This window comes from Oncorhynchus mykiss, chromosome 22, assembly GCF_057628025.1.
Source record: "Oncorhynchus mykiss isolate SJ-2025 chromosome 22, ASM5762802v1, whole genome shotgun sequence".
Classification (NCBI taxonomy): Eukaryota; Metazoa; Chordata; class Actinopteri; order Salmoniformes; family Salmonidae; genus Oncorhynchus; species Oncorhynchus mykiss.
In genome coordinates this window covers 32,947,500-33,091,678 of record NC_143043.1, presented here as the reverse complement: position 1 = coordinate 33,091,678, position 144,179 = coordinate 32,947,500, and the positions used below count along the sequence as shown (strand labels likewise).

Here is a 144,179-nt window from a genome sequence, read left to right as displayed (position 1 = left end):
ATCACTATACTGGTCGTCACTAGTTACCACAGCCACAAAGTCATAAACCCCGCCCATTTCTACAATTTATCTTCAAAAGTTTGATTTTAAACCTAACCTTAACCACACTGGTAAACGTATGCCTAACTCAAACCTTTCTATTAAAGACTAAAAACCTGCTGTTTGTATTTTTTTTATTTTTAATCTAGCCAATTTGACCTTTGTGGCTCTGGTAATTAGGGAAAACCCTGTCCGCTGAATGTTTTAACTACAGCGCGAGACATGGTTCAATGCCCCCCAATAAATCAGCACAATCTACTTTTTCGTTTTTTCTAATTGCTGGCACCTTGAAGCTAAAATTGGCGCAATGTGTATAGTGTGCTTTTGAACATACAAAAAAGGTAACAAGAGAGCAATGTACAATAAGGCGAATTTAGCAAAAAAAAGGAATTTGTTGTAAGTGTATGTGGGCCGCATTTTCATGCACCTCCCCTATTGATGTTTACTGATCATGAAAAGCGTGCAGTTTCTCGTATTAACTTTAAGCTAAATGTGCGCAATTGTTTTGCATGGAATATTCGGAAAGGTGGTTCTGACCATGCTCTCCAAGTGGTGATGATATTACAACCAAAAAGTTAATTTATTTAACAATCACTTAAAACAGCAGGCAATCGGAGGGTCTGCTGTCCGGACCTCTGGCAGTCTCTATGGGGGTGCCACAGGGTTCAATTCTTGGACCGACTCTCTTCTCTGTATACATCAATGAGGTCGCTCTTGCTGCTGGTGAGTCTCTGATCCACCTCTACACAGACGACACCATTCTGTATACTTCCGGCCCTTCTTTGGACACTGTGTTAACAACCCTCCAGGCAAGCTTCAATGCCATACAACTCTCCTTCCGTGGCCTCCAATTGCTCTTAAATACAAGTAAAACTAAATGCATGCTCTTCAACTGATCGCTACCTGCACCTACCCGCCTGTCCAACATCACTACTCTGGACGGCTCTGACTTAGAATACGTGGACAACTACAAATACTTAGGTGTCTGGTTAGACTGTAAACTCTCCTTCCAGACCCATATCAAACATCTCCAATCCAAAGTTAAATCTAGAATTGGCTTCCTATTTCGCAACAAAGCATCCTTCACTCATGCTGCCAAACATACCCTTGTAAAACTGACCATCCTACCAATCCTCGACTTTGGCGATGTCATTTACAAAATAGCCTCCAAAACCCTACTCAACAAATTGGATGCAGTCTATCACAGTGCAATCCGTTTTGTCACCAAAGCCCCATATACTACCCACCATTGCGACCTGTACGCTCTCGTTGGCTGGCCCTCGCTTCATACTCGTCGCCAAACCCACTGGCTCCATGTCATCTACAAGACCCTGCTAGGTAAAGTCCCCCCTTATCTCAGCTCGCTGGTCACCATAGCATCTCCCACCTGTAGCACACGCTCCAGCAGGTATATCTCTCTAGTCACCCCCAAAACCAATTCTTTCTTTGGCCGCCTCTTCTTCCAGTTCTCTGCTGCCAATGACTGGAACGAACTACAAAAATCTCTGAAACTGGAAACACTTATATCCCTCACTAGCTTTAAGCACCAACTGTCAGAGCAGCTCACAGATTACTGCACCTGTACATAGCCCACCTATAATTTAGCCCAAACAACTACCTCTTTCCCAACTGTATTTAATTTATTTATTTATTTTGCTCCTTTGCACCCCATTATTTGTATTTCTACTTTGCACATTCTTCCATTGCAAAACTACCATTTCAGTGTTTTACTTGCTATATTGTATTTACTTTGCCACCATGGCCTTTTTTGCCTTTACCTCCCTTCTCACCTCATTTGCTCACATTGTATATAGACTTGTTTATACTGTATTATTGACTGTATGTTTGTTTTACTCCATGTGTAACTCTGTGTCGTTGTATCTGTCCAACTGCTTTGCTTTATCTTGGCCAGGTCGCAATTGTAAATGAGAACTTGTTCTCAACTTGCCTACCTGGTTAAATAAAGGTAAAATAAAAATGTTTTAAAAAATGTCAGTGGTTTTAGCGGCGCTGGTGATCGATCTCCTTGCCGGGAAAGCAGGCCAATCGAACGTTCTTCACCTATTTGTGACGTTTTAATGATAACGACCTATTGGAGAAGACTGTGTTGTCTTTAGTAGAGATACATATTTAATTGTTGCAGACACACATCCCCATGACCCCGTGCCCTACTTTAGTGGGACCACTACTCGTGCCAATGAATTGAGGGATTTGATTGGTTACCTTTACTCACCCCAACTAACCGAGATGTTGCGTGAATGTCATTCGTTAAATCTACCAATGGAATTGAGGGGCGGTATCGCCTCGCACATTAGCGAAACGCTTGGAGGAACAGATCACGGTGTCGTGAGTAAACATTAGCAACAATAGTCGGCGGTTTGCCTTCAAAATAAAAGTCCCGAATTGATATACCGATACCAATACCGATGCAAACCGATAACGCTAAACAAGGTCGGAATGTTATATACATTCAATAAAATACAATAAGTAGTTAATTTGACACAATCGCACTGTGAATGTATAGACTTCAGAACGTTGGGCACTTTATCCGTTTGCATGTTTCAATGGGTGACTTTTATTTTTAAGGCGAACCGCCGATTCCACTATTGTTGCTCACGCTGTTGCTCACGATACACACATTAGGAACGGTCTACTCTCCTTTCCGTTAGTTCTGGGCTGTGGACGCCAGCAGTGTTCTGTGACTGTACTAAGGGCCTTCAAAAGGAATTGAAAACCATGTCTGAGGTTTGGATCGAATTTGTATTTTGTTTTACATTATATTGTGGCTAGTTACCATAACATGCATAGGTAGTTGTATTATTATTATTATTGTAGAGACCCGCACAGACAGCGGTTTGATTTCCTGGTCCAAGTGCAGTTTCACTAACATGTCGACTAGGCTTTGTCAGCTAACGGTAAATTAGCCTACTACTAGCTAGAACACAAGTAAAGAGCGTATCGTTTTTGCCAAACTGGAGTTGGCACTTGACCTGGCACCACTAATTATAGTAACTTAGTTACTAGTTATCCCCGTCGGTCTTGTGGCAATTTTAAATTAAACTTGATTAATGTTATTGCCTTTAAAAAGGCGCAATGCCCTTGCTTCCACCCGATGAAACCACTATTTCATTTGTTTGGCAGCTCAATATCTAGCAAGCTAATGTTACTGGCAAACCAGAGTGCCAGAGGATTGCCTGGCTTTGGCACTTCTGTCACCCTGCTTGAAGGGTGTGGTGCGGCTTTGACATAGCCCAAGGCACTGATTGTGTGTGGACTTCACACGCGCCTCCGTTGTATATGATTGCTTGCGTAATATCCTGGTGAGAAGAAGCATGTGAAAGTAATTATATCTAACGTTGACTAAAGTCTAGCTTGTTCTTATAGGATGAAGACATTTTGCCGTTTTGCGCAGCTCTTATAATCACATGGTCACTCGAAGGCTCGCGCCCGGAACGCAGGATAAACTCCCATTTAATAAACCCATTATTGAACAACTTGCAGAAAACAAATGGCAAGCATCTGTGTTTCTGGTTAGAGGAATGAATGTATATATAAATTAGTCACGTTATATCTGTTTACATATACCTAAATATGTATAGGTCCAAGAGGCTTCTAAACAGCTTCTACCCCAAGCCATAAGACTCCAGAACATCTAATCAAATGGCGCCCCCCGCTACTCTGTTTTATCTATGCATACTCACTTTAATAACTTTACCTACATGTACATATTACCTCAATTACCTCGACTAACCGGTGCCCCCGCACATTGACTTTGTACTGGTACCCCCTGTATATAACCGTGCTATTGTTATTTTACTGCTGCTCTTTAATGATTTTTTAGGTATTTTTTCTTAAATGCATTGTTGGTTAAGGGCTTGTAAGTAAGTATTTCATTTTTACCGGTTTGTACTTTGTCCCTTCAGCTCATGCCCTCTGCCTCTCACCTGGGGGCATATTCATTACGCATATTCTGTCGCAAAACATTTCTTAAAACGGAAGCTAACGAAACAGGGCGGAACCTAACTGAATTTGTCAAATAGAAACTCTCGTCTTACGTTGCTTGCTTCCGTTTGGTTCTTAAAACGGTAAATGTTTCCGTAATGAATACCCCCTTATAAAAGTTCACAGGTGAGTTGTAGCCAGGACGATAGATAATATTTTCATCAGTGAGTTTGGCAACCTGATCTCTGTCCTCCTATTGAAGCGGAGGCCAAAGCATATTGGATATCTGTTGTTTAGCTGAGTAGATTAGATTACATTGGTTTTAGCTGGGTCACATTTTTAGTGTGTTGCCTCACACATATTGCAACATTAAAACTCAAGACCTTGGCTGTTTTATTTTTTTTTAGTTCAGATAATGTGTTTGTTTAGCCATTACCTTCAGGCCAGATTAATTTGTAGTTAGCTGCTAAACTCTCATACATAAGCACCATGCCGGGTTGTCTCTGCATCGACCTAGGCTCAAATGAGCATTATATTTGCATTGATACACAATGCGTTTGTATCTGGCAGGACTGTAAATGGTGGGCAATGCAAAGCTTTTTCCCTGGAACTGTTTTGTGTATAACATTTACAATGTCTGAGTGAGCAGGTGCAAAGCTAATAGATGCACAACACCTTTTTGGGAATGTTTTTTATTGAACCCTTATCTAACTAGGCAAGTTAGTTGAGAACAAATTCTTATTTACAATGACGGCCTGCCCCGGCCAAACCCTAACCCGGACGACACTGGGCCAATTGAGCGCGGCCCTATGGGTCTCCCAATCACGGCCGGTTGTGATACACCCTGGAATCAAACCAGGGTCTGTACTTATGCCTCTAGCACTGAGATGCAGTGCCTTAGACCGCTGCGCCACTCAGGAACCCCAATACACTTAATGTGTTGTCTTTTAAAACCTGCCTTGGAGGCTGTACAGATAAGGGTTGGGTACTTTCCCCAGGTTATTACCTCTACTTGGACTCTGACCAGGGTGATTTTACCAGGGTGAAAGCAACATCCAGGCCATCTGACACCAAACATTTCAGTGACACTAATAATGGCTAAACTATAAGTGGAGGCAACAGACTGCCTATGTTCTTAGGCTATACAAAAGGAAAAGCAACCAGTGTTTTGTCTCTCTTCCCCCTTTGGCACAGTTGGCAGGGTGGCACATCCAGTGTGGCATTTTGTAGTGTTGCTCAAGCTCAGCCCACTCAGAGGACCATTGTACTGCTGGGGGGCCTGTTTTTTTTCTTTCTTCTTTCTTGGCAGAATAGACCTCCTTTTCAGCAACAATGATTTGTTTCTATACTCAGTAGTTCTGGTTGAGGCCAGTTTCTATGTTCTGCCATTCTGGTCTCCAGTTGCTCACAATGGAATGTTATCTTGACATTGATGTAGTTTTACTGTCTGTAGGCTAAGCCAAATAGACCTATATGAGATCAAGGTTCAATGTACGCCAGTGCTGACTCAATTGCTATCCGGTGATTATCTAGCTTAACCTTTTTCTGACATAGATCTGCTGTAAGGTTGCTGGCATTTTGCAATGAGATTGTACAGGAACCTTTCATGTCTAAAGCCATCATATCTCTCCAATTTCACTTGGAAGCAGCCATTTTCCAGTGTAGGCTTTTCATTCTCTGTTTAGCTGACTTTAATCGCATATTTTGCTTCTATCCCACCCAGGCAGAATTTGATAAGGCTGCAGAGGAGGTGAAGCAGCTGAAGGCCAAACCAGCAGATGCAGAGATGCTCAGGGTTTATGCTCTGTTCAAACAGGCCAAAGTGGGCGACGTCAACACCGGTAAGCCAGCATCCAGTGCTTTGTGATACCCCTCAAGTGTAGATGGCTCATTGTATTGAGTATAGTCTGTTGATTGTGTTTTTTTACTTTGTTTCTGAAGCTCGTCCTGGGATGCTTGATTTCACTGGGAAAGCCAAGTGGGACGCCTGGGAGAAGGAGAAAGGTGTGTTTCCTGTAGTCCTGCCCACATTTAGATTGTAGAGGGCACGGTTCACCTTAAGTGATTTGTAATTCGCAGGGAATCAGATTTAGACAGCTGTGGATCCCTTCAGCTCAATGCATTTACAGTCATAAGTGTACTGGTTGAGCCAGACAATCTTTGAACAGTAACCTGTTATCAGCATGTTTTATGAATGTGTTTTTCCTTGTGCCTCTTATAGGAAAGAACCAAGAGGAAGCCAGGAAGGAGTACATTGCCTTGGTAGAGGAGCTTAAAGGGAAGTACGGAGTCTAAGAACCTACTGACTGGGTTCGACAGCTGGCAGTGTAGAACCATGACCTCTGTGGTCAGCCCACACCTCGTCCCTGTGAGATGCCTTAAATTCCAGTAGTATGCCATTTGCTACAAGACCTGGGGCAAATGCATATGTAAAATACTTTGTAATTCTAGAGGTGTGCTTGGTTTAGCGGAGTAGCTTGCGGGGTGATTTTAGTTGGCACTTTTTAGACTATTCAAATGGTACAAAACAAGAACTCAAGCCCACCTCATGTATTTTACATATGTGTTGGGCCCAGGTATGTTTGCGACTGCATTGCATGCGAACGCTGTATGCCTAGTGTGGACCACCTATGGTCAAGTTGAGAATACAGGACCGACAAGCCGCTGCTACGGACCGAGTCAAGCCGTCCTCCACCAGCAATTTCCTAGTGAACTGGTTGTACAGCCCAGGAACTCCATAAAGTCTACATTTGTTTTAACATTTCTGTTGTCATGCTTGGTTATTTCATGTGATGAGATCTTACTAACTTGTCTGACTCCGCACATTTAACTAAATGTGTATATTCAGTAAATATAAAACTAAAATCAAGAAGAATACTTTATTGTCCATTTTTACCACCCTGTTTTGTTGCACCATCTCCTTGGGACAAAGGTCTTGAGAAACACTCGTTTCTTGAATAATGCTTCCGACAGCTCCCCAATATCTTTATACTTCTTGTAGGAATGGTTAGCTTTTATCAGTTAACCAATACAGTACCATAAAACCTAGTGGTCAAACAAGGAAAATTATGCCAATTGTTTTTCCACCATTAGATTTTGCCCAGAGGGGATTTTAGAAACACTTAATAAGGTCTGTTTCGTGTAGGCTTACCACACGTGACATTTTGATAACTGTGTATATCTCTCCAGGACAAAGTGACTTACCAATATATTGTATTTACCCCAAAAATGAAATGCTAATTAGCTGCTAATGTGGCTATCATAACTACAAATGCCATAATGATCTGGACGAGACTGCTGAATCGAGGTAAAGGTAACAATGTCTGGATTAACTAATGTTAGCTAAACGTAGTAATAAATCGTCTACATTTCTTTAAAATTGACAATTCTGAATGTCTTGTAAGTTTGAAATTTACCTGTTTCTCATTCGCTAGGTTTTATTGGTATTATGACACCTCCACTGTGGGGCTCTAACAGTGGATCACAGGAGGCAAGTCGAACTTTGCACTGCTTTCTCACTGTTTGAGGCAAAGTTTCTACTCAGAGTGCGTTCATAAAATAATTGCGTGGGATTGGGACTCTACAATGGCCATATTCTTGCCGCAAAAATCTCTCATGCACTCATGGAATTAACATTCTTCCTTCATGTCTCCTCCTGGCGATAGCAAAGTATCCCGTGACCGGACTTCTAATAACTAAAAAACTACATAAGTCAATTCTGGCTGAATAACTAAGGGAGGGGACTTCTGAGTTTATTCCAGGAGGAGACTTATGTTTGTTAATCATACATTACCAGTCAAAAGTTTGGACACACCTACTCATTCAATGGTTTCTTTATTTTTACTATTTTCTACATTGTAGAATAATAGTGAAGACAAACAATGAACACATATGGAATCATGTAGTAACCAAACAAGTGTTAATATAAAATATTTATATTTGTTTTAACATTTCTTCAAAAGTAGCCACCCATTATGATGACAGCTTTGCACACTCTTGGTATTCTCAACTAGCTTTGAGGTAGTCACTTGGAATTCATTTCAATTAACAGGTGTGCCTTGCTAAAAGTTCAATTTTAGCATTTTTTTCCCCCTTAATGCATTTGAGCAAATCAGTTGTGTTGTGACAAGGTAGGGGTGGTATACAGAAGATAACCCTATTTGGTAAAAGACCAAGTCCATATTATGGCAAGAACAGGTCGAATAAGCTAAGAGAAATGTCAGTCCATCATTGACTGACCTTAAAGTAATCTGGAAAATGTCAAGGACTTTGGACGTTTTTTCAAGTAGTCGCAAAAACCATCAAGCACTATGATGAACCTAGCTCTCATGAGGACCGCCACAGGAAGACCCTGAGTTACTTTTGCTGGAGAGGATAAGTTCATTAGAATCACCAGCCTCAGAAATTGCAGCCCAAATAAATGCTTCAGAGTTCAAGTAACAGATACCTCTCAACATCAACTGTTCAGAGGAGACTGCGGGAATCAGGCCTTCATGGTTGAGTTGCTGCAAAGAAACCACTACTAAAGGACACTAATAAGAAGAGACTTGCTTGGGCCAAGAAGCACAAGCAATGGACATTAGACCAGTGGAAATCTGTCCTTTGGTCTGAGGAGTCCAAATGTGAGATTTTTGGTTCAAACCGCTGTGTCTTTGTGAGACGCAAAGTAGGTGAACGTATGATCTCTGCATGTGTATTTCCCACCGTGAAGCTTTGAGAAGGAGGGGGGTGCTTTGCTGGTGACAGTCTGATTTACTTAGAATTCAAGACACACAACCAGCATGGCTAACACAGCATTCTGCAGCAATACGCCATCCCATCTGGTTTACACTTAGTCCCACTATCATTTGTTTTTTAACAGGACAATGACCCAACACACCTCCAGGCTGTCTAAGGGCTATTTGACCAAGAAGGAGAGGGATGGAGTTCTGCATCAGATGACCTAAATTCCACAATCACTTGACCTTGACCCAATTAAGATGGTTTGGGATGAGTTGGACCGCAGGGTGAAGGAAAAGCAGCCAACAAGTGTTCAGCATAAGTAGGAACTCATTCAAGACTGTTGGAAAAGCATTACAGGTGAAGCTGGTTGAGAGAATGCCAAGTGTTCAAAGCTGTCATCAAGGCAAAGCGGGTCTACTTTGAAGAATCTAAAATATATTTTGATTTGTTTAATACATGATTCCATGTGTTATTTCATAGCTATGTTTTCACTATTATTCCACAATGTAGAAAACAGTAAAGATATAGAAAAACCCTTGAATGAGTAGGTGTGTCCAAACTTTTTACTGGTACTATACACCTAAACTAAACTGCCACTGTACTTTCGATATCCTAAAAGACTCATTTCACCGCCGCTTTTGCCTCTCGGGCAAGTGGAGACTGTTGCAGGGAATACAACTCCATGACAACTATTCAGATCAAGTTAAATACTTGGGCAATGGATATAGTCCGGGTTGCCATTTGATTAAATGTTCAAGTCTTATGGCTTGGGGGTAGAGGCTGTTTAAAAGCCTCTTGGACCTAGACTTGGTGCTCCGGTGGCTGGAGTCTGACAATTTTTAGGGCCTTCCTCTGCCACCACCTGGTATAGAGGTCCTGGATGGCAGGAAGCTTGGCCCCGGTGATGTACTGGGACGTACGCACTACCCTCTGTAGTGCCTTGTGGTCGGAGGCTGAGCAGTTGCCATACCAGGCAATGATGCAATCTGTCAGGATGCTCTCAATGGTGCAGCTGGCCGTGCAGTCATGAGTGAACAGGGAGTACAGGAGGGGATTGAGCACGCACCCCTGAAGGGCCCCTGTGTTGAGGATCAGCGTGGAATTGAGGAGAAAAAGGGGGTAAAATAAATAAATAAATACAACAACTTATAAATGCCTCATGAGCTTTGTTCAACTGTCGTTCCTCATCAGAACACAAAATATGAAGCTTGTTTTACTAATGTTTGTAAACAAAGTAAATGTAAACACTAGTCTCAAAACATGGTTAAAACCATAATTTTGGATATGCATGGTCAGTCCTTGCAGTCCCCCATCTATGAATTTGAGTGGTTGGATTGATTGATATGTATCAATAATTAATGAGCTTTGAGAATCTTATGAAAAGTACTATATAATTTTTTATTAAGTCTGGTAAGACTTTCCATTTGTTTGCTTATGAGCTTTGATATTATTCTCACAATTTATTACACATTTGGGTTTGTAATCAGCAGGGGACTCTGAGATACTGAGATAACTGTTTGATAGATGGAACTAGGAAGAACTGAATTGAATTACGAGTTGTCATTTGTGTAAATAGTGCCACTACTTTGTCCCAGAATGTTAAATAGGACTCTTTTGGAAACAATACATTCCTTGTGCTTTTCTCCACGCTAATATTTTAACAGGGTCTAATATTTATTTTTGGGTGATCTCTGTTTTTAGTGATTATTTTTTGTCTGCTGATATTTGCTTCTGGGTTGAGAGTCTAAGATTTTAGACGGGACACAAGCCGACAACATCCAGTGAAATTGGAGGGCTCGCAATTCAAATAAATAATCGTAATATTAAACCATTCATGAACATACAAGTGTCTTGTATCATTTAAAAGCTTAACTTCTTGTTAATCTAACTGCTTTGTCAGATTTTTAAAAAGGCTTTACGGCAAAAGCGTACCATGCGATTGTCTGAGGACCGCACCCCACATCAACCTACTTTTCAACCAGCACAGGCTTCACAAAATCACAAATAGAGATGAAATAAATCACTTACTTTTGAAGATCTTCCTCGGTTTGCAATCCCAAGGGTCCCAGCTACAACATGGTCGTTTTGTTAGATAAACTGACTTTTTGGGATATAAAGAAGGACTTTAGTTGGCGCCATCGATTTCAGTAATCCACTCGTTCAACATGCAGACAAAAGGAGCCCAAAAAACTTTGTCCAAACAAGTCAAACAATGTTGTTTCTAAACAATCCTCAGGTACTCTACAATGTAAATAAACTATAATATTTCATACGGAAAGTAGTATGTTCAATAGGAAAGGAAAATTCGTATGCTCGCGCACCGAAAGACTGATTTTCTCCAGGTGGTCTCATAACAATATTTTTTTTCAAAAAAGAAGCACGAAACCTTGAATAAAGACTGTTGACATCTAGTGGAAGCCATAGGAATTGCAATCTGGGAGATGGATTCACATAGAAACCATAGGTTTCCATAATAAGAGCCCAATTCTGGTCGGATTTTTGCCTGCCATATCAATTCTGTTATGGTCTCAGACATTATTTTAACAGTTTTAGACACTTCAAAGTGTTTTCTATCCAATGCTACCAATTATATACATATCCTGGCTTCCTGGCCTGAGTCACAGGCAGTTTACTTTGGGCACGTGAATCATGCGGAAATTCAGGAAACGAGACCCTATCCCAGAGAGGTTTTAAGATCCGTCCAACTGTTGTTTAATTCTGTTTTATATAGATTTTCATAAGCTTTTACAAATGGTAATTAATTGTGTTGTTTCTAGTTAACGCATTTGTACCCATCTTTTAAAATTATAACTAGTTTGGCGTGTTTTTGTTTAGTGAGGTCTGCGAGATGTTAACCAGTATGCCATTAAATAGTATGATTTATTGAGTTTAACCTGCAGTTGTTGGCTCTTTTCAAAAGTAAAATATGATATTCCTGCTTAATAAGTTCAGAAATGACATTTTTTCTTGTTTACCTTTGTTATGGTCTTTGGTAAGCCTATCATTTGTTCCCTCAAATGCCTACGGTCTTATTTCACATGAAAGAATGCACCCAAGGTATTCTACACAGCTGGATCTGGTATTCAAGTTTCTCCTTCTTAATCACATGATTCAAACTCTGCTGGAGAGCGACATAACCAAGGTTACTGGGATCAGGACTAAGGGGGTGGCGGTGGGCTTGTGTCACTTGTTGGTTTCCCTGGCCAGTGTGGGAGCCATCTTCTGCCTGGAGTTACTGGTAATGTTGCAAGTGAGTGAGGGCCGGGACTCGGGAACGGTGGTGGGGCCTGGGGTCAGCTCTGGTGCTGGTAGCAGCTATGCTGTCGGCGGGGGATGTGATTGTGTTTGTGGCTCTGCTCTGGCAGCACACCTCTCCCTTGGGCTTCACCCTCACCTTCTGGTGCCAGTTTACCGTAATGTTCCTGCTCTCCCTCAACAGCGGCGGGTCATGTCCATCACACAGCCATGTTGGCGCCTGGCCTCCCAAGGTACACTATATGACCAAAATGATGTGGACACTTGCTCGAACATCTCATTCCAAATCATGGGCATTAATATGGAGTTGGTCCCCCTTTGCTGCTACAACAGCCTCCACTCTTCTGGGAAGGCTTTCCGCTAGATCGGTGGAGGTTCTAGCCCCTCCCCCCACAAATAAATAACCATAACATTTAAAACTATATAGATATAAATATACAGAAATATACAGACTCAAATATCAAAAAGTAGTAACAAAGACAAATAGAAACAAATTGTAGTATATAAATACAAATAAAAATTACACTATTACCCAAATGCTAACAAAAAACACACAAATAAAACTAAATTGCACAAACTCTATATCACACAAACAGATAACACACTTACAAAGAAGATAACCTGATTATTACACTATGCACTTCAAACAAGAAACACAAACTAAATTGCAACTAATTGCATTACTAATTGCATTACTAATTGCATTAGTACTGTACTGTGCGCTATTTGATAGATTCCCCCCGCTCCCCCTACCTCAGGATTCCAGTGGGGAGACCCGAGGTCAACCTACCCCTGCCCCTTTCCCATCTCGTACTTCTGAGTGGGAACCCTTCCCAGGTAGTAGCCTGCCTAGCTCACAAACTAGAATCAGGGCGGCCACTCCGACAAGGTTCATTGACCCACAGTCCCACACGGTGACATGATATCATTGACGTGACGTGCAAATGAGCGATAGAAAACCGATCGCGCAAATGTTACCATTCGGGAATATTTAAAAAAATATATATATTATTATTTTTAATTTTTTTGTGTGGGTGCCCCATGCTGCCCCTGGCAAGATGCTGCCCTGGGCGGCTGCCAATGTCGCCTATGCCTAAATCTGGCGCTGCTCTAGATGTTGGAACATTGCTGCGAGCACTTGTTTCCATTCAGCCACAAGAGCATAAATGAGGTCGGGCACCTATGTTGGGCGATTAGGCCTGGTTCGCAGAAGGCATTCCAATTCATCCCAAAGGTGTTTGATGGGGTTGAGGTCAGGGCTCTTTGCAAGTTCTTCCACACTGATCACGACAAAGCCTTTCTGTATGGACCTCAGTTTGTGCCCAGGGGCATTGTCATGGTGAAACAGGAAAGGGCCTTCCCCAAACTGTTGCCACAAAGTTGAAAGCACAGAATCTGTTAGAATGTCATTGTATGCTGTAGAGTTACGATTTCCCTTCACTGGAACTAAGGGGCTTAATCTGAACCATGAAAAACAGCCCCAGACCATTATTCCTTTCCACCAAACTTTACAATTGTCACTATGCATTCGGGCAGGTAGCGTTCTCCTGGCATCCGCCAAACCCAGATTTCTCTGTCGGACTGCCAGATGGTGAATCGAGACTCATCACTCCAGAGAACGCATCTCCACTGCTCCAGAGTCCAATGGGGGTGAGCTTTACATCACGCCAAATGACACTTCGCATTGCGCATGGTGATCTTAGGCTTGCGTGCGGCTGCTTGTTCATGGAAACCCATTTCATGAAGCTCCAGGTTAACAGCTATTGTGCTGACGGTTTGGAACTCGGTAGTGAGTGTTGCACTTGGCGGTCTCGTTCTGTGAGCTTGTGTGGCCTACCAGTTCGCGGCTGAGTCGTTGTTGCTGCTAGACGTTTACACTTCACAATAGCATCACTTACAGCTGACCGGTGAAGTTCTAGCAGGGCATACATTTTACAAACTGACTTGTTGGAAAGGTGGAATCCTATGATGGTGCCACATTGAAAGTTACTGAGCTCTTCAGTAAGGCCATTCTACTGCCAATGTTTGTCTATGGTGATTGCATGGCTGTCTGCTCGATTTTATGCAGCTGTCAGCAACAGGTGTGGTTTAAATAGCTCAATCCACTTATTTGAATGGGTGTCCACATACTTTTGTATATATAGTGTATATACTGCTCCAGTCTCCATCGCTTCCACCTCCTCTGGACCTCATACTGAACCTGGGGAGTGTCAAAGTTCAACACCCGGGTTCAGTCAATCCCCTCTCTATTCACTATAACCTAGAACATTAACTGTGTGGGTGTCAACTTACCTCTCCATTCAGAAAACAGTATAGAACTGCTACTACAAACCCTTAGAATAGAACAAAGCACAGCCAAATATTGAGGTATACTCAATGTATCCCCAAAAATAGATCCACTGGAAGTTTGTACATAAAATGTACTCTACGTATAGTACAACCACAGAGGTGGGATAAAGGCACTACAGTACCTGAGTGGAGGTCGAAAGCCAGCTCAATTCCATATTTCATTTACTTTATGTGGGAGAAATGCAAAGAGGACGTAGTGCAAACCAGAGAGAGATACCAAAAGGAGGGTGGACATAGCAAGCCTGAAAATACAAATATACAACTACATAAGATATCATCAACATGGCAAAAGTGGTTTTTTTTCTGTAGCTGTTAATTGTTTTTGTCAAACAGAATAAAAACACTCACTACCTGTACTGGTTGAACTAATTCACATGCATGTCCTGTATCCGTAACATGGCCACCAGGATTCTTATGATACTCAGGAAAAAACAGAAAGGTAACCTAAATAAGAGACTGATTTTGAGTGAGGTGCTGACTAACAGAAAATCACAAACTTGGTTATGGGGTCAAAGGTTATGTCAGAACTCACAACAATGAAGAGGAGAACAGGAACTCTGAGAATTCACCAGATCCCCTCGTCTCCCAGCACCTTTACAACCGGGGGAAAATACACACACTATAGGTGGGGAGCATATAAGCATTCTGACATGAATACTTGAATACAGACATAACCTACTCTTCATTCTCATGGATATATTTTGCCAAGCTCCAAGCTACTATGATGACCATTGGAGAACCTGTAGAGACAATGGAATGGGAAAAGACAGTGATTAGAAGCTCCCAGGCAGAGCTCCCAGACAGGGATAGAAGCACATAGCCAAAATCAATGTAGAAGCTTTTACTTTAGCAAACTTGTACTTCATTCTTGCTAATTCATGGTCACTTAAGTAAAAGCTTCTACTGTTTCTACAGTAAGAAAGGCTTACCCCAGCCCAGGATGATGTACCACCAGAGGTGCCTCTTCTGGGAGAAGAGGGAGACACTGACCAGGCTGTGTGGGTAGTTTCCCTCGGCCAGCAGCCAGCTGGAGTAGGCCATGATGCAGTAGTTGGATAACATTGTAGCAATCTTACAGCTGACCTGTTGAGGACAGAGACCGACAGGAGAATAAGTCAACTCAACCAGAAGAGAAGGGAGGAAATTAGTCTAGTCTTCTTTTGAGGGTTTTCTAAAAATAGATGCATGTTTTATGATTAGTGCATGTACATAGTAAAATAATGATTGAGAGTGATTGGAAGTCTTTGTATTGAGTAACTGGCTGATTGAACATAATTATAGTATTTTTGTCCGTTTTAGTAATTGGCTGATTGACTGGCTGGTGCGGTCAGTGATTAGGAGACACTGGGTAATAAAGATTATGACTGAAAAGAGAGAGAAATAGAAGAGCCGCTTTCATAATTCCATCCCGAGACAATGTACATAGTGAAGACAGCAAATAGATTGCAGTATTTGCACAAAACTGAAAGCGTGAACCATCACATTTAACCACAGCAAGGTTACTGGGAATATGGTTGAATACAAACAGTGCAGTTATTCCCTCCGGAAGGCAATCAAACAGGCAAAATATCAGTACAGAGACAAAGTAGAGTCGAAATTCATGTGGCAGGGTTTATAGACAATCACGGATTACAAAGTGCAGCAGACGCAGCCCGCTCCCCTCTCCGTGGTCGAAGTGAATAAGACATTTAAGCGTGTTAACCATTGCAAGGCTGCCAGCCGTGTCCTCTATCGCTCCCTATCCCAGTTTGCTTGCTTCAACATGTCCACCATTGTTCCAGTACCCAAGGTAAATTAACTAAATAACTATCGCCCCGTAGCACTAGCTTCTGTCATCATGAAGTGCTTTGAGAGGATAATTAAGGATCATATCACCTCTACCTTTTTTTATTTTACCCCCTTTTTCTCCTCAATTTCGTGGTATCCAATTGTTAGTAATTACTATCTTGTCTCATCGCTACAACTCCCGTACGGGCTCGGGAGAGACGAAGGTCGAAAGCCATGCGTCCTCCGAAACACAACCCAACCAAGCCGCACTACTTCTTAACACAGCGCGCATCCAACCCGGAAGCCAGCCGCACGGAAACACCGTGCACCTGGCTACCTTGGTTAGCGTGCACTGCGCCCGGCCCGCCACAGGAGTCGCTGGTGCGCGATGAGACAGGAATATCCCTACCGGCCAAGTCCTCCCATACCCGGACGACGCTAGGCCAATTGTGCGTCGTCCACGAACCCAGAGTCTCTGGTGGCACAGCTAGCGCTGCGATGCAGTGCCCTAGACCACTGCGCCACACGGGAGGCCCATCACCTCTACCTTCTAAATGAATGGTACTGTTGAATGTCATTTCTATGTATGAAATGACATTCACCCTAGACCCACTTCAAGGTGCTTACCGCCCCAATAGATCCACAGACGATGCAATCGCCATCGCACTGCCCAATCACATCTAGATCTGGGGAAGGGTACAAAAAATGTCTGCAGCATTGAAAATCCCCAAGAACACAGTGGCCTCCGTCATTCTTAAATGGAAGAAGTTTGGAACCACCAAGACTCTTCCTAGAGCTGGCCGCCCGGCCAGACTTAGCAATCGGGAGAGAAGGGCCTTGGTCAGGGAGGTGACCATAAATGGTCACCCTGACAGAGCTCCAGAGTTCCTCTATGGAGATGGGATAACCTTGATTGTCCCAGAAGGACAATCATCTCTGCAGCACTCCACCAATCAGGCTTTATGGTAGAATGGCCAGACGGAAGCCACTCCTCAGTAAAAGGCACATGACAGCCCGCTTGGAGTTTGCCAAAAGGCACCTAAAGACTCTCAGACCATGAGAAACAAGATTCTCTGGTCTGATGAAACCAAAATTAAACTCTTTGGCCTGAATGCCAAGCATCACGTCTGGAGGGAACCTAGCACCTAGCACCAGCATGGTGGTGGCAGCATCATGCGGTGGGGATGTTTTTCAGCGGCAGGGACTGGGAGACTATTCAGGATCGAGGTAAAGATGAACGGAGCATGGTACAGGGAGATCCTTGATGAAAACCTGCTCCAGAGTGCTCAAAACCTCAGACTGGGGCAAAGCTTCACCTTCCAACAGGTCAACACCCCTAAGCACACAGCCAAGCCAACGCAGGAGTGGCTTCGGGACAAGTCTCTAAATGTCCTAGATTAGCCCAGCCAGAGCCTGGACTTGAACCCAATCAATCATCTCTAGAGAGACCTGAAAATAGATGTGCAGCGACACTCCCCATCCAACCTGACAGAGCCTGAGAGGATCTGCAGAGAAGAATGGAAGAAACTCCCCAAATACAGGTGTGCCAAGCTTGTATTTTAGAATAAGGCTGTAACGTAAGAAAATGTAGAAAAAGTCAAGGGGTCTGAATACTTTACGAATGCACAGTATGAGTTGTGACTCTCAGAGTCAGAGAGCGAGAAAGAGATTGGACTGTGTTGTTACTATCTGTCTCTTAAATCACTGTAGTTAAGCACTGGTGTCCTCCCAGCATGTAGAATACTCGGAACAGACTGGGAAGAGGAGTTCTGAGCAGAACCAGAACATTTCACACTGTGATTTACTATTTTATTCCACCTGCCCCAAGTCATAATACCACACTGGGAAATGATCTGTTCCTAAAGGACACCAAATTAAAATAGCAGGTTTTACCCCAGACATTGACATGTTATATCATAGGTTTTATTCTGCCCATATATGTACTTTCTCACCAAGGCTGATGGTATTGCCTATAGGCATACATCACTGTAGAAGTCACAATTTCAGCTTGTCCCAGCTTACTTCCCAAATGTTACAAATGTTTTCACCTATCATGGCGCTGGAGAAGATGGCTGACGTTTTATGTGCTCCTAACCAACTGTGTTTTTTGTTCGTTTTTTTTTTGCATTGTTTGTAACTTATTTCGTACATAATGTTGCTGCTACAATCTCTTATGACCGAAAATAACTTCTGGAAATCAGAACAGCGATTACTCACCACGAACTGGCAGAATATTTTTTTTCCTTTAACAAGTCTGACGAGCTGGACGTGAAGGGCATACTGCTTTCCCGGGAACAGGCCCAAATCCCTGTCATTTGAGTGAAGAGAAGACAGAGAAAAACAGGGCGGAGGTTGGGCTGCCTTCTGAGAAATTGTAGGCAATCGAATAAACCCCCACTGCCTTCCGTTCTACTAGTTAACGACGTGCAATCGTTGGAAAATAAAAATTGACGACCTACAAGGAAGATTAAACTAGCAGCGGGACATTGCAAATATCTTATGCTTCACAGATTCATGGCCGAACGATGACATTATCAACATACAGCTGGCTGGTTAAACACTGTATAGACAGGATAGAACAGCGGCATCTGCTAAGACAAGGGGCGAGGGACTCTGTATATTTGTAAACAACAGCTGGTGCATGATATCTAAGGAAGTCTTGATCGCCTGAGGTAGAGTATCTCATGATAAGCTGTTGACCACACTATCTACCTGTATTTTTCGTAGCTGGCTACTTACCACCACAGACCGATGCTGGCCCTAAGACCGCACTCAATGAGCTGTATTCCATCATAAGCAAACAGGAAAACGCTCCTAGTGGCCGGGGACTTTAATGCAGGGAAGCTTAAATCCATTTTAACAAATTTCTATCAGCATGTTAAAACCTCTTAAGGATTGGCCCCTATTTTTACATTTTTGCCTAAAATGACATACCCAAATCTAATTGACTGTAGCTCAGGCCCTGAAGCAAGGATATGCATATTCAAATCAAAAATCAAATTAAATGTATTTATCACATACACATGGTTAGCAGATGTTAATGCAAGTGTAGTGAAATGATTGGGCTTCTAGTTCTGACCATGCAGTAATATCTAACAAGTAATATAACCTAACAATTTCACAACAACTGCCTTATACACACACAAGTGTAAAGGAATGAATACAATTAAGTACAAAATAATATATAAATGAGTGATGGCCGAACGGCATAGGCAAGATGCTACTGGATCTGGATGATACATGGATGGTATAGAGTACAGTATATACATATGAGATGAGTAATGTAGGGTATGAAAACATAAATCGGCATTGTTTAAAGTGGCTTGTCAGATGTGTTTGAAGGCGAAGTCAGGTGCAGGAGAGCAGAGTAAATAAAGCACACTTTATTATAGTTCCAAACCGGTAACACAACAAAACAAACGAGACGAAAGGACTTAGAAAAACGATACACAACGACCAGGATCGTGGTATTTCCTTGTGAGAGGAAGATCACAGATGTGACCAAGGTTGTTGTGGAACGGGTAAGGGATGTAATTTACCTCTGGGCAGGTGTCTCGGAGCCTTACACTGGGCACACACCGAGCAGGAAACATAAACCCTCACGTCCTTTGCCAAGGTGGGCCACCAGTACTTCCCAGTCAGACAGCGCACCGTCCGACCGATCCCCGGATGAGCAGAGGAGGGAGACGTGTGGGCCCAAGAGATCAACTGGTTACGGACAGCAGACGGAACGTACTTACGCCCAACGGGACACTGGGGGGGAGCGCCTGCTCAATGTCCGTGTCCAGATCCCACACGGCCGTCGCCACCAGGCAGGAGGCCGGGAGTATGGGAGTCTGATCCATGGGCCGCTCCTCTGAGTCATACAGTCTGGATAGTGCGTCTTATTCCGGGAACCTGGTCTGTAGCACCTCCTTTACCGTGGTGGGAGTCGTCCAATTACTCACGGCTGAAATGCGGTCACTCTCCATCTCCACCCCTGATGTGGAAATGCGATACCTTAGGAAGGAGACGGCCTGCTGAAAGAACAGGCATTTCTCAGCCTTAACATACAGGTCATGCGCCAACAGTCGTCCAAGGACACATGCTCGGCGCGTGTATCGGAGTAAATCAGAATGTCATCGATATACACCACTACACCCTGCCGGTGCAGGTCCCTGAAAATCTCGTCTACAAAGGATTGGGAAACTGATGGAGCATTCATCAACCCGTACGGCATGACAAGGTACTCATAATGCCTTGTGGTGGTCCTGAACGCGGTCTTCCACTCGTCTCCCATTTGAACATCTTGAAGAACAATCTGTCCTTAAATGGCCATGTACTCTTATAATCTCCACCCCGCACAGCCAGAAGAGGACTGGCCACCCCTCGGAGCCTGGTTCCTCTCTAGGTTTGTTCCTAGGTTCCTATAATGACGCAGGATATGACCCAGATGCAGACACAGGACGTGGATGGTTCAGTTCTCAGATAATTTATTATAACACGGGGAGCAGGCAAAGGGCAGGCAGAGGTTCGTAACCAGATCAGAGTCCAATAGGTACTGGACGGCAGACAGGGTCAGGGCAGACAGAAGTTCATAAACCAGATCAGAATCAGGCATGTACAGAATGCTAGGCAGAAAAGTTAGAATCGGAAAAGCTATCAACAAAAAAAAACTAGAGAGCATGGAAAACCAGCAATCACGCTGGTGACGACCTGACAATTCAAAATGAACTGGCAACAGACAAACAGAAAACGCAGGTATAAATACACAGGGCATAATGGGGAAAATGGGAGACACCTGGTGGGGGGTGGAGACAAGCACAAGATGGGTGAAACAGATCAGGTGTTGACAGTTCCTGCCTTTCTAGGGAGTTTTTCCTAGCCACGGTGCTTCTACATCTGCATTGCTTGCTGTTTGGGATTTTAGGCTGGGTTTCTGTTTAGCACTTTGTGACATCTGCTGATGTAAAAAGGGCTTTATAAATACATTTGATTGATTGATTAATTGAAGTGGCTCTCCTCATCTTGAAGTAAGAAGTATTTTGCAATTTGTGTGATATGTTACAAATCTAATTTGTGCAATAAATTACAAAGTTGGATCCCGGAGTGCATCCTTAACTGGTTTCGATTTAGAGAAGAAGAAACATGGGCATACGGACCTCCTTTTCTTAAAACACTTATCCCTTTCTTTTACTGCCAACCCACATTGTGTAATTTTCCATTGTACAATGTAGATCATTAGCAGAGCATCTCTAATCCATCTAAATATGGAGAGTACTACTGGTATGAGGAAGTGGCTGCCTTTGACTTCTCCACCTCCCAGTGGTGTGTAGCCTGAGAGTTTGTGTTTGCTCGAAATCACACTGATATAGGGTCACCGGAAGTGTCTGAGCCTAATGGTCAGTGTAAACAGAAGACATTTGCACTCTCTCTGTCCACCAAATGATACATTTCCTGTTGCTTTTCACACTACTCCGAGCTCATAGCCTACTGGCCATCCAATCACAATATCACTTGATTGTGATCTGTGTGTTGGTTCAGTGTCTGGGGGTTTTGTTGAATCTGTGAGCAGATGTCACAAATTCCCTGAGTGATTTTCCACAGTCGGTTTAAATCACTTTATTAAACAAATTGTTATTTTGCTCCTGCCTTGTCAGTACAGCTGAGACCAGTTATGGGTGACTTACAGGTGACCTGCCCCTGTAACGGGGTGAGTGACTGGTTGCCGGGAAGTCAGGCGCAGGAGAGCAGAGATGGGTGATAACAGGAGAACTTTAATGTACACCCTGACCCAAAGGCACAGGCGAGGCAGCACAAAGCACAACCATGGTAACATGAACCGGATAAACAAAACAAACAAACCTAGCGCAAGCCAGCCTGTAGCATAACACCCTTCACAAAGAACAATTCCACACACATACATAGGGGAACAGAGGGTAATATACATTTAGTCTGATGAGGGAATGTGAACCAGGTGTTTGGGAAAACAAGACAAAACAAATAGAAAATGAAAGGTGGAGCGGCGATAGCTAGAAGACCGGAGACGTCGACCCCCGAACGCAGCCCGAACGAGGACTTCAGCGGAAGTCGTGACAGCTGGTCAGATGAATTATACAGGTTGAGGAAGTTGTGTAAACCTGCTACTGAATTCTGGTACCACTGGTACTGGCAAATAATCTTCCATCAAAATGGCGTATGGCTTTTAAATATGACAGAATATCGGTACCATACACACTGAGGAGTGATAAAGAATAGAAAAGGGCAAATCTAAGTCTGGTAGGTCTAGTCTGTTGGCCAGTATAGTTAAAAGGCAGGTGTTATTATCAGTGGCCCGTGAAGACAGTGTGGATACATAAACACAAGAACAGGAGTGTAAGACCAGTTCCAGGCTGTGTCACACATCTTGCTTATTTTTAGGTGCAGGTCATGAAACAAAATATTGGTTATGCCACCTAGTGGGTTCAATCATGAATAGCATTATTGTATAATATCTGATCATGAGAATACATTAGGTCTTAAAACACTGTGATAGCTGCCAGCAGTTATAGGCCTAGGTTATGCTCATATTTATTGATGATCGATTGATTTAATGAGAATGTTGTATTCTAAAGTAAAAGTACCTTTGGAATAAAAAATTCAGGATCTTGAACATCTTTGATATGACCGGCTGATCATCACGTCTGCCAGCCCATGTACCTTTTTCCATTTTTGGAGTAGGTCTATCTGCGGACAGCACACTGGGCAGCGGCAGGTGGGGCGAGGCATGTGTGATCTACTACACACTGTCTGCGCCCACTAAGTAGTGCCATGCGAGAGTTGGGTTCAATAGGGTCTGGCTCCAGCAGATATGTGTACTATCAAAAATCTAAATAAAATTTTATTTTATTGGTCGAGTACACATATTTTGCAGATGTTATTGCGGGTGTAGCGAAATGCTTATGTTCCTAGCTCCAACAGTGCAGTAATACTTAACAAAACAAAACACACAAATCCAAATAATGTAAAGAAAGGAATTAGGAAATATAGAAATACTGTATATGTATATGATTTTTATTTTATTTATCCGTTATTTTACCAGGTAAGTTGACTGAGAACACATTCTCATTTACAGCAACGACCTGGGGAATAGTTACAGGGGAGAGGAGGGGGATGAATGAGCCAATTGTAAACTGGGGATTATTAGGTGACCGTGATGGTTTGAGGGCCAGATTGGGAATTTAGCCAGGACACTGGGGTTAACACCCCTACTCTTACGATAAGTGCCATGGGATCTTTAATGACCTCAGAGAGTCAGGACACCCATTTAACGTCCAATCCGAAAGACGGCACCCTACACAGGGCAGTGTCCCCAATCATTGCCCTGGGGCATTGGGATATTTTTTAGACCAGAGGAAAGAGTGCCTCCTACTTGCCCTCCAACACCACTTCCAGCAGCATCTGGTCTCCCATCTACACATGATGGCGTGTACAGACATTATCGACAGTATATAAATAGAAAAGGTGTGTACCAGGTCTCTGACCTCCTCCATGTAGGCTGTCTTATCGTTGTCGGTGATCAGGCCTACCACCATCGTTTTGTCTGAGAACTAAATTAGGGTGTTTGAGTCGTGCCCAGCCATGCAGTCGTGGGCAAACAGGGAGTATGGGAAGGGACTAAGCACACACCCCTGAGGGGCGTCAGTATGGTGAATGTGTTGTTCCGTTTATAGCAATGGTTATCAACTGTACTGCAGGGATGGAATGTAAGTTGCAGAACATTGAGGTTGTGGTGGTAGCTGCAGAGAGGTATTTGGGTGTCCGAGACTTGACAGAAGAAGAGGTACAGGGTGTGTTGGTTGGTGGTGTACTGTCCTTTCAGACTGTTGGCCTGAGGTAAGATATATAAATAATAGAGTAGGGTGGTGGGTTTTTTGTGAGTGTAGGGTTAGATGGTAGGGTATTGTTTTCTTAATGACATTTTTTCTTTATCATTATTATTATAATTTTTTCAAGCAAAGTAAAAAGGAGGTATACTCCAGTGTAATAGGTGGCGGTAATACAAAATGTATTGGATGCCAACTGCCTCATCGAAGAAGTCAACTACACGAAGAAGACGTACCTCCGGCTACTCAGTCAGCCCGCCTAGTCTATCAGCCCCCCGCTCTTTAATGTTAGTTAACCAGCTAGCCTAACATACAGTTGTTGTGGCTAACAAAGCTAATAAAAATTGATAGCGTGTACTGTAGATAGTTAGCTATCTCAGGGCTTGGCTTTAATACCGGCGAAGGCATAATAAGATAATTACTGTTGTTTATTCCTGTTACGATAAAATGGCGGAAAAGCCAGAGGCTGGAGACAGCGACGACGAGGTTGAAGATGTTTACGAAGTGGAGAGGATTATTGACATGCGAACGGAGGAGGTACAGTAACAAAGCAAGCTTGTTGTTAACTTAGCTAACTGAACGTTGCTGCTAGCTAACAAACTACACAATTTGACAATGACAAACACTAGGAACCCTTTTGTATTAAACTAAATAACGTTATATGGCTAGCTAACGCAGAGAAACGCTCAAATGTCCACGCACAGTTGACTGATGTATAAAATGAACAGTTTGCTAACTAGCCAACCGCAAAGGAAATGTCAATGGCTGCACAACTTTGCACAGGCATCCGACGCCCCCCTCTTTGCACGAATATTAAAGCTTGGCCAGACAGACTGGTGTTATTCTTTCATCCACTGGACTTCAGCCAGTCCCACTTGCAGAGACTTGCCAAATAGAACAAACCCTCCGTGTTAACGCGTGTACAACCAACTCGTAACTAGCTCTAACTGTCTAGTAGGCAGCTGCATAATTCTATCTTCTGCTGTCATCTTTGTTTTTGTTATGTTGGCCATGTATATCGACACTGTCTCTAGACATGTTCTATTTTCGAGCTAACTAAATACATTAGCAATGACGCTCCTTTTCCCACGGTACATAATACAATGGTACAGACCGTTCCTTTTCACGTGATGGTGTTCTACAATAATGAGTCGGCTTTCTTTGAGTTGTGGGTACAGCCAGGTGTCCTTGCAGAACATTACACTGGTCTCTTCTAGTTAGGTTGCACTGGTTATTCAGTGCCCACCGATTAACCATCAAACAGGCAAAGCATCAATACGGGGTGAACAAGTGGGAGTGAACAACAGGGGGAGTGAACAAGTGCACACTTTGGCGAAAAGGGGGTGGGAGGACTGGAGTTTGGCTAGGGTTTGTCTTCCCACTTGTCTGAGAACGGTTTACAAAATCCCCTGAGAATCAGACAGATGGCAACCACATTTCAGTCTGGTGAGATAACTGTACTACATACAGTACACCAGGGATCATCAACTAGATTCAGCCGCCGGCTGTTTTTTTATTGGTCAGGGGGCCGGAACATAATTACAAATCATTTGTAGACTGCAAATTGACCACAAGAAGCCCAAACAGATATGTTTGACTAATACATAATCATTCCTTACCTTTTTTACATTTGTATACCAGCACATCGTGTCTCTCTTATTATGCGTGGGAATACTTGAACTTATGTCCAACAAAAACATTTACACACGCATGATTTCTTTTCTCTAAAAACTTGGGGGGCCAAATAAAACCATCCGCAGGTCAGTTGGGGAACCCTGCACGACACCACAGAAGGGAGCTGCTGTGTTGCCACACAAGATGGACCAGAAGGCTCCTCTGCAGACAAACGTGTGTGTGAAATGGAGAGAGAACGGGAGAAAGAGAGGCTTGTCTGAGGCTTGTGTTTGTGATTGTCGCTCAATAGCGATTCAGTGAAATACCCAGCCCCAGCAAAGGCAAAGTTCCGGAGGGGAGGGCAATATTGGATGAGGAGGAGGGTTCTGTGTGTGTAGGGGGAGGTCTGGTGTCACTCACACAGCCAGTTCCTCTTATGTAACTGCTTTTGAGCTGAGGCATGAGAAAGGAAAACAAAGCCTCTGAGGAAGATGGACTGGGGAGAGAGAAACCTGACTCTTTAAAAAAAAAATAGTATTATTTATAATCCCAACCAGCCATGCACTGTGCTACAGTCACACTTGTACCGCACTTGAACCAGAACACATTATTCACATGATCCAAACAAGCAAAGTCTGTCAAATTGTCAGAGAACTCTGCAGCCCCTGTCCCTTATTCCATCTGACTGGAGCTCTCTGTTGTCCCAGTTCACTGGATAGGAGGGTGGGGACTGAAAATACTGGCTGTGTGCCATAGTGCTAGACACAGCCTTTCAACTGAATGTGTGTTTGTCTCAGACGGAGAGGTCTATGAGTAGGCATGGGTCAAATCAAATGTATTTGTCACTTGCTTTGTAGACAACAGGTGTAGACGAACAGTGCAATGCTAACATACGGGTCCGTTTCCAACAATGCAAAGTTAATACACAAGGAGTACCTGTACAGAGTCTATGTGCAGGGGTACAAGGTGAGTTAATATGTACACGTAGCAGGAAAATGTGATGCCGGACATTTGACTGGCAGCGTTTGAATTTAAGAAATGTACTGGACCCATATGCATTGGTTGCATAACCTGATTAGGGCGTGCACCCACGGTTCTCAGAATGACAAATCACATTTAATTTATGGTAATTCATCGTAACAGAACATGCAACTTGGATACAGCGGCGCGTGTCATTCTTACTGAATTTCGATGAGCAATTTGAAAATGTTAGAAGACGACATTGGCAGCGAGTCCATAAGGCTAGGGGAAGCTAAGCTTTCCTTAATGTACATTTAATTAAATTGCCAAAATGATATAGCCTAATTAGCTTACTCCTGTTTATACAGAAATAAATAAAATTTAAATAAGCTACTACACCAGAAAGCATGATTTGGTCACAGAAGATTATTAGCTTTATTTTAAATCGCATTGCCTACAGTCGGAAGGGCCCGCAGTTTGGGCAGAGCGTGCTGCAAATGCCGTATAGATGATTGTTGAGTTGCGACTGTCAGTGAAAAGTGGAGAGCCAGGCATATTGCAATATTTAAATATACAATCGCAGAAAAACTGTTTGGAAAACAAATGGCTATTGCTTTAAAGAGAAGACAATGAAGACTCCAATCTGTGTTTTAATGATCAAAATAATCAACTTAATTGAGCGAAAAGTATTGAATTTTATTAGCACCAGCGGAGAACATCGGCCATATCCCCGGTGAGTGTGCATATTCACTGTCTGGATTATTGTGTCGGTGCCCAATGATAAAGAGGGCATTAATATTCTCCATTAGGTTAGAGGGACGTCATATTGTATTTGTTATAGCCTACTCCAAGCCATTACACACAGCATTGAAGAGTTTTTTTGCCAACAGTGATTGAGTTAGGTTATCTAATCATCATATTAGGAATAGTAGGCTCTTACATAAGTCTGCATTTTTATGGTGAAAAGTTTCCCCAAAGCTTGAAATCCACACGCCGCCTATGTTAGAATAACTGCCCATATTTTTGGCTCCCGAGTGGTGCAGCAGTCAAAGGCACTGCATCTCAGTGCTAGAGGCGTCACTGCAGACCCTGGTTCGATCCCGGGCTGTATCACAACAGGCCGTGATCGTAAGTCCCATAGGGCGGAGCACAATTGCTCCAGCGTTATCCGGGTTAGGGGAGGTCGGGGTAGGCAGTAGTGGTCGACCGATTAATCGGAATGGCCGGTTAATTAGGGCCGATGTTATGAAAACTTAAAAATCAGTCATTTGCATTTTTGGATGCCGATTATGGCCGATTACATTGCACTCAGCATGTGTGTGTGGGGCAGGGTTTCCATTAGCCGGTAATAGGCGGCTTTTGTCAGATAAAAAAAAAATAATAGAAACGCCGATAAAATTGTCTCTGGCCAATTGTCCGGGAGAAAAATAAAAAATCCCATTGCGATTAGAATTTAAGCTATAAAGCCTGAGAAGGTGTGGTATATGGCCAATATACCACGGCTGGTTTGAGTCCTGAATGCTGATTGGCTGACAGCCGTGGTATATCAGACCGTATACCACAGATATGACAAAACATGTTCTTTTACTGCTCTAATTACGTTAGTAACCAGCTTATAATAGCAATAAGGCATTTTGCGGGTTAGTGGTATATGGCCAATATACCATGGCTAAGGGCTGTATCCAGGCACTCCGCTTTGCATCTTGTATATTAACAGCCCTTAGCTGTGTTATATTGGCCATATACCACACTCCCTCATGCCTCATTGCTTAATTAACCTATTAATTAATGGATATACCAGTCGATGTAAAAACGTGTGACTGTAAAAACGTGTGACTGGTAATGCTTATCGGTCTAGGTTAATTTGCATAATCTAGTGGAATTAAATTGCAGTTTGTGTTCAGTATTTGTGAATGATCCTATTAATCACACGTGCACAGCATACAGAGCCTTTGAGTGAAAAATCTGCTGCTGCCGCAGCATCTTGTGGTGCTTTCAAGGCAACTGGGAACTCGTGAAATACAAGGTGAAATCATGACGTCAGTGATCTTCAGTTCGGAAAGTTGAAGCTTTAGAAAGAGTCCAGAGTTCCCGAGTTAGAATTCCGAGTTGGAATTCCGAGTTGGATGAGAGTTTAAAATGATTTTCGGAGCTCGTTTTTTCCCCAGTTCCCAGTTAGTTGTCTTGAAAGCACTGAAGTCGGAAGTCGGAGATTTCTGAGTTCTCAGTTGTTTTGAACAGTGCATCAAATGGCAACGGAAGACAGGCTTCATCACCACGTCACACATCACTTTGCAATGAGCTGGAGGCGGTATGTATTTTGAAAAAGTACGTAATTGTTTGAAACCTGAACATTTTAATACATATGAGGCATGTCTTACCTTGCTTCAAAGTAGCGTATTAGATCTCCTTTCATTTTTTTAATGGATATTTTCATCTCACATGAAAATGCTTGCTTGTGCAGTGCCTATTTGACAACGATGTTTTCCCGCTAATTGCATTATGGAATGAACATTCTGTATATAATTGTTTTATGCTTATTGCACATTTATAAAGAAGACTACACAGCCAGTATAACAGTCTTTGGCCAAAATTCTGCTAGCTGACAAACTGAATCAATGTTCATTGATACTCCTGTTTTAGTAACATCTGCTCTGCGAGCAATTTGAAGAGTTGAGACATAAAAAGGGTATAATTAGAAAGGTTAACTTCACTATTATGGTAAAATAATGTCTCTGTTTCAGTGTCCATATGACTGTTTCTGTTGGACCAAACCGCTTGTCAGAGAGGAAGAAGTGATCTCTCATATTTGTTGTGACGGGCTTGTTGTGTGTGTGTGTGCGCAAACAGAGAAGATGACTGTTTCACTCCTGCCAAAATCTGTCCAAAATAAGCCCAAGTCATTGGGACAATGACTCCCGTTGTTAGAGCGGAGACATGAGCATGTTGTCATTTATATACAGATCTTTGGTGTAAATCGTAGGTGCACACAGCACAGAAGGAGCGAAGGAGACGAGATCAAAAATACAACACGAGAAGAAGCGGACATACAGTTGTAGTCGGAAGTTTACATACACTTAGGTTGGAGTAATTTAAAACTCGTTTTTCAACCGCTCCACAAATTTCTTGTTAATTAACAAACTATAGTTTTGGGAAGTCGGTTAGGACATCTACTTTGTGCATGACACAAGTAATTTTTCCAACAATTGTTTACAGACAGATTATTTCACTTATAATTCACTGTATCACAATTCCAGTGGGTCAGAAGTTTACATACACTGAGTTGACTGTGCCTTTAAACAGCTTGGAAAATTCCAGAAAATTATGCCATGGCGTTAGAAGCTTCTGATAGGCGAATTAACATAATTTGAGTCAATTGGGGGAGTTACCTGTGGGCAACACCTCAAACCTTCAAACTCATTGCCGCTTTGCTTGACATCATGGGAAAATAAAAAGTAATCAGCCAAGACCTCAGGAAGAAAAATTGTAGACCTCCACAAGTCTGGTTCATCCTTGGGAGCAATTTCCAAACAGCTAAATGTACCACGTTCATCTCTACAAACAATAGTACGTGAGTATAAACACCATGGGACCACGCAGCCGTCATACCGCTCAGGAAGGAGACGCATTCTGTCTCCTAGAGATGGAAGTACTTTGGTGCGAAAAGTGCAAATCAATCCCGGAACAACAGCAAAGGACCTTGTGAAGATACTGTAGGAAACAGGTACAGAAGTATCTATATCCACAGTAAAACGAGTCCTATATTGACATAACCTGAAAGGAAGCAAGGAAGAAGCCACTGCTCCAAAACCGCCATAAACAAGCCAGACTATGGTTTGCAACTGCACATGGGACAAAGATCGTACTTTTTGGAGAAATGTCCTCTGGTCTGATGAAACAAAAATAGAACTGTTTGGCCATAATGACCATCATTGTGTTTGGGGGGAAAAGGGGGAGGCTTGTAAGCCGAAGAACACCATCCCAACCGTGAAGCACAGGGGTGGCAGCATCATGTTGTGGGGGTGCTTTACTGCACAAAATAGATAGCATCACGAGGAAAGAAAATTATGTGGATATATTGAAGCAACATCTCAAGACATCAGTCAGGAAGTTAAAGCTTGGTCGCAAATTGGTCTTCTAAATGGACAATGACCCCAAGCATACTTCCAAAGTTGTGGCAAAATGGCTTAAGGACATAGTCAAGGTATTGGAGTGGCCATCACAAAGCCCTGACCTCAATCCTATAGAAAAGGTGTTGTCAGAACTGAAAAGGCGTGTGCAAGCAAGGAGGCCTACAAACCTGACTCAGTTACACAAGCTCTGTCAGGAGGAATGGGCCAAAATTCACCCAACTTATTGTGGGAAGCTTGTGGAAGGCTACCTGAAACGTTTGACCCAAGTAAAAACAATTTAAAGGCAATGCTAATACTAATTGAGTGCATGTAAACTTCTGACCCACTGGGATGCGATGAAAGAAATCAAAGCTGAAATAAATAATTCTCTCCTATTATTCTGACATTTCACATTCTTAAAATAAAGTGGTGATCCTAACTGACCTAAGACAGGTAATTTTTACTAGGATTAAATGTCAGGAATTGTGAAAAATGAGTTTAAATGTATTTGGTTAAGGTGTATGTAAACTTCCGATTTCAACTGTAAATACTCACACAAATGTGTTTTTTGCGATACAGACGTTTTGGAATATCACGCAAATACATAAATCCAAATGAATTTGCTATATCGCCAAACCCTAACAGTCAGTCAGTCTTCATTTTCTGCAATGAAAACATTTCCAGCAAGCATTCTCATATTGCTCTCACCCACATGTATTTGTCCTTGTCTTTAGGGGGAGGTCCTGTACCGCGTTCGCTGGAAGAACTACTCATCTGACGATGACACCTGGGAGCCTGAGGCCCACCTGGAGGATTGCAGGGAGGTGCTGCTGGGCTACAAGAGGGCTCTGGCAGAGGCTAAGGTCAAGAAAGACCAAGATGCTAAGAAGGGCATGGTAAGTCCTATCCAGGAGGATCATAGCCACCATAAGAAAGGCTTGGTGAGTCTAATTGCTGGGATGGAATGTTTTAGATTTTTCTGACTGACTGTTACACTAACTACACTGACAAAAATATAAACGCAAAGTGTTGTTATAAATGTAAAGTGTTGGTCCCGTGTTTCCTGAGCTGAAATAAGATCCCAAACATTTTTCAGATGCATTAAAAGATTATTTCTCTCCAATTTTGTGCACCAATTTGTTTCCCTGATAGTGAGCATTTCTCCTTTGCCAAGATAATCCTTCCACCTGACAGGTGTGGCATACCAAGAAGCTGATTAAACAGCATGCTCATTACACAGGTGCACCTTGTGCCGGGGACAATAAAAGGCCACTCTCAAATGTGCAGTTTTGTCACACAACACAATGCCACAGATGTCTCAAGTTTTGAGGGAGCGTTCAATTGGCATGTTGACTGTAGGAATGTCCACCAGAGCTTTTGCCAGAGAATGTAATGTTCATTTCTCTACCGTAAGACGCCTAATGTCGTTTTAGAGAATTTGGCAGTACGTCCAACCGGCCTCACATCCGCAGACCACTTGTAACCACGTTAGTCCAGGACCTGTTGGATCGTCTGAGACCAGCTGTCCGGACAGTTAATGAAACTGAGGAGTATTTCTGTCTCTAATAAAGCCTTTTTGTGGGGAAAAACTAATTCCGATTGGCTGGGCCTGGCTCCCCCAGTGGGTGGGCCTATGCCCTCCCAGGCCCAACCATGGCTACGCCCCTGCCCAGTCATGTGAAATCCATATATTAGGGCCTGATGAATGTATTTTAATTGGCTGTAACTCAGTAAAATCGTTGAAATTGTTGCATGTTGCGTTTATACTTTTGTTCAGTATACATTTGAGTAACTGATATCACTTTCTATGGCTGATGTGAATGTCCCATCTTCTCTGTAGAAGCTGCCCATGAAGAGTGATGTGTTCGATGCCGACTCTGACAGTGATAAAGACAAGCCCACAGACCTGCCTGTCAAGAAAAAGAAAAAGAAGAAGCCCCAAGAAGAAGAGGCACTTCCCTCGAAGGAGAAAAGGAAAAAGAAGAAAGACAAGCGCAAGGAGGACTTCAGGCCTCGTCCGGCACCAGAGTCTGATGAAGAGGAGCTTTCCCCTCCCCCGACCCCGGGCCGCAATACCAAGATGTCAGACTCCAAGAAGAGATTTGTTGAATCTGATGAGGAAGAAGCCCCCGTGCCCTCCAAGAAGCACAGGAAGGACAAGTCCAAGGAAGGAGGAAAGCATAGGAAAAAAGATAACATGGAGGAAGGGAAGAAGAAAAAGACAAAGAAGGATCAAAGGGGTGATCTGGAGTCCACTGAAGATGAGGCCACCGCCCCCCTGGAAGAGGAGCTTAGCGAGGGGCCGTCTGAGTCCCAGATGGATGATACCACACCAACTGAAAAGTCTCGCAATGATGACAAGCCCAAGATTAAGAAGGGAAAGTCAGACCTGAGGCTGCAGGGCATCAAGGACTTCCCTCAGGACAGGAAAGGCAAGAAGCCGGAAACTACTTCGCCCACGCTCTCCACAAGCGGCCTTGCAAAACTCAAGAGCCTCGCCTCCTTCAAGAGCCAGAGCCGGGATGAGCCCACACCAACCTCTGACTCCAGCGACACCCCAGCCCACGTCCACAAGAAGGCCAAGGGCAAAAGCCAGGAGGCAACTTCTGCACCACTGAAAATCCCCTCGTCCTCCTCTGGTGCAGGGGCCAGCACCAGCAAGGCCAGAGAGGAGGAGTCTAAAGAGGAAGTGGGCGGGGATAAGGAACCAGCCACCTCCACTAACCTGTTTGAGAAGTTCCTGCTGAACTGTGAGGCCAAGGACCGCGTTCCACGCAAACAGATGGTCCACCAGCCCACCCCTGCAGAGAACACTAAACCACTGAAGGTAAACCAAGCAGCTTTGCACTACATGCAGTGAGGTTAGTAAATCAACACTGGTGGTATAGCCAGCAGCAAGGCCCTCACTGTTAGGCTTTCAACACATCTTATGCTGCCTCAAGTAAAATCTTAAATATATTTCTGTAAAAATTTCAGCTCATAGGGAAAGTTGAGAAAAGGACCAAGCCGACAAAGGAGTCACCTGCTCGGAAGCCAGAGCCAGACAAGACCAAACATAAAGACGGTAAGAAGAGTTACAAGGTTCCATTGTAGAGGTGAACCGATTTAATCGGAATGGCTGATTAATTAGGGCCGATTTCAAGTTTTCATAACAATCGGAAATCAGTATTTTTGGGCGCCGATTTAAAAAAATAAAAATATAAAAAAATATAAAAAAAAATAAATAAATAAAAAAAATATAAACCTTTTTTTAAATTTATATATATATATATATATATATATATATATATATATATATATATATATATATATATATATATATATATATATATATATATATATATATATATATATATATATAAATTTAAAAAAAGGTTTTATACCTTTATTTAACTAGGAAAGTCAGTTAAGAACACATTCTTATTTTCAATGACGGCCTAGGAATGGTGGGTTAACTGCCTTGTTCAGGGGCAGAGCGACAGATTTTCACCTTGTCAGCTCGGGGGATCCAATCTTGCAACCGTACAGTTAACTAGTCCAACGCAATAACGACCTGCCTCTCTCTCGTTGCACTCCACAAGGAGACTGCCTGTTACGCGAATGCAGTAAGCCACGGTAAGTTGCTAGCTAGCATTAAACTTATCTTATAAAAAACAATCAATCATAATCACTAGTTAACTACAACTATGGTTGATGATATTTCTAGATATTAACTAGCGTGTCCTGCATATAATCTGACTGAGCATACAAGTATCTAAGTATCTGACTGAGCAGTGGTAGGCAGAAGCAGGCGCGTAAATATTCATTCAAACAGCACTTTCGGGCGTTTTGCCAGCAGCTCTTCGTTGTGCTTCAAGCATTGCGCTGTTTATGACTTCAAGCCTATCAACCCCCGTGATGAGGCTAGTGTAACCGACGTGAAATGGCTAGCTAGTTAGCGCGCGCTAATAGCGTTTCAAGCGTCACTCGCTCTGAGCCTTCTAGTAGTTGTTCCCCTTGCTCTGCATGGGTAACGCTGCTTCGATGGCGGATGTTGTCGTTGTGTTGCTGGTTCGAGCGAGGAGAGGGACGGAAGCTATAGTGTTACACTGGCAATACTAAAGTGCCTATAAGAACATCCAATAGTCAAAGGTTAATGAAATACAAATGGTATAGAGGGAAATAGTCCTATAATTCCTATAATAACTACAACCTAAAACTTCTTACCTGGGAATATTGAAGACTCATGTTAAAAGGAACCACCAACTTTCATATGTTCTCATGTTCTGAGCAAGGAACTGAAACGTTAGCTTTATTACATGGCACATATTGCACTTTCACTTTCTTCTCCAACACTTTGTTTTTGCATTATTTAAACCAAATTTAACATGTTTCATTATTTACTTGAGGCTAAATTGATTTTATTGATGTATTATATTAAGTTAAAATAAGTGTTCATTCAGTATTGTTGTAATTGTCATTATTACAAATACATGTATTTTTTAATCGTCCGATTAATCCGTATCGGCTTTTTGGTCCTCCAATAATCGGTATCGGTATCAGCGTTGAAAAATCATAATCAGTCGACCTCTATTCCATTGTTAAGCTTACACTATCTGGCAGGGGTGTGAAACGCATTCCATGGAGGGCCTAGTTAGTTGGTTTAAGTTTTTTTCCTTTCAATTAAGACCTAGACAACCAGGTAAGGAGTTCCTTACTAATTAGTGACCTTAATTCATCAATCAAGTACAAGGGAGAAGCAAAAACCCGCAGCAACTCAGCCCTCTGTAGAATGAGTTTGACAAGTGCTATAGGGCTTTCATTGAATTACCGATAAATGTAGTGGACGCAGCCACTACATAGTGACTCAACCAAGACGTTTTAACTGACATGATGCCTTTTGCGTATTCCACCTTTTGTTTATTTTCACTTAACTAACATTATTTGTTCCTCTCCTCTAATTAATAGCATTTCGGCCCAGTCAGAGCCCCACTGCTGTGGAGACTAGTGACAAGGCGGAGGCAGAGGATGAACCCGCCCAGAAGTCAAAGTTTGGTGGAGATGAACGTAGGGAGGATGCTCAACGCTTGGAGAGGAGGACCCAAGACGATGACAGAAGGAGGAGGAGGAGGGAAGACAGCGAGCCACGCCTCATCATCGCCTGCGACGACAATCAAGACGCCTTGGGGAGCGCCGACAAGTCTGGTACGCCACAACCATCTCACATGGAAAAGTCAACACACATACACACACTCAGTGTAGACATGCATCCATTACAAAAATACCATATTGCTTACACCTATCCTAGGGCTCTTACGTATTACCACCATACCGGCGGTCACGATTCATGACTGTTTAGTCACAGTAACTAGGCTTCTCCAAAACTGCTCTGATGCTGCTGATGGTCGTTAATAGCCCACCAAACTTTCTCACTGCCAGTCACTAATGGCCAGGTACTCAACGCTCTATTGTCCCTCTAATCACTATGACATCAATGTAATTGAAAATCTAATCAAACTCTTCGTGAGAGCACATGAACTCATGTTGCGGCAACATTTCTATAGGCTATGCAATTGTGTGAGAAAACAGAATTTTGATGGCAGCCTCTATTAAAAAGAGGAGGATCCCACCAGCTTTCTTTAAGCTAGGCCTACTATATTTATTTTTCTACTTTCCTAATATTAAGCACATTACTTTGCTTTACAACAGGAGTATAGCCTACCTGGCTTGCTTGAAAATGAACCGTGGGAAAAGCCTCCTCCATTCGCTATTTATGTTCCGACGGGTCCATGATAATTTCACACATATAATACTTATTATACACTACCGTTCAAAAGTTTGGGGTCACTTAGAAATGTCCTTGTTTTTGAAAGAAAATCACTTTTTTTGTCCATTAAAATAACATGAAATTGATCAGAAATACAGTGTAGACATTGTTAATGTTGTAAATGTCTATTGTAGCTGGAAAAGGCTGATTTTTTTTAAATGGATTATCTACAGAACCATTATCAGCAAACACCACTCCTGTGTTCCAATGGCATGTTGTGTTAGCTAATCCAAGTTTATAATTTTAAAAGGCTAACAGCTGAAAACTGTTGCGCTGATTTAAAGAAGCAATAAAATTGACATTTTTTAGACTAGTTGAGTGTCTGAGGCATAAGCATTTGTGGGTTGGATTACAGGCTCAAAATGGCCAGAAACAAAGAACTTTCTTCTGAAACTGTCTATTCTTGTTCTGAGAAATGAAGGCTATTCCATGTGAGAAATTGGCAAGAAACTGAAGATCTCGTACAACGCTGTGTACTACTCCCTTCACAGAACAGTGCAAACTGTCTCTAACAGTAGGAGTGGGAGGCCCAGGTGCACAATTGAGCAAGAGAACAAGTACATTAGAGTGTCTGGTGCCAATAAAATAGGATATACTGTTGTTCACTATATTAATTTGAGGATTTTGATAACTAAAATACATTAGTATTTTCACTTTCTTCTCTTTACAGCAATAACTATTTGCTTTCCAAACTATTTTCCTGTGATTGTATTTTGAAATATTGCAATGTCTGGTTTGGCCTCTTTTCAGACAGTCACAACTCAAAAATAATCTGCCCAAATTGCATACTGCCTTTCCTTCTGACTGAAGGAAATACTATTTAAAATAATCCACACCTTATTTTATTTTTTTAAAGAAGCTAATGATCCAAATCATGCTTTAGTAGCCTATTTTGAATGATTTTATTTCTGTGTGTAGACAGGAGTAGGCTAATTAGGCTATATAATTTGGGCAATTTACTTCAGGAAAAGCTTCCCCTAGTCTTATGGACATGCTGCCTATGCTTGCATATTAAAACGTAGCCGCATGTAACCTCCATTCGCAATTCGAGTGCAGGCTACTGATGACGTTGTTTTGCACACTCCCTCCGAAATCGTTTGGAGAAAATGTCCTATTTTATTTAGCTATGTTCAATTGTATTCTTTGTAGTATAAAATAATGCCACGGAATTCTAAGCAAATCTTGTCTGCTAAATGAGCTAGTGTAGCCCACAGCCATATGGCATAGCCAGATCAGGGCCTAACATCAGGACAACTCAGAATATGCTATTCTGTTCTTCTGAAATAGGCTACATTTTCTTCATATATTTCTTTAGACCTGTCTAAAATAAATAATGGATTTGTTGTGATGGTGTAGGCTATATTAAATTGATTTATTGACTTTTTAAAATGTGGATGTTCCAACTGTCTGCATTAGTGGCTTGTAGGCTATGCGTGGAAACCAGAAGATGCTAAACGTGTTTATTAGAATTAACGGTCAATGAGACCCGCAGTTGTTTGCATGACAATCATCATGGCCGCCACAGCACTACACCTATCCAATCCTTTCAGATCTAGGAGTAGGGGCTGTTTCTGGACAGAGGCCCTCCAAATGGCCATGTGAAATAATACTGATGTGGTTTGTGACTAACAGACAAAGGACAAGCCTCTCTTAACCTTGGAATGGACCTCAACTTGGACTGGATGACACTGGAGGACTTTCAGAAACATTTGAATGGAGAGGATGAGATTCTCTCTGCTCCACCGCTATCTCCCAGTAAGTGTCTACCATAAAATTAGAATACTAGAATGGGAATAAACATTCAAATGGTGGTATAAAAGGTCAGCCATTTTAGTCAGGGAGTTGGTCAACCATGGTTTGCCAGTGCTGTGATAAAAGCTAGCTAACAGACCAGTTTTAGAGGAATGATTACATTAATTTGACAAATTAACTGCCAATATGCCAACATTCCATTCAATCAATGCAGTCAATCTACAGCCATACACTGACTGAAATCAGTTGATTATACAACTTAGACAAGTTGTAAAAGTACTGATTATTGTATTTACATTTTTTAAATGTAACCTTTATTTAAGTAGGCAAGTCAGTTAAGAACAAATTCTTATTTACAATGACGGCCTACACCGGCCAAACCCGGATGACGCTGAGCCAATTGTGCGCCGCCCTATGGCACTCCCAATCATGGCTGTTTGTGATACAGCCTGGAATCGAACCAGGGTGTCTCTAGTGACGCCTCTAGCCCTGTTATATAATAGTACTGAGAAATGTATGGTCTGTTTACATATATTTTGGATGCTATTTATACAGAATATACAGTGCCTTGCGAAAGTATTCGGCCCCCTTGAACTTTGCGACCTTTTGCCACATTTCAGGCTTCAAACATGAAGATATAAAACTGTATTTTTTTGTGAAGACAACAACAAGTGGGACACAATCATGAAGTGGAAGGACATTTATTGGATATTTCAAACTTTTTTAACAAATCAAAAACTGAAAAATTGGGCGTGCAAAATTATTCAGCCCCTTTACTTTCAGTGCAGCAAACTCTCTCCAGAAGTTCAGTGAGGATCTCTGAATGATCCAATGTTGACCTAAATGACTAATGATGATAAATACAATCCACCTGTGTGTAATCAAGTCTCCGTATAAATGCACCTGCACTGTGATAGTCTCAGAGGTCCGTTAAAAGCGCAGAGAGCATCATGAAGAACAAGGAACACACCAGGCAGGTCCGAGATACTGTTGTGAAGAAGTTTAAAGCCGGATTTGGATACAAAAATATTTCACAAGCTTTAAACATCCCAAGGAGCACTGTGCCATTGATAATATTGAAATGGAAGGAGTATCAGACCACTGCAAATCTACCAAGACCTGGCCGTCCCTCTAAACTTTCAGCTCATACAAGGAGAAGACTGATCAGAGATGCAGCCAAGAGGCCCATGATCACTCTGGATGAACTGCAGAGATCTACAGCTGAGGTGGGAGACTCTGTCCATAGGACAACAATCAGTCGTATATTGCACAAATCTGGCCTTTTATGGAAGAGTGGCAAGAAGAAAGCCATTTCTTAAAGATATCCATAAAAAGTGTTGTTTTAAAGTTTGCCAAAAGCCACCTGGGAGACACACCAAACATGTGGAAGAAGGTGCTCTGGTCAGATGAAACCAAAATTGAACTTTTTGGCAACAATGCAAAACGTTATGTTTGGCGTAAAAGCAACACAGCTGAACACACCATCCCCACTGTCAAACATGGTGGTGGCAGCATCATGGTTTGGGCCTGCTTTTCTTCAGCAGGGACAGGGAAGATGGTTAAAATTGATGGGAAGATGGATGGAGCCAAATACAGGACCATTCTGGAAGAAAACCTGATGGAGTCTGCAAAAGACCTGAGACTGGGACGGAGATTTGTCTTCCAACAAGACAATGATCCAAAACATAAAGCAAAATCTACAATGGAATGGTTCAAAAATGAACATATCCAGGTGTTAGAATGGCCAAGTCAAAGTCCAGACCTGAATCCAATCGAGAATCTGTGGAAAGAACTGAAAACTGCTGTTCACAAATGCTCTCCATCCAACCTCTCTGAGCTCGAGCTGTTTTGCAAGGAGGAATGGGAAAAAATGTCAGTCTCTCGATGTGCAAAACTGATAGAGACATACCCCAAGCGACTTACAGCTGTAATCGCAGCAAAAGGTGGCGCTACAAAGTATTAACTTAAGGGGGCTGAATAATTTTGCAAGCCCAATTTTTCAGTTTTTGATTTGTTAAAAAAGTTTGAAATATCCAATAAATGTCCTTCCACTTCATGATTGTGTCCCACTTGTTGTTGATTCTTCACAAAAAAATACAGTTTTATATCTTTGTTTGAAGCCTGAAATGTGGCAAAAGGTCGCAAAGTTCAAGGGGGCCGAATACTTTCGCAAGGCACTGTATGTATAAAACCCCTATAAACTATTTATAATTATATGACAAAATTTTAGGTTGACACTAATTCTGTTACACAATTTCTGATATACAGTTGAAGTCGGAAGTTTACATGCACTTTAGCCAAATACATTTAAACTCAGTTTTTCACAATTCCTGACATTGAATCCTAGTAAAAATTCCCTGTCTTAGGGCAGTTAGAATCACCACTTTTTTTTTTAAGAACAAGCTTCCCACAATAAGTTGGGTGAATTTTAGCCCATTCCTCCTGACGGAGCTGGTGTAACTGAGTCAGGTTTGTAGGCCTCCTTGCATAACGATGGTCATTATAGCCAAAAAATCTGTGTTTGTTTCATCAGACCAGAGGACATTTCTCCAAAAAGTATGATCTTTGTCCCCATGTGCAGTTACAAACCGTAGTCTGGCTTGTTTAATGGCGATTCTGGAATGGTGGCTTCTTCCTTGCTGAGCGGCCTTTCAGGTTATGTTGATATAGGGACTCATTTTACTGTGGATATAGATACTTTTGTACCTGTTTCCTCCAGCATCTTCACAAGGTCCTTTGCTGTCGTTCTGGGATTGATTTGCGCTTTTCGCACCAAAGTACGTTCATCTCTAGGAGACAGAACGCGTCTCCTTCCTGAGCGGTATGACGGCTGCGTGGTCCCATGGTGTTTATACTTGCGTACTATTGTTTGTACAGATGAATGTGGTACCTTCAGCCGTTTGGAAAATGCACAAAGTAGATGTCCTAACTGACTTGCCAAAACTATAGTTTGTTAACAAGAAATTTGTGGAGTGTTTGAAAAACGAGTTTTAATGACTCCACCCTAAGTGTATGTAAACGTCTGACTTCAACTGTATCACATGCCTTTTATTTTCCTGCATAAATAAAATCTGGATTATTCCTCTACTGCCATTAATTCCAATTAGACTGGTTTGGATTTGCCATTTTCACCCCATTCTGGAACTTTGAGGGTTTATGACACAACCCCTCTAGTAAGTTAGTTTAATATGTTGTCTTACCCTCTCTCTCATGTTTTCCCAGATGTCTCTCAACACCGGTTGTACGTGAACCGCTCGCTTCCACACACTATGTACATAGATGTAGACAACTACTGATGTGAATCTGTGTGTCCCTCAGGTGAGCTGCGGGATGCAGTGAAAAGCGGGGATTACATGTCTGTGAAACTTGCACTCAATTCCAAAGAGGATTACAATCTAGACCAGGAGGTACGTTCTGTGTTCTAAATAATATTTTTAGCCCAATCCCAGAGTACCTGTCACCGGCATTCTCCTCCCTGCTTCCCTCCTGTCTTTGGGGATCCCCAACTGTTCCACATATTTATTCAGCACTAACTTTTCACAACTAGTCAAATAAAGATGTTTAACTTTAGTTAAAGTAGCCTATGTGTGTGGTCATACTTGTGAGTTCATTCAAATGAGGACACTCTTCTCACAAGCTTTAGCCTGGTTCTTGGGTTTTGAAACGTTTACATACATTAACCAACTTGGGTGACAACAGATCCGCTTTTAAAGTTTACGTTAACTATTGGATTTACACTACCGGTCAAAAGTTTTAGAACACCTACTCATTCAAGGGTTTTTATTTTATTTCTACTATTTTCTACATTGTAGAGAAATAGTGAAGACATCAAATCTATGGAATAAGACATGGAATCATGTAGTAACCAAAAAAGTGTTAAACAAATCAAAATAGATCTTATATTTGAGATTCTTCAAATAGTCACCCTTTGCCTTGATGACAGGCAGTTAAATTAACAGGTGTACCTTCTTAACAGTTAATTTGTGGAATTTCTTTCCTTCTTAATTAAACTTCTTAGGGATCGATATGACAACAGCCAGTGAAAGTGCAGGGCGCCAAATTCAAAACAATAAATCTCATAATTAAAATTCCTCGAACATACATGTATCTTATACCGTTTAAAAGGTAATCTTGTTGTTAATCCCACCACAGTGTCCGATTTCAAACAGCGAAAGCACCACAAACAATTGTTAGGTCACCACCAACTCACAGAAAAATTCTGCCATTTATCCAGCCAAAGAGAGGAGTCACAAAAAGCACAAAGAGATAAAATTAATCACTAACATTTGATGATCTTCATTAGATGACACTCATAGGACTTCATGTTACACAATACATTTATGTTTTGTTTGATAAAGTTCATATTTATATAAAAAAATCTCAGTATACATTGGCGCGTTACGTTCACTAGTTCCAAAAACATCCGGTGATATTGCAGAAAGCCACATCATTTTACAGAAATACTCATTATAAATGTTGATAAATATAATTGTTAGACATGGAAATATAGATATACCTCTCCTTAACCTTTTTGGGATAGGGGGCAGCATTTTCACTTTTGGATGAATAGTGTGCCCAGAGTGCTAATATATGCATATTATTATTATTATTATTATCATTATTATTGGACAGAAAACATTCTGAAGTTTCTAAAACTGTTTGAATGATGTCTGTGAGTATATCAGAACTCATATGGCAGGCGAAAACCTGAGAAAAATCCAACCAGAAAGTGGGACATCCTGAGGTTTGTAGTTTTTCAAAGCTTGGCCTACCGAAAACACATTGAGATATGGATGAGGTTGCACTACCTAGGGCTTCCACTAGATGGCAACCGTCTTTTGAAACTTGAATGAGGATTCTACTATAAAGGAGGGGCTCATGGGACCTCTGAGTCTGTGGTCTGGCAGAGAGCCTTGGTCTCATGACGCGCGCTCCCGACAGAGTTACCTCTCGTTCCAGTGCTTCTCTGAAGCCAAAGGAATTCTCTGGTTGGAACATTATTGATGTTTTATGTTAAAAACATCCTAACTATTGATTCTGTACATCGTTTGACATGTTTCGAAAGGACTGTAATGGAACTTTTCGAGTTTTTGTCTGGATGAAATGCTCGCGCCTCATGAAGATGGATTACTAGGCTGAACACGCTAACAACAAGTGGCTATTTGGACATAAATTATGGAACTTTTATGGAACAAATCAGTCATTTATTGTCAAACTGGGATTCCTGGGAGTGCCTTCTGATGAAGATCATCAAAGGTAAGTGAATATTTATGGTGTTGTTTCTAACTTGGTTGTTTCCAAAATGGCGGATATTCCTCTGGCTGTTTTGGGTTCTGAGCGCCGTTCTCAGATTAGGCTTTTTCCGTAAAGTTTTTTTGAAATCTGACACAGCGGTTACATTAAGTCTATCTTTAATTCTGTGAATAACACTATCTTTTATCAATGTTTATTATGAGTATTTCTGCAACATCACCGGAAGTTTTGGAATCAAACATTACTGCACGTAAGGCGCCAATGTAAACTAAGATTTTTTAAAAATAAATATGCACATTATCGAACAAAACATACATGTATTGTGTAACATGATGTCCTATGAGTGTCATCTGATGAGGATCATCAAAGGTTAGTGTTAATTTGATCTATATTTCTGCTTTTTGTGACTCCTATCTTTGGCTGGAAAAATGGCTGTGTGTTTTTCAACTTGGCGGTGATCTGACATAATCATATGTTGTGCTTTAGCTGTAAAGCATTTTTGAAATCGGACAAGGGTAGATTAACAAGATGTTTATATTTCATTAGCTGTATTGGACTTGTTAATGTGTGAAAGGTATTTCTAAAAAGTATTTTTGAATTTCGCGTGCTGCCTTTTCAGCGGAAAGTTGTCGAGGGGTTCCGCTAGAAAGGTTAATGCAACCGCTGTGTCAGATTTCAAAAAACCTTACGGAAAAAGCAAACCATGCAATAATCTGAGACAGCGCTCAGAAAAAGAAAAATCTGCCATGTTGGAGTCAACAGAAATCAGAAATAACATTATAAATATTCCCTTATCTTTGACAATCTTCATCAGCATGCACTCCCAGGGATCCTAGTTCCACAATAAATGCTTGATTTGTTCGATAATGTCCATTATTTATGTCCAAGTAGCTACTTTTGTTTTACACATATCCAAACGCTCGTGCAGGTCCATCCGAACGTCGGACGAAAAGTTATATTACAGGTCGAAGAAACTTGTCAAACTAAGTATAGAATCAATCTTTAGGATGTTGTTATCATAAAAGTTCAATAACGTTCCAACCGGAGAATTCCATTGTCTGTAGGAAAGCCATGGAACGCAGGTCGCTATCATGTGAAATGCGCGTGACCAGGACCTGGCTCTCTGCCAGACCACTGACTCAATGAGCTCCCATCCGGCTCCACAACACAGAAGCCTCATTCAAGTTTTTAAAGACGGTTGACATCTAGTGGAAGCCCAAGGAAGTGCAACTTTATCCATATCCCACTGTGTATTCAATAAGGGCTGGGTTGAAAATTGACCAACTTCAGATTTCCCATTTCCTGTTGGGATTTCTTCTCAGGGTTTTTGCCTGCCATATGAGTTCTGTTATACTCACAGACATCATTCAAACAGTTCTAGAAACGTCAGTGTTTTTTATCCAATACTACTAATAATATGCATATATTAGCAACTGGGATTGAGGAGCAGGCCGTTTACTCTGGGCACCTTTCATCCAAGCTACTCAATACTGCCCCTGCAGCCATAAGAAGTTTTAATGCATTTGAGCCAATGGTTGTGTTGTGACAAGGTAGGGGGATATACAGAAGATAGCCCTATTTGTTAAAAGACCAAGTCCATATTATGGCAAGAACAGCTCAAATAAGCAAAGAGAAATGACAGTTCATTACCTTCAGACATGAAGGTCAGTCAATATGGAACATTTCAATAACTTTTAATGTTTCTTCAAGTGCAGTCGCAAAACCCATCAAGCGCTGTGATGAAACTGGCTCTCATGAGGACCTCCACAGGAATGGAAGACCCAGAGTTACCAGCCTTGGAAATTGCAGCCCAAGTAAATACCTCAAGTTCAAGTAAGACACATCTCAACATCAACTGTTCAGAGGAGACTGCGTGAATCAGGCCTACATGGTCAAATTGCTGCACAGAAACCACTACTAAAGGACACCAATAAGAAGAGACTTGCTTGGGTCAAGAAACACGGGAAATGGACATTAGACTGGTGGAAATCGGTCCTTTGGTCTGATGAGTCCAAATTGGGGAGATTTTTTGGTTCCAACCGCCGTGTCTTTGTGAGACGTGGTGTGGGTGAACAGATGATCTCTGCATGTGTATTTCCCACCGTAAAGCATGGAGGAGGTGTTATGGTGTGAAGGTGCTTTGCTGTTGACACTGTCTGTGATTTATTTATAATTCAAGGCACACTTAACCAGCATTCTGCAGTAATACGCCGTCCAATCTGGTGTGGCCTTAGTCCCACTATCATTTGTTTTTCAACAGGACAATGACCCAATACACCTCCAAGCTGTGTAAGGGCTATTTGACCAAGAAGGAAAGTGATGGAGTGTTGCATCAGATGACCTGGCCTCCACAATCCCCTGACCTCAACCAAATTGAGACGGTTTGGGTGTGAGTCAGACCGCAGAGTGAAGGAAAAGCAGCCAACAAGTGCTCAGCATATGCAAGAACTCCTTCAAGACTGTTGGAAAAGCATTCCAGGTGAAGCTGGTTGAGAGTGCCAAGAGTGTGCAACGCTGTCATTCAGGCAAAGGGTTGAAGAATCTCAAATATAAAATATACACTGCTCAAAAAATAACACATCCTACACTAAAATAACATCTTAGATCTGAATGAATGAAATATTCTTAAGTACTTTTTTCTTTACATAGTTGAATGTGCTGACAACAAAATGGATTTGGAATCACACTCAAAATTAAAGTAGAAAACCACACTACAGGCTGATCCAACTTTGATGTAATGTCCTTAAAACAAGTCAAAATGAGGCTCAGTAGTGTGTTTGGCCTCCACGTGCCTGTATGACCTCCCTACAACACCTGGGCATGCTTCTGATGAGGTGGTGGGTGGTCTCCTGAGGGATCTCCTCCCAGACCTGGACTAAAGCATCCGCCAACTCCTGGACAGTCTGTGGTGCAATGTGGCGTTGGTGGATGGAGCAAGACATGTTGTCCCAGATGTGCTCAATTGGATTCAGGTCTGGGGAACGGGCGGGCCAGTCCATAGCATCAATGCCTTCCTCTTGCAGGAACTGCTGACACACACACTCACATACATGAGGTCTAGCATTGTCTTGCATTAGGAGGAACCCAGGGCCAACCGCACCAGCATATGGTCTCACAAGGGGTCTGAGGATCTCATCTCAGTACCTAATGGCAGTCAGGCTACGTCTGGCAAGCACATGGAGCACATATGAGTCCCCAAAATAAATGCCACCCCACACCATGACTGACCCACCGCCAAACCGGTCATGCTGGAGGATGTTGCAGGCAGCAGAACGTTCTCCACGGCGTCTCCAGACTGTCACGTGCTCAGTGTGAACCTGCTTTCATCTGTGAAGAGCACAGGGCGCCAGTGCCGAATTTGTCACTCTTGGTTTTCTCTGGCAAATGCCAAACATCCTGCACGGTATTGGGCTGTAAGCACAACCCCCACCTGTGGACATCGGGCCCTCATACCACCGTCATGGAGTCTGTTTCTGACCGTTTGAGCAGACACATGCACATTTGTGGCCTGCTGGAGGTCATTTTGTAGGGCTCTGGCAGTGCTCCTCCTGCTCCTCCTTGCACAAAGGTGGAGGTAGCGGTCCTGCTGCTGGGTTGTTGCCCTCCTACGGCCTCCTCCACGTCTCCTGATGTACTGGCCTGTCTCCTGGTAGCGCCTCCATGCTCTGGACACTACGCTGACAGACACAGCAAACCTTCTTACCACAGCTCGCATTGATGTGCCATCCTGGATGAGCTGCACTACCTGAGCCACTTGTGTGGGTTGTAGACTCCGTCTCATGCTACCACTAGAGTGAAAGCGCCGCCAGCATTCAAAAGTGACCAAAACATCAGCCAGGAAGCATAGGAACTGAGAAGTAGTCTGTGGTTACCACCTGCAGAACCACTCCTTTATTGGGGGTGTCTTGCTAATTGCCTATAATTTCCACCTGTTGTCTATTCCATTTGCACAACAGCATGTGAAATTTATTGTCAATCGGTGTTGCTTCCTAAGTGGACAGTTTGATTTCACAGAAGTGTGATTGACTTGGAGTTACATTGTGTTGTTTAAGTGTTCCCTTTTTTTTTTTTTTGAGCAGTGTATTTTGATTTGTTTAACACTTTTTTTTGTTGGTTACTACATGATTCCATATGTGTTATTTCAGAGTTTTGATGTCGTCGCTATTATTCTACAATGTAGAAAATAGTAAAAGAAAGAAAAATGCTTGAATGAGTAGGTGGTCTAAAACTTTTGACCGGTAGTGTATATAAGTGTCATAATGCATTACTCAATTAAAACCACTATGTAACTTCTATTCCATAAATGACTGGAAGGTCAGTAGGAATGACTGTGAATGAAAGTTACAGATTGCTGCTTTTAATTACATTTGTGCATAAGTGTAGAACTTTTTTTCATTTTGCAAGTCTCGTTCAAACATGGATACAACTTGATCAACTTATCCACTCTGATCAAGTTATAATGCAGTTTAATAATTAAACATTGCACGTGAGAGCCAGTAATGGCATGCAGAGGTTGAATACCAGGACATCGATTGCGAGGAGAGAATACGACTGCAATACCAGCTGACTGCATCCATTGAGGACCAGTGAGCCAACAAAGGTAAGCAGATTATGCCATTAAACTACTCCGTTATTAATTTAGCCTAATGGATCTACAGATGGTTTTGTAAAGATGTTTGAAGCTTGAATAGGAAAATACAGTTTTAAATTGTTTATTGCATTGGTATAAAAAAAAAATGTCCATCATACTTCATAAATTGTTGTTCCAACTTGATGCCTGGAAATTAATAAATCCAAGCTTTACATTGATTTGAATGTTTTTTTGAGTGATTTTTGCATTTCTAGAGTGATCTAAGGCGGTTATGATCTTCTCATTTACAGACAATGGACATGATGAGCAAAAGGTTAGTTCACAAGAAGCTATAAAATACAACCTTTGCCTCAGGTACAGTAATGCCTTCAGAAAAGTATTCTTGTACCACCGCAGAGCGTGTAAAAATGCTGCTGCGTTTCACTCATCATTATCGACAACAACGAATAGCCCCAAGCTAAAAGGAAAAACAGTTTATTGAGTCAATCATTACAATATTGGTAACACATTTCAGCTTTTGCCATACTGTTGTCTTTGTGTACAATATAAATAATATTAATAGATCAAAGCCTTTGTTCACCATTTTAACAAACTACTGCCATAAGCATGTATTCTGTGGAAAAGCCTTTCTTTACCGTTTCAAATGTACCACTGTTTAACATCTACCATTTTAACAAAACATTTATTTACAAATGACAGGTTACTAATACTTGCCCAGTTACAGTATGCTTTTGTTTGGGTTGTTAATTATAGTCTTCTTTACTTGATGTGCAATTATAAGGACACAATAGTATTATTACGGTCCAATCAGTGTTTTTAAGGACACTTTCATATAAATGTAGTACCCTCCTGCTTTTAAGAGAATGGAAAGAATTATATTTCTCAAACTTACTGCTGCAACTGGTACCTGTTGGGCAAGTACCAGAATTAAGTTGGAAGCTGGGTTTGTTTTTCATTTTCATAGGCTTCCAAACGCTTTAGGATCTTATTCCGGTCTTATTTGTGAAAACACACACACATCACCCCCCATTTGCATGTAACAAAATACAGAATATATGGAGAATTAGAAATAAAGTCACTGGCTAAATGTAGGGCTAGTTGCATGGCATTTTTATTTTCTGTACCTTCCTGGTCTCCATGCAGCATCTCATCTGACATCACAATATTAATTCCTCGTCAGACATATTTACAATGTGAAAACGGTGTAGTTCGCTGCTTAATACAATAAAGCCATAAACTGTTCCTTGAATGAGTCACATGTGGTTTTTATTATGGAAGAATTCAAAGTCTACATGGTTTGGTGCTGTGTAACCATTGCATTGATTCTCGCTTGACTGTGATTAAGGTTTGAGAGCATTGTTGAGGGGCTCCTAGGCAATCATTTGAATGACTCACAATGTGTACCGCACGTGTGTTTTTAATGAGCAATACTATGTGGGTTTCACCCGTATGAAACGGGTCAGAGGACCCCAGATGTCTAGTATGATAGTATAGTTAACCAAATTACTCTTTGCCATAAGTTAAATACTAACTTGCAAAATCTTTGAAGCTACTTGTGCTCCCCCCCCCCCCCCCCCCCCCAAGTTTTACGTCCCACTTTTCATACATTTTAAACAAAATGCATCATAAGGTCTTCTGAATCTTACGTTTACTTGTTCTTTTACAGGCATGCACTGTTGAACAGAAGAGTTTAAGTGGCAAAGAGAAGCATTTAAATGAGGAAAAGAAGAGTTTAAGTGATAATGAAGAGAGGCCTTTATGTGCAGCAGATAATCCTCGCCGCAGAGGAAATCCTCACCGTGAGAGGAGTCCTCTATACAAAGGGAATCATTTACACAAACAAGAGAATCCTTCACACGATGAAGAGAATCCTTCACGCAATGAAGAGAATACTTCATGTGATGTGGTGCAGACTTTATGTGACATGGAGAGAGCTTTATGTGACATAAAGAATTGTGCTGAAGAGAGCAGTTCAAGTGACGACGAGAACAGTTCAGGTGATGAGGTAGAAGGACAAAGACTGGATTCAAATGTCCCTAGTGGGTCAGATCCTCTTCCATCTAAAGCAGAAAGCTCCTGCGATAATAATGTGTCTGAGCAGTCCCTTCAAAAAACCTCACAAGCTAAAAAACCTTCCCGCAAAAAATGTGTGCCACGGAAAGGTACGAGGTCAAACTTACGTTCTAGCACAAAAATGACAGTCAGCACATGTAGTATGACAGATGATGGTAAAAGAAAATGGGACAAAAAGTACTTCTGCCTGTATTGCAATGAACCACACCACAAAATTGCAAGACATTTAGAAAGGATGCACGCAGAAGAAGCAGCTGTCGCTCATGCTATCAGCTTCCCCAAACTCTCCAAAATCAGGTCTCTCTTGCTTGACCAACTCCGTAACAAAGGCAACTATCTACACAACTTGGAAGTTCTTCAAAGTGGAGATGGAGAAATTGTCACAAAGAAAAGACCCTCTTACAATGGTGTTTCTGTGCGTGACTACCTGCCCTGCCAACACTGCTTAGCTTTTTTCAACAAAATAGATTTATGGAAGCATGAGGGCTCATGTAAAGCCAGAAAAGGACCAGATGAAAAGAGGGGAGGAAAAAGAGTGCGGGTCCAGGCTGCGTCCTCTCGACTTCTTCCATTGCCTGTCTACTCTACTGGAGGATGTGAAGAAATAATACACAATATGAATCAAGATGACATTCAATGCCACATCAAAAATGATCCCCTGATATGTAAATATGGCAATGCATTATCTGCAAAGCATGGCCATGCCAAGTCACAGTTTACTTATATTAGTTCAAAAATGAGAGAATTGGCTAGATTTGTACTTACTGTAAATGAGATGGACTGTGGTGTCCAATATCTGCATGAAGTATGTGTACCATCCAAATTTAAATTGGCTGTTCATGCTGCCAGGAAAATGAGTGGTCATGACCCTACCTCTGACAGGTACAAGACCCCATCTCTTGCTTTAAAGATTGGCTATTCCTTGAAAAGAGCTACTGAAATAGCTTTTGGGGAGAGTCGTATGACAGAGGACCGTGAGGCAGAGGCACAAGCCAAAAGATTCATTGAGCTGCTTGAAAACAATTGGAATAACTGTTTTTCCGGTCTGTCCCTGAGTGATGTCCCTCAGTGTGATGAAGTTGATGTGTCTTCACTAACTGAGGATTTGATTAAACTTCAGAAGTTTCTCAAGGTTGCAGAGGACACAGCAAAGAGAGAATTGCTCGAGAGCCCCACCAACGCTGCCTGGAAAAAGCTAAATGAAACTCTTCTTGCCGAAATAGCTCTCTTCAACAGAAAAAGGACAGGAGAGGTTGCGAAAATGCTGTTGGAAACGTACACAAACAGAAAGAAATCTCCAGCTAGTGCAGACATTTTCAATAGCCTCTCAAGGCTGGAACAGGAGCTTGGTGACGACAAACTAACCAGGGTGGAAATAGAAGGCAAAAATGGTAGAACAATGCCGGTCCTACTAACGGCAAGGATGATCTCATCTCTTGAGATCCTAATTGGAAACAGAGACAAAGTTGGTGTGTCAAAGGACAACCCTTATGTCTTTGCACGGAGCCCAGATGCAGCAAGCTACGTCAGAGGGTCTGACTGTTTGAGGAAATTTGCACGTGCGTGTGATGCAAAGAATCCTGAAAGTCTGATCCATGCTACAGTGAGGAAAGAGGTTGCTATCCATTGCCAAATTCTGAACTTAAATGAAAGTGAATTGGATCAGGTGGCAAAATTATTGGGACATGACACCCAGGTCCACAAAGAGTACTACAGACTGTCTGAAAACGCAGCACATCTAGCAGAAATCAGCAAATTGCTGCTTGCAATGGATCAGGTTCCAGTGGTAATTCCAGGGCCATCTGAGGAAAGGATTGTTTCACCTACATATGGTGAGTATCAGTTGCTTTGGAGAGTATTTGGACAACATTTTCATTTTGTTTCAAGGGTTAAATGTTCAGTCGAAAAATCCCAATTAAAGATGTTTTGTGCCATTTTCCATTTTTGCTAGATCTACATTTTTGAGAAGCTTGCAACTTATTACCCTATAGTATTTGCTCTGTTCCTCTAAACAATATATAATAATGGCACATTCATGAATCCTTTTCTTCTGTATGTATTAATTTCGTAGGGACATATCCAGCAGGGACAGATTCTGCAAGGACATATCCTTCTGGCACATATCCCACTGGGTCATCATATCCTACAGGGACATATTCAGCGAAGTCATATACTGTAGGGTCACAGCCTTTAAGGTCATATCATGCTGGGACATATCCTTCGAAGTCATATCCTTCAGGATCACATTCTCCGAGGTCATATTCTGCAGGGACAGATTCTGCGAGGGCATATCCTACCGGGATAAATCCTGCAAGTTCATATCCTACTGTGACACATCCTGCAGAGACCTATCGAGTAGCTTCATATGCTTCAGGGACATACCTAGCAGAGACGCATGATGCAAGGTCATGTACTGAAAAAACACAACTTGCAAATGCATGTCCTGCAAGTCCTTATGACCTCTCATCTCCTGCTAGATCATTTTCTTCAGGGATGAATCCTGTGAGGTCATATCCTGCTGGAACATATGCTGCGCAGACACTTCCAGCTCAAACACTTCCAGCACGTACAGTTATTATACCAACACTTCATGCGCAGACACTTCCTGCCCAGACGCTTCCAACACAGACACTTCCTGTCGGGGCAGTGCCTGCGGGTGCAGTTCCTGTGGGGACAGGTAAGTCGGGCACAGTATGGAAACAGAGGATGTGGAGTGATGCAGCTAAGGCTGCGGTGAACCGTCAGATGGGACACTTTATCTCAATGATGGAGGTTCCAGGTAAACGGGACTGTGAAGTTTGCCTGCACAATGAACCAGCTCTAAGAGACAGGACATGGAGGGACATCAAAAACTATGTGCACAACACAGTAAAATCTATAAAACGAAAGAATGGCCTTACAAGAGTGGACCCCACAAAACAGACAAAGAAAGGATTGGCAAAGAAAGAAAAAGAAACAATAGAGGCTAAGAGTGCTAAGGACTGGGTTGGTGGAACAATGACAGTACCTGAGGAGGGTCTAGAGTTAGGTCCTGTGGCAACACCAAGGAAACAGAAGATATGGAGTAATGAGGCTCAGGCTGCGGTCAGGCGGCAGCTAGGAGACTTCACTAAACTGATGAAGATTCCAGGTAAAAAGGAATGTGATGCATGTCTTGCAGCTGAACCAGCTCTGCAAGGCAGGACATGGAAAGATGTAAAAAACTATGTGCATAACACATTAAAGACTATGTGCAGGAGGCATAGTTCAGGCAAACAAAACATGGACCATGAGAAACCAAGTCCATATACACAGAATCCAGGGGTGCAACAGAATCCATGGGTGCATCAGAAATCAGGGGTGCCGTTGGGACTTCCAGAAGAGCCTCCTGTTTATCTGTCCTTGTGATTACCTTGAACTAGAACCTCCCAGGGTTCAAGGTAAGCAAGGATGGAGAAAGGAGAAAAGGATTGCTTTTTATTTAATCTGACCATCCTGGCTCACTCTGATCTCACTTTATGACATCAAGCAAGAATTAAGTAGAATTTTAACCATACCACTACCTACTTACTTCAATGAATAATCTGTAGCAACTACATAGTGACATTATGCATGAACTTGTTTAGTCGATAAGGGAATTTTCAGAACTTCTTTTAATTGTAAAATGTCCTTGGCACAGTGTAGTATGTGGCGCCAAAACTCAAAGTCCTTTGGTAAAGGTCTCACATTTGCAACCATGGCGAGAGGAGGCAAGTAAAGATGGACTCATACCTTTTTTTTAGTTTATTTAACAATTTCGATGGTCTTTTTATATAAAACTTGTCAAACTGAATCTTCTGGGTCAGCAACAGCAACAAGGCTCATGGACGCACTTTCGGAATCCAAACGCACCCCATGTTTCCGTAAGACCCATGTTGCATAAAAATGCCCAAGATAACTGACTGAAATATATGCTCCACATGCATAGATAACATGTACCAAGTACAGTGAATGTTTTGTTTTCTTCATAGAGGGAAAAAGTAGTGCAAACCTAGACAGTTAATCTGATGACCATACTTTTTTGATCACATTACTGTTATCTGTTACTTTCATCAAATGGATCTGGATCCAGATGTATAAAATCTTTGTGTATTCTTGCCTGTACCGTTGTATGTGTAGCTAATGTAATGTGTAGGTTAGGTTTTGAGTTAAAGCAACTGACCAGCATACCTGGGAATTTAGCAGGTTATTTTTAGTAGATGTGTGGTATGAACGGGTTTCATGGCTCCAGACTGACCATTTAGTCACATTTTGCAACCATTTGACTTGGCTGTGCAAGAAAAAAAACATGATCGCGTCAGTGCGAGCTGCACATTCTACGTTGTCATCTCACTCAAACCTTCCTATTTTTGGGGGCAGCTAAAACCATGATTTGGTCAAACCGTAAAGAGCAATATCCTCATGATTCCTGTAATGTAAACGTCTGTCCCTCTGCCTATTTCACTGGGGACTGCTGATGTGATGAGCAAACCGCTCTCCTCTCTGGGAGAAAAATATTGTTTCTCATTCTATAGCATTTCAAAATGCAATTGCGATAACAGCATTGGAAGCAACTACTTTAGTGCCTGTCTGTAGGTATCATTTTTATTTCTCAATATTGAGCTCTGGAGCAACTTTTACAAACAAGCGATTTGATATGGCTTTGCGATACGGAGCGGTGCACAAAATTAACATACTTTTTTATTTGATTTAACCTTTTTTAACTGGGCAAGTCAAGTCACTCGGGAGCCCAGTATTCAGACACCTTGACTTTTTCCCCCATTTTGTTACATTACAACCTTTTTCTAAAGTGGATGAAATGAAACATTTTCCTCATAAATCAATGTACAATACCCCATAATGACAAAGCAAAAACTTTTTTAGAAATGTTTTTAAATGGAAGGGAAAAAAACAGGAATACCTTATTTACGTAACTCGAAATTGAGCTCAGGTGCATCCTGTTTCCATTGATCATCCTTGATGTTTCTACAACTTTATTGGAGTCCACCTGTGGTAAATTCAATTGATTGGACATGATTTGGAAAGGCACACACCTGTCTATATAAGGTCCTACAGTTGAAAGTTCATGTTGGAGTGTTGCCTTTCCAAATCGTGTTCTTGGGGACCTTCAATGCTGCAGACATTTTTTGGTACCCTTCCCCAGATCTGTGCCTCGACACAATCCTATCTCGGAGCTCTACAGACAATTCCTTCGGCCTCTTGGTTTTTGCTCTGACATGCACTGTCAATTGTTGTAGAAACATCTTGAGGATGATCAATGGAAACAGGATGCACCTGTGCTCAATTTCGTGTCTCATAGCAAAGGGTCTGAATACTTACGTAAATAAGGTATTTCTGTTTTTTATTTTTAATACATTTACTAACATTTCTAAAAATCTGTTTCCACAATTTTCACTATGGAGTATTGTGTATTGCTGAGTAAAAAAATAATATTTGATCAATTTTAAAAAGGCTGTAACATAACAAAATATGGAAAAAGTCAAGGGCCCTGAGTACTTTCCAAATGGACTGTATATCTTGAATAGCATCTCTGTAGTCTATTACACGTCTTAATAAAACACTATGACTGACTTTATAAAATGCCATTTTTTTGGGGGGTGGTGAGACCAAATTATGGGCTGGTGCCACCAACTGAAAAAGTTAGTGGCACCAGTGCCACCAGTGGACAAATGTTAGTCTGGAGCCTGGGGTTTACGTACTACATTTGTGCCCAGCTAAGAGTATGGTTTGAGCTGCTTAAAATCCACCAAATACATTACGAATGTTTCTTTGGCTGTTCTTGAATTAGTATCTTCAGATGAAGACCCAGACCACCAGCTCCTTTTGAAAATGTTTAAGTATTATAAATGAGTTATAAATACATGGCACATACACTATCCACATTCAATTGCTTTTGAAGCATGGTTGAGTTTATCATGGATATTTTACTCGTCATTAACGTTAGCTAGTATTCCTAGCTACCGATATGTATCAGTAGTTATTTTTATATGTACTGAACGAAGATATAAATGCAACAATTTCAAATATCTCTCAGAGTTATAGTTCATAAAAGGAAATCATTCTATTGAAGTAATTTCATTTGGCCCTTATCTATGGATTTCACATGACTGGGAATACAGATCTGCATCTGTTGGTCACAGATACCTTAAAGAAAAGTAGGGGCGTGGATCAGAAAACCAGTCAGTATATGGTTTGACCACCATGTGCCTCATGCAGCTCGACACATCTCCTTCCCTACAGTTGATCAGGCTGTTGGTAATGGTCTGTGGAATGTGTCCCACTCCTCTTCAATGACTGTACGAAGTTGCTGAATAATGGCGGGAATTTGAACATGCTGTCGTACACGTCAATCCAGAGCATCCCAAACAGGCTCAATTGGAGACATGTCTGAGTATGCAGGCCATGGAGGAACTGGGACATTTTTAGCTTCCAGGAATTGTGTGCAGAACCTTGCGACATGGGGCCGTTCATTATCATGCTGAGACCTGAGCTAATGGCAGCGGATGAATGGCACGACAATGTGCCTCAGGATCTCGTCAGGATCTTCACAACATTGACATCAGCAAACCACTCGCGCACACGACGCCATACACGTGGTTTGCGGTTGTGAGGCCGGTTTGATGTACTGTCAAATTCTCTAAAATTACAATGGATTTGGCTTATGGTAGAGACATCTTTAATTATCTGTCAACAGCTCTGGTGGACATTCCTGCAGTCAACATACCAATTGCACGCTCCCTCAAAACTTAATCTGTGACATTGTGTTGTGAAACAAAACTCTACATTTTAGTGGCCTTTTATTGTCCCCAGCACAAGGTGCACCTGTGTAATGATCATGCTATTTAATCAGATTCTTGATGTGCCACACCTGTCAGCTGCATGGATTATCATGGCAAAGGAGAAATGCTCACTAACAGGGATTTAAACAAATTGGTGCACAATATTGGAGAGAAATAAGCTTTTTGAGCGTATTGAAAATGTCAGGGTTCTTTTATTTCAACTCATGAAACATGGGACCAACAACTTCATGTTTATATTTTTGTTCAGTTTATATTTTTTACAACGATTGAGTTTTCAGTCATTTCAATCTTCCTTGTTTTTGTTTATATTTGCATCTAGATGTTATTTATTTTCTTTACTAAGCCAGATTCCCCCAGCTGCATGACCCAGTGAGCCATCTCAGTCCTGGCGAGTTGCTTTGGTGAAAGGGCACTGTTGATGAGGCTTGCCAGGTGCTCAGAGTTTGCGCTTGAGGACCATTTGAAAGGTTCTGAAAGGGAAAAAATCTGTGCACCAGGCAAGGTCAGTGACGTATCCTAGCAAAGGGCCCAGTTATGACTGCATCCAGATTGTCCACCCTTCTCCCAAAGTGACTGGAAGTGTGCAAATAAATTATTTGAAAGAAGTGTGGAGAATCCGGATGCAGCGTGAGTGATGGCTTTGGTTTGGCAAGGACGGGTAGACTTTTCAATGGCCATCCCTTTTTGTGGAGGCTCTAACATGGTTCCTAAACCAAAGTCTTGTTTACAGTCACTAGTAACTTTACTGTAATGTTCACTAAAGTTAGTTGACTTTTCATCCAATTTGAGGCAGTTTTCGGTTGTCCAATCCACTCCGTTACAATTGATAAGTTACTGAAATGTACTTTGTGGATTGGAAACGGTTCATTCATTCTGCATGTGGAATTGGTTTCAGAGAATCACACAACCTATTCCTCTTGTACTAAATTTGATGTGGTTTATTAGGCTTTAGCTGTCCATCTACTTGTTTTATTACTTCTTGTCAAACGATAAACCTTTCAACGTTTTCTATTAATGTTGCTATTATTCACTACTGTCTTAACCATATTGATTTCACAGCAGTTTTAAGTTCCTCAACACTAATTTAAACAGACTAAGTTGTATAGGATTTGATAGCTGTTGCTTCTCTTATTTAATCCACTTGACTACTATTATTATTATATTACTTCATTACTATTGAAAGTGCTTCTAATTGGACCAAGGTTCATGGAAGAATCATGTAAATAAATTGCTTAGTTTAGTTATCAGTTCACGTTATAACTGCAACAGCTCTGTTAGGTGTTAACTGAAAAATAATCAGGGGTTTCAACCACACCCCACTTTTACTGTCTAAAGATGTTTAAATAGTTTTTTTTCACCAACATGTATTTGTTATCAAGCTGCCTTTCGTTACCCCCTGGTGCTCATTGTGTGTAATCTAAGATACTATATTTGCTTGGTTAATAAATTGTTACTTGACGTAAACTTCTTAAGCTGCAAGACATGTTCTTTCAGTTCTCAGAATATTCGTAGAGCCTACTTGTCCATTAGTCTTCCAACAGGGATTTAGAACTTTACCATTAACAATTATGGAAAACCGCTTTAAGATTTAATGATGTTTTTATGAACTTAAAACCCTTTTGGATGAAAAGACAACACCCTAGGTAAGTCGATATGCATAAAGTAGAAGTTAGCTTTTTTTTAGAACCAAATCTCTTGTTTTTTTTCTGTAAATGGAATGTTATAGAAGGTTTGACACTTGCAATTTTTTCTTTTTTTTCATTTTTACTTTTGAGAGACCTACTCTAACCAACAATTCACTTCCTCATCCTCGTAAAAAAAGAAAAGAGAAATTCTCCTTTAACTTTCAATAAAGTGAACTCCCTTAATTATTTAAATAATTACACAGATACATTTGGATTGCTGCCCCCCTCCCCATAGTATTTGCTACCAGAGGCTTTGAAAAGCTTTGGTCGTCAGTAATGAAGGAGTCTGTGTGTGTGTGTGTTTGTGTGTCTGTTGCCTCCCACAGGACTCCAGCGGTATGTCCCTGAGTATGTTGGCAGCAGCAGGGGGACAGGATGACATCCTGAGGCTGCTGATAAAGAAGGGGGTGAAGGGGAACGGACGGCAGAAGAACGGCACCACTGCCCTAATGCACGCTGCGGAGAAGGTAACACAGGACAGACTGGTTTAAACCACCTTATTACAAGTACACACGTATACATTCCCCTTGTTTGTATGTTAAATGTCTGTTCTGCAATGTTTACTTACTAACTTAACCCGCTATCCTTTCATTTATCATTTCAGAACTTCCTGACCACAGTTGCTATCCTCCTGGAGGCAGGGTCCTACGTCAACGCTCAGACACTGGGAGGAGAGACAGCCCTGATGAAGGTACGGGGGAGGAGAAAAAAATAAGGGGGAAATGGGGGAGGTGAAGATAAATGCTGTGTTTAATTAGAACGCAACATCACCCCTAAAGCACAGAGATGAACCTTGTCAATGACCCCTTTTTGTGAATAGCCTCATCTCTGCTAAAGTCGTATGTGACAGACTTATCGCTATAGTTCATTACCAGTAGCCTTGGTTCTGTAGGCATGCAAGAGGGGTAATGCTGATGTGGTGCGCCTCCTACTGGAGTACGGAGCCGACTGCAACATCCTGTCCAAACACAAGAATACGGCCATGCACTTCGCCAAGGTCAGCAACAACCTGCTGGTGTATGAGCTCATCGAGGACCACATCAGCATGTGAGTGTTACTGCCACGTCACACACACTCTCACTCGCTCTTTGTAAACATATATGAATTGGTTTGTATAAGGTATATACAGCTAACTGACTAAATGAAGGAAAGGCCAACATTGTGTCTTAATAGGGCTTTGGTCCACCACAAGCTAGAACAGCTTCAATGCACCTTTGCATAGATTCTACAACTGTCTAAAACGGCCTTAGCAGCAATTGATGGCTTTTGCCCCCCAATAAAAAATGAAAAGCCAATAAATAAAAATGTTGTTGGCGAAAATGACAGTGAGAAAAAAAATCCCATTGCAAAATAATGCTTTTTATTTATTGATGGAAATACCAGTTGATGTAAGTATATTTAACCATCATGCTTATTGGTCTATAGGTTAGTTTGCATAATTTAGTGGAATTAAATTGGCCTGTTCATTTTCATTAGTCGAATAAATATCACAAGCACACAGCATACAGTAACTTTTTTTTGGGGGGGGGGGGGGGGATTTCTTCTGCAGCTCCTCAGCTGGTTGCTGCTGGAGTAAAACATGCTTTTCATAGTGCAACAATTGTAAATGCAATTGCGTGTTAAAAACAGTTTTGTTGCGCGATTAAAAGGGGCTACTATTTTTTTGTTCTCAACTGGTTTTTGATTACGTCCTTCCCATTCACAATTCAAGTACAGGCAACAGGTTTGCCACCCACCACTTTACCATGTGAGCTGGAGGCTGTATGCATTTTTATTTTTTATTGTTTTGAAACCTGAATGTTTTATTTCATATTATGAGGCATGTCTTACCTTGCTTCAGTCAGTAGCCTATAGGCAAAATCCGACCATGGAAATGTGAAGGCAATTATTTTATAAAGACTTCATAGGCAGCACGCGAGTTTCAAGTTTCGGGAAGGTTACAATTTATCCTACCATTTATACCGTTCTGCGTGTCAGTTGTGATTTTTGTGAAACAGTTTCATTTCAATAATAACATTTTTGTTTCTCAAAATCATTGTCACCTGGTTAATCATAAAAATCTGAATTCATATAATAAAAATCTTAAATTTAAAAGTCAAATAATGTGAGATCACCAGCCTCTGCCATATGGATACATTGATACACCGTGATCCATTGGCGGCTAAAGAAATTAGTGTATGGAACTCATAGCCTATAGGAAAATACAGCAGTAGGACTATAACTCCCATTGCTCTTGCACACCGAGGAATAGTGATTATCGAGGGAAAGATTGTTGTAAAGATTTTTCAAGTTGCTTGCTGTGAGGTACTATAGTTTTAAAATACCAATGATGTTAAAAAACACTTTCCTACATTTCAGCGCAGCAGGCCAAGTACTTCTAAGCGTGCTCAGGCGCGCGCACTCCCTCAACATTATCAGGACAGAGAAACCAGACACATGCTCACATGAAGTACTCATTGCTCACATGAAGTACTCGAAACAAAAGACAATGGAAAAAATGTACAAATCTCGTAAATAATGGTTATGAAATTAACCAAAACTTGTCCCACAAGTGTAGCAAGTTTTGAACTCTGTAAACAATGTTTCCACTCTTGAGAATGAGTGATAAATTAATGTAACCAAATGACGGTACATTTACTACTGGTGACATGTAATGGGGAATTTATTTTACATTTTAAATAAAGGGCAAACAATTTACAAAATTGAACAGTGAATGCGCAAGAATTGGCAGGAGACAGTTGAGCCATTCTGGAGAGAGACTCACCCATGTCTTCACCACACTCCCCTTCCTCTCAAAATGTTTAATTATATTCAAGACGCATTATCTTCAAACATATTTGTTCACTGACAGCCGAAACTCAATCAGCTAATCCTATTGCCACGCTCGCTGCCCAAATTGCGGGCTTCCCTATGAGCTTGTGATATGAAACAATCCACAGCTAATGATCCTCCATTGTTCTGTGGCTAAGTCATGCTTTCTGGTGAAGTATTTTCAATTTGTATTGACAAATGTATTACCATTTACATCCCTATTGGACCTGCCGCTATGCCATTTTTCTCCTTTTATTTATTTGACCTTTTATTTAACTAGGCAAGTCGGTTAAGAACAAATTCTTACTTTCAATGATGGCCTAGGAACACTGGGTTAACTGCCTGTTCAGGGGCAGATTGACAGATTTGTATATTGTTTTTACATTGTCGGCTCGGGGATTCGATCTTTCGGTTACTAATCCAACGCACTAACCACTAGGCTACCTGCCGCCCTCCTGTTCTATTGGTTTTGATATCAACTTTCTTTCGTTGTCCAGAAGCCAAAGGCATAATCCTAGTCATTAATGGTGGAAAAAGCTGTCTCAGTTGCCGCTCCAGAATCTCCTATAAGTGTTCAATTGGGTTGAGATGTGGTGACTGAGACGGCCATGGCATATGGTTTACATCATTTTCATTGTTTCCAATCATACCTTGTGGATGGAGGCATTGTCATCCTATGGGGGCATTGCCATGGTAGCCAAAATAATGACCTGCCCAGCATTTTTACACATGACCCTAAGCATTATGGGATTAACTCAGGAACTGTGTGTGTGTGTGTGTGTGTGTGGAAGCACCTGCTTTCAATATACTTTGTGTCCCTCATTTTCTCAAGTGTTTCTATAATTTTGTCAGTTACCTGTATGTAACGGAGTTAAGATCCTATACTGTATCCTCACATACTGTTAGCAGCACAGTGACGCCGGTTACACACACAAATAAAATAAAAAATTCTTTCTCTCACACATTCTCTCCCTCAATCACACACACACTCAGGTTGTCAAATGTGGCAGAGAACACTATCCGGGCGTACTTTGAGACTCGGCTGGCCCTGCTGGAGCCAGTGTTCCCTTTGGCGTGTCACAGACTGTGTGAGGGTCCAGACTTCTCCCTGGAGTTTGCCTACAAACTATCGCCTCACACACCTGGAGAGGGTAGGATACACGCACAAATGGTGCAAATCCCCTCCACACACTGTCTGGGTAGTGTTTAGGGAAAGCATTTCATCCCAACTAAATGTGTCTCCTCCCTCTCTCTCCATCCAGGCTCAGGCATCCTGCTCTTCATCTTCCATGCTAACTTCCTGAGTGAGATCACAGCCAGGCTGTGTGGGCCCTGCAGCGTCCACGCAGTGATACTCAACGACAAGTTCCAGCTGCCTATTTTCCTAGTGAGTGTCACTCTAGATCAGGAATAATCCAGGTCTAGAGATGTGGAGTAAAGGGCTGGTGTTCTGTTCTACCTGGAAGGTGACTGAGTCAGGTCACTCATCTTTTCCTCTTTCAATTACACCCCACAGGATAGTCACTTCATCTACTCATTCAGCCCAGTGCCAGGCATCAACAAACTCTTCATTCGCCTGGCAGAGTCACCTACAGCCAAGGTACACACACACACCCACCCACCAGCAGAGTAACCTATGGCCATGGTGAGAGGGGCTCTAGGCCTAGTTACTGTAAAATACTCTGACAAGTTGTTGATCAATTACCTTTTATTAATACATTTGATTGTTGGACTCTTTCTCTCCCCAGGTGAAGCTTCTCATCTGTGCATTCCGTGTTCAGCTACAGTGATATGTAGCACCTGCCACCTTCAGAGTTCGCAAGCTGTCTGAACTCAAAGTACAGCATGGAAGATTGCACATGAATCTTGTGTGTGTGTGTGTGTATGTATGTATGTATGCAATCAGAACATGGAGAACAGTTTGAGCCACTCCAGGCTACCTTCAGAAAAAGTTGTTGGACATTCAGCATCCACCCAGAGTTTGAGAGACTGTCTCTCTGGCATAGGATTAAATGACAAGAACAGCATCTCAACCCTGTTCAATCACGTCTATTTATGTGTTTGCAATTAATAGTCTAACAGATGTGTGTGTGTGTGTGTGTGTGTGTTTAGGGGGACAATATCCTGATGTTTTGTTTGGGACCTGGGTGCTCTTGATAGCATCACAGGCAAGGAGTGAATGAAGATACTTTGGACCAAGTTAATGCTTTGCTCAATTAAACCATTTTAGACCTTTTTTATATTTTTGAATAGAATTTTTGTAAATTTTGCCTTTCTGGAGTTGTCTACATTTTATGGTCTGTACATACACATGTGGGGTGTCATACATCTGAATGATTATTGTTGATTTAGGCACCTTTACCACTGTTGGAGTGGGTTAAATTCTAGTATGTACAGTACAAGACGCTTCAGATGTTAATTTACTAAAGGTCTAACATGACTCCTTAAGAGTGGAATCCTGTTTCTTGGGATGAAAGGAAACACATTCTGATGAATTATTTTGTCTAGAACTACATAAGAGCTTTCTAGAATGCATGATTTTAACTACTGGAACAAAATAGACATCCAGATCACCTGTAGTTGAAGTTGTTGTAATGACGATAATGCAGAGCACATCCTGGCTATGCCATGTCATTGTAGACGTATGATAAATCTAGGATAAACATCTACTGTAATATGAATAGGAATTGCCGTCCTTGTTTTTATAAGATGTTGGAATTAATTTGAGGATTCCTTCTGCCTTAATAGCCACATCATTGAAATCATTTCCCCTTTTTTGTCAACTGCTGTGCAAACTGTGGCAACAAAGTAAAATGGGGTATAATTCACAGAAGGATAAACATGTGTGTAGTTTTTTCTGTAGATTTGTCAATTGCCATTATGTAATTGAATTACATTACTGGTCTGTCAACATTTTTCTGATATTGTCTTTGTTTGTCTAATGTTGATACATTCAGTTTTACTTCAAACACTGCCATTTTACAAGAATCTCAATATGAACTCTATAACCCATCCTGGTTACAAGTACCCAAGAACCCTGGCTAACACACACACATCTGCTAGTTGGTGTAGTGTCAGTGAGAAGATCAGGAACAGGTTCCAACATTAAATTATGCTGAAGACTAGGCTTAGTTCCAGAAAATAGTGAGATTTTATTTCTGTCTATGGTGTCTACCGGCATGATGTTTTCGCTGACATCTGACACCACGAGTCTGTCTCTATGATAAATGAAATGTACATATGTTTTCATATCATATTCATAAATGACTGTAAACATAATGGGAATGTAAGGTAATTTGTTGAAGATGTTGCGAAGTCAGCCAACTACCAGCTGTCAGACAAACGGAACAAGAATGTTCTTTATTTCCTGAATGTCAAGTCGCCAATGGAAAGTCCCTAACATGAGAACAATAGTTTCTGTTCTTTAATTGACACAAGCTGTCTTCAATCAATGAATTGTTGTGTGTTTGGTGGGCGGATGGCTAAGATGGTAAGTGCTATCGGGAATACTTGGGACGTCCCTAACCTTTACCCCCTACCCATTTTACATTTAAACTTCAATGGGGTGGGGATGTCCAAAGGATCCCAGATAGCTAGGTTCATGGCCTGAGCCAGTGGAGTCATAGCTCTGCAAATCTTAAAGAGCAACTTCCCATAAAAAACTACTTTTCATTTAGAAAACCACCTATGTGGCATTGATATGAGTCATAAACATTTATTCTACTGTCAAAATTGACTCCAAAGTGTAAATATGATAGTTTTGATCTTAGTTCGTCTCGTACAAAATGGCAGCACAACATAAATTAAGGTTTGGTTTGTTTCAATCCTCCCCACAGCTGGCAGCACACAATTAATCATCAATTCGGAGTGCTGCTGCACCCGACCCAGTCGTAATGCCATGGTACATTTGGGTTGACTATGAATATCCCTTTGGGGCTAGTTAGGGATTGTCTGTATATTACATAATGTACATGGGACAATATGTTAAAATTCCAATCGCTCCAAATTTCAATCACTTAACCTCAAACCAACTATAAATTGTACATGTACAAATATTGAAAGCATTTAATGAGACGAAAAGGTGTGCCACATGCAAACATTGTCTAATTAACCAGGTTTCCATCCAACCTTTTTAAACTTTACAAATGTTGACAAAACTAAATATGTTAGACAATATGGGATCTTTTGTGTCTGTAAAATGAATTATGCGAGAAATAAGCAACAGTATTTCAAAAGGTGTTTTTATGTGCACTGGGTCATCATGTACAGCCTTTTATCCACAAGTCAATTTGATGGAAACATCTCTGGTGGGAAAATGTGCATATGTTTTCGTGGGGATTTTAGAATATTTGTATGAAAATCTGTCCCAGTTGGATGGAAACCGAGCTATTTACACTAACTAGGTTTTCATCCAACATTTTTATGCGAGTAAAGTACATGTCGAATAATAAATGTCAGGACAGGCCTGATGGAAACAGCAATTTTGTCGGTAAACTTTCCAAATGTGAGGAAACAAAATACACTAGATGAGGTGGGATATTTTTGTGTCAGTAAAATGAATTATGTGAGAAACGTCAGTGGTAATGCTTTTAATGTGCAAATATTGATATAATAACCATCATATTGAAGTAAACTTGAGGTCACGTGACGACGTGTGGTCTTCCCCCTACAACATGTTTTCATTTACGTCATTTAGCAGACGCTCTTATCCAGGAGAAATAAGGGTTAAGTGTCTTGCTCAAGGGCACAGCCAAATTGTTCACCTAGGTGGCTCGGGGTTCAAACAAGCAACCTTTCAGTTATTCTTAACCACTAGGCTACAAACCTCCCCTGACGGCTCAGGAAAGCATGCAGTTTATGATGTTACAGATTAAATAAGTTATGATGAACTTTACAGGGTGGTTAAATTGCAAGGTGATGAGCTTGATGCTGCTTTCCAATAGATATCTTATTCTGGTGACATGATGATCGATGCTTGGCTACTGTTTGACAAATAAAAATAATTGTCCATAATAATCTCATTATGTAGGCTATACCTGCATGGTAGGAGCTACCTCCCGAATTCGCTACACTGGTGTCAGAAGTGGGATGGCACCCATGAGAGCATCCAAGAGGCTGGTACACATGAGGGACTTGATATAGAGAAGTGTGGGGACACGCTCTCCCAAAGGGTGACACTGGCGCACTTTCAGAAACGTTTGTACCTAGCCTAGTACATCAAGAGGGTCAAACCACTTGGCGTAACGGTTAAGGTGTTGGCTTGACATTTCAGTAAGATGACGTGTAGAAATGTAATGTATAGAGTTGACACAGGATTCTAATGTAATGTATAGACTTGACAGGTTTCAAGGACAGAAAATAGTATGTTCTACACCAGGTATTCCCCAGGGGAACACGCAATGCCGTCGGGGGTACGCCAAATAAAATTTTGATTCACATTTTTTTATTTTTTTATTTGTTCGTTTAAAAAAAAAATGTTTTCACATTTTCAAACAGTCCATTTATATTTTCCAAACGGGCTATACATTTGGGTGAGGTTTTTTTCTCCCCTGAGTAGCCTCGTTTCACTGCCGAAAATACACTTAAACCATCTAGTGTTCAGAGAAATAACAGCACAATGTCAAAATATGGTAGTCTTGTAAAACAATTAACATCCAATCACATTAACCGTTACACTCTTGCAGGAATTCCACTAACAGTCCGTATGTAGCCAAATGTAGCTGCTGCTCATTCCGTTTGCTTGAAAATGGATAAATGGTTAAAAAAATTAAAGTATAAAAACAACAGATACCATTAATAAGAAGGGGCTAGAAGCGTCTTATATGGTGAGCTACCGAGTGGCTAGGACAGGCAAGCCCCATACTATTGTGGAGGATTTAATTATTCCTGCTGCCGCGAATACAGCTGGGACAATGCTGGGGGAAAAGGCCAAAACAACTATACAGACAATGCCTTCATCAAACAACACGGTTTCACGACGCATCAGTGACATGGCAGTAGATGCGTCGCATACAAGCCAGTGATTTCGATGCGTTACAGATGGATGAGTCAACAGACGTGGCAGGCCTGGCACAGCTCCTGGTATATGTCCGTTACATTTATGGGGGGTCAATTAAGGAAGACATCCTCTTCTGCAACCCACTGGAAACCAGGACAATAAGAGGATATTTTTAAAGTGCTGGACAGCTTTGTGACATCAAATGGACTTTGGTGGTCAAGATGTGTTGGTTTCTGTACTGATGGCGCAAAAGCAATGACAGGGAGACATAGTGGAGTGGTAATGTGCATGCCAACAGTTGCTCCCGACGCCACTTGGGTACACTGCAGCATCCACCGAGAGGCTCTTGCTGCCAAGGGAATGCCTGACAACTTGAAAGACGTTTTGGAAAAATTGTTAACTTTGTTAAAGCAAGGCCCCTGAACTCTCATGTATTTTCTGCACTATGCAATGATATGGGCGACCATGTAACGCTTTTACAACATACAGAAGTGCGCTGGTTATCAAGGGGAAAAGTATTGACACTTTTTTTTATTGAGAGACAAGCTTAAAGTTTTCTTTACTGACCATAATTTTCACTTGTCTGATCGCTTGCAAGATGACGAGTTTCTCACACAACTGTCCTATCTGGGTGATGTTTTTTCTCGCCTGAATGATCTGAATCTAGGATTACAGGGACTCTCCGCAACTATATTCAATGTGCAGGACAAAATTTAGGCTATGATTAAGAAGTTGGAGCTCTTCTCTATCTGCATTAACAAGGACAACACATAGGTCTTTCCATAATTGTATGATTTTTCTGTGTGCAAATGAACTCAAGCTTATGGACAATGAATGTCAAATGTGACACAGCGAAGCACCTGAGTGAGTTGGGTGCGCAATTACGCAGGTACTTTCCCGAAGCGGATTACACAAACAACTGGATTCCTTATCCCTTTCATGCCCTGCCTCAAGTCCACTTACCGATACCTGAACAAGAGATCCTCATCGTAATTGCAACAAGCGGTTCTGTAAAAATGTAATTTAATCAGAAGCCACTGACAGATTTCTAGATTTGGCTGCACTCAGAGTATCCTGCCTTGGCAAATCGCGCTGTTAAGACACTGATGCCCTTTGCAACCACATACCTATGTGAGAGTGGATTCTCTGGCCTCAGTAGCATGAAAACTAAAAACAGGCACAGACTGTGTGAAAAATGATCTAAGACGGAGACTCTATCCAATACAACCCAACATTGCAGAGTTATGTGCATCCTTTCAAGCACACCCTTCTCATTAACCTGTGGTGAGTTATTCACAATTTTCAATTAACAAATAAGCTTTTATATGTAAGATGGTTAAATAAAGAGCAAAATTATTGTTTATTATTATATTATTATTTGTGCCCTGGTCCTATAAGAGCTCTTTGTCACTTCCCACGAGCCGGATTGTGACAAAAACTCACACTCATTCTTATGTTTAAGAAATGTATCGTATAGTGTGTGTGTAGCAGGCTTACAATGATGGCAAAAAACAACATTTGAAGGTGCGCTGACCCTGGTGCTAGAGGGGGTACGCAGCTGGAGGTTGAATGTTTGAAGGGGATCTGGACCATAAAAAGTTTGGGAACCACTGTTCTACACAATATATTTATATCTGAATGTCTTGTACCATTTCAATGTCCTGAACACGCTTCTGGATGGTCCTTTATCTCCACTTAATCAATGGAGTGTTCTTTGAGGACGAACAAAGAAGGTGCGTTCCTCTGCCCAGGCGTTGCTGACTGATGATAGAACTTACAACTCCTGGATAGGTATTTTATGATGAGCTAACCACATATGTTATAGAAATCTGGTGCCCGATGACACAGTTGATGACGTAGCACATAACCATTGGTTGATGCAAGCAACGTCTGAGCAGGGGAACGCGACATGAGGATGGAGTGGATTGAGTGACAGTTGCCATACTCAGAGGGCTGTGGTCCAATTCTCTCCTCTTCTTGTAAGCTCAGTTCTCCACCACAAAACACCAGAACATAACAAAAAAAAGTATAAATGAGTTCACCTGCTTTTACACTATGATTTGACTGTTATATATGTTTCTTTTGAAAATATATTTAGAAAGGAATAGTTTCGCCATATTAAAACGAGAGTTCAGTTCACTTCACAGGGTTTACCTTAAAATTAGGGACACATGTAAATGAATCACTAATCACATTAAATAAATAATAGTCTTCAGGGCATAGTTTTTCAAGTGTTTTAATTCTGTAATCCTCTTTTTTGCAATACAGAATCAGATAAATTTGGCTGTTTTTGAGAAAACCATTCGATCTACTGGACAGGTTGTGGTACTACTTCTACACTGTCATAAGGAAACAGAGATGAGTACATAAATACATAAACTATATTAATAAGGGTACCTATATTAAAAATAATAAAGCCTGAAGATCACTTATGTTATAAGTAAGTACACACATTTATTTGACACATCTCAATATGACAACTGACCACATACCTATAATGCAGTCAATTTAACATATGAACTTTTGGTTTTCAGATGTAAGAATGTTTTTTAAACCTGTTCACCTTAATTACATTACATTTCTTTCTTGCATGCCTTTCACCTTTCTAAGTCCACCCTGAATCCACCCTTCCAGTGGGATTAAGATCATCCTGATTTTAGGCATCAAAACTATCCTAATCACCTTTGAAAAATGCAAAAACTACATTTAATCCTAAATGTCAGATTGGATGACCAAATCTGAACCCTACTGGGGTTTTTCAGTTTTGAAAACCCCAATTCTAACATTTAATCCTATCCGATTGTTGAAATCCGATCAGATAACTTTTGAAAACTGGGCCCAGAAATAACTTTGTCAAAGCGACTAAATAACTTTACAATGATGGTGAAAATGTGGGGAGATTTTAGGTAGTGGGTTCAAATCTTCCTAGAAGTCAGAAAAACATGCCATGGGACATGTGAAAAAGAAGCTTTTAGGCACTTTAGGAAGTTTTTAGTTATATTTCAAATCTGATTTATGAAATGTTCCATGTGGTTTATATTTAAATTAGGCTAGTAGTTCCTCCCTGTCGCTGACCCATCCTCCAGCACAGTAGGTGGCGGTAATGCACCATTAACGCTGGAGGCCAAACGTCGATTAATCCCACCGAAGAAGAACTGCTCATTGTCGCGCATGCGTTCCTCGATGTATGCCAAGGCACAAAAGTGGCGCTATATCGTTTCAACCTCTACTCAGGTAAGAATGTCCAATACCTTTTGTACAATTTTACGGTTAATTAGTCAAAGTTTCAACAACTAGCTATGGTGTACGACAGATGTCCACGGACTTCCTGTGTCTCCTGATATGTTTTAAAGTAAAAAAAGGCGACCACTTAGCAGTAAATGTTTAACCCGCCTGAGATTTTATTTATTTCTCATCCTCTTGCCTCTGCCCTCTCTTATTGTTTCGCGCTGTCTCTAATGGCGGACGTGAGGAGGTCCTGCTTGCTGACGGAAGAGGGGCACATTTTAGCCGTTGTTGAACATGTTATATTATTTGGAATAGATTTGGAATAGTGTTGTAAAAACGACATACGGAGAATGATTGTTTTTAGGTCTGTCAAGTATTTTCACACAAACAGGGCAGTTAGACATGTAACAGTATAGCGCCTCCCTTCGGCAAGTTGACTACGTCACGTGTATTTTCTTTGGTTGCACCGAATAGTTTCTGGGGTAACTTTCCAATTAAACGTTTACTTTACACAGTTATCTCAAATACAAGACATTTGTTTTGAGTGTTGTGAAAACAATGTCCACTGTATTGTGTTCGGAGCATGGTCGTTTTTTTCCTTCTATGTAGTGCTCTTGGATTTGTCGGTTACATGACTCGCCAGCACGTGTTACTAATAGTCGGAATAATTTATATTTTTTTCTGTAATAACAATGACACAGTCTGGTTGGCTCTCCTCCCTCCGGTTCGCCTCTAATCCATTCCTGCCAGCAGGGGTGGGTATAGCTACAGTTTGTAAGGAGGTAGGCTGTCATAGGGACAGCCGTGATTGGGCGTACAATTGGCTCAGCGTCGTCTGGGTTTGGCCAGGGTAGGCGGTCATTGTAAATAAGAATTTGTTCATAATTATCTTGCCTGCTTAAATGAAAATGTATTCTATATACGTAAATCCAAGATACTCCATTTAGTATGGTATTAATTTGTTACCATTTCGTATGATGCACTACATGACCAAAAGTATGTGGGCAACTGCTTGTTCAACTTCTTCTACACCCTTTGTGTGCGGTGTCATTGTAATGGTGAAACAGGAAAGGACCTTCCCCAAACTGTTTCCACAAAGTTGGAAGCACAGAATGGTCTCGAATGTCATTGTTTGCTGTGGCGTTAACATTTCCCTTCACTCGACCTAAGGGGTCTAGCCCGAACCAGGAAAAACAGCCTCAGACTATTACTCCTCCTCCACCAAATTTGACAGTTGGTACTATGCATTCGGGCTGGTAGCGTTCTCCTGACATCCGCCAAACCCAGATTCGTCCGTAGGACTGCCAGATGGTGAAGCGTGCGTCATCACTCCATAGAACGCTTGAACCTGGCCAACATCCTGTGAAATTGTAGAGCGCCAAATTCAAAAACAGAAATACTCATTATAAAAATTCATAAATATACAAGTGTTATACATCAGTTTAAAGATGAACTTCTTGTTAATCCAACCACTGTGTCAGATTTCAAAAAGGCTTTACGGCGAAAGCATACCATGTGATCATCTGAGAACAGCGCCCAGCAGACAAATCATTACAAACAGTAACCAGCCAAGTAGAGGAGTTACACAAGTCAGAAATGGAGATAAAATTAATCACTTACCTTTGATCTTCATATGGTTGCACTCACAAGACATTCATTTACTCAATAAATGTTTGTTTTGTTTGATAAAGTCTCTCTTAACCTGTAGTGATGCCCAGCCCGAGAACGGGACCGTTATCATCATCTGACACTAATTAGCATAATGCAACGGACATAAATCTTCCTAGAAAATCTTCCTATTCATGAAAATCACAAGTGAAATATATTGGAACACAGCTTAGCCTTTTGTTAATCACCCTGTCATCTCAGATTTTCAAAATATGCTTTACAGCCAACGCTAGACAAGCATTTGTGTAAGTTTATCATAGCCTAGCATTGCATTATGCCTTGCTAGCAGCAGGCAAACTTGTCACGGAAATCAGAAAAGCAATCAAATTAAATAATTTACCTTTGATGAACTTTGGATGTTTTCACTCACGAGACTCCCAGGTAGACAGCCAAAGTTCATTTTTTCCCAAAATATTATTTTTATATGCGAAATAGCTCCATTTGTTCTTCACGTTTGGCTGATGAATCACCCGGAAATTGCGGTCACCACAACGCCGAAAAATATTCGAAATTAGCTCCATAATATCGACAGAAACATGGCAAACCTTGTTTAGAATCCATCCTCAATGTGTTTTCTAATATCGATTCGATAATTTATCCGTCGGGACAATTCCTTTTTCTCTAGGACCGATTGGAGTAATGGCTACCTCTGCACTTTACGCGAGAATCTCTCTCGGAGCCACCATGTGACCACTTACGCAATGTGCCCCCATACGGCTATTCTTCAACAGAAATGCGTAAAACTACGTCACAATGCTGTAGACACCTTGGGGAATACGTAGAAAGCGTAAGCTCATTGATGGTACATTCACAGCCATATAGGGAGTCATTGGAACGCAGTGCTTTCAAAATCTGGGGCACTTCCGGATTGGATTTTTCTCAGGCTTTCGCCTGCAACATCAGTTCTGTTATACTCACAGACAATATCTTTACAGTTTTGGAAACGTTAGTGTTTTCTATCCAAAGCTGTCAATTATATGCATATTCTAGCATCTTTTCCTGACAAAATATCCAGTTTAAAACGGGAACGTTTTTTTTCCAAAAATGAAAATACTGCCCCCTAACACCAAGAGGTTACTATCCAAAAACCTCAGTTTTTTGTTCGCACGTTTTGTTCGATAATCCACAGGCTCAAACGCAGTAACAACAGGCAGACTACAAATCTAAATGGTATCCGTAAAGTTCGTAGAATCATGTCAAACGATGTTTTATAATCAATCCTCAGGTTTTTAGCCTAAATAATGGATAATATTTCAACCGGACAATAACGTCAATATAAAAGGTAAACAAGAAAGGCGCGCTTTCGGTCTTGTGCATAAAAAGTCTGTGGGCCACTGAATGGTCCACTCATTCAGTGGTCTTACTCCCTCATTTTTCAGAATACAAGCCTGAAACCATTTCTAAAGACTGACATCTAGTGGAAGCCATGGGAAGTGCAATTTGACTCCTAAGTTAATGGATACTAATGGCATTCAATAGAAAACTACAAACATTAAAAAAAAGTTCACTTCCTGGATGGATTCTTATCAGGTTTTCGCCTGCGAAATCAGTTCTGTTATACTCACAGACATTATTTGAACAGTTTTGGAAACGTTAGTGTTTTCTATCCAAATCTACCAATTATATGCATATCCTAGCTTCTGGGCCTTAGTAGCAGGCAGTTTACTTTGGGCATGTTTTTCATCCGGAAGTGAAAATCGTGCCCCCTACCCTAGTGAAGTTAAGTTCTGCCTGTGTTGAGCACAAGGAGCTGTGGGCTTCTGCTATGGACCTCTGCAGATAGGCGGACAGTTTGCTCCGGTGTGTTAGTGTGTCATGCAGGAAGCCACAGAAGCGGATAACAGCCTCCCTCGCAGTACTGGCCTTGGCCTGCTAGACACATCAGACATTTTGGGCATCAGCACATTGAATCTTAAATAGATAAAGAACAAAGACATACAAATAGTAAATTGCTGTCCAAAAAACCTATATTAGATATGACACATTTTATCCGTGCATAAATCATGGAAACATGGTACCAATTGTAACCGTGTATGTTGTTATTTACTGGACATTACATATTGATGATGACTTTTGGAGTACTTAGCATAGCAATCTAAAGCCAGTACCTGTTCCAGGTGCTGGACAAGCCCCTGGTAACCTCGCAGGATGTGTTCCAGTGCACGCAGTAGGTGTCCTACCCATTGGGTCCCGCCAATTCTGGTGGGCACCAGTGGTGTGCCCAAGAGCCTGGAAGCTGTTTACCAGTTTTGCCCGGTTCAGTGGACTGGTGTGGTAGGTGTAGAGCCCACTGAGGAGGTCTTCTACTTTCAGAAACATCAAATCAAATTTTATTTGTTACATACTAGAAGTCAATCGATTTAATTGGAATGGCCGATTAATTAGGGTCGATTTCAAGTTTTCATAACAATCGAAATCGGTATTTTTGGGCATTGATTTTGCAGATAAAAAAAAAAAAAAAAAAAAAAAAAAATATATATATATATATATATATATATATATAATTTTATTTTTTATACCTTTTATTTAACTAGGCAAGTCAGTTAACCTCTCTGATCTACCCATCCCGGATCCGGTATCGTGAATACAGACTCAAGCTCATTACCATTACGCAACATTAACTATTCATGAAAATCGCAAATTAAATGAAATAAATATGCTAGCTCTCAAGCTTAGCCATTTGTTAACAACACTGTCATCTCAGATTTTCAAAATATGCTTCTCAACCATAGGAAAACAATCATTTGTGTAACAGTAGCTAGCTAGCGTAGCATTTAGCGTTAGCATTATCGTTAGCATTTAGCAGGCAACACTTTCACAAAAACCAGAAAAGCATTCAAATAAAATAATTTACCTTTGAAGAACTTCAGATGTTTTCAATGAGGAGACTCTGTTAGATAGCAAATGTTCAGTTTTTCCTGAAAGATTATTTGTTTAGGAGAAATCGCTCCGTTTGGCTACAAAAAAAAAACGAAAATCCAGTCATCAATTACGCCAAACTTTTTTCCAAATTAACTCCATAATATCGACTGAAACATGTCAAACGTTGTTTAGAACCAATCCTCAAGGTGTTTTTCACATTTCTCTTCGATGATATATCCTTCGTGGAAGTGTGCGTTCCGTTCTGAATCCCAGGACAAAATGACCGCAACTGGAGATTACGCACAAATTTAGACAAAGGCCACCGGGCGGACCCCTGGAAAATGTAGTCTCTTATGGCCAATCTTCCAATGATATGCCTACAAACACGTCACAATGCTGCAGACATCTTGAAGAAACCACAGAAAGCACATGGTCGTTCCTGCTGCATTCACAGCCATATAAGGAGACATTTGAAAACAGAGCTTCAGAGATTCTGCTCATTTCCTGTTTGACGTTTCATCTTGGTTTCGCCTGTAGAATGAGTTCTGTGGCACTCACAGATAATATCTTTGTAGTTTTGGAAACGTTAGACTGTGTTCTTTCCAAAGCTGTCAATTCTATGCATAGTCGAGCATCTTTTCGTGACAAAATATTGCGCTTAAAACGGGCACGTTTTTTTATCCAAAAATGAAATAGCGCCCCTATAGGCTTAACAGGTTAAGAACACATTCTTTGTTTCAATGACAGCCTAGGAACGGGGGGTTAACTGCCTTGTTCAGGGGCAGAACAACAGATTTTCACCTTGTCAGCTCGGGGGATCCAATCTTGCAACCATACAGTTAACTAGTCCAATGCAATAATGGCCTGCCTCTCTCACGTTGCACTCCACAAGGAGACTGACTGCCTGTTACGCGAATGCAGTAAGCCAAGGTAAGTTGCTAGCTAGCATTAAACTTATCTTATAAAAAACAATCAATCCTAATAACTAGTTAACTACACATGGTTGATGATATTATTAGATATTATCTAGCGTGTCCTGCGTTGCATATAATCTGGTTTAGCATACAAGTATCTGTCCGAGCGGTGGTAGCAGAAGCAGGCGCGTAAACATTAATTCAAACAGCACTTTCGTGCATTTTGCCAGCAGCTCTTCGTTGTGCGTCAAGCATTGCGCTGTTTATGACTTCAAGCCTATCAACTCCCGAGATGAGGCTAGTGTAACCAAAGTGAAATGGCTAGCTAGTTAGCGCACGCTAACTAGAGGGACGGAAGCTATACTGTTACACTGGCAGTACTAAAGTGCCTATAAGAACATCCAATAGTCAAAAGGTTAATGAAATACAAGTGGTATAGAGGGAAATAGTCCTATAATTCCTATAATAACTGCAACCTAAAACTTCTTATCTGGGGAATAAGGAACCACCAGCTTTCATATGTTCTGAGCGAGGAACTTAAACGTTAGCTTTCTTACATAGCACATATTGCACTTTTACTTCCTTCTCCAACACTTTGTTTTTGCATTATTTAAACCAAATTGAACATGTTTCATTATTTACTTGAGGCTAAATGGATTTTATTGATGTATTATATTAAGTTAAAATAAGTGTTCATTCAGTATTGTTGTAATTGTCATTATTACAACAACAAAAACATTTTACAAAAAAAATCGCCCGATTAATCGGTATCGGCTTTTTTGGTCCTCCAATAATCGGTATCGGCGTTGAAAAATCATAATCGGTCGACCTCTATCACATACACGGTTAGCAGATGTTAATGCGAGTGCAGCGAAATGCTTGTGCTTCTAGACAATACAGTAATAACCAACGTGTCATCTAACCTTACAATTACACAACTACTACCATATACACACTACTACCATATACACACAAGTGTAAAGGGATAAAGAATATGTACATAAAGATGTATGAATGAGTGATGGTACGGCATAGGCAAGATGCAGTAGATGGTATCGAGTACAGTATATCCATATGAGATGAGTAATGTAGGGTATGTAAACATTATATTAAGTGGCATTGTTTAACCTTTCTGATCTCCCCATCCCGGATCCGGGTTCGTGAATACAGACTCAAGCTCATTACCATAACGCAACGTTAACTATTCATGAAAATCGCAAATGAAATGAAATAAATATGCTAGCTCTCAAGCTTAGCCTTTTGTTAACAACACTGTCATCTCAGATTTTCAAAATATGCTTCTCAACCATTGCAAAACAAGCATTTGTGTAACAGTATTGATGGCTAACGTAGCATTTAGCATTAGCATTCAGCTGGCAACATTTACACAAAAAAACAGAAAAGCATTCAAAAAAATCATTTACCTTTGAAGAACTTCAGATGTTTTCAATGAGGAGACTCTCAGATAGCAAATGTTCAGTTTTTCCTGAAAGATTATTTGTTTAGGAGAAATCGCTCCGTTTTCTGCGTCACGTTTAGCTATGAAAAAACCCCTGTATCCAGGATTGTGTAAATCTATCAGCAAGCTCATTAGCATAACACAACGTTAACTATTTATGAAAATCGCAAATGAAATGAAATAAATATGCCATCTCTCAAGCTTAGCCTTTTGTAAACAACACTGTCATCTCAGATTTTCAAAATATGCTTCTCAACCATAGGAAAACAATCATTTGTGTAAAAGTAGCTAGCTAGAGTTAGCATTTCGCGTTAGCATTTAGCGTTAGCATTAGCGTTAGCATCCAGCACGCAACATTAACAAAAACATAAAAGCCTTCAAATAAAATCATTTACCTTTGAAGAACTTCTGATGTTTTCAATGAGGATACTCTCAGTTAGATAGCAGATGCTCAGTTTTTCCAAAAAGATTCCTTGTGTATTAGAAATAGCTCCGTTTTATACATCACATTTGGCTACCAAAAAAAATCCATAAATTCAGTCCTCAAAACGCAAACTTTTTTCCAAATTAACTCCATAATATCGACTGAAAACATGGCAAACGTTGTTTAGAATCAATCCTCAAGGTGTTTTTCACATATCTCTTCATTGATACATCGTTCTTGGAAACATGCTTTCTCTCCTGAATCCCAGGAGAAAATGCCTGCACCTGAAGATTACGCACAAATTTAGACAAAGGACACCGGGCGGACCTCTGGAAAATGTAGTCTCTTATGGCCAATCTTCCAATGATATGCCTACAAATACGTCACAATGCTGCTAAGACCTTGGGCGAACGACAGAAAGTGTAGGCTCATTCCTTGCGCAATCACAGCCATATAAGGAGAGAATGGAAAACAGAGCTTCAGAAATTCTGCTAATTCCTGGGTGATGCATCATCTTGGTTTCGCCTGTAGAATGAGTTCTGGGGCACTTACAGACAAAATCTTTGCAGATTCTGAAACTTCAGAGTGTTTTCTTTCCAAAACTGTCAAGAATATGCATAGTCGAGCATCTTTTCGTGACAAAATATCGCGCTTAAAACGGGAACGTTTTTTATCCAAAAATGAAATAGCGCCCCTAGAGCTCTAAGAGGTTTTAAAGTGGCAAGAGATACATTTTTTCCATCAATTTCCATTATTAAAGTGAGCTGGTGTTGAGTCAGTATGTTGGCAGCAGCCACTCAATGTTAGTGGTGGCTGTTTAACAGTCTGATGGCCTTGAGATTGAAAAACAGCTTCTGTCTCTCGGTCCCTGCTTTGATGCACCTGTACTGACCTCGCCTTCTGGATGATAGCGGGGTGAACAGGCAGTGGCTCAGGTGGTTGTTGTCCTTGATGATCTTTATGGCAAATTGGAGTGGGTCTAAGGTGCCGGGTAGGGTGGAGGTGATATGGTGATTGACTAGTCTCTCAAAGCACTTCATGATGGCGGAAGTGAGTGCTACAGGGCGGTAGTCGTTTAGCTCAGTTACCTTAGCTTTCTTGGGAACAGGAACAATGGTGGCCCTCTTGAAGCATGTGGGAACAGGAGTCTGGGTTAAGGATTGATTGAATATGTCCGTAAACACACCAGCCAGCTGGTCTGCGCATGCTCTGAGGACGCGGCTGGGGCTGCTGTCTGGGCCTCTGCAGCCTTGCGAGGGTTAACACGTTTAAATGTTTTACTCACGTTGGCTGCAGTGAAGGAGAGTCCGCAGGTTTTGGTAGCGGGCCGTGTCAGTGGCACTGTATTGTCCTCAAAGCGAGCAAAGACGTTTAGTCTGTCTTGGAGCAAGACATCCTGGTCCGCGACAGGTTTTTCTTTTTTTTTTTGTAATCCGTGATTGACTGTAGACCCTGCCTTGTGTCTGAGACGTTTAACTGCAACTCTACTTTGTCTCTATATACTGATGTTTATCTTGTTTGATTGCCTTGCGGAGGGAATAGCTACACTGTTTGTATTCGGTCATGTTTCTGGTCACCTTGCCCTGGTGAAAAGCAGTGGTTTTCAGTTTCGCGCGAATGCTACCATCAATCCACGGTTTCTGGTTTGGGAATGTTTTAATAGACGCTGTGGGTACGACATCGCCAATGCACTTTCTAATGAACTCGCTCACTGAATCAGCGTATTCGTCAATGTTGTTGTTGGACGCAATGCGGAACATATCTCAATCCACGTGATAGAAGCAGTCTGTTCCTAGAGCGATCATCACTTTGGACTGGATGGCATCAAAAGTTCATTCCAAGGCGGTGTGCCATACAGTGGATGGCGATGATGTAGGCCCCGCCCCCCTTCAGCATGATGACCACACCGTTCTTGACTCTGGTCATCACAGCAGCTCCATCTGTTCCCAGAGCGACCAACTTGCTCCCCCAATCCTCACACACTCCCTCCATGATGGCACTGATGGCGTTGCTTATGTGTTCCGCGTCTGCTTTCTCGACCGACTTGATGCCGACTTTCTCGATCTTGGCCTTGTGACAGAATCTGACTAACTCCTCCTCTTTCACAAAACTGTCTGTGGAGCCATCTGACATGGAGAAAAAGTTGGTGTTTTTCAGATTGTCTTTGTTTCTCTCCACCTCTGCAATATGGTGCATAAACTCTGGCATGCTTCTCATTTCTATATGGTGAGCCCACAGCGATTCCTATTTTTTTTTCATGCAAAAATCAAACAAAATTAATTAGATATTCAATCATGTTATCCAATATAGCTGGCAGTTGATTGTGCTAAATTAGCCTTCTACCCTTTTGTTTACTTAAGGATCAACACTATAAGGCTGATAAAGTAAATTGTGTCACAATGCTTTAAAATGTAAACAGCATCTGGAGACAAACATTAAAATAGAATGTTACAGAGCCACAGGAAAGCATGGAGATCCATGTCAGCATCAGTAGGCCTATAATTTTATGTTATTTATACACTATTTTGAGGTGAACCAAAGCTTATCAAGAGCTGAGAAATAACCTACAATACTGGACCACGTCTGCTAAATAGACTTGAAAAAACGACCTACAAAAGTACTAGTCTAGCTACAAGAGTAACAACATTTTCTCTTACTCGCACATCCACTGGAAGTCAGAAAGTGGTCTCGCCTTCTTGCCAATGACATGTACAGTCCTAAACAGTACCTTCGTGTTGGTCTGCTCTGACACTGCCATTAGCACCATCACAGAGGGTGTCAAGGGGGGGCTCCGATTGATTGCCTGCGTGTCTGTGTCCCTGGCTCAATGTGACACTTGCTGTGTTCATGTTCACAAATGTTCTCCAGCTTAATTTCCGTGTTTTATTTCCGATGACAAATTAGTTGTTTATGCTTTTATCTTTAGCGTACTTGCGACACCACACAGAACAACTCATCGCCTCGGCATCATACTGTAGCCAGCCTCTTGAAACTCCATCTCCATTTCTCACAAAACATTATTTTTTTTACGTGAATTGTCCTCCTTTTCGTCGGTGGGTTTTTGTTCCAAAGGTTGGCTTACTCCAGGTAAATGTTGCCACATAACAGCTATTTAATTAACAATATCTAGCAGCAGACCTGTGACAAGTGAGCGATGTTGAGTAGCTGATGCCCTGTACAGTAAACAGTGCTGCGAAACTAGGAGCACTAGAGGCGGTCTGTGGCTGGCAAACATGAGTAATTTCCTCCTAACCATCATGCCAGATATTTTATGTGACTTTTGGTAAAAATATTTACCTGTCAGTGCTGTGGAAAGCCTTCTGAGATTTTCTCGCCAAATGGAAAATTTACCCGCATTTGGCTCTTGACGGGTGTTCATTTCGGACCCTGCTTGTATGTGTATGTATAGTGGATGTTATGAGTTACAATTAGTATGATATGTTTCGAATTTCAAAAATTACATGGTGTTACAAGTTTTTCAAAAAGTATATGTTACGAATTCCAATTTGTTGTGTCCGACATTGGCTTGGTGGCTAATGCTAGCTAGCTGGCTAACGTTAGCTAGGCTAGGGGTTAAAGTTAAGATGAGGGTTACATTCAGGAGTTAGGATTAGGGGAAGACAACTACAAAATCCAGATCATTCTGTTTCAAAATTGCTAAAGTTGTTCAAGATGAGATTCAACACGCAACCCATCCATCCCAACCAACCACCATCCTTTCGTTTTTGCCTGAAGTAACCTTATGTCTTATGTAACTTACTTACTTACTGACTTCATTGTCCCCATGGGGAAATTTTGTTGCAGTGTCATGTACACATTTAAAGTGCCGTTTAAATACAAAACAAGATTGACAATACAACTTTCATAAGTTACGCACCAATAAAAATAATAACAGTAAGAAATATGAAATACATTTTTAAAAATTAAAGAAGAAAAGACTAGCCTGCTTGCCTTACGGGATCAATGGGAACATTCGCCCGAGCTATTTAGGAGGGATATCACATCTGGCACATATGATTGTCTCGTTCTGTTTTTCCTGCTGAGGGGTGCCCTATACCTGCGCCCAGAGGGGAGTAATTCAAAGTCCAGGTACAGGGGGTGGCTTGGGTCTAAAATGATTTTGTAAGCCTTACAGAGGGTCCTGACCTTAAAGATCTCATCCAGGCCTGTCTGTTTGACTCCAAGTACCTTGCTTGCTGTGGTAATAATCCTTCTCAGCATGTTTCTCTGGCTGACAGTGGCATTGCCAAACCAACAAACAATACAAGAAGTTAAAATACTCTCAAAGGATTTGTAAAACAGAGTCAATATAGTACAGTCTATATTAAAAGAGCCCAACTTTTTTTAGAAAGTACAGTCTCTGTTGGCTCTTTTTGTAGGTCAGGGCTGTACATTAAACTCCACTGAAGCTTATTGTCCAAAAGGACACCCAGATATTTATATTCCTCTACAATTGGTAACTATACCAAACGTAACACATCCAACTAATTTGAGTGTTCCGGATTTACATTTACTAGGTTACGTCTAGTCTGAGACCAGGCTGAATTACATTTTATGAGCTCCATCAGCTATTTGTCAACTAGGCTAACATTTTATTCTTCACTTGGATGACACCAGTGTCTCCTAAACTCATCCCTAGTTGCAGGTGTAATGTTTGAAATGAGAAAATAATGCTATTTATTGAACCTTTTTGTGAACTTGGCAAGCAAGTTAAGAACACATTCTTATTTACAATGATGGCCAAACCCGGACGGTGCTGGGCCAATTGTGCGCCTCCCAATCACGGCCGGCTGTGATACAGCCTGGATTCGAACCAGGGTGTCTATAGTGACGCCTATAGTGCCTTAGACCGTTGCGCCACTCGGGAGCCCTTAAGGTAAATTCATTTTTGCTGTGAACAAAGTAATCCAGCAATGATACGCCTCCATCTTGTTTATTTCAGATTTTTCTCTTATTGGTCAAAACATGTGGGCATTGGTCAAAACATGTGGGTGTCCTGTTCAGACTTAAAAAGTTTGTATGCATACTTAAACTTTTTCTGAACTAATTTCACTCGTGCAAAAGAGGGAGGCTTGCACAGCTGGTGCTAGCACATGCGCAGATCAAATACACCACAAACTCCAATTAATGTTCACGTGTCCTTATAATTCAAAATATTGCTAAAAACAATCAATGACCGTACACCAATTTTGAATATAAGCAGCGTAAGATGTTTGTGACTAATGCCATTCGCTACCCAAGTATAGCAAGGCACCCTTTACTGGCTCAAACAGTTGTCCAATCAGTTTAGTAAACTTTTGGGATTTTTTTTTGACCAGATACAATGCTATTTCACAGTGAAACAAATTAACTGACTTTCAGCATGATTATAGGGAAATGCCCTCAACATCTTGTAAAAAAATGACTGATTGGCTGAAAGAAATTGATAAGCTTGTGGGAGCTGTTTTGTTTGACTTCAGTGCAGCTTTTGACATTATCAATCATAATCTGCTGCTAGAAAAACTTTATGGCTTTACATCCCCTGCTATATTGTGGATTGAGTTACATTTAACAAAACAGAGGGTGTTCTTTAATGGAAGCCTCCAACATAATCCAGGTCGAGTCAGGTGTTCCCCAGGGAAGTTGTCTAGGCCCCTTTCACTTTTTTCAATCTTTACCAATAACCTGCCACTAGCACTGAGTAAAGCCCGTGTGTCTGTGTACAGTGCCTTCAAAGTATTCTGACCCCTTTTTATTCAAAAAATGATTAAATAAATAAAAGATCCTCAGCAATCTACCTACAATACCCTATAATGACAAAGCAATATATTTTTGTAAATGTATTTTTTTTTTTTTACACCTTATTTCCATAAGTATTCAGATTGAGCTCAGGTGCATCCTTTTTCCATTGATCATCCTTGAGATGTTTCTGCAACTTGATTGGAGTCCACCTTTGGTAAGTTCATTAGATTGGGCATGATTTGGAAGGCACACACCTGTCTATATAAGGTCCTGCAGTTGACGCTGCATGTCAGAGAAAAAAACAATCCATGGGGTCAAAAGGTATTGTCCGCAGAGCCCCGATAAAGGATTGGAGGCACAGATCTGGGGAAGGGTACCAAAAAATGCATTGAAGATCTCCAAGAACACAGTGTCCTCCATCATTCTTAAATGGAAGAAGTTTGGACCCACCAAGACTATTCCTAGAGCTATCTGCCTGGTCAAAATGAGCTATCGGGGAGAAGGGTCTTGGTCAAGGGACTGGGAGACTATTCAGGATCGAGGTAAAGATGAACAGAGCAAAGTACAGAGTGATCCTTGATGAAAACCTGTCCACAGCGCTCAGGACCTCAGACTGGGGTGGAAGTGCACCTTCCAACAGGACAACGACCCTAAGCACACAGCCAAGACAATGCAGGATTGGCTTCGGGACAAGTCTCCTTAATGTCCTTGATTGGCCCAGCCAGAGCCAAGACTGGGACCCGATCTAAAATGTCTGGAGGGGCCTGAAAATAGCTGTGCAGCAATGCTCCCCATCCAACCTGACAGAGCTTGAGGATCTGCAAAGAATGGGAGAAACTCCCCAAATACAGGTGTGCCAAGCTTGTAGTGTCATACCCAAAAAGACTCAGCTGTAATCGATGCCAAAAGTGCTTGAACAAAGTCCTGAGTAAAGGGTCTGAATACTTATGTAAATGTGTGTTTCTGTTTTAATTTGAATAAATGAGCAAAAATGTCTGTTTTTGCTTTGTCATTTATTGGTTATTGTGTATAGATGGAGGGGGGGGGCAATTTGATCAATTTTAGAATACGGCTGTAACCTAAAAAAAATGTGGAAAAAGTCAAGGGGTCTGAATATTTTCCAAATGCATTGTATGCTGACGACACAACATTATACACGCCGGTTACCACACGAAGTGAAATCACTGTTACACTTAACAAAGAGCTAGTACTAAATATTTCAAAAAGAAAGCATTGTATTTGTGACAAACATTCCCTGAACACTAAATCTTGTAATGAATAATGTTGAAATTGAGCAAGTTGAGGAGACTGTCATGGTCAAAACATTAATGCAACAGTAGCTAAGATGGGAAGCGGGCTGTCTGTAATAATGCGCTACTCTGCTTTCTTGACATTGCTATCAACAAAACAAGGTCTATAGGCCCTAGTTTTGTTGTAACTGGACTACTGCCCAGTCATATGGTCAAGTGCCACAAAGAGGGACATAGGCAAATTACAGTTGGCCCAGAGCAGCAAGGCTGGCCCTTAAATGTACACACAGAGCTAACTCAATGACATGCATGTCAGTCTCTCCTGGATCAAAATAACGGAGAGATTGACTGCATCACTATGTGTCTTTGTGAGAGGTATTGACAGCACTGCTCAGACACCCAATGGGTATCCCTAATAAACATACTCGGCCTACTGCCATAATCAGTTTAATATTGAATTATTAGTGTTCATGTAAGCGTGGGCGATTCAATGAGAGAAGTTCAGAAATAGACAAGATGACGACCTACACATTACATTGTTTGATTACGCATGGAGCAAAAATGTATTTTAAGAACTGCACATTTTCAAACGTTCCATCTGCAACTAGCGATAGTTTAGGAGACACCGGTGTCTTCCATGTCGAGAATGAAGAAAGTATCGCCACCTTTAGATTAGTTGACCGTGCTTTTCGTTATCTAAGCTGTAGGCTTGGGCGGTGTCCAGATTTTTATATTGTCATACCATCGTTCTCTCATAGTGGGATTTACAATATTACCGGGTGTTTTAAAAACGCAAGAAAAGCCCATTGGGCAAAACTAGCACAAACAAATGGCGAAATCACATAGACGCTGTTCGTTTTCACTTGTTAGCATTTAGCTAACAAACTAATTGCAAATCCAGCTCATAAAGTTATACAAGCATAGCTATTAGCTACCAAATGTCATTTTTGATAAGTGTGGACATTTTACAAGCAGAAGTGACCAAGATAAATTGTGCAAATGAACAAAGTTGTGATTCATGGTTTTCTGAAGGAAGAGCAGCAGGGTTACAGAGAGCAGATGGGAGAATAACGCAGGTGGGAAGCACAGGAAAATAATTGCAGCTGTACAGAACTCATCCAGAACTCTTTGACTTCTGTCAGGAAGCCATTAATACATTTCTGAAGGCAATAATTTAGTAGTGAATTGCATACATCACCTTGTGCGCCACACAACAAAGACTCGCTGATAGATATTGAATGCTATGGAATAATCAGCTCGCTTTCTCCCGTTGTGCTATTTACAAACAAGTGACTGGCTCAATTGTTCTGGGGAACTATGGTAAGCTTCATAATTTTAAAATATTGTGACGGGGAAATCAAGAACGCAGTCTGCTTTACCTCCTAAGGTATTGCACAAGTTGACTGCAGATAATAACTTCAAGTAGCTACAAATATTCACATTTGTTGAAACACTTCACAGAAGTAGTTTTGACAGTATTGAAAAGCCACCCTGTGACTTTTTCCAAATACCCTGGTATACGGTATACCGCCCAAACCTAGTAAGATGTAACGGGTATGGAAGTATGCCAGAGTACATTATTTCATACCCTGAATACAAACTGTAGCTAGGGTGGGAATGGAACTGTTTTGTGGTCATCAAGTTAACTCACTGACCTCATCTACCCCTCTTCTCTGTTCGCTAGAGCGGCTTATCGGGTATCTATAATTTTATATTTGTTATCGGTCTATCAAATCAAAATCAAATCAAATTGATTTATATAGCCCTTCGTACATCAGCTGATATCTCAAAGTGCTGTACAGAAACCCAGCCTAAAACCCCAAACAGCAAGCAATGCAGGTGTAGAAGCACGGTGGCTAGGAAAAACTCCCTAGAAAGGCCAAAACCTAGGAAGAAACCTAGAGAGGAACCAGGCTATGTGGGGTGGCCAGTCCTCTTCTGGCTGTGCTGGGTGGAGATTATAACAGAACATGGCCAAGATGTTCAAATGTTCATAAATGACCAGCATGGTTGAATAATAATAATAATAACAATAATAATAATAATAATAATAATAATAATAATAATAATAATAATAATAATACGGCAGAACAGTTGAAACTGGAGCAGCAGCACGGCCAGGTGGACTGGGGACAGCAAGGAGTCATCACGTCAGGTAGTCCTGAGGCATGGTCCTAGGGCTCAGGTCCTCCTCTGAGAGAAAGAGAGAATTAGAGAGAGCACACTTAAATTCACACGGGAATTTATTATCCACCTAATGTGTTGGACCATTCGCTCTAAGTTTTCTGAATAAAAATTATAACTCAGGGCAGGTTGACATCGTTATCCGGTTACCTTGAGAGTGGAGGAGCTGTGGAATGAAAGTTATACCCAGTTTGTGTAGTCAAGGGCACGGCCTCAGGGGGGAAAAAGGGAGCTTTGGGACAAAAGTGGTAGGCTTTATTTTTTTGTGTATTGAGCCACATCATTAGGATCATCAGCTGTTAGTATCTCTGAACATGGGGTTTGATGGCAATAAATTATGAGTTGCATTCACAGTCTAGCAACAGGAACGTGCAATAACATCTGCTAAACATGTGTATGTGACAAATAACATTTTTATTTTAATAGAATATTCTGTAATTTAGCATATTCTGGTGTTTCAAAACCGTAAGAAACTGATTAGTGAACTTGACCACCACCCCATTTTTTCTGATGTCATCAAGCAAGCAAAGTAACAAACAAACCTTGGAATGAAATTTACAGAATGGAAACAAATGTGTTACAGCTCTTTTTTTTTAAATTGCTGTGTGAGTCACATTACATGGGTTTTTGTAAGCTTGACACATTAATTAACCTTTCTGATCTCCCCATCCCGGATCCGGGTTCGTGAATACAGACTCAAGCTCATTACCATAACGCAACGTTAACTATTCATGAAAATCGCAAATGAAATGAAATAAATATGCCATCTCTCAAGCTTAGCCTTTTGTTAACAACACTGTCATCTCAGATTTTCAAAATATGCTTCTCAACCATTGCAAAACAAGCATTTGTGTAACAGTATTGATGGCTAACGTAGCATTTAGCATTAGCATTCAGCTGGCAACATTTACACAAAAAAACAGAAAAGCATTCAAAAAAATCATTTACCTTTGAAGAACTTCAGATGTTTTCAATGAGGAGACTCTCAGATAGCAAATGTTCAGTTTTTCCTGAAAGATTATTTGTTTAGGACAAATCGCTCCGTTTTCTGCGTCACGTTTAGCTATGAAAAAACCCCTGTATCCAGGATTGTGTAAATCTATCAGCAAGCTCATTAGCATAACACAACGTTAACTATTTATGAAAATCGCAAATGAAATGAAATAAATATGCCATCTCTCAAGCTTAGCCTTTTGTAAACAACACTGTCATCTCAGATTTTCAAAATATGCTTCTCAACCATAGGAAAACAATCATTTGTGTAAAAGTAGCTAGCTAGAGTTAGCATTTCGCGTTAGCATTTCGCGTTAGCATTAGCGTTAGCATCCAGCACGCAACATTAACAAAAACATAAAAGCCTTCAAATAAAATCATTTACCTTTGAAGAACTTCTGATGTTTTCAATGAGGATACTCTCAGTTAGATAGCAGATGCTCAGTTTTTCCAAAAAGATTCCTTGTGTATTAGAAATAGCTCCGTTTTTATACATCACATTTGGCTACCAAAAAAAATCCATAAATTCAGTCCTCAAAACGCAAACTTTTTTCCAAATTAACTCCATAATATCGACTGAAAACATGGCAAACGTTGTTTAGAATCAATCCTCAAGGTGTTTTTCACATATCTCTTCATTGATACATCGTTCTTGGACACATGCTTTCTCTCCTGAATCCCAGGAGAAAATGACCGCACCTGAAGATTACGCACAAATTTAGACAAAGGACACCAGGCGGACCTCTGGAAAATGTAGTCTCTTATGGCCAATCTTCCAATGATATGCCTACAAATACGTCACAATGCTGCTAAGACCTTGGGCGAACGACAGAAAGTGTAGGCTCATTCCTTGCGCAATCACAGCCATATAAGGAGAGAATGGAAAACAGAGCTTCAGAAATTCTGCTAATTCCTGGGTGATGCATCATCTTGGTTTCGCCTGTAGAATGAGTTCTGGGGCACTTACAGACAAAATCTTTGCAGATTCTGAAACTTCAGAGTGTTTTCTTTCCAAAACTGTCAAGAATATGCATAGTCGAGCATCTTTTCGTGACAAAATATCGCGCTTAAAACGGGAACGTTTTTTATCCAAAAATGAAATAGCGCCCCTAGAGCTCTAAGAGGTTAAACTACTTGATTTTGCCTAGGCTTCAGAATTGTATGATATTTCACGTTGCACTTGGAGAATATTTACCCTTTATTGTCCATGGTTTGAGACAAAATGGATCCCATGATGCTGAGGCAGTTGCCGTGTTTACTATGTTGTCATAACAAAATGACCATTCAGTTGTGTTCAGCTTTGGTCTTTGGGGGTGTCCGTCACACTCATGAACGGCTGTGCAACAGCATTGGCGTGCTATGTCTCTGTGGCAACTACAATCAGTTGCAGTCTACAACCGTGTTTGATATAGTTGATTGGCTTATACATGGACCCAAACTGGAGAATGAGTGTGGCCAGGTAGTGCTGCATCTCGGCTCCTGTTTGGTGCCTACTGCCTAGTACTGAATGTTAGCCTGATGTCTACCTTCAGATAACAACCAACCCCCATGGTAGTCTCCTGATCACTATGGCAACCAAGGTGTTGATCACTTGGCAACAGAGATGGTAGAGGTGGACAAAGGGGGAGTGTGTGTGTGTGTATATATATATATATATATATATATATATATATATAATTTTAAAAAATGACAATTACAACAATACTGAAAGAACCCTTATTTTAACTTAATATAATAAATAAATTTAGCCTCAAATAAATAATGAAACATGTTCAATTTGGTTTAAATAATGCAAAAACAAAGTGTTGGAGAAGAAAGTAAAAGTGCAATATGTGCCATGTAAGAAAGCTAACGTTTAAGTTCCTCGCTCAGAACATGAGAACAAATGAAAGCTGGTGGTTCCTTTTAACATGAGTCTTCAATATTCCCAGGTAAGAAGTTTTAGGTTGTAGTTATTATAGGACTATTATCTATACCATTTTGATTTCATATACCTTTGACTATTGGATGTTCTTATAGGCACTTTAGTATTGCCAGTGTAACAGTATAGCTTCCGTCCCTCTCCTCGCCCCTACCTGGGCTCGAACCAGGAACACATCGACAACAGCCATCCTCGAAGCGTCGTTACCCATGCAGAGCAAGGGGAATAACCACTCCAAGTCTCAGAGCAAGTGACGTTTGAAACGCTATTAGCGCGCACCCCGCTAACTAGCTAGCCATTTCACATCGGTTTCACCAGCCTAATCTCGGGCATTGATAGGCTTGAAGTCATAAACAGCGCAATGCTTGAAGCACAACGAAGAGCTGCTGGCAAAACGCACGAAAGTGCTGTTTGAATTGCTCAGACTGCTCTATCAAATCATAGACTTAATTATAACATAATAACACACAGAAATATTAATTAATATTAATTAACATTAATATGGTCGATTCCGGAAACTATCATCTCGAAAACAAGACGTTTATGCTTTCAGTGAAATACGGAACCGTTCCGTATTTTAACAGGTGGCATCCATAAGTCTAAATATTCCTGTTGCATTGCACAATCTTCAATGTTATGTCAATTATGTCAAATTCTGGCAAATTAGGTGGCCCAAACTGTTGCATATACCCTGACTCTGCGTGCAATGAACGCAAGAGAAGTGACAATTTCACCTGGTTAATATTGCCTGCTAACCTGGATTTCTTTTAGCTAAATATGCAGGTGTAAAAATATACTTCTGTGTAGAAAGGCATTGATGTTTATGGTTAGGTACACATTGGAGCAAGGACAGTTTTTTTTCTTCCCGCGAATACGCACCGCATCGATTATATGCAACGCAGGACACGCTAGATAACTACACATGGTTGATATTACTAGTTTAACTCGTGATTATGATTGTTTTTTATAATATAAGTTTAATGCTAGCTCGCAACTTACCATAGCTTACTGCATTCGCGTAACAGGCAGGCTCCTCGTGGAGTGCAATGAAAGGCAGGTGGTTAAGTGGACTTTAATAAGCTCTCCTCAGGTAATGATTCTTAAGAAATACACCTGCTAGCCTAAAAAGTGGTTGGCTATATTCTTATTTTTTTCACATATACACAGCTTGTACCTGGAACACTTGCACTCAACATGTTTACCATGGACTATACTTACCCATAGGCTTATGGTAGGTTTATCCTAATAACCTGTGCTGTGTTTGTGTGGGTGCAGGTACAGGTGGTAGCAGCCTAAATGATGGACGGGGAACACCAGGAAGAGAATCCTTCACATGAGAAAGAAAATGCTCTACACAATGAAGAGAAGACTTCATGTGATGTGGAGAAGACTTTATGTGACATGGAGAGAGCTTTGTGTGACATAAAGAAGAGTGCTGAAGAGAGCATTTCAAGTAATGACGAGAACAGTTCAGATGATGAGGTTGGACAAAGACTGGATTCAAAAGCCCCAAGTGGCTCAGAGCCTCTTCCATCTAATGCAGAGCACCCCTGCGATAATGAATCTGAGCCGTTGCCACAAAAAACCTCCCAAACTAAAAAACCTCAACGCAAGAAATTCGCACCACGGAAAGGTACAAGGTCAAGCTTACGTTCTAGCACAAAAATTACAGTCAGCACATGTAGTATGACAGATGATGGTAAAAGAAAATGGGACAAAAAACACTTCTGCCTGTATTGCAATGAACCACACCACAAAATTGCAAGACATTTAGAAAGGATACACGCAGAAGAAGCATCTGTCGCTCATGCTATGAGCTTCCCCAAACTCTCCAAAATCAGGTCTCTTTTGCTTGACCAACTCCGTAACAAAGGCAACTATCAAGTTCTTCAAAGTGGAGATGGAGAAATTGTGACTAAGGATAGACCCTCTTACGATGGTGTTTCTGTGCGTGACTGCCTGCCCTGCCAACACTGCTTAGCTTTTTTCAACAAAATAGATTTATGGAAGCATGAGGGCTCATGTAAAGCCAGAAAAGGACAAGATGAAAAGAGGGGAGGAAAAAGAGTGCGGGTCCAGGCTGCGTCCTCTCGACTTCTTCCATTGCCTGTCTACTCTACTGGAGGATGTGAAGAAATAATACACAATATGAATCAAGATGACATCTTATGCCACATCAAAAATGATCCCCTAATATGTAAATATGGCAATGCATTATCTGCAAAGCATGGCCATGCCAAGTCACAGTTTACATACATTGGATCAAAAATGAGGGAATTGGCTAGATTTGTACTTACTGTAAATGAGATGGACTGTGGTGTCCAATATCTGCATGAAGTATGTGTACCATCCAAATTCAAATTGGCCGTTCATGCTGCCAGGAAAATGAGTGGTTTTGATCCTGCCTCCGACAGGTACAAGACCCAATCTCTTCCTTTAAAGATTGGCTATTCCTTGAAAAGAGCTACTGAAATAGCTTTTGGGGAGAGTCGTATGACAGAGGACCGTGATGCAGAGGCACAAGCCAGAAGGTTCATTGAGCTTCTTGAAAACGATTGGAATAACTGTTTTTCCGGTTTGTCCCTCAGCGCTGTCCCTCAGTGTGATGAAGTTGATGTGTCTTCACTAACTGAGGATTTGATTAAACTTCAGAAGTTTCTCAAGGTTGCAGAGGACACAGCAAAGAGAGAATTGCTCGAGAGCCCCACCAACGCTGTCTGGAAAAAGCTAAATGAAACTCTTCTTGCCGAAATAGCTCTCTTCAACAGAAAAAGGACAGGAGAGGTTGCGAAAATGCTGTTGGAAACGTACACAAACAGAAAGAAATCTCCAGCTAGTGCAGACATTTTCAATAGCCTCTCAAGGCTGGAACAGGAGCTTGGTGACGACAAACTAACCAGGGTGGAAATAGAAGGCAAAAATGGTAGAACAATGCCGGTCCTACTAACGGCAAGGATGATCTCATCTCTTGAGATCCTAATTGCAAACAGAGACAAAGTTGGTGTGTCAAAGGACAACCCTTATGTCTTTGCACGGAGCCCAGATGCAGCAAGCTACGTCAGAGGGTCTGACTGTTTGAGAAAATTTGCGCATGAGTGTGATGCAAAGAATCCTGAAAGTCTGATCCATGCTACAGTGAGGAAAGAGGTTGCTATCCATTGCCAAATTCTGAACTTAAATGAAAGTGAATTGGATCAGGTGGCAAAATTATTGGGACATGACACCCAGGTCCACAAAGAGTACTACAGACTGTCTGAAAACGCAGCACATCTAGCAGAAATCAGCAAATTGCTGCTTGCAATGGATCAGGTTCCAGTGGTAATTCCAGGACCATCAGAGGAAAGGATTGTTTCACCTACATATGGTGGGTATCAGTTGCTTTGGAGAGTATTTGGACAACATTTTCATTTTGTTTCAAGGGTTAAATGTTCAGTCAAAATCACAATTCAAAATTTTGTGCCATTTACATGTTAACTAGAGCTACATTTTTGAGAAGCTTTCAACTCATTACCCTAAACTATTTTCTCTGTTCCTCTTTACAATATATGATAATGACACATTCATGAATAATTTTCTTCTCTGTATTCATTTCATAGGGGCATATTCTGCAGGGACATATTCAGCGGGAACCGATTCTGCGAGGGCGTATCCTACTGGCACATATACCACTGGGTCATCTTATCCTACAGCGACATATTCAGCGAAGTCATATACATTGGGGGCACAGCCTTCAAGGTCATATCATGCTGGGACATATCCTGAGAAGTCATATCCTTCTGGATCACATTCTGCAAGGTCATATCATGCTGGGACAGATTGTGCAAGGGTGTATCCTACTGGGATAAATCCTGCTAGATCATATTCTGTGACACATCCTGCAGAGACCTATCCAGCAGCTTCGTATGCTGCCGGGACACATCTTGCAAGTTCGTATCCTGCAAGTCCTTATGACCTATCATCTCCTGCAAGATCATATACTTCGGGGACAAATCCTGCAAAATCATATCCTGAAGAGACATATCCTATGGGGACATATCGTGCAGGGACACATCTTGCGGGGTCACAACTTGCAAGGTCATATTCTGCCGGAACATATCCTGCACAGACACTTCCAGCGCGTACTGTTATTACGCCAACACTTAATGCACAGACACTTCCTGTTGGGGCAGTGCCTGCGGTTGCCGTTCCTTTGGGTGCAGTTCCTTTGGGGACAGGTTCTGTGGGGACAGATAAGGTGGGCACAGTGTGGAAACAGAGGATGTGGAGTGATGCAGCTAAGGCTGCAGTGAACCGTCAGATGGGACACTTTATCTCAATGATGGAGGTTCCAGGTAAACAGGACTGTGAAGTTTGCCTGCACAATGAACCAGCTCTAAGAGACAGGACATGGAGGGACATCAAAAACTATGTGCACAACACAGTAAAATCTATAAAACGAAAGAATGGCCTTACAAGAGTGGACCCCACAAAACAAACAAAGAAAGGAGCAGCAAAGAAACAAAAAGAGGCAAAGCGTGCTAAGGAATGGGTTGGTGGAACAATTACAGTACCTGCACAGGGTCAAGAAGACAGACTTGAGGCAGGTCCTGTGGCAACACCAAGGAAACAGAAGATATGGAGTAATGAGGCTCAGGCTGCGGTCAGGCGGCAGCTAGGAGACTTCACTAAACTGATGAAGATTCCAGGTAAAAAGGAATGTGATGCATGTCTTGCAGCTGAACCAGCTCTGCAAGGCAGGACATGGAAAGATGTAAAAAACTATGTGCGTAATACATTAATGACAATGTGCAGGAGGCATATTTCAGGCAAACAAAACATGGACCATGAAAAACCAAGTCCAAGGACACCGAAACCAGGGGTCCAACAAAATCCAGGGGTGCATCAGAAACCAGGGACACTGTTGGGACTTCCAGAAGATCCTCCTGTTTATCTGTATTTATGATTACCTTGAGCTAGTTTTAAAAGCTTTTGATTTAATCTGACATCCTTGCTCATTCTGATCTCACTTTGTAACATAAAGCAAGAATGTAGAACCATTTTAAGGACATAATATCACTACGTACTTTATTCTACAAATGTATCCGTAGCAATTAGACTACATAGTGACGTAGTATGAATATAAACTTGTTTAGCTGAATTTTACGTACGTTTTCTCAGCTTTTTAAATTTTTTTGGCACAATGTATTCTGACGCCCAAATTCAAAATCCTTTGGCATGAGCTACACCAACGATGTATGTAAACCCTGGATTGCTGATGCTATGTATTGTCCTTTAAGAGGCTTTGAAGACACTGGTTGGCCTTGTTGGCACTCCCCACTAGGAGTAGTCCTCCATAGGAATGACTGGACTTCTACAGTATTTTAATTAAATGTGTTTTGGTGTTGTTGTAGTGAGGACAGTAACATTAGTACTCTAAAATACTTTAAGGAAATTGTATTTTTGCCTGTACCATTGTATGTGTAGGTTAGGTTTTGAATTAAAACAACTGTTCAGCAAACCGAGGATTTAGTGGGTTAGGCTATTCCTGGTAGAAGTGCGGTGTGAATGAGTTAAAGTACTACATTTGTGCCCCGGTTAGAGAGTCTGGTTTGATGTTTGAGCTGCTTGAAATCCACCAATCACGTAAAGAAAAATGTTTCTTTGGCTGTTCTAGAATTATACTGAACGAAAATTATAAGCGCAGCTTGTTACGTGTTGGTCCCATGAGCTAAAATAGATGCCAGAAATGTTCCATAAGCACACAAACCTTATTTTTCTCAAATGTTGGGCACAAATTACTTCACAGCCCTGTTAGTAAGCATTTCTCCTTTACATTACGACCTACAGTACGGAGGGTATACATTTTAATATTTGTTCAAACTGGTCCCACGTGGGAATCAAACCCACATCCCTGGCGTTGCAAGTGCCATGCTCTACCAACTGAGCCACACAGGACCTCCTTTACCAAGATAACCCATCCACCTGACAGGTGTCTCTCCCAGACTGATAAGAACCTTGATGTGACCCTGGACAACACCCTGTCGTTCTCTACAAATATCAAAGCTGTGACCCGCTCCTGCAGGTTCATGCTCTACAACATCTGTACATTACGACCCTATTTAACACAGGAAGTGGCGCAGGTCATAATCCAGGCCCTTGTACTCTCCCATCTGGACTACTGCAACTCGCTGTTGGCTGGGCTCCCCACTTAACCCATTAAGCCCCTGCAACTTATCCAGAATGCTGCAGCCCGCCTGGTTTTCAAACTTTAAGTTTTCTCATGTCACCCCACTCCTCCGCACATTCCGCTGGCTTCCATTCAAAGCTCTCATCCACTACAAGACCATGGTGCTTACCTACGGAACAGCAAGAAAAACTGCCCCTCTACCATCAGGCTATGCTCAAACCCTACACCCCAAGCCGAGCACTGCGTTCTGCAACCTTAGGTGCCACCCCAGTTTACAATTGGCTCATTCATCCTCTCTCCTGTAACTATTCCCCAGGTTGTTGCTGTAAATGAGAACGTGTTCTCAGTCAACTTACCTGGTAAAATAATGGAAAAAGAAAATAAAGAAAAGGTCTCTTGGGTCTCCCAGCTCAGGCCAATCCAAGTTCTTCTCTGTCCTAGCACCCCTCTCTGTCCTGGCAAGCCCACCCATGTCTGTGCCCAGTCATGTGCTATCCATAGATGTATATGCTTATGAATTGTAACTCAGTAAAATTATTCCAATTTTTGCATGTTGCATTTATAGTTTTGTTCAATATAGAATCTTCACATGACTACACAAAGACCGGCTCCATTAAATGTTTTATTTTAATGGATTATACATGCATACATACATACATACATACATACATACATGGAAGTAACTGAAATGTGTTTTGCCAATTGGAAACAGTTCCTTCGTTCTGTGTGTGTGTGTAATTGGTTTCAGAGAATCACAGAGCCTATTCCTCTTGTACTTCGGTCTTTAGCTGTCCATGTACACTACCGTTCAAAAGTTTGGAGTCACTTAGAAATGTTTTTGTCCATTAAAATAACATCAAATTGATCAGAAATACAGTGTAGACATTGTTAATGTTGTAAATAACTATTGTAGCTGGAAACGGCTGATTTTTCTTTAAATGGAATATCTACATAGGCGTACAGAGGATCCTCCCACTCTTTCTATTCTTGTTAGAGCCAGTTTGCACTGTACTGTGAAGGGAGTAGTACACAGCTCTTCAGTTTCTTGGCAATTTATTGCATGGAATAGCCTTCATTTCTCAGAATAAGAATAGACTGGCGAGTTTTAGAAGAAAGTCCTTTGTTTCTGGCCATTTTGAGCTTGTAATCGAACCCACAAATGCTGATGCTCCAGATACTCAACTTGTCTAAATAGTTTTATTGCTGCTTTAATCAGAACAAGTTTTCAGCTGTGCTAACATAATTGCAAAAGTGTTTTCTAATGATCAATTAGCCTTTTAAAATGATAAACTTGGATTAGCTAACACAACATGCCATTGGAAAACAGGAGTGATGGTTTCTGATAATGGGCCTATGTAGATATTCCATAAAAAATCAGCAGTTTCCAGCTACAATAGTCATTTACAACATTAACAATTTCTACACTGTATTTCTGATCAATTTTGTTATTTTAATGGACAATAAATGGTAGTGTAGGTCTACTTGTTTTATTAATGTTGCTATTGATTTCACAGCAGCAGTTTAAGTTTTTCAACACTAATTTAGGCTGACTAACCTGTATAGGGTGTGATAGCCGTTGCTTCTCTATATTATTTAATCCACTTGACTACTAATATTATATATTTCATCCACTTGCCTCCTAGATAATGTTATTATTGCAAGTCAATCTTTGTTGATTCTAATTGCATTAAGGTTCAAGGAGGAATTATGTAACTAAATGAGTGTTTATATTTATCAGTTTGTGTAATAACTGCAACAGATCTGCTACGGTGTTAGGTGTTAACTGAGGAAAAATAATCAGGGGTTTCAACCACACCCCACTATTTACTGTCTAAAGATGTTTAAATAGTTTTTTTTCACCAACATGTATTTGTTATCAAGCTGCCTTTCGTTACCCCCTGGTGTTCATTGTGTGTAATCTAAGATACCATATTTGCTTCGTTAATAAATTGTTACTTGATGTAAATGTTAAAATGTTATTCCAGTTCTCAGAATATTCATATAGCCTTCTTGAGGTCCACCATTAGTGTTCCAACAGGGATTTAGAATTGTACCAATAACAGTTCAAGGAAACAGCTTTGAGATTTCATGATGTTGTAATGCTAGGAATCTATCATCACCATTGCTTTATGCTTTCATGAACTTAACCTTTTTGGATGAAAAGACAACGCCCTAGGTAAGTATACAATCAGCTAAACCTTCAAATAAGTGAACTGCCCCTCTAATTATTTAAGCAATTAGCCCCTCCCCATTTATTATCATATATAACTTGCTTGCTACAAGTGGCTTTGGAAAGCTGTGGTCCTCGGTAATGAAGGTGTCTGTCTGTCTGTCTGTCTGTCTGTCTGTCTGTCTGTCTGTCTGTCTGTCTGTCTGTCTGTCTGTCTGTTGCCTCCCACAGGACTCCAGTGGTATTTCCATGAGTATGTTGGCAGCAGCAGGGGGACAGGATGACATCCTGAGGCTGCTGATAAAGAAGGGGGTGAAGGGGAACGGACGGCAGAAGAACGGCACTACTGCCCTAATGCACGCTGCGGAGAAGGTAACACAGGACAGACTGGTTTAAACCACCTTATTACAAGTACACACGTATACATTCCCCTTGTTTGTATGTTAAATGTCTGTTCTGCAATGTTTACTTACTAACTTAACCCGCTATCCTTTCATTTATCATTTCAGAACTTCCTGACCACAGTTGCTATCCTCCTGGAGGCAGGGTCCTATGTCAACGCTCAGACACTGGGAGGAGAGACGGCCCTGATGAAGGTACGGGGGAGGAGAAAAAATAAGGGGGAAATGGGGGAGGTAAAGATAAATGCTGTGTTTTAATTAGAACGCAAACATTTCTAAAAAACTAAACATTTTTGCTTTGTCATTATGGGGTATTGTGTGTAGATTGAGGGGTGGAATACAATTTAATCAATTTTAGAATAAGGCTGTAACGTAACAAAATGTGGATAAAGTCCAGGGCTCTTAATACTTTCCCGAATGCACTGTACATGTGCGGTGACCATAAGTTTCTAGTTGTTGTTTTAGGCACCTTTGCAACACAGAATTCTGTATCCTAAACTACATAAGAGCTTTCATGAATGCATGATTATAACTACCTGGTCTAAATAGTCGTCCAAATCACTTGTAGTTAAAGTAGTAGCTGTGATGAGGATAATGCAGAGCACATCCTGGCAACAACATGCCATTGTAGACGTACGATAAACAGTTATCAATGATGATCTACTGTAATCCTTGTTTTATAAGAGGTGGGAATTCATTTGATATGAGCATTACTTCTGCTTTAACAGCCATATCATTGAAATCATTTCCCCTTTTTTGTCAACTGCTGTACAAACTGGTATTGAAGTAAAACAGGGTGATATATTTGCCTAGTTCAATAAAACAGTGAGGTTTTATTTATGTCTTGTGTCTCCCGGTACTTTGATCATGTTTTTTTCTCTGTGTGTGTATGTATTGAATGTATTGTACCGTTTCAATGTCCTGAACAGGCTCCTGGGCAGTCCTTTATCTGAACGTCATCAGTAGAGAGTCCTTTTGAGGACGAACAAAATGGCCGGAGCGGATTGAGTGACGGTTGCAAGACTCATAGGGCTGTGGTCCAATTTCTCCCCCTATTGCATTTTTGTTTTAACTCCCCCTCATCGATTGAAAATAAATTGACTTTATGAATTATGGTGGAAAATCTCTGGTTTATTCTTACACCAATCCAGGTATTTTAAATCCATGAGGAGTGGTCAAATGCACACTTTGTGTAGTAGAGAATTGGAATGCAGTATTTTGAAACAGGGCATTTGTCCCTGCTTGTGTGAGAGAGTAACAGCCATGGTAGCTTAGAATGCAAATCCTGCTGATGAACGACACAAGACAGATTACTTCACAACTTTGACCAGCAATTCAAGTCTGTGTCACCCATTTGTTGCAATAGAATGGGACTGCAAAATGGGAATAAGTGCTTGTGAATGGTTTGGAATTAGGATAGATGCACATCTAGATTTAAAAAAATAATAATATGTACTGTATATCAAATGTCTTGATAATGTATTTTTATTAATGGCCTATTAACTATAAAGGCTCATACTTGTATAATAAGCACTTTACAGGATGTAGCTGTGTGACCAACTGGGGTCGAACTCAGGTTTCCCAGGGTTGGGTTGGCCTGCTGAGCTAAAGCCTAGGTGTTAGCAGGGTGTTTACGCAAGATGCCAGATCATATCAGTAAGGTTACTAATTCACATGTGATTTACACGCAGACACTATGAGCATCAACGTTCCACTCTTCAACAATAAAGTATAGCCTAATACAGTCAGTGCACATAATCATCTGCTTGCAATAGCATAAATTCATCGCTAGGCGGGGGTTAGACCAATAAAACGATGTGGATAAAAATGCCCTACAGCACAAGGGTCATGACTAGAAGGGATCCAACAGTTGTCAAAATAACGCCAGAATATGTATTTTTTTGTTGCATTTTAGCTAACCCTAACCTTTAACCCAATTCGCCTAAACTGCTACGAAGTCAAATCTGACGTTAATTTGAGAAAAGCAGGACCCGTTCTACCCATTTACCGTTGTTTTAGTTGTTTAGTCCTTTAGAGCTGGGTCAGAGCAAGCGGATCCTGTTCTTTTATAGATCAATGATCCTGAATCATTCAGCACTTTAGCAAATATTGCCGTTATAGCATCATCACCATGAAAGTAATGTCCTTGGGTCTTCTTAATTCGGTAAGTTTGCAGATGTAGGTTATCAGAGTATGGACATAGCACCTGGTTTATATGTTTTGTTTTGAACCCATGCTTGACTCAGTACCACATTTTATCTCACGTAAACACACCTGATCCGCCATTTTTATACGCCCTCTAGTCCTGTGTGCTTTGTATAAAAAGTGCCCCGTGTTCTCTCAACATGTTAGCATGGTCCAACTCCGCAATGCTTCGTTGCAAGACGGTTCCGAAATGGTTAAGATAACATTGGTCTACCGAACACATACTGGCCAAGTGTTAAGAGGGTGATTTGAACCAGATGTTTGCAACATTAGGTTTTTCATATCACATGCTACATGATTCCAAGGGTGGTGTTTGACATTTTCCATTAACATGTATTTTGACACACAGTAATATTCTATTGAAAGTCATTATGTAATGTAGAAACCGGTAGACGTGTGTTGGACCTGAACGCAACCGGGACAGGACTGAATGCTGATTGGATCTCTAGTGTGGTCAATGACACCTCGATTGCGGTTCAACCGTAAACACACCAGATGGCATAGTAAAATGCGTAATCATTGCCAAATGCATTATGTGGCTGGTTCATGGTAAAGTACTGCTATTATTATGAGCTTCAGGTATTCGAGACCAATTTAATTGTCAACCGCACCACTCCTGATTGAACATTGTGCGCCTGCGCGATGATGAAACAGAAGAAAGATCTCGTTCAGATCTCGTTGGCAGAATTCTCCCACTCGCGGACAAGAACGTCTTTACGTTGGGGCGCATGCGTGCGTTCCCCGATTTATATCAAGGCACAAAAGTGGCGCTATATCGTTTCAAGCTCGACTCCGGTAAGAATTTCCGAGACGTTTTATTGACATTTTACGGTTAATTAGTCAAAGTTTCAACAACTAGCTGAGGTGTTAGACAGATGTCCACGGGCTCCCTTAAGTCTCCTGCTATGTTAGAAAGTAAATATGTGACGATTTATCAGTCAGTTTGTACCCCGCCTGAGATTTTCTCCCCCTCTCTGCTGTGGAAGGGTACTAAGCTATATTGCCACCACTCTTTCATATTGTTTCGCTCGCTCTCTAATGGCGGACGTGAGGCAGTGCTGCTTGCTGACGGAAGGGGGGGGGGGGGGCAATTTAGCCCTTGTTGAAAATGTTTAGTTAGCCCCACATGTTTGGATTAGTGTTGTAGAAACGACACATTGAAAATAAATATGTTTTTAGGTCTGTCAACTATTTTATTGACATAAACAGAGCAGTTTATAGATATGTAACAGTATAGCGCCCCCCTTCGGGTGGCAACGTGTATTTTCTGTGATTGCCCCGGGTAATCTCTCTGGGGTAACTTTCCAATTAAACGTTTACGTTACACAGGTATTACATAAACAATACATTTGTTTTGGTTTTCAGACTGTTTTGTGAAAACAAATAATATCCACTGAATAATGATGATGTGTTCGCCTCAGAGAGCACGTTTTTTTCTCTAGCTATGTAGCCTATCACATTGTCGGATTAACGTGAATAATACGTTGCTCTCTAGGATTTTTGTCGGTTATGCGACTAAACATCACATGGGTCACTAATAGTCTGGAATAATTTACGTTAATTTTTCAATAAGAATGGCGCAGTCTTGTTGGCTCTCATCTCTCCAGTTCGCCGCAAATCCATTTCGTGGAAGGCCGGGCAAGCAGAGGTGGGAACGGAACTGAACCACGTTTTGTGGTCCTCAAATTAGCTCACTGACCCCATCTACCCCTCTCCTCTGTTCGTCAGTGGGTCTTCTCGGGTATGCATTAATGATATTTGTCATAGGTCTATTATCCACCTGAAGTTTTGGACCTTTCGCTCTAAGTTTTCTGAATAACAATGATAGCGAGGCGGGTTGACATTGTTATCCGGTTGCCTTGACAGTGGAGGAGCTGTGGTCCTCGCGGTTGAACGGAGGTTCTACCCGGGTTGTGTAGTGACGGGCACGGCCTGATATGGGGAGAGCTTTGGACAAAATGTGGTATTTTTCCATGTATTGAGCCACATCATTGTGATCATCAGCTATTAGTAGCCCTAAACATGGGGCTTTATGGCAAGAAATTATATGAAGCATTAGCAGTCTAACAGCAAGAATGGAATAGGACTACAATTGAGCATAGTCAGGTGTTTGGTAGCTGCTTCACTCTACATCAAGCATCTTTCATACACATTACATAATATGACTGAATGGTCATGACTGTAAGAGCAGAAGAGTGCCAGGGACCACCTGGGGTATGATGAAAGCAAGGGGCATGTGCTTGTCTTAATTACATCATACCTTAGTCACTCCCCATGATCTAATTGAAATGATGCAGTTTTAGCTGTGCTCTGTGTTGCCTGTTTGCAGATGTATGAGAATGTGGCTGTTGTACCGTCTGTGTAACACTAGTGCAGTGCTTCAGTGTTCAGTTCAAATCCTGAATGTCTCTCTAACCACACCTGTTATGAGGATAGGCGCATCAACTGATACGTCTTGTTGGTGGAACGTTGCATGTCCAAGCCCTTTGCAGGAAGGAGACACGTGAATGTGGAGTACATTCGCACAATGCTGCACTGCAGTCTGGAGTCTATTTTCTCCATTCTGTATCAGTGACTTGGTTCTAGCACTGGTTCTTTTGCGGTTTTATTTTTTACTATTTTGATATGAATAATGCATAATGTTACTCTATGTCTAGAACCCAGAACATTCTTATTGATACTTTGAATAAAACAATTTATTTAACCTTTATTTGAAGGGATACTTCGATTTAGGTTATTTTTCAGACAAACTCATGGATACCATTTATGTGTGTGTGGTTTGGAGATTATAATGCATTTTATTTTGGGGGGTATTTTACCCCCATTTTTTTTTCCCCAATTTCAATCTTGTCTCATCGCTGCAACTCCCGAATGGGCTTGGGAGGCGAAGGTCGAGTCATGCGTCCTCCGAAACATGATCCGCCAAACCACGCTTCTTAACACCCGCTCACTTAACCCGGAAGCCAGCCACACCAATGTGTTGGAGGAAACACCTTTCACTGTCAGCCTGCAGGCGCCCAGCCTGCCGCAAGGAGTCGCTAGAGCATGATGAGCCAAGTAAAGTCCCCCCGGCCAAACCCTCCCCTAACCCGGACGGCGCTGGGCCAATTGTGTGCCGCCCTATTGGCACTCCCGATCACAGTCGGTTGTGACACAGCCTGGGAACAGACAGCTGCCTACCGGAGAACAGTGGGTTAACTGCCTTGTTCAGGGTCAGAATTACATTTTGTCAGCTCTAACCACTAGGCTAACTGCCGCCCCAGTACAGTAGCCAGCTCCTCTCAAAAGCAGGGAATTGGACCTTAACTACTCCAAAGCTGGGTGGTTGGTCATTTATAGTCTTACAAAGTTATACATGCATGCATGCATACATTACCGGGCAAACGTTTTATAACACCTACTCATTCAAGGGTTTTTATATATTTTTACTAATTATTTTTTTGATTCTTTAAATAGCCACCCTTTGCCTTGACGACAGATTTTGCCAAGAGTATGCAAAGCTGTCATCAAGGCAAAGGGTGCCTATTTGAATAATCTCAAATATAAAATATATTTATTTAGATTTAAAAAAATTTTTGATTACTATATGATTCCACATATGTTAATTCATCGTTTTGATGTCTTCACTATTATTACACAATGTAGAAAATAGTACAAATAAAGAAACCCTTGAATGAGTAGGTGTTCTGAAACTTTTGACCGGTAGTGCCGTAATCAATGTTTTATACATTTGTACATTTGACTGATAATCATAAGAAGCAAGATTATATCCACTTCCTCATTCTCTGTCTTGATGTCACATAGAGATGTATTGAGGTAGCAACGTTGTATCTGTCACATTATGGCGTCAATGAGCGCATGGGCAGCGCCATTGAGACAGATACAACGTTGTGATCTCTATATATCTGTGTGCGACAGAGCATGAGGAAGTGGGTAGAGTCTCATTTTATAATGACCAACCACCCAGTTTTGGAGTAGTTGGGTCTATTACCGTAAAACAGCTTCTGGCCAAAACCATTCTACAGGCTAGAGCTGGGCGATATGGATGACGAATCCATATCGATCAATTGCCTGAATGGATACGATAACGTTAAATAGAACGTTAAGTTTCTAACATTAATATGCACCAATTTAAAAAATATATTTATTTTTTAACCTAGTACTACTAGTTTGATGGGACTAGCCATCAATTGTCCCATTAACAATCACCCATATTAGCAAATGTATATCAAACTTCAAATTTCTCTAGTATAGGCTTAATTACATCAGATGCCTGATGGGGGAGATGTATTAGAAAATATAATAGAACGAGGAGTGGATACAGGGTGGTAGCTCACCTAGGGTTGCAAAGGGTCGGAAACTTTCTGGTAAATTTCCATGGGATGTTAAGCCTGGGAATTTTGCTTAAATTCATTAAAAAAAGTTAGCTTATAACAGTGAACCTTTTTTGAGGGATACACATAAGGCAATTCTAGGTCTTGTGGCATATTTTGGTTAAACTATCCCCAATTCAATGGAATTGCAACCCTCTGCATGCACAGTGCATTCTTCCATCACGTGTGCATTGCAGTCTTCCATCACATGTACAGCTGATAATCAACATCTTGCACACTAATGAGATGCTGTTGAGCCCACACTACTACACTGGCCGACCCAAGGACTACATACTTTCTGGTAAGTTTTGATTACAATACTGGGTGGGGTGAATATATGACATAGATTTTTTTTTTTGTTAATAAATAGTAGCCTACAACCTTTTTGGGATAGGGGGCAGCATTTTCACTTTAGGATGAATACCGTGCCCAGAGTGAACTGCCTCCTACTCTCTCCCAGATGCTAATATATGCATATTACTAGTAATATTGGATAGAAAACACTCTGAAGTTTCTAAAACTCTTTGAATGATGTCTGTGAGTATAACCAAACTCATATGGCAGGCAAAAACCTGAGAAAAAATCCAACCAGGAAGTGGGGAATCTGAGGTTTGTAGTTTTTCAGCTCGGCCCCCATTGAAGATTTAGTGGGATATTAGTTATGTTTCACTTCCCAAGGCTTCCACTAGATGTCAACAGTATTTAGAACCTGTTTTGAGGATTCTACTCTAAAGGGGGGCTCATAAGGGCTCTTTGAGTGAGTGGTCTGGCAGAGTGCCACATCCTCGGACTGGCGCCCTCACGTGAAAGCTAGCTACGTTTCACTTCATTTGTACAGACAAAGGAATTGTACCCCCCCCCCCCCCCCCCCCCCCCCCCCCCCCGGCAACAGCCAGTGAAAGTGCAGGGCGCCAAATTCAAAACAACAAAAATCTCATAATTAAAATTCCTCAAGCATAAGTATTTTTCACCATTTTAAAGATAAAATTATCCTTAATCCAGCCAGTGTCTAATTTCAAAAATGCTTTACAACGAAAGCAACACAAACGATTGTTAGGTCACCACTAACTCACAGAAAAACATCCATTTTTCCAGCCAAAGAGAGGAGTCACAAAAAGCACAAATGGAGATTAAATTAATCACTAACCTTTGATCTTCATCAATGACACTCATAGGACTTCATGTTACACAATACATGTATGTATTTTCTCTATGATAAAGTGCATATTTATATTTTTTTAAATGTTCTGCCCAACGACCGATTCTAATAAGTTATGTTGTACTCAGACATGATTGAAACAGTTTTAGAAACTTCAGAGAAATGTTAAACTTTTCTATCCAAATCTACTAATAATATGCATATCTTAGCGTCTGGGTCTGAGTAGCAGGCCGTTTACTTTGGACACGCTTTTCATCCGGATGTGAAAATACTGCCCCCTGTCCCAAATACGTTTTTTACATTTTTTATATATATATTTTTTTTATATAAATGTATGGATAGAAATAAAAATATATTCACCCACCCAGTATTGTAATCAAAACTTACTAGAAAGCATGTAGTCCTTGGCTCAGAGTGTAGTAGTGTGTGCTCAATAGCATCTATAGCATCTCATTAGTGTGCAAGATCTTGAGAATCAGCGGTACATGTGATGGAAGAATGCACTGTGCATGCAGAGGGTTGCAATTCCATTGAATTGGGGATAGTTTAACCAAAATATGCCACAAGACCTAGAATTGCCTTGTGTATGCCACAAAAAAAGGTTCACTGTTATAAGCTAACTTTTTGATTAATTTAAGCAAAATTCCCAGGCTTAACTTCCCATGGGAAATTTACCGGAAAGTTTCCGGCCCTTTGCAACCCTAGGTGTGACCACCATTTGCCTCAGGCAGTGCGGCACATCTCCTTCGCATAAAGTTGATTGTGTCCTGTCGAATGTTGTCCTAATCCTCTTCAATGGCTGTACGAAGTTGCTGGATATTGGCGGGAACTGGAACACGCTGTTGTACATGTCGATCAAGAGCATCCCAAACATGCTCAATGGGTGACATGTCTGGTGAGCATGCAGGCCATGGAAGAACTGGGACATTTTCAGCTTCCAGGAATTGTGTACAGATCCTTGCGACATGGTTGCTCTGCCATTATTATGCTAAAACATGTGGTGATGGAGGCAGATGAATTGCAGGACAATGGGCCTTAAGATCTCGTCATGGTATCTCTGTGCATTCAAATCGCCATCAATGAAATGCAGTTGTTTTTGTCTGTTGCTTATGCCGGCCCATACCATAACCCCACAGCTACCATAGGGCACTCTGTTCACAATGTTGACATCAGCAAACCGCTCGCTCATACTTCGCCATTAACAAGTGGTGTGCGGTTGTGACCATTTATTGTGACCATTTTTTTGTGACCATTTATTGTTCCCAGTACAAGGTGTGTAATGATCATGCTTCTTGATATGCCACACCTGTCAGGTGGATGGATTATCTTGGCAAAGGATAAATGCTCACCAACAGGAAGGTGAACAAATTAGTGTACAAAATTAAGGTAAGCTTTTGTGCATATGGAACTTGTCATGCACCGATATGACGTATTTGGCCGATTCCGATATTTGTCTTGCAAAAAACGATACCAATTTTTATTTTAAAGTTTTAGCGGCCTTTAAAGCATTCTAGTACAGTTAAATAGTTAACGCACATGGACACAGCAGTCTAAGCACTGCATCTCATTGCAAGAGGTGTCACTACAGTCCCTGGTTTGAATCCAGGCTGTATCACATCCGGCCTTGATTGGGAGTCCCATAGGGTGGCGCACAATTGGCCCAGCGTTGTGCAGGGTAGGCCGTCATTGTAAATAAGATTTTGTTCTTAACTGACTTGCCTAGTTAAATAAAGGTTACACACCACACTGACCAAAACATTGTTTTGTTGGCATTTACGTATGTCCCCACTACCAGTAAAAACCTAATCAAAACCTATTTCTCTTACTTGCGCCGCTGTTTTGTTGTTCAGTCGTTTCATTCTCAACCAGAATTTCTATGGAACGCCGTTTGCGTCTTTGCGTGTCAAATAAGCTTGTTGACCAGTCAGGATCTGAATATGACTGCATGTCACATAATTTAACTCGTTCCTTAATTTTTACAGTTATTACACCATCACTCATATTTAATGTCACAACGATTCATTGATATGTATGCTCTATGATGCTGGTGAAGTTGTCTCTTGCACATATAGTGCTGGTGATAAAATAAAATAAAAAGCTAGCTAGCTCATGGATGCAAACAATGTTTTTCCCCAAAAACATAGCAACACGACATCTGTTTCAGTAGCTATAGTTAGCTAGCTAACTGTATAGCTAGGTGTCATCTAAAATAACCCTTTATAAGACAGTTCTTATTTGGTTATTGGTGCTTGGGCCCATCTGTAAAGCTAGCCACGATAGTGGACTTTGCGGTTAGCCTTCAAAATAAAAGCATAGCATAAATCTATTTGTATTCACTTGCATCACTGTCAATTACAACTCTTTTACATTTTGAAGGAAAACTGCAAATTCCACTTGTACCTAGTCCCTATTGTGGCTAGCTTCACAACACATAACCCGGTCTGGTCGAACCTCACTAGCCAGATGAAGCTAGCTGGCTGCTTATAACGTTAGCTTTGTGCAACAGAGTTTAGTAGCTGGCTAGCTATTTACTTTCCTGAACTGAAGTTCAATTTCAATTGGCGGACAAGAAGTGGCAACGTAGCTAATACTTACAAGGATTCCTAAATCATTGCTAAGAATAATGAAAATGACTGCAGTTTCTACTGGCCATTGTTTTCAGGCTGATCGGGGCGGCAGGTTAGCCTAGTGGTTAGTATTGGACTAGTAACCAGAAGTTCAAACCCCCGTGCTGACAAGGTACAAATCTGTCGTTCTGTCCCTGAACAGGCAGTTAACCCACTGTTCCTAGGCCGTCATTGAAAATAAGAATTTGTTCTTAACTGACTTGCCTAGTTAAATAAAGGTCCAATTGTATTGGGGCTAGCTAGGTAGCTACCGAAGAAATTGTGGTCAAACAAATTATGCTTTATTACCAACGCGGTATTGTAAACACATCGTTCGTTCGGTGTTTGCAGATTTTTGTACAGCTTTGACATGGCTACTCTTATCTTTTTTGGGACGCAAAGAACCAAACTACATTCCATAGTATGTATGTCGTAAAGCTAATAGGTGTGACACTATTACTGTGTAACTCCGGTAGGGCAACATCTGATAAATAGCGCACTTGGTAGTGTGTACCGGTGCTCGACCAGTCGGCGAAAGCCAACATCACCCACGACAGAACGGTTGATTGTCAAGGGCAATCTTGGCTTTAATGGATTTCACCGCTGATATTTTCTTACTCTTTCAAATGACTGCTCGACTTGTTGACTGCTCGATCCAAACAGGAGACATTGTGGGCTATGTTAGGAATGCTGTGTTGCACGTGTTCGTCATTTTTAGGTGGCGTCATTACGTCATGTACCTACGTTATATAGGTATGCACGTCAGCTTTGACATTTGGTTTGGCACATCGGCGTTAAACTAGTTATCAGCCTATACCGATGTTAGCATTTTTAGCTAATATCGTCCAATTCCGATATGTTCACCTATATATCGTGATTCCCTATATGGAACATTTCTGTAATATTTTATTTCAGCTCATGAAACATGGGACCAACACTTTACATGTTGCATTTATATTGTTGTTCGATATATGTTGTCATAACAGTGGACTTTGGGGGGGATGTCCATCGCGCTCATGAAAGGCTCTGCAAAATTGACCGTTTGTCTCTGTGGCAACTGCAATCCGTTGTCTACAATTGTGTTTGGTATAGTGGACTGGATTAAACATGGACCCAAACTGGAGAATGAGTGTGGCCAGGTTGTGCTGCATCTTGGCTTCCATTTGGTGTCTACTGACTAGTACTGAATGTTAGCCTGATGTCTACCTTCATAGAACAACCAACCCCCATGGCAGTCTCCTGATCACTACAGCAACCAAGGTGTTGCATCACTTGGCAACAGAGATGGTAGAGGTGGACAAAGGGGGAGGAGACAGACGGTTGAAACTGAGAGGATAGATGTGTGTGGCTGTTTGTATGAGGAGCTAGAGTTTTGAATGAGAGGAGAACCTGGATAGAAGGAGTAGAGGGAGACCAAAAGGGGTAGAAGGGACAAGAGAAGTGGGAAAGGATGAGAGCGAAAATATGCAGAGATTAGTATTCTTGCAGGACAGTGGCTCCCCTGGACAGTCAGTGGTATTGCGGGCATTTTTATGCTCCAGATTCAGCCATGCAACTAGATTCACATGTAATCCAATCAATGTCTCCTGAACACACATGTGCGTTCCAAGTACACCAAGGCATGCACAACATTTCAAATATGTTTTACAATTCCCAGGGAAGTCTCTGAGGAGCCACATCATTTGTTTGTCTGGAAAGAAACCACAGTCTCCTAACTGGGATTTAACTGAACTCATTAATGACTCTTTAGGGAATCAACCTGCTAGCTTAGACAGTGCTTGGCCGTATTCCTATTTCTTCACATACACACAGCTATACCTGGGATACCTGCACTTGACATGCTTTGCACTTAATATGCTTATGGTAAATTGTACCTAATAATCTGTGCTGTGTTTATGTGGGTGCAGGTGGTAGCAGTCTAAATGATGGATGGGGAATCAGAGGCCAAACCTCGAGTAGAGGAGGAGAGCACAGCCCCAGATAAGGAACCCATGGACACAGACACTACTCCCTCAGAGCAAACTACACCCCCCATGAGAACCCAGGCTCCTGTCACCAAGGCAATAGAGGAACCCTCCATGGTTATAGAGAACAATGACGATGATGATGTGGTGCTGGTGGAAGAGGCCCCGTCTCCCTCTGCTACTCCCTCTTTCCAAGCTGCCTCCACACCCACAGACAGCACCGAGCCCCACCCCACTGAAACAGATACCACAGCAATGATCAACACGACAACAGCCACAGCCCCCGCCAAGATCCCCAGTCCACCCGCCACCTATTCTGCAGCACCTACAGAGCCCATCGTCATTGACGATGAGGAGGATCCCGGGCACAGAGGCTTTTCCTCACTTGCTACAGCCGGAGGCCCTTCTTCAGATAGCGAAGGCATACTGAGCAGCACAGAGCCCGATTCTGAGATAAAGATTGCCAGTGTCACAACGCTGGGGCCCTCTGTTGCCACGGCAGCTACAGCAGCCGAGCCAATGGCGGAAGGGGACATGAACCTGGTGATCACCAGTGTGACATCACTGCAGGGCGGGGTGGGCATGGTGGAGAATGGCTTGCAGATCAGCAGCACCTTCAGTCTGAATCCTGAGGCCCAGAGCTCCATCAGCACCAACAGGCTCCCGGCCACCTTCAACCCTGGCCGGGTTAGCAACATCTCCACCACTAGCCAGCCTGTACAGAACGGAGACACAGTGACCCACCAGACGCCTGGTAATAAACACTCACTCATGATTTTCACACGAATGTGCTGAATCATTCTGTGCTGGCTTATTTTTATTATTTTCACATTGCAGCCATGTTAAGTCATTTCCTCAGGTGTGCTAATGTTTGTTTTTTGTTCTTGTTTTCTTCCTGCCACAGATTCGTGGATCTCCCAGTCGGCCTCGTTCCCGCGAAACCAGAAACGGACGGGTGTGGACTCTACATCACCAGCCGTATCCCTGCCCAAACCACCCGGCCCCTCCCCCTCAGGCTCCCAGAACCCCCCTCGCACTGTCAAGGTGACCTGCGCCAATTGTAAGAAGCCTCTGAAGAAAGGCCAGACGGCTTACCAGCGGAAAGGGTCCACACACCTTTTCTGTTCCACCACCTGCCTCTCTTCCTTCTCACACAAACCTACCCCTAAGAAGAGCTGCACCATGTGCAAAAAGTAAGAAGGAAGTGTTTTTTTTGTGTCTCTATATCTAATTTGCTACATTATTTTTAATGTGTGTGTGTGTGTGCATTACCCTGTCTTCCAGGGACATCACTACAATGAAGGGCACTATTGTGGCCCAGGTGGACTCCAGTGAATCGTTCCAGGAGTTCTGCAGTACAGGCTGTCTGGGAGCCTACGAGAATAAACAGAACCCACCCAAGTCCTCCCTTAAAACTAAGTGCACTGTCTGCAGCAAGCTTACTGAGGTTAGTTACAACCGTGGATAGGGGTTGATTAGGGACTGAGCATATATGAGATGCGTTCCAATCACTCGCCCTCCAACATTGCTGCCGACGGCACAGTTTCTCATCCGCTGTGTCTGTCCAAGCCTTGAGCCTGGTGACCATGGTTACTGCATGGAAAACAGTTGGCATCAAAATTAAGCGTGGCTCCCATCTCACAATAGAGTATTTATAAACAACCCCAACAACACCAGCTAGAGTCTCTCACAGATCTTACTACTTCCAGAGTATTCATACACTGATTGATTCATAACAATATGTGGTCAAAATAATTATTTCTATTGGCTTTCCTCATAACAGATCCGCCATGAGGTGAGTTTCAAGACTGTCACGCATAAGATCTGCAGCGATGCCTGTTTCAACCGTTACCGCATGGCCAACGGGCTCATTGTGAACTGCTGTGAGCAGTGTGGTGAATACCTGCCCAGCCGCGCCACCGCCAACCACTTCCTCATCATCGATGGCAAGCAGAAACGCTTCTGCTGCCAAAACTGTATCAGTGACTACAAGCAGGTAACAACCAGTCAGAACTGTATCAGGGACTACAAGCAGGTTACAACCATAAGGTATCAGGGACTACAAGCGGGTATCAACCAGTCAGAACTGTATCAGGGACTACAAGCAGGTTACAACCATAAGGTATCAGGGACTACAAGCAGGTAACAACCAGTCAGAACTGTATCAGGGACTACAAGCAGGTTACAACCATAATGTATCAGGGACTACAAGCAGGTAACAACCACTCAGAACTATATCAGGGACTACAAGCAGGTTACAACCATAATGTATCAGGGACTACAAGCAGGTAACAACCACTCAGAACTATATCAGGGACTACAAACAGGTTACAACCATAATGTATCAGGGACTACAAGCAGGTAACAACCACTCAGAACTATATCAGGGACTACAAGCAGGTTACAACCATAATGTATCAGGGACTACAAGCAGGTAACAACCACTCAGAACTATATCAGGGACTACAAGCAGGTTACAACCATAAGGTATCAGGGACTACAAGCAGGTAACAACCACTCAGAACTGTATCAGGGACTACAAGCAGGTAACAACCAGTCAGAACTGTATCAGGGACTACAAGCAGGTAACAACCACTCAGAACTATATCAGGGACTACAAGCAGGTTACAACCATAATGTATCAGGGACTACAAGCAGGTAACAACCACTCAGAACTATATCAGGGACTACAAGCAGGTTACAACCATAAGGTATCAGGGACTACAAGCAGGTAACAACCACTCAGAACTATATCAGGGACTACAAGCAGGTTACAACCATAATGTATCAGGGACTACAAGCAGGTAACAACCACTCAGAACTATATCAGGGACTACAAGCAGGTTACAACCATAAGGTATCAGGGACTACAAGCAGGTAACAACCACTCAGAACTATATCAGGGACTACAAGCAGGTTACAACCATAATGTATCAGGGACTACAAGCAGGTAACAACCACTCAGAACTATATCAGGGACTACAAGCAGGTTACAACCATAATGTATCAGGGACTACAAGCAGGTAACAACCACTCAGAACTATATCAGGGACTACAAGCAGGTTACAACCATAAGGTATCAGGGACTACAAGCAGGTAACAACCACTCAGAACTGTATCAGGGACTACAAGCAGGTAACAACCAGTCAGAACTGTATCAGGGACTACAAGCAGGTAACAACCATAATGTATCAGGGACTACAAGCAGGTTACAACCATAAGGTATCAGGGACTACAAGCAGGTAACAACCACTCAGAACTGTATCAGGGACTACAAGCAGGTTACAACCAGTCAGAACTGTATCAGGGACTACAAGCAGGTAACAACCAGTCAGAACTGTATCAGGGACTGCAAGCAGGTAACAACCACTCAGAACTGTATCAGGGACTACAAGCAGGTAACAACCACTCAGAACTGTATCAGGGACTGCAAGCGGGTAAAAAGCCAGCTGTGTCATCTCTCCCTGACACTGGGCGATTGTAGATTTTTGCTATTTGTTTCTATTGGTCCATATCAGCTGGTAATTGTTAACAATAGTATCTACCTTAGGTGCTATTAATGTTATGGTTACAAATATTTGTGTTCCCTTATTCCTCCAGGCCAACTCTAAGATGACGATGTGTACTGGCTGTAGGGCCATGGTCCGGTCTAGTGAAGTAACTCACTGCATCGGGGCCAGCGGCTCAATGGAACCATACTGCTCCACAGCCTGCATGAACAAGACCAAGATCGCCAGCAGCGCTACCACTATCCTCCGTCAGTATTTGTCTATCCCTCACCATCAGAGCATCACTGTTCTCAATTTTAACTTCATTACTTGAATTTCAGTTCCTGGATTAAACCTCGTCTCACACATATTATAGCACTGCCACTCTCACTCTCCAGTGAGCCCACATCTTATGTCCTTTACACTAACTGTTGGTGTGGTTGCTTAAATGTGGTGGTTAGTTGTTTTATTTGTCTCTGTGTACATATGCATGGGTGTATGAGTGTAGTGCAGCAAGTACAATAAAAAAGGTGCTGGTGCTTACTTAAGTTGCATCATACCCTGTGTAGGAAGGTTATGTGGTAAGGGGTGTTCTGTGTTTTTATTTCTGCGGATTCAGAGCCCACGTGTCACTTCTGTAAGAAGACATCGTTACCTCAGTACCAGGCATCACTGCCTGAGGTGAAGGCCGTAAACTTTTGCAGCTCAATGTGTGTCACCAAGTTCCAGGTACGTATGAACTCCAATTCTGTCTTTATTATTGTAAATGTCACCTTCACCAGGACTAAAGATTTGAATAAGAATTCTAAAAGCCTACTTTAAATTTAGGTTTCATGTTAGAAAGAGCATGTCTAGTGCAGTGCAATGAAACAATATGAGTCCCTGACTGTCTGGGGCCCTTATTTGGTTGTCTGCAGCTCAATGAAATGTTTTCTCTCTTTCTTTCTTCAGAATGCAACCATTCATACAGTAACCAATGGACAAGCTCCCATGTCTACAACGAACCACAACATCCAGCTCAAATGTAATTACTGTCGAGGAGCATTCAGCCTAAAGCCTGAAATCCTGGAGTGGGAGGTAAATTCACTTTGTGGTCATGAACGTGGTTTATTTAACACAATTCTATTCGGTTTTTAGTTGTAGTCTTTTTTTGTTCTCAAAATTGAGCACCAAAGTTAATTGTACACCTTTCTGTTGGAAGTCTGAGTGTACATGCTCCACTTCTCCCTCTGTGTGCAGGATAAATAAAGTGGTCAAAATTAAATATGCAAGAGCATTCAGCATTGTGTCGGTATCTATCCCCCCCCCCCCCAGGATAGAGTGTACCAGTTCTGCAGTAAAATATGTTGTGAGGACTACAAGAAGCTGCACTGCATCGTCACGTTCTGCGAGTACTGCCAGGAGGAGAAGACGCTCCACGAGACTGTCAAGTTCTCTGGAGTCAAGAGGCCCTTCTGCAGCGAAGGTTCGCCAAGGCTCTCACTCCTTCATCTGTGTACCTGTTAGCTAGCCAGTTTTGATTGTGAGAGAACCCTGATTGAACACTCTCGGGGTGGATAATACTTGTCCTCATCCCATATTTATTCATGGCCTTACCATGTTCTGCCACTAGATGGGGCACTTCACCCAGACCAAACATGAGTTGAGCCACAGTTTGTCTGTCAGGTGAGCACTGACATCATGTAACCACCTAATAGTTGTTGTCCCTGTTTCCCCTCAGGTTGTAAGCTGCTGTTCAAGCAGGACTTTGCCAACCGGCTGGGTCTGAAATGTGTCACCTGTAACTACTGCACTCAGCTGTGTAAGAGAGGAGTAACCAGGCAGCTGGCTGGTGTTTCCAGGGACTTCTGCAGTGAAACCTGCGCCAAGAAGTTCCATGAGTGGTACTACAAGGTCAGTGCACCTACCTAAATCAGTTTAGCTGTGAAAAATACTATTCCTGAGTTAGTCAATGATTACTTATTTTTATGTTGTCCTCAATTGTCTCCAGAGGGTGATTTTGATTTGATCAATCTCTTATATGAAGGGTGTTTTTGTGTGCGTTACCCTGTATGTCCTCCAGGCGGCGCGTTGTGACTGCTGTAAGGTGCAGGGGAACCTGACTGAGTCGGTACAGTGGAGAGCAGAGATGAAGCACTTCTGTGACCAGCAGTGTCTCCTCCGTTTCTACTGCCAGCAGAACGAACCCAACCTGGAAACGCAGAAGGGCCCAGAGAACACCAGACTTGGTACTAATTTGTGTGTGTTTAGTCTTTTAATACAATTGATTCTTAGTGGTTGACTTATGGAACCCTGTTTTCTATTGACAGGATTTGGAATACAAACCGAGGCAACCAACATTGCGGTGAGAAAAAAACACTTCACGTTAAAACCCTATAATTGTTGCAGTACAGCTGACCGTAAGGTAAAGAATATCATTCTCCTTCTTTAACAAGTATCCTCTCTTATCCTTTCTATCTGCTAGATGTTGAGTCAGCCGTACACCGGTGGAGGGATCCTAAAGGATGTGAAGAATAAAGCTGTGCTCTGCAAGCCTCTCACTATGACCAAAGCCACCTACTGCAAACCACACATGCAGAGCAAGCTCCTACAGACGGGTACACAGCTCAATATTACTCTCTGAGAAGCTGTGGTTCAAACTGTTCAGCACATTATCTTCTACAAAGTAGTGTCATTGTCCTTGGTTTGACTTTTGACCAGTGTGTCTGTCTCCAGATGAGGATGACGGGGTGAAGAGGGAGTACATTCCCGTGCCCATCCCTGTACCCGTGTTCATCCCCGTTCCCATGAACCTCTACGCCCAGGTTACACCCATGCCCATCACACTACCCGTCCCGGTAAGAAACGCCCTGGGCTCCATGGAACCTATAGAATTGTCCCAAAAGTGCAAATTTGTTCATTTCAAGCAGAGGTGTGTCCGATGATTAGAACTCTATTGCTGTTCACATTCTGAAACTCTGATTGGTATTTTGTAAATATGAGGACAACTATGAATCACATTCTTGTTGTGAAAATAATAAGGTGGAGCGAATATTGACTCTCAATCTACTGTTACTAGTATTTGACACATGGACAGTCCCTAACCAACCAGTTGTCCCTCTCCCTCCCTTGTATCCCAGGTTCCAGTGCCGGTATTCCTGCCGACCACGATGCAGGGTGCAGATCAGATTGTCCAGACCATCACAGAGCTTAAGGCCAAAGTCCCTACTGACCCCCACGAGGCTGACCTCCTCTCCATAGCTGAGATGATCGCAGAGGACCAGAAGCCAGGTAGAGAGAGCGAGAGACACACACACACACACAGAGAGAAAGAAAGAAAGCTGGATACCACATCCACAGTTTGCATGTTCCAACAGTGCAAACTCTGTGTTACTCAAGTACTGTGAAGTGTGTCCAATGATTAGGACTCTATTGCTGTTCACATCCTGAAACTATGATTGGTGTATTGTTATGTGAGGACATGAAACAAGCCATGAAGCTTTATCCATGACTACCAGTACGTGTTTTTGTCCATCTGAATGGGAAGCACAGTTGTGAGGTTGATTGTTGTGTGACTGTTTCAGATGTTAAGAGGGAGCGAGGAGGAGAGGCCAGGTCCAGCAGCTCCAGTAGCAGCAGCTCTGAATCGGATGGGGAGGATGAGAAGTATGAACCAGACCTGGACCTGGAGAACGACTTTCCTCAAGGTACGACGACTGAACAACATCTGACCACTCTGACACTGAGACACTTTCTAGTGCTGTCCTTCTCTATTGTGGGAAATTATATTATTTGACTGCTCTCTGTACAGTGGGGAGGTGTTACAATGTCACATGGGTGTGTTTTTTATATTATGGAACAGTACAGTACAGATAAATATCTCTCTAGGGTTATTTCTGGACTGCCTGCTCATTTGACTCGTCACTCCTATCGGACAAAGGGATTTTTTTATTATTTATAATCCGAAGTGGATTCAGAAGGAACAGTGAAGGACCTAGCTAATAAATGAATAATGCTTATAATGGTAGCTTAAAGAACCTAGCCAACTGAGCCAGTGACCAGCAGCACTGGACAATGTGTTCAGTAGAGAGACGCTAGTTATAAAACGGCGGTTTGATTTAATTCACCCCCACAGTTAAGGGCCAGTAGCTAATTCACTCATTCACATCCCTCCCTCCATCTGTCTGGCTCAGTTTGTCTCAGTTCAGCCCGGTTCACTTTAGCTCTGCCTACCTCTGTCCAACTAAGTCTGGTTGGCTTTGACTTGGCTCATCCATTACCTGTGTCTGTTTGTCCTGTGGTGCCCCAGACCCTGTCCCTGTGCTGGAGGGCCTGGACGTGGACATGGGGTTCACCCTGCCCCCTCTCCTGGCTGAGGAGAAGGAAGTGGCACCCAGAGCCAGGAGACAGGTAAACTACCCACCCTGACTAGTGTTGTCGCGATACCAACATTTTACAAACAGTAATATACTAGGCCAAGTATCACGATACCACGGTGGGGCAAATATCTGTGGCCTACCATCCTGTTCACCCCATCCCCCGGACACTTGTTCCTGTTTTCTAAACGTTCTCTAAAAACCTGAAATTCACACTTCTACTCAATACAACACATATTCAATTTAACTGCACACTGTTCACCCCATCCCCCGGACACTTGTTCCTGTTTTCTAAACGTTCTCTAAAAACCTGAAATTCACACTTCTACTCAATACAACACATATTCAATTTAACTGCACACTGTTCGCTGTATAATAGAATGCTGCATAGAATGTCTGATTTGCTCATATTTGCAAAGCCCTGCCTGTGATTGGCTGGAGGAATGGGAGGAAGGAGTGTACATGTCATTGTGTCAGTTAGGGGAAAACACTGCATGAAACCTTCTTTAATCTTCAGTTTACAGACACACACACTCTCTCTGTCTCCCTCATTCTCATAAACACACCCCCCACTTTCATTGTCTCCCTCATTCTCATAAACACCCCCCCACACACACACACTCTCTCTCCCACAAACACATAGACACACACTGCTCCAACTTTTAAAACGTTAGGCATCTAACAGAATTTTAAGGAGCACCAGAAAAGGCCTATTTGAAAATAACCTTTTTGAAGCACATCTCATGAGTAGCAGACTTTTTTTTTTTTCTGTGCCAATCAAATGTGCCTAAACCAATTGTCAAGTTACCAGGTTGTTAGCTAGCTAGGTAACATGACTGAACAACGTTGTTATCAAACCAATAAATAGCAACCCGGGGTTAGTTTAAAACGGCCCATGACATGTTTTGTGAAAATAAAAAATATGTTTGCAAATTCCAATAAAAAGTTATCTGATAATATTGTTTAGGCTACAGACTAGACCTGGTAATATGGGTCATATTGTTTTAACTGTTTAGGCTACAGACTAGACCTGGTAATATGGGTCATATTGTTTTAACTGTTTAGGCTACAGACTAGACCTGGTAATATGGGTCATATTGTTTTAACTGTTTAGGCTACAGACTAGACCTCTGGTAATATGGGTCATATTGTTTTAACTGTTTAGGCTACAGACTAGACCTGGTAATATGGGTCATATTGTTTTAACTGTTTAGGCTACAGGCTAGACCTGGTAATATGGGTCATATTGTTTTAACTGTTTAGGCTACAGACTAGACCTCTGGTAATATGGGTCATATTGTTTTAACTGTTTAGGCTACAGACTAGACCTCTGGTAATATGGGTCATATTGTTTTAACTGTTTAGGCTACAGACTAGACCTGGTAATATGGGTCATATTGTTTTAACTGTTTAGGCTACAGGCTAGACCTGGTAATATGGGTCATATTGTTTTAACTGTTTAGGCTACAGACTAGACCTCTGGTAATATGGGTCATATTGTTTTAACTGTTTAGGCTACAGGCTAGACCTGGTAATATGGGTCATATTGTTTTAACTGTTTAGGCTACAGACTAGACCTCTGGTAATATGGGTCATATTGTTTTAACTGTTTAGGCTACAGACTAGACCTCTGGTAATATGGGTCATATTGTTTTAACTGTTTAGGCTAGAGACTAGACCTGGTAATATGGGTCATATTGTTTTAACTGTTTAGGCTAGAGACTAGACCTGGTAATATGGGTCATATTGTTTTAACTGTTTAGGCTAGAGACTAGACCTCTGGTAATATGGGTCATATTGTTTTAACTGTTTAGGCTAGAGACTAGACCTCTGGTAATATGGGTCATATTGTTTTAACTGTTTAGGCTAGAGACTAGACTTGGTAATATGGGTCATATTGTTTTAACTGTTTAGGCTAGAGACTAGACCTGGTAATATGGGTCATATTGTTTTAACTGTTTAGGCTAGAGACTAGACCTGGTAATATGGGTCATATTGTTTTAACTGTTTAGGCTAGAGACTAGACCTGGTAATATGGGTCATATTGTTTTAACTGTTTAGGCTAGAGACTAGACCTCTGGTAATATGGGTCATATTGTTTTAACTGTTTAGGCTACAGACTAGACCTGGTAATATGGGTCATATTGTTTTAACTGTTTAGGCTACAGACTAGACCTGGTAATATGGGTCATATTGTTTTAACTGTTTAGGCTACAGACTAGACCTCTGGTAATATGGGTCATATTGTTTTAACTATTTAGGCTACAGACTAGACCTGGTAATATGGGTCATATTGTTTTAACTGTTTAGGCTAGAGACTAGACCTCTGGTAATATGGGTCATATTGTTTTAACTGTTTAGGCTAGAGACAAGCAATTTTCTTTGCTGTAAAGCTGAAATCATGCCTGTCGCGAAGCGGTGCTCCATTTTCCCTCTGACACTGAGGATGCATGAAAGTGAAGTTGCAAAGTCTACTCTGACTGGTCTGTGCTCTTGGTTACCACAGGCAATGAAATTATACAATGTATCAACATTCCTCGCTTTGAGCGCTGCTCCAATGTACAAATCTAACAACAGAATACTCTTCTGGGTTTGCATCCCCATTTCCGCTCACCATCACTGCTAAATTATATATATTTTAATCTGACGGAGGAATAGATGTGCATGAATCCCACCCCTTACCCTAAACCAGATTCATATCCAAATCCCAACCATACTGTCCCCATACACTGATATCACACTCTTTCCCTTTGAGCTCACTCCTCTCTTTATTCATGTTTAGTCTGTTTTCCCTCTTGTTTTGTTTTTTCTTTTTCGTTTCTATAATTGTGAAGCGACTTTGAGTCCTTGAAAAGCGCTATGTAAGGTCCCATGTGTTATTATGAAGAGCGGATGGAGAGAAGCAGGTAAGTGAGGGCTGGTATGGGATACGGTTGGCTGATTTACAGCTGCCACACCTGATATGTGCTTAGTTAAATAAAGGTGAAATAAAAATACATAAAGTGAAGTGGATATTATTTGACCGGTTCAATAAAAATGTACTGAACTTATAAACAACTGACTTTATAAAAGGCGCCAGCGTGGTGTGGTTGTATCATAAGAAACGGTACTACTGTATATTAAAATGTTGGTATCATGACGTTTTGGTACAGTGATATTACCATGGTACCGGTATATCAGCAGCATACCACCCTGCATATCACTGCTGGCTTGCTTCTGATGCTAAGCAGGGTTGGTCCTGGTCAGTTCCTGGATGGGAGACCAGATGCTGCTGGAAGTGGTGTTGGAGGGCCAGTAGGAGGTCTAAAAAAAAAAAGAAGATATCCCAATGCCCCAGGGCAGTGATTGGGGACACTGCCCTATGTAGGGTGCCGTCTTTCGGATGGGACGTTAAACGGGTGTCCTGACTCTCTGAGGTCATTAAAGATCCCATGGCACTTATCGTAAGAGTAGGGGTGTTAACCCCGGTGTCCTGGCTAAATACCCAATCTGTCCCTCAAAACCATCATGGTCACCTAATAATCCCCAGTTTACAATTGGCTCATTAATCCCCTCCTCTCCCCTGTTACTATTCCCCAGGTCGTTGCTGCAAATTAGAATGTGTTCTCAGTCAATATACCTGGTAAAATAATGGATCAATTAAATTAAAAAAAATATTGTGCAACTCTAACCCTGGCCCCTTTCATCTAGCTACTAGCTCCAATTGGAAGCAGAATTGTGTCTGATGATTTGAACTCTATTGCTGTTCACATCCTGAAACTGATTGGTATTTTTCATATGAGGACATTAAATAATAAGCCATGATGAAGATTAACATCTAAACATCTTGATAAAAGATATACTAAAAACAATCCGGCATCATTAACACAACAGAAAAATGAAATGATTTAAATATTGAAAGTGTGTGGGCTTATGTTTTTATAGACTCTTTTCTTTGTATGAATAATTTTAAGGTCTCCCACACGACGAAGGCTTCTACCGAGACATTACCAGTCTCATTCGTAGGAGCTGTGTGTTTGTTTTAGGGACACAAGAGGCGAGCTGTGGAGGGACACTCCCCCTCCCCCCCTACACCAGATGGTCCTGTGGAGGGGCGCTCGCTACCCCTGAGATCTCGCTACGCGGTCAACGCCTGGAAAAGTTGGGCGCTGTCCTCAGCTGAACAATCAGGTGACCATAAAGGGAAAGACTATCTCAGGCAGGCTGAGTAAGCTCCGCCCACAGCAAGTATTATCGTACAACAATTGGAACCATTGGCTTTCTGTATGAAAGGTGCTATATAATTAAGTTGCTAAGCGATTATAATTCTTTGTCCTCAGAACCTCCACCGGCCCGGTCGACAAGTAACCCGCTCTCTCTGAAAGCATCAGAACTCAGCCTGGCCCTGTCACGATTTGTCCATGAGGTACGGCGGCCCAACGGGGAGTGCTACGCCCCCGACAGCGTCCTCTATCTCTGCCTGGGCATCCAGCAGGTCAGTCACCTCTGTTTAGTTTCCCCCTTCTCGTTTGACTTCTGTGGCCTGGTTCCATTTCAATTTGTAGCCCTTTGCTCCTACCCATTCAGGCAGTGTTCACAGATCTGACAAGCCATGGATAGGTGAAAGCAATATGTTGGAGGTTCTGTCTTAAGGCTGTTTCAGTACTATATAGATCTATGAACATCAGCTGAATAGGTGCTAATGACCAGAATGGCTCCAGGCCCACATTTGGAAAGTATTTAGACCCCTTGACTTTTTCCACATTCCTCACTTATTCTAAAATGGATTAAATGGTTTTTTCCCCCTCATCACTCTACACACAAATACCGCATAATGACAAAACAAAAACAGTTTTTTAGACATTTTTGCAAGAAATAAAATGTTTAAAAAAAACGGACATTTACATAAGTATTCAGACCCTTTACTCAGTACTTTGTTGAAGAACCTTTGGCAGCGATTACAGCCTCAAGTCTTCTTGGGTATGACGCTACAAGTTTGGCACAACTGTATTTGGGGAGTTTCTCCCATTCTTCTCTACAGATCTCTTCAAGCTCTGTCAGGTTAGATGGGAAGCGTCACTGCACAGCTATTTTCAGGTCTCTCCAGGGATGTTAGATCAGGTTCAAGTCCGGGCTCTGGACATTGAGGACATTGAGACTTGTCCCGAAGCCACTCCTGCGTTATCTTGACTGTGTACTTAGGGTCGTTGTCCTGTTGGAAGGTCTTCGCCCCAGTCTGAGGTCCTGAGCACTCTGGGGCAGGATTTCATCAAGGATCTCTCTGTACTTTGCTCTGTTCATCTTTCCCTTGATCCTGACTAGTCTCCCTGTCCCTGCTGCTGAAATCCATCCCCACAGCATGATGCTGCCACCACCATGCTTCACCGTAGGGATGGTGCCAGGTTTTCTCCAGATGTGACGCTTGGCATTCAGACCAAAAGGTTTAATCTTGGTTTCATTAGACCAGAGAATCTTGCAACTCCGGCCAGTATAATGTCAGTTTATATAGTTTGCTCTGTTTGCTACATGAGTCATCTCTCCCCCTCCTGCTGCAGCATGCCGCTAAGCCCTACCCTGTCACTCAAGGAGAGGGCAGTTGCTCGGCCACGGAGTCACAAGTACTTTCTTGTCGTTCACTCTGCATGGTCAGATGGCTGCAACAATGTTGGTGACATGCTGCTTTGCACAAGTGTTCTATACACTTAGTAGTTTGCAGACAGTAAGATGCACAAAATATCTGCTAGTTTGTCTTTTTCTTAGCAAGTTGTTGCTAAAATAATGTGTGTTCTGTGTGGCTCAGTTGGTAGAGCAAGACCCTTGCAACACCAGGGTTGTGGGTTCGATTCCCACGGGTGACCAGTATGAAAATGTATGCCCTCACTACTGTAAGTTGCTCTGGATAAGAGCGTTTGCTAAATTTACTCAAATCTGTTAACCGCTAATGTTAATCGGCAGTTAGCTGGCTGGCTAGCTTGCTAAATGTACTAAGAGTCAGAGCAAACACAGCTAGTGAACTGGTGCCGGTGTAGGCCTGGATGAGCATGTTTGTGCAACGGTATCTTCTCAGACAGGAATAGGCGCAGCATGGACATGAAGGCTGTAGTCCAAACACAGTATTTTTACCCCCTCAGCAATTGTGCTAGCCACTTTCCCTCAACTAGAATACAGTTTGATTGCCATCTTAAGGGGAGGTCCAATTCACTAACGTTGCCCCCTTGGCCCTCGATTTAGGGAGTGAGTGAACGTTGGTCACTTGCGGGGTTGATATGACCCACAATTCAATGCAAAATGTAGGCACATGTCAAACTCTGGTGGACGCAAACTGTCAAATTTAATAAAAAGGGCTGCATTTTCGCTATGTCAGAAAAAAATAGCTTGCTTATACATACGTACATACATGCATGCATACATACAGTTTAACTTTACATACACTTAGGTTGGAGTCATTTTCAACCACTCCACAAATTTCTTGTTGACAAACTATAGCTTTGGCAAGTCGGTTAAGTCAATTACTTTGCATAACACAAGTCATTTTTTTCAACAATTGTTTACAGACAGATTATTTCACTTATTATACCACAATTCCAGTGGGTCAGAAGTTTACATACACTGTGTTGACTTAGCCTTTAAACAGCATGGAACATTTCCGAAAATGATGTCATGGCTTTAGAAGCTTCTGATGGGCTAATTGACATAATTTGAGTCAATTGGAGGTGTACCTGTGGATGTATTTCAAGGCCTACCTTCAAACTCAGTGCCTCTTTGCTTGACGTCATGGAAAAATCTAAAGATATCAGCCAAGACCCCAGGAAAAAAAATTGTAGTCCTTAAGTCTGGTTCATCCTTGGGAGCAATTTCCAAAAGCCTGAAGGTACCACGTTCATCTGTACAAACAATAGTACGCAAGTATAAACACCATGGAACCACGCAGCCATCATACAGCTCAGGAAGGAGAAGCGTTCCTAGAGATGAACGTACTTTGGTGCGAAAAGTGCAAATCACTTCCAGAACAGCAAAGGACCTTGTGAAGGTACTGGAGGAAACAGGTACAGAAGTATCTATATCCACAGTAAAACAAGTCCTATATCGACATAACCTGAAAGGCCACTCAGTAAGGAAGAAGCCACTGCTCCAAACGGCCATAAAAAATCCAGACTATGGTTTGAAACTGCACATGAGGACAAATATCGTACTTTTGGAGAAATGTCATTGGGTGTGATGAAACAAACAACAATCGTACGCAAGTATAAACACCATGGGACCACGTAGCCGTCATACCGCTCAGGAAGGAGACATGTTCTGTCTCTTAGAGATGAACGTAATTTGGTGCTAAAAGTGCAAATCAATCCCAGAACAACAGCAAAGGACCTTGTGGAGATGCTGTAGGAAACAGGTACAAAAGTACACTGCTCAAAAAAATAAAGGGAACACTTAAACAACACAATGTAACTCCAAGTCAATCACACTTCTGTGAAATCAAACTGTCTACTTAGGAAGCAACACTGATTGACAATAAATTTCACATGCTGTTGTGCAAATGGAATAGACAACAGGTGGAAATGATAGGCAATTAGCAAGAGTGGTTCTGCAGCTGGTAACCACAGACCACTTCTCAGTTCCTATGCTTCCTGGCTGATGTTTTGGTCACTTTTTAATGCTGGCCGTGCTTTCACTCTAGTGGTAGCATGAGACGGAGTCTACAACCCACACAAGTGACTCAGGTAGTGCAGCTCATCCAGGATGGCGCATCAATGCGAGCTGTGGCAAGAAGATTTGCTGTGTCTGTCAGCGTAGTGTCCAGAGCATGGAGGCGATACCAGGAGACAGGCCAGTACATCAGGAGACTTGGAGGAGGCCGTAGGAGGGCAACAACCCAGCAGCAGGACCGCTACCTCCGCCTTTGTGCAAGGAGGAGCAGAAGGAGCACTGCCAGAGCCCTGTAAAATGACCTCCAGCAGGCCACAAATGTGCATGTGTCTGCTCAAACGGTCAGAAACAGACTCCATGAGGGTGGTATGAGGGCCCGACGTCAACAGGTGGGGGTTGTGCTTACATCCCAACACCGTGCAGGACGTTTGGCATTTGCCAGAGAACACCAAGATTGGCAAATTCGCCACTGGCGCCCCATGCTCTTTACTGATGAAAGCAGGTTCACACTGAGCACATGTGACAGACGGGGGAGATCCCTCAGGAGACCACCTCATCAGGAGCATGCCCAGGCGTTGTAGGGAGGTCATACAGGCACGTGGAGGCCACACACACTACTGAGCCTCATTTTGACTTGTTTTAAGGACATTACATCAAAGTTGGATCAGCCTGTAGTGTGGTTTTCCACTTTAATTTTGAGTGTGACTCCAAATCCAGACCTCCATGGGTTGATCAATTTGATTTCCATTGATAATTTTTGTGTGATTTTGTTGCCAGCACATTCAACTATGTAAAGAAAAAAGTATTTAATAAGAATATTTCATTCATTCAGATCTAGGATGTTATTTTAGTGTTCCCTTTATTTTTTGGAGCAGTGTATCTATATCCACAGTAAAACAAGTCCTATATTGACATCACCTGAAACGCTGCTCAGCAAGGAAGAAGCCACTGCTCCAAAACCGCCATAAAAATGCCAGACTATGGTTTGCAACTGCACAAGGGAACGAAGATCGTACCTTTTGGAGAAATGTCCTCTGGTCTAATGAAGCAAAAATAGAACTGTTTGGCCATAATGACCATTGTTATGTTTGGAGGAAAAAGGGGGATGCTTGCAAGCCGAAGAACACCACCCCAACCGTGAAGCACGGGAGTGGCAGCATCATGTTGTGGTGGTGCTTTGCTGCAGGAGAGACTGGTGCACTTCACAAAATAGATGGCATCATGAGGTAGGGAAGTTGCTTCAATATATCCACAATATCTCAAGACATCAGTCAGGAAGTTAAAGCTTGGTCGCAAATGGGTCTTCCAAATGGACAATGACCCCAAGTATACTTCCAAAGTTGTTTTAAACTGGCTTAAGGACCACCGAGTCAAGATATTGGAGTGGCCACCACAAATCCCTGACCTCAATCCCATAGAAGATTTGTGGGCAGAACTGAAAAAGCATGTGCGAGCAAGGAGGCCTTACAAACCTGACTCAGTTACACCAGCTCTGTCAGGAGGAATGGGCCAAAATTCACCCAACTTAGTGTGGGAAGCTTGTGGAAGGCAACGTGAAACATTTGACCCAAGTTAAAACAATTTAAAGGCAATGCTACCAAATACTATTTGAGTGTACTGGGAATGTGATGAAAGAAATAAAAGCTGAAAGAAATAATTATCTCATTCTTAAAATAACGTGGTGATCCTAACTGACCTAAGATTTTTTTTTACTGGGATTAAATGTCAAGAAGTGTGAAAACTGAGTTTAAATGTATTTGGCTAAGGTGTATGTAAACTTCCGACTTCAACTGTGTGTGTGTCTATATATCTATCCATCTCAGCAAAAAGAGAAACGTCCCTTTTTTCCAGGACCCTGTCTTTCAAAGATAATCCGTAAAAATCCAAATAACTTCACAGATCTTCATTGTAAAGTGTTTAAACAATAAATAATTAATGAACATGCACCTGTGGAACGGTTGTTAAGACACTAACAGCTTAGACGGTAGGCAATTAAGGTCCCATTTATGAAAACTTAGGACACTAAAGAGGCCTTTCTACTGACTCTGAAAAAACATAATAAGAGGGTGAGGGTCTCTGCTCATCTGCGTGAACGTGCCTTAGGCATGCTGCAAGGAGGCATGAGGACTGCTGATGTGGTCAGGGCAATAAATTGCAATGTCCGTACTGTGAGACGCCTAAGATGGGGTTACAGGGAGACCGGACAGACAGCTGAGCGTCCTCGTAGTGGCAGACCACGTGTAACAACATCGGTACATTCGAACATCACACTTGTGGGACAGGTACAGGGTGGCAACAACAACTGCCCGAGTTACACCAGGAAGTCACAATCACTCCATCTGTGCTCAGACTGTCCGCAATAGGCTGAGAGTGGCTGGACTGAGGGCTTGTAGGCCTGTTGTAAGGTAGGTCCTCACCAGACATCCCCGGCAACAACGTCGCCTATGGGCACAAACCCACCGTCACTGGACCAGACAGGACTGGCAAAAAGTGCTCTTCACTGACGAGTCGCAATTTTGTTTCACAAGGGGTGATGGTCGGAATCGCGTTTATCGTCGAAGGAATGAGGGTTACACTGAGGCCTGTACTCTGGAGGGGGATCGAGGTGGAGGGTCCGTCATGGTCTGGGGCGGTGTGTCACAGCATCATCAGACTGAGCTTGTCATTGCCTGCAATCTCAACGCTGTGCGTTACAGGGAAGATATCCTCCTCCCTCATGTGATACCCTTCCTGCAGGCTCATCCTGACATTACCCTCCAGCATGACAATGCCACCAGCCATACTGCTCGTTCTGTGCGTGATTTCCTGCAAGACAGAAATGTCAGTGTTCTGCCATGGCCAGCGAAGAGCCCAGATCTCAATCCCAATTGAGCATGTCTGGGACCTGTTGGATCGGAGGGTGAGGGCTAGGGCCATTATCCCCAGAAATGTCCGGGAACTTGCAAGTGCCTTGAGGGGAGTAACATCACACAGCAAGAACTGGCAAATCTGGTGCAGTCCATGAGGAGGAGATGCACTGCAGTTCTTAATGCAGCTGGTGGCCACCAGATACTGACTGTTACTTTTGATTTTGACCCCCTCAATTTCTTCAGGGACACATTATACCATTTCTGTTAGTCACATGTCTGTGGAACCTGTTCAGTTTGTCTGTTGTTGAATCTTTTTTATGTTCATACAAATATTTACACATGTTAAGTTTGCAGAAAACATCCTCCCTCATGAGGACGTTTCTTTTTTTGCTGAGTTGATATTTATATACATTGATTTTTGTTGGCAAATTTGGCTTAGTCTCATAGTGGGTATCCTATAAAACATAGCTAGATTCATAAACATATTTTTTGGAGTTCTGAAATGTATTGGAATAAATTACCAAACTATAATACTAGCTAGCCAGCTATGGGTAACTGTAGCTAGCTGCCTGACAGGAGTGCTAGCTAGATCTGTTAGCTTACTAGGTACATTAATAGCTTTAGTTTAAAAAAAAAAAAAATTAAGCTCAACTTCAACATTTTCACCAAGGAGGTTGCATCGCCAATCATCAGTCTCCTTCGCTTGGGCAAAGGACATTGTTAAGGTACACCCGTATGGGAAGATGTAAAACGTCATTCAAGGTGCTGAGGGTTTAGGGCCGAGGGCTGTCTACTTTGAGTTTGAAACGCAGCCGAAGTAAGAAAGCAGCATGTAATGTAGCATCTAATTAGGGTCACTTGGAAACACTGACCAACATTTTGGTTCCTACCCAGTCAATACTTACTCCTTGGTTTATTCATTCATTGTGTTGGAACACTCAAAATGTGCACTTATAAATCATAACAATTTTAATCGAAATACAGCTGTAGACAGAAGTCAGACATCACATATACAACTGATGTCTCATGAGTTCTGCCCCGTAGGAAAAGTCCAAGTTGCTTTTATCATGCTTCTCGTCAACCCCCTGTGATGTCACTGCATACGTCATTACCTGCTACTCCTCAGACCAAGCCCATGCATATACAGCTATACAAACTTGCAAGAGAGACGCTATTTTATCTAAGGCCTCAGCAGTAAATGTCCACTCCAAGTTGATTTTATAGAGGTATGTCTGACTAGCCTCTTATCTATTCTACTCCCCTGCAGGGCTCGTTGTTTATATTTGAAATGCTTTCTCACAGACCCCATTTCATTATAAGAGGCAGAGACTTAGAAAAGACTGGAACAATTCTAAAACCTTACAATGAATATGTGTGTATATATAGTTAATCTGTAGTCTAGGACCCGTTTAATGTAGAGGGGTCCCATAGCCCCTCCCTTTCTATTAATACAACATAAGAATAATCAATTATTATAATACATCAAACATTTGGTGCATTCCCTTTCGTGACCCCAATTTGACCCCATCAGTTGTCATGTCAAACAATGTATTCAAGGTGCTGCCTACTATATTCCAACTATAAAATGTCCTTAATTCCAACTGTTCACCTAGGCCTATATTTTTTTGCCCATATCATGCTGCGTGGCACAGTGTGGATATTATAAATGTGCTGGGGATTTTTTGTTGTTGGATTGAACAGTAAGTATAAATGGAGAATGCCCCATTTTTTAAATGACTAATTTATGTGTTGTCACCCTAGGGTCATTTAACTACTCATAAAGCATATTTAGAACTTTTATCATTCAAAAACATTAAAATACCGTCAAGTATTGTGATGTGAATTTGTCAATATTGTCCAGCCCTAGAAGATGGTATTGTGAAATGGACTCTCTCAGGAGCAGGAACAGACCTCTATTTCTCACAGCTCTCCTTTCATCTTTCCTCCTCTATTGCCTCTCCCATCATTATTTTTTGAAGTCTTGTCCAATGATTATAACTTTTGCTGTTCACATCCTGAAACAAGTTGTTGACTATTTAAAATATGAGGACACCATCTATATTCTTCACAATCTCATAACCAGGCCTAGGTTTGGATTCCCACAAGATTTACCTTTAGTCCAGTTATTCTCCACTGTTGACTTATTACTTGTTTGTCTGTAGCATCTGCAGGCCAAAGGCAGGAAAGATGACCTGTTCAGTGACCTGTGCTATGAGCCGTTTGGAGAGGAGCTCAACAAGGTCCTCAAAGACTGGCAGCCCAGCGTGATGCCTGATGGTAAACAAATAGCGCACACTTTACCACGGCTCAATTTACTTGTCTATCAACTGAATGATCTTCAGCACACATTATGGTAATAGGTTTAGACCTGGAAGTGTATGTTTTGAACTCCAACTCCTCCAATAGAAGACCTTCCTGTAGTGTCCAATGATTAGAAACATTTTTGCTTTTCATATTCTAAAACAGTGATTGCACAATATTTATGATATGAGGACACTGTAGACATGATACATTTTAAAACCACATTCGATTGTAGCAGGGTTCATACCTTGTACCTTATGTTTGTGTTAGGTCCAGAGGTAGTGTATTGTAGTGTATCTTTGTTAACAGCTGTGTCTGTCTTGTCTGTCTGCCCCCAGGCTCTCGGTGGGGCCGTGTGGAGGAGCAGTGCCTGTGGAGCTGTAAGCTGCTGGGGGAGCAGAGTCCTGCAGCATTGCTGCGCTCCCTGGTTTATCTCAACACCAAGTACTTTGGCCTGCGCACCGTGGAGCAGCACCTGCGCCTCTCTTTCAGAAATGTCTATGGCCCTGACCACACAGACCCAACCACACAGGAAACCACTGTCTGCATCTGCATCCCCTCCTTCTCCCCACAGGACCACCACTGTGAGTCTGACCACTAAAACACACACTTGTGGTCGAGTCCATCTTTTTATCAGCATTTCCTTTTTGTGCCAGGGTGCCTGTCATGTTGTTAATATTCTTTTTTTGTCTCTGTGAGCAGTAACAACAGGGTCCAGGAAGAGGAAACGTAAAGAGGACAGTGATGCAGCCTACGAGCCAGACGACGGCTCGGGAAGCTCCACACACTGTCCAGTCAAAAAGCACGAGGGCAGATTCTACGAACTCTACCGTTCCAAATGGTGAGTTACTCTGCACTTCTATAACCTTGTCTTCCTCAAGTGGTTAATTGCAACTTCCCTTAATACATTGCACTCATTTATTAGTTATTTTGTCAGGGACCACTGCACAACAAATATTTTGGACCAAATGTAGCTACATAACTATAATTTGTGGTCATTCCTCTCCAGCCCAGGGTCGTTGAGTCAGCGTATGGATGTGTTCTATATGCAGCCAGAGTCATCGGGCAGCAGCAGTGACAGTGACAGCTCCCTGTGGTACTCCTCTACTCCTATGGACCGCAGTGTCCTGGAGAGCATCCTCACCCCTCTCCTTCTGGTAAAAGACATCTACAGAGAGCGCCATCTAGAAGAAGAGGAGGAGGTAGGCGGAGGTAGAGAATAGTCCACTCTTCCGTCATCACAGAGAAGAGTCCGCTTATGCTCCATGTTCCATCCGCAACAACATTACAACTGGGTTGCTGCGTTCTCTGTTAGTAATTCCACCATTTCACACCAATCTCAGGCCAGCTGTGAGCGTACAGTGGATGTCCAGTTGGAAGGGACTACACATGCCCAGAGCTGATCGGAGGACGGTGTTTCCCTGAAGGGCCAAGGAAGGGGACTCTGACTGCGAGTAGCTAGGGTGATATTGGAGTGTGTCGTGTGAAAAGCAATTCCCCAAGAACTGTTGCCCTTCCTTCCATAGGGGAACTCCGTTCATGTGATGTAGCATTACTTGCTAAGCCCAGATTGGGCTGCTATGCTGTGTAACTATTTCTGAAAGTTAAAAGTAGTAGATGGGAAGAGACAGAGACATCCACAAGAAATGCCCACCGAATCCTCCGCTTTGACCCCCAGAAGCTTTTTTAAAGATGAGACATTTATTTATTGCGGTTGATTGATTGCTTCTATTGTACATTTTGTTATTTTTACGCCGGGATGGGATGTGTGTTCGATTGTGCCCCATGTGCCATTTTCCTCTCCTCCATTAAGAGCATGAATTAGTTGATCAATTAAATCTGCTGCAGCCTGGAGCTCTCCCGTGTCCCTGTCTTTCCCTTCTCTTTGTCCTGAGGGGGGCTGTAGGGGTACTGTCTGGGGCTTCAGAGTAGTTGCAAGTTCAAGTATGAAGGAGATGGTATCCTGCCGAAAGACTATATTTTGTCAGTTTGAATTCCATTGTGTTTTGTTGTCTCATTTAAGCTATTTGATGTTTATTATTTAGTTGAAAACGTAGCACTTGATAATGGGTGATGTATTACTCCCAACTAATGAGTGATAATCTGTTAAAACGGCAACAACTGAAACTGTTTGTGTTGCAACTAGGGTGGTCAGATCTCTTTCAGGAGTAGCACATTATAGACCTGCCTGGTTACGTTTCCCAAATTCACTCCATCTCCAGGCATCCAAGTTACAATAGAAAGCTCTGAATTTGTCCCCCCCCCCCTTTTTAAGTTTTATTTTATTTTCTATCAATAAATTACACAAGCGAATACCTCGTTTTTACGTTGACTTCTGAATAGGATTTTGTTTGTTTTAGTTTTCTTTGAATGACACCTGCCTTGCCTAATGACTTCCATGTAATGTCTGGAGACCACGCTTCGAAGCTGGAGGGTGTCTGGATAGAGCCTGTCAAGGAAAGGAAAAGTCACGGTTGGGTCTGTGAATGACTGGCTGGCTCTGAAGCCTAATGTGAATGTGCCTATCTGTGTGTACTGAAAGTGTGTGTAACTTCACGAGAGGTTGATGCCGTGTGGGCTGACTTGACAAAATAAATCATTTCATTTCTTAATGTTTATCCTCTTACATTGCTTACAAAGTTCTGAAGTTCTCTATGGGAGATGGTGTTCACATTTATGTTGTTTTTTTCTCACTTTTATTTAGCCAGGTAGGCCAGTTGAGAACAAGTTCTGATTTACAACTGTGACCTGGCCAAGATAAAGCAAAGCAGTGTGACACAAACACATGGAAAGTAACAAGCGTACAGTCAATAACAGAATATATAAAAAAAGAATGTCTATATACAGTGTGTTCAAATCGTGTTTTGAGGTAAGGCAATAAATAGGCCATAGTAGCAAGTAATTACAATTTAGAAAAATTAACACGAGTGATAGACGTGCAAGTAAAAATACTGGTGTGCAAAAGAGCAGAAAAGTAAATTAAAAACAATATGGGGATGAGGTAGGTAGATTGGATGGGCTATGTATAGCTGCAGCGATCAGTTAGCTGCTCGGATAGCTGATGTTTAATGTTAGTGAGGGAACTATAAGTCTCCAGCTTCAGCAATTATTTTTTTTTTATTATATATTTTTTTACGATTTGTTCCAGTCATTGGCAGCAGAGAACTGGAAGGAAAGGCGGCCAAAGGAGGTGTTGACTTTGAGGATGACCAGTGAGAGAAACTTGCTGGAGCGGGTGCTACAGGTGGGTGGTGGTATCGTGACCAGTGAGCTGAGATAAGGCGGAGCTTTACCTAGCAAAGACTTATAGATGACCTAGAGCCAGTGGGTCTGGCGACGAATATGTAGCGAGGGCCAGCCGATTAGAGCATACAGGTCGCAGTGGTGGGTGGTATATGGGGCTTTGGTAACAAAACGGATGGCACTGTGATAGACTGCATCCAATTTGCTGAGTAGAATGTTGGAGGCTATTTTGTAAATGACATTGTCGAGGATCGGTAGGATAGTCAGTTTTACTAGGGTATGTTTGGCGGCGTGAGTAAAGGAGGCTTTGTTGTGGAATAGAAAGACGATTCTAGATGTAATTTTGGATTGGAGATGTTTAATACGAGTCTGGAAAGAGAGTTTACAGTCTAACCAGACACCTAGGTAGTTGTCCACATATTCTAAGTCGGAACCGTCCAGAGTAGTGATGCTAGTCGGGCGGGCGGGTGCGAGCAGCGAACGGTTAATAAGCATGCATTTAGTTTTACTAGCGTTTTAAGAGCAGTTGGAGGCCACAGAAGGAGTGTTGTATGGCATTGAAGCTCGTTTGGAGGGTTGTTAACTGTCCAAAGAAGGGCCAGATGTATACAGCATGGTGTCGTCTGCGTAGAGGTGGATCAGGGAATCACCCGCAGCAAGAGCAACATCGTTGGTATATACAGAGAAAAAAGTTGGCCAGAGAATTGAACCCTGTGGTACACCCAGACTGCCAGAGGTCCGGACAACAGGTCATCCGATTTGACACACTGAACTCTGTCTGAGAAGTAGTTGGTGAACCAGGTGAAGCAGTCATTTGAGAAACCAAGGGTGTTGAGTCTGCCGATAAGAATACGGTGATTGACAGAGTCGAAAGCCTTGGCCAGGTCGATGTACTGTGCAGCCGTCTTCAATCTTTTCTCGATGGTGGTTATGATATTGTTTAGTATCTTGAGCGTGGCTGAGGTGCACCCGTGACCAGCTCGGAAACCGGATTGCACAGCGGAGAAGGTACGGTGGGATTCGAAATGGTCAGTGATCTGTTTATTAACTTGGCTTTTGAAGACTTTAGAAATGCAGGGCAGGATGGATATAGGTCTATAACAGTTTGGGTCTAAAGTGTCTCCCCCTTTGAAGAGGGGGGTGACTGCGGCAGCTAACCGATCTTTAGGGATCTCGGACGATACAAAAGAGAGGTTGAACAGACTGGTAATAGGGGTTGCAACAATGGCGGAGAATAATTTTTTTGAAATTGTCTAGCCCAGCTGATTTGTACGGGTCCATGTTTTGCAGTTCTTTCAGAACATATGCTATTTGGGTGAAGAAGAAGCTGGGGAGGCTTGGGCAAGTAACTGCGGGGGGTGCGGAGCTGTTGGTTGGGGTAGCCAGGAGGAAAGCATGGCCAGCTGTAGAGATGCATTTTGAAATTCTCGATTATCGTGGATTGATCGGTGGTGACAGTGTTACCTAGCTTCTGCAGTGGGCAGCTTTGAGGGGGTGCTCTTGTTCTCCATGGACTTTAGTGTGCCAAAACTGTTTGGAGTTAGAGCTACAGGATGCAAATTTCTGTTCTAAAAAGCTAGCCTTTGCTTTCCTAACTGACTGCGTGTATTGGTTCCTGACTTCCCTGAACAGTTGCATATCGCCGGGACTATTCGATGCTATTGCAGTTCGCCACAGGATGTTTTTGTGCTGGGCGAGGGCAGACAGGTCTGGAGTGAACCAGGGGCTATATCTGTTCTTAGTTCTACATTTTTTGGAAGGTGCATGCTCATTTAAGATGGTGAGGAAATTACTTTTAAAGAACGACCAGGCATCCTCGACTGACGGGATGAGGATGTGTCCATGTGAGTGCCGCCTCACTGGTTCCGTCAGTGGCGTAACACTAGGGCCCTCGCATGTAGTCGTGGTAACTTGTTTCCTGCATTACAAGGTGACCGGCAGACAGCCCACTGATGAAGGCCCATATCTATTAGGTGGCAGATAGAGGGGGCATAAAGGGGTGACGCATGTCAACAATTCGCCCAGGAAAAGAGGCTGGGGGATCACATGACAGGAAGTGATGTAAGCTCACTGGGCACAGACGTCAATTCAATGTCTATTTCACTTTGGCTCAATGTAATGTCATTGAAATGATGTGGAAACATTGTTGGTTTATCCAGTGTGTTCCCAGTGAGGAGTAGTGAATAGTATCAAGTTTAGTAAGAAAATAATGGCATTCCATTCCTATTTTCTCTCAGTGAATTGATATGGTCAATTCCACGATAAAACAGAGCGATGGTGAGACTTTCCCTTTAAAATTAAGCCAAACAAAAAGCAATGATTGCGAAGTTAAACAAACCATACAACTCTATACAGAAGGATGACTTAACATTTTCCACAAATAATTCTTTACAATATCATATTTACTTGAACTGTGTAGATGTAAAGTTTGGTAACGGAATGACTGCACCGACAGCACAAACCCTCTTTTTTTTTACCAAACTTTGCACTGTTCTTCAAGTAAATGTTTTTGTAAAATTGTCAATGGACATTGTTAAACCTAGTCCTTGTGCAAAGAGTTGTATGGTTTGTTTACATTTGCAGTCATTGGTTTTTGTTGGCATACATTGTAATAAAAAAAATCTTAGTCTCAGCATCACTCTTACTGTAGAATTGCCCATATGTTAATGTATTGCCATACAATATCATAATGATGGTGACATTCTGATAATCATCCACTGTTAGATTTAAAGTGATTGGGGCCAACTCAGGAAATGAATTGAAATTCAATTAATGAACTCAAAATTGTCCATTCTTTTCCCTGGCATGTAATTCATATTCCTGTTTAGTGTTCATATTATTGTGAAAAACATTCTGAACAAGGGTATTGAACATGTTCCCAATAGGGGGCGCTATATGCCATGAGCATGCATGTTCTCTATTGACCAGTGCATAGATGGGCAGATGGTGCCTAAACTCTTAACATCACAGCACAAGGTCATGTTAAAATAATATCCATCATTCCCCACATGAATGCTGCTATGCTGAACTCCACGACAGGGGCGTGTGAAAGGGGCTGCAGTGTTTCCCCTGTGTGTGTGACTGACGTAAGGCCTTAATGGCCATCCCACCAGAATTTCAGAGGACATAGACCCCTGTAACCTTCCCCACTAGCAGTGCTAAATCTATCTGGAAATCTTAACCTTTAAATGGTCTAGCATAAACTTCAGGTGTTTAAACAGGCCATTTCACAGCATTATGACAAAGGTATGACAACCCCTTTTTTTGAAGAGGCAGCTTTTTTCTTTTCTATCGGTTAGAGTTGGCCAGACTCCAATAACTTGTCCCATTGATCTAAAGCTAAAACGGCCCTGTGCGCACACAGCCAGACCTGAGAGAGAGCAGGCCTGGTGTAAAAACATTTTTCAACCTCTTGTTTTTTTTTGTTTGGGCTCAATCCCCGGTTCTTTCAGGGGGCATAAAGGAAGCGCTGCGCTCAGCAGGGTCATGTGGGTGAACCCTGCAGCCCAGGCGAGGGCAGACTATAGGTGGTGATTAGGGCCTCTAATGTGTGATGAATCCTTTTCGAATCACATGATATGAACTAATGTCGCCATTTAATTATAAAACAACAGAGAGTGGGAGCGGGGGTGAAGAGCGCACAGCTGCACTGGACCGTATAGGGGGGATGGAATGGATGACAACTGCATTTCTAATGTTTTGTGCTCCAACACATGTCTCATACCCCAGTCAAGAAAGATTTAAAAAGCCCAGGGGGACTGATAGAAAGATACAAGTATTTAAGTTAAACACCTGACAACTTTGTTTTGCTTTTGCCTCATTGTCAATCCTCAACAAAGCTGTATCTGACAGTAGATGTTTTCTCATCTTTATTTGCTCCCTGTGTAAGTTATGGATGGTTTAGTTTGTCCTTCCCATTGGCCAAAAGAGTGGGTCGACAGGATAGTGTCCACCTCCGTTACACAGCCCTGTAACCTTGGGAGCTGGTTTTAAAGGCTAACTCTCAATAGAGGGTTGTCGGGGTGGATTAAGTTACATTTAGGATGACCTATCCTTATTTGGGGGACTTAAGGAAGCAGTGGGCGTAGCCCTCCAATAAACACACACACAGCTCTCTCACTCAAACAGGGAGTTTTCATACTCAGACTAAGAGACGGGCACTATGATAACCTAGCACTGCCTGTAGGAGTCTCTGTTGAGATCAGCCCCTCTCCTCATCCCTATGTCCTTCTCATCCCCATGTTCCCACATCTCTGTCACTGGGTGTGTTGTCATCTTTACCTCACTTTCTTGTGACAAGCCCCTCTTTCTCATGGACAGTCAAAACACAGGATCCCTATTGGATGCACTGTTTGGCCACACTGTAGAAAAGTTACAGGACATGAAGTACTCAATACCAGGATTAGGATCTATGCCATTTTCCAATCCGTCTATTTAAGCAATAAGGCCCGAGGAGGTGTGGTATATGGCCAATATACCATGACTAAGGGCTGTTCTTATGCGCAATGCAAAGTTCCAGAGGTGCCTTATTGTTATTATAAACTGATTACCAACATAATTAGAGCGTTAAAAATAGATGTTTTGTCATACCCGTGGTATACGGTCTGATATACCACTTCTGTCAGCCAATCAGCATTCAGGGCTCGAACCACCCAGTTTATAATCATGATTATACAACCAGTGGGTATAATCTTGAATGCTGATTGGTTAAAAGCGCATTCCAGCCGGTGCCTTTTCCACAAGTTACCACCGGCTAAATCCATGAAGTTAAAATGCCTATTTACTCTGTTCCATATGACTGCGCAATCCACTGTCGCATCAGCCCAGGCAGGGAAGTTATCAACTTGATCTCCACTATAAAAAGCATCTAGACATTATCTCACATTTCTTTTAGACTAACATTTAGTTTTCAACAGAGGAGATTTGTATAAACCATATTGTCTACCTCTCCTACATTTGCAACATTGTTTCAATATTCAAATTCGATCTAAAACTGTCCCTTAGTTATGAGTGTGTAGGGTCAGGGAGTCGAGACTAGAGAGACACAGGCAGCGTTTCTCAGCCAGTCGAAATCATGAATCGGCTGGCATCATTTTTATGGATATATAGCAAGAAATGTCAATTGAAAAAAGGTCAAACGAAATTAAGTGCAGCTAGTTTGCAGTCTTTCCAGCTTCAGTTTGAAGTTATTGTGTTCGCTGTGTTGTTGGCTAGCTCCTCAGAACAACAGTGTCTTATTAACGAGAGAGCACATTTTCTATGCCAATGCGAAAAATCGTGCCTCGTTAGCTCATTGTTATGGATGTATCCAAATAAATGTCATTAGAAAACAACTTAGAACAACAACAGTAGCTGCATTTGTTTATCTGCACCGTTTGACGTGACTGTAAGTTAGCCGTAGTTGGCTAGCTAGCAAGCAGGGGATAAGATCGTTGCCAGCCAGTATGGCAATGAAACATTTAGAACAAATGACTGGGTCACATCCATAGATACAGAACAAAAAGACTGAATGACTGGGTCGCGTCCATAGATACAGAACAAAAAGAGTGGATGACTGGGTCGCGTCCATAGATACAGAATAAAAAGACTGAACGACTGGGTCGCGTCCATAGATACAGAACAAAATGACTGAACAACTGGGTCGCGCCCATAGATACAGAACAAAAAGAATGGATGACTGGGTCACGTCTCTGGCAACCGAACCAATAGAACGAACAACCAGCCGGCTTTGGTTGCAACCCTAGATCTGTGTCGGGACAATATCTTGTGGAAGGATGAAATAGTATGAATACAGTGGGGCAAAAAAGTATTTAGTCAGCCACCAATTGTGCAAGTTCTCCCACTTAAAAAGATGAGAGAGGTCTGTAATTTTCATCATAGGTACACTTCAACTATGACAGACAAAATGAGAAACAAAATCCAGAAAATCACATTGTAGGATTATTAATGAATATATTTGCAAATTATGGTGGAAAATAAGTATTTGGTCAATAATAAAAGTTTATCTCAAAACTTTGTTATATACCCTTTTGGCAATGACAGAGGTCAAACGTTTTATGTAAGTCTTCACAAGGTTTTCACACACTGTTGCTGGTATTTTGGCCCATTCCTCCATGCAGATCTCCTCTAGAGCATTGATGTTTTGGGGATGTTGCTGGGCAACACGGACTTTCAACTCCCTCCAAAGATTTTCTATGGGGTTGAGATCTGGAGACTGGCTAGGCCACTCCAGGACCTTGAAATGCTTCTTACGAATCCACTCCTTCGTTGCCCGGGCGGTGTGTTTGGGATCATTGTCATGCTGAAAGACCCAGCCACGTTTCATCCTCAAATGCCCTTGCTGATGGAAGGAGGTTTTCACTCAAAATCTCACTATACATGGCCCCATTCATTCTTCCCTTTACACGGATCAGTCGTCCTGGTCCCTTTGCAGAAACACAGCCCCAAAGCATGATGTTTCCACCCCATGCTTCACAGTAAGTATGATGTTCTTTGGATGCAACTCAGAATTCTTTGTCCTCCAAACACGACGAGTTGAGTTTTTACCAAAAAGTTATATTTTGGTTTCATCTGACCATATGACATTCTCCCAATCTTCTTCTGGATCATCCAAATGCTCTCTAGCAAACTTCAGACGGGCCTGGACATGTACTGGCTTAAGCAGGGGGACACGTCTGGCACTGCAGCTTTGAGTCCCTGGCGGTGTAGTGTGTTACTGATGGTAGGCTTTGTTACTTTGGTCCCAGCTCTCTGCAGGTCATTCACTAGGCCCCCCCGTGTGGTTCTGGGATTTTTGCTCACCGTTCTTGTGATCATTTTGACCCCATGGGGTGAGATCTTGCGTGTAGCACCAGATCGAGGGAGATTATCAGTGGTCTTGTATGTCTTCCATTTCCTAATAATTGCTCCCACAGTTGATTTCTTCAAACCAAGCTGCTTACCTATTGCAGATTCAGTCTTCCCAGCCTGGTGCAGGTCTACAATTTTGTTTCTGGTGTCCTTTGACAGCTCTTTGGTCTTGGCCATAGTGGAGTTTGGAGTGTGACTGTTTGAGGTTGAGGACAGGTGTCTTTTATACTGATAACAAGTTCAAACAGGTGCCATTAATACAGGTAACAAATGGAGGACAGAGGAAGAACAGGTCTGTGAGAGCCAGAAATTTGCTTGTTTGTAGGTGACCAAATACTTATTTTCCACCATAATTTGCAAATAAATTCATTAAAAATCCTACAATGTGATTTTCTGGATTTAGTTTCTGTCATAGTTGAAGTGTACCTATGATGAAAATTACAGGCCTCTCTCATATTTTTAAGTGGGAAAACTTGCACAATTGGTGGCTGACTAAATACTTTTTTGCCCCACTCTAAATTAATCAAAATAATGATTTTAATGAAAACATGTCAATCATTATTTGAACATGTTGGTAATCCGTTGTATAAAAGTGATAATGCCTTCGAAGCCGGGTGTTGTTCGTTGAGGGCAGACTAACCGTGCCAGTATATCCTCCAAACACCCGGCTTCTCGGGCATTATCACTTAACTTCTTGGCGCACCCATCCCGTTAGCGGGATCATTTTCGTCAACATCCGCTGAATTGCCAAAATTAAATTACTATTTTTTTTTAATTTTCATGAAATCAGAAGTGCAATATAGCAAAACACAGCTTAGCTGGTTGTTAATCCACCTGGCGCGTCAGATTTCAAAAAAGCTTTACAGCAAAAGCTTCCAAGCGTTTATTTTAGGACATCTCTCTCAGCAGACAAAACATTACAAACAGCTAGCAGCAAAGTAGATTGGTCACGAAAGTCAGAAAATAAATAAAATGAATCGCTTACCTTCGATGATCTTCAGATGTTTGCTCTCACGAGACTCCCAGTTACACAATAAATGTTCCTTTTGTTCCATAAAGATTATTTTTATGTCCAAAATACCTCCATTTGGTTGGCGCGTTTTGTTCAGAAATCCACAGGCTCGAGCGATCACGACGGGGCAGACAAATTCCAAATAGTATTTTTTTCAAATAGTTTTCTATCCTAATCTGACAATTATATGCATATTCTAGATTCTGGGCTAGAGAAATAGGCAGTTTCATTTGGGTTTGTTTTTCATCCAAACATCAAAATACTACCCCCTACACTCAACAGGTTAAGTAGAAAATGGCACATTATTTTCTATGTGGATACGATTCATGAATCAAATGTAATTTAACTTGCTGAATTGACAGAATAAAACATGGAATGTATTTGGCCACACTGTTTCAATGTTCCAATGTCTTCACTATAGGTTTAATTAACATCATTGTTTAACCCTTCATTCTCTCTCACACGCACACATACCCACGCACACCCTGTCACTGAATTTTGAGGCCTTGTATTAGAAGATTATGTCTGTGGGAAGGCTATTCTAGGCCCCATAAAAACATCCAGGGCACTACTGAAATTAACAACTGGGTACTGACTGATTGATTGACTGACTGACTGGCTAACTGAAGTATTCGGACTCTGGGGCTAGTGTGAATTTGTTAGGCGATTAAAGGCTATAAATAACTGCTGTCTGTTTTGGGCCTTGCGGGCAGGGCTGGTGCCTCTGTGCCCTGGCAGCATGCAGAGGAGCTTTCACATAGCAGCTCCTTGCCAACCCACCAGCAATCTACCAACACTCCTCAGCCACAGGACCCTGTACCCCCGCACCTATCTGTTATCTCTCTATCTTGTTCCTCTGCCAGTCTGGCTGGCCCTGTCTGATCTATGCACCCAATACTAATCACTCTACTCCTCCTTGTTCTATTGTACCTACTCACATTTCTTTGTCCATTGTCATTCTCCCTACATTTCTCATCTTCTACCCACTGTTCTTCCCAACTCTCAAACATGTCCACAAGTTCAGAACAGGTGTCCATTTAATTTGTAGATGTGTAGGTTTTGCTTCCCTGGTTCCCATGAGTTCCAGGGACAGCCTGAAGGGCCATTCCTAGCTCATTCTCATGCGTCAGGTGCTCCTGATCCAGGCTCTACTTTGACTCCAGGCTCTACATTAGACTCCAGGCTCTACATTAGACTCCAGGCTCTACTTTAGACTCCAGGCTCTACTTTGAGACTCCAGGCTCTACTTTGAGACTCCAGGTTCTACTTTGAGACTCCAGGTTCTACTTTGAGACTCCAGGCTCTACTTTGAGACTCCAGGCTCTACTTTGAGACTCCAGGCTCTACTTTGAGACTCCAGGCTCTACTTTGAGACTCCAGGCTCTACTTTGAGACTT

General features: G+C 41.8%; 4 protein-coding genes across 14 annotated transcripts; all 4 read left to right on the top strand.

The window, feature by feature from the left end:
- Nucleotides 1–2,671: 2,671 nt before the first annotated feature.
- On the top strand, nt 2,672–6,738 carry acbp (Acyl-CoA-binding protein). Its single transcript, NM_001160694.2, is given in 4 exon segments — nt 2,672–2,784; nt 5,705–5,822; nt 5,923–5,985; nt 6,203–6,738. Coding segments are annotated over 4 exon segments (264 nt in total). The 5' UTR covers nt 2,672–2,775; the 3' UTR covers nt 6,277–6,738.
- Nucleotides 6,739–24,116: 17,378 nt separating this feature from the next.
- LOC110501686 (M-phase phosphoprotein 8) lies at nt 24,117–64,306 on the top strand. 6 transcript variants are annotated; one of them, XM_090215884.1, is made up of 14 exons: nt 24,117–24,455; nt 31,339–31,500; nt 32,445–33,431; nt 33,581–33,668; nt 35,552–35,788; nt 38,043–38,165; nt 41,481–41,569; nt 58,909–59,049; nt 59,187–59,273; nt 59,475–59,629; nt 62,387–62,544; nt 62,656–62,780; nt 62,910–62,993; nt 63,142–64,306. In XM_090215884.1, the coding sequence occupies exons 1-14, from the start codon at nt 24,366–24,368 to the stop codon at nt 63,181–63,183; spliced, it is 2,568 nt and encodes an 855-aa protein (XP_090072010.1). In that variant the 5' UTR covers nt 24,117–24,365; the 3' UTR covers nt 63,184–64,306. The 6 variants fall into 6 exon arrangements, with proteins under 6 accessions (XP_090072010.1, XP_021435094.2, XP_021435097.2 ...); XM_021579422.3 differs by having other exon boundaries at nt 24,122–24,455; nt 31,339–31,545; XM_021579419.3 differs by lacking the exons at nt 58,909–59,049; nt 59,187–59,273; nt 59,475–59,629; ... (2 more) ...; nt 62,910–62,993; nt 63,142–64,306 and adding exons at nt 49,673–51,911; nt 52,151–54,077.
- Nucleotides 64,307–70,533: 6,227 nt separating this feature from the next.
- On the top strand, nt 70,534–99,865 carry LOC110501685 (M-phase phosphoprotein 8). 3 transcript variants are annotated; one of them, XM_090215883.1, is made up of 6 exons: nt 70,534–70,625; nt 91,291–93,379; nt 93,612–98,357; nt 98,583–98,723; nt 98,861–98,947; nt 99,682–99,865. In XM_090215883.1, the coding sequence occupies exons 4-6, from the start codon at nt 98,601–98,603 to the stop codon at nt 99,703–99,705; spliced, it is 234 nt and encodes a 77-aa protein (XP_090072009.1). In that variant the 5' UTR covers nt 70,534–70,625; nt 91,291–93,379; nt 93,612–98,357; nt 98,583–98,600; the 3' UTR covers nt 99,706–99,865. The 3 variants fall into 3 exon arrangements, with proteins under 3 accessions (XP_090072009.1, XP_090072008.1, XP_021435092.2); XM_090215882.1 differs by having other exon boundaries at nt 93,612–98,723; XM_021579417.3 differs by lacking the exons at nt 91,291–93,379; nt 93,612–98,357 and having other exon boundaries at nt 70,544–70,625.
- A 926-nt stretch (nt 99,866–100,791) lies between these two features.
- Nucleotides 100,792–134,290, top strand: LOC110502082 (zinc finger MYM-type protein 2). 4 transcript variants are annotated; one of them, XM_036959030.2, is made up of 24 exons: nt 100,792–100,916; nt 111,003–111,813; nt 111,964–112,252; nt 112,344–112,506; nt 112,843–113,055; nt 114,660–114,816; nt 115,167–115,276; nt 115,499–115,624; nt 115,862–116,012; nt 116,268–116,440; nt 116,610–116,775; nt 116,857–116,891; nt 117,012–117,144; nt 117,263–117,384; nt 117,667–117,817; nt 118,111–118,233; nt 118,836–118,936; nt 122,928–123,072; nt 123,222–123,376; nt 131,540–131,654; nt 132,017–132,262; nt 132,381–132,519; nt 132,688–132,880; nt 133,022–134,290. In XM_036959030.2, exons 2-24 carry the CDS (start codon nt 111,018–111,020, stop codon nt 133,079–133,081), a joined length of 4,062 nt encoding a protein of 1,353 aa, XP_036814925.1. In that variant the 5' UTR covers nt 100,792–100,916; nt 111,003–111,017; the 3' UTR covers nt 133,082–134,290. The 4 variants fall into 4 exon arrangements, with proteins under 4 accessions (XP_036814925.1, XP_036814924.1, XP_090072006.1 ...); XM_036959029.2 differs by lacking the exon at nt 100,792–100,916 and adding an exon at nt 101,586–101,752; XM_036959032.2 differs by lacking the exon at nt 100,792–100,916 and adding an exon at nt 102,604–102,698.
- The last annotated feature ends 9,889 nt before the right edge of the window (nt 134,291–144,179 follow it).

What these genes read in the sequence shown, in the direction of transcription:
- LOC110501686 (XM_021579418.3), top strand. Translation starts at nt 24,366, where the DNA reads ATGGCGGAAAAGCCAGAGGCTGGAGACAGCGACGACGAGGTTGAAGAT. An exon ending in GCCACCATAAGAAAGGCTTG is followed by an intron (nt 31,546 to 32,444) that starts GTGAGTCTAATT and finishes TCTTCTCTGTAG; the next exon opens with AAGCTGCCCATGAAGAGTGA. An exon ending in GATTGTTTCACCTACATATG is followed by an intron (nt 51,912 to 52,150) that starts GTGAGTATCAGT and finishes TTAATTTCGTAG; the next exon opens with GGACATATCCAGCAGGGACA.
- LOC110501685 (XM_090215882.1), top strand. Translation starts at nt 98,493, where the DNA reads ATGAAGGTGTCTGTCTGTCTGTCTGTCTGTCTGTCTGTCTGTCTGTCT. An exon ending in TAATGCACGCTGCGGAGAAG is followed by an intron (nt 98,724 to 98,860) that starts GTAACACAGGAC and finishes TTATCATTTCAG; the next exon opens with AACTTCCTGACCACAGTTGC. An exon ending in GAGAGACGGCCCTGATGAAG is followed by an intron (nt 98,948 to 99,681) that starts GTACGGGGGAGG and finishes TGTCCTGAACAG; the next exon opens with GCTCCTGGGCAGTCCTTTAT.
- LOC110502082 (XM_036959030.2), top strand. Translation starts at nt 111,018, where the DNA reads ATGATGGATGGGGAATCAGAGGCCAAACCTCGAGTAGAGGAGGAGAGC. An exon ending in CACCCAGAGCCAGGAGACAG is followed by an intron (nt 118,937 to 122,927) that starts GTAAACTACCCA and finishes TGTTTGTTTTAG; the next exon opens with GGACACAAGAGGCGAGCTGT. An exon ending in GCCCAGCGTGATGCCTGATG is followed by an intron (nt 131,655 to 132,016) that starts GTAAACAAATAG and finishes GTCTGCCCCCAG; the next exon opens with GCTCTCGGTGGGGCCGTGTG.